Here is a 112,474-nt window from a genome sequence, read left to right on the forward strand (position 1 = left end):
AAATAACGTAACAGAAAGAAATAAAGAAGTTGACATTCTAAGGCCACATAAAGGCAGTCTGTCTTCTCTATGCCCCTACTTACATTCGGGGGGCACGGGGGGCCCAGTCGTCTAAGGCGCCGCGATTCGCTGTGCAGAGTTGCGTCCCTTGGGCACGCCAGAAACCTATGATTGTGGGTTCGAATCCCGGTTCACCCCGATTATGTTTCTAGATTTGTCAGCACCATACCCATGTCGTGGGTTTCACCGAAGTGGTAATCGTCTGAGACCTGTATCACCTCGGGCTTTCCTCCCACATTAAGCTGACACGCCGTGATATAACTGGAATACTGTTAAAAGCGGCGTTAAACCCAACTCACTCACTCACTCGTCTACTTACATTCACCGTGGTCCAAATCAGTAGCCACCAGTCTAGCAGTCAACCAAGAACTAAGCTGACTGATGCTGCCGTTTCTAGCTTTATGCCTGACATGAAATGACATTGTGTTGCTACAATCATTCGATACAGGGAATGGGTTCATGGCATGCTTGCTGCAATGTAACTTTGTGTTGTGTACGACCTTGTCAGAGTGGTTCCCAGGCGTCAGTTGTATGGCACCATTGAATGGCATTAGCCATTATGCCGTGGTGACAAAGAGGGTCTGTGCATGCAAGGTATTCCTGCTCTGTCGTGCACGAGACTTCCACTGAGTAATGTGTTTTTGTCTTGGGAAAATTCTGCCATCAACGCAGATTCACCATTTAAGAAGAATAGGGGTGTATGTATTTTTTTTCCAGCTGTATGTTATTTTTTATATATAACACAAGAAAACAGTTATATAGAATACACTTTATTATTTAGTACCATTCTCCCGGATGCTCCAAACAGATGCTCCCCGACGTTGCCCGGACGCTATTGTACCGGACGTTTTACACTCAGTGAGCCATCTGGGGCCACGCATGAACTTTTGAAAACGTCTGTCTTTCAGTATTACTTATGAAATAGTATACAGAATATGACACTTTAAAAGTACATTGTTTTTGTTCCATAATCAAATTTACATTACGTTACGACTACCTCGTCAGTTTGAATAAAATAAAATCGTATTTGCTTCGCAGATTCACCATTTAAAAAGAATAGAGGTAATGTATTTTTTTTCCAGCTCTATGTTATTTTTATAGTTAATACAAGAACACATTTATATAGAATACATTTAATTATTAAGTATCATTCTCCTGGACGCTCCCTGGCATTGCCCGGACGATCCCGGCGTTATTTAGTGGGACCGTGTACGACGGAGCAGGAATACATTGCATGCACAGGCCCTCTTTGCCACCACGACATAATGGCAAATGCCATTCAATGGTGCCATACAAGTGACGCCTGAGAAACACACTAACAAGGTCGTACACAATACAAATTTACATTGCAGAAAACATGCCAGGAACTCATTCACTGTATCGAATGATTATGGCAACACAATGTCATTTGATATTAGGCATAAAACAAGAAACAGCAGCATTCGCCAGCTTGTGACTGTGGGGAAAATGTTATATTTTCATTCTGGCTAGGCTACTCGTGAAAATATCTCCTCCCCTCGTCACTCGATGAGAGAAACATGACATTTCACTCGATACTTGAAATATCATGTATATATTTAGCCGTCAAATGGATTGGTGTCAGTCGTTACATACAATTTGAATCACTTGATTGTCTGGCTGGAATATTGTTGATTTAAGCGTTAAACATCAAACAAGCCAATATGTGTAAACACGCATGGCCACAGAAGGATAAGTACAGGCCGGGAGTTGTTTGTGAGTAAATCTAAATATTGTTATGTTTATCAATCTAGCAATTAACAAGTCACTAATTAACTGGGCTTACTCGAATACTGGCATTATATTTTTTCAATCGACAGAAAACTTTGCAAGCACTTGGTTAATATTGTACCAGCAAGATGTTACTTGTTATCAACTACATCACTTTCAGGGGAAAGGACACCAATCAACATCATCACCGATCCCAACCGTACGATCCATTAAGTTGGTTATTCTGACGAACATGGGTTGCTGGGGACCAACACTAACCCGGAACACGCAGTGAACTTGTATTCATAGACATGTATCAAGACTGGGTAGTGTGATTATAACGAAATGTGATTAATATCTGATATTTACTTATTTAAACCTCACGACTATGCTTGTCGTAAGTGGCGACTTACGGGATCGGGTGGTCAGGCTCGCTGACTTGGTTGATGCATGTCATCGTATCCCAATGTTATGCTAATGATGTCAATCATTGGATTGTCTGGTCCAGACTCGATTATTTACAGACCGCCGTTATATAGTTGGAATATTGCTGAGTAGTAGTGGTAGTGGTTTATTTCAGTAAATCAGGCCACAGGCCCATTTTACAATATATATTCAAGCATTCAAATATGTTAGTCAGCAGTGCATGTAGTAATATCAATACTAATCAGTACAAGGGTATCTGAGACCATATACATATGGTGGTAGAATTAGTAGTTTATATAATGGACAACTGCTTGCTCCTCATTTTAAGAGCAAAGAATGTAAACTTGGCAAGATTATTGATTGTGAAAGCATTACTGGTGGTAAATAAAACTTTACATTTATGCTCTGATGGAGATATATAATAATGACTTGGCAGAAAGTTTCTTCTAAGATCGTCATAAAACAAACTAAACAAACATGGTATTCTGTTTCTACATTTGGAATGATACAAAATGGACAAAGTCTTTCACATTTTGGAATACCTAACTTTCTTCCCTGTGATACCATAAGATCACTGCTCGACGTGCGAAACTGCGAGAGAGTAATCCTAAATGCAGCAATATTCACAACACTTAAATAATTTTCATATTCATTTGATAGCTTAATTGTTTTATACAAATATAATGAAGATAATTTGTCTAAAAATTCAAAGAGACACTGGTTGTCAATATCAATACATCTTGTTCTAAAAGCGGATATAAATGAATGAATACAAGAAACTGATTGTCTATTCCAAATTTCACCATATCCAAAGGAAAATAACAGATTTTTAACTTTCAGTGCCCAGCAATCTAGACCCTTTTCTGCCCGGTCATAATGGTACACATACGTGTGATATAATATACTGTTTTCGTTCTGAGTTAATAAACGCAGCCAGTACTTAATGATTTTCAGATGTTGGTTTACTTTTAACGAGTATCTCCCAAGTTCAACTCTTGCTACAATATTAGGAACAGTTCTTCTCAGTTTCAAAATAAGCTTGCAGAATTTATCATGAACATTTACAATTTCTTTAGAGGGATGAAATCCACTTATCTCTGAGCCATATAATAATTTGGGCAGTACTTTAACATCAAAAAATACGAAGTAACATTTTCAGGGGAAGTTTGTGAAAATTGTACATATGTGATTGTAACAATAATATTACCTTCCAAGCTTGTTGGGACAATATCTTTTAAGTTTAATACCAGGAACCCGAGCTAGAAAAATGTACTCCAAGATATTTATAACTGGAGACTATCTCAAGAGGGCTGCCATTAAGAAAAAAACTTTTCATAGCTTTTAAGCCTACCTGCCTTACGAAAAATAATGATTTTACCCTTGGTAGAATTAACTCTTAATTGCCACTTATTGCAATAATCCACCAACTTATATAAACGTTTTTGTAACCCGAGAACAGTGCTATCAAATAGGATAATGTCATCTGCAAATAAGAGTATAAAGAGATCCAGCAAGTCTAAATTAACACAGTATTGCTTATCCACACTCAAAAACTGTACTATATCATTTACAAAAAATGAAAATAGGAAAGGTGACAACTGGCAACCTTGTTTTACACCAAAAGGACAGTCAAAGAAGGAAGTACATCTATTGTTAACCAAAACACATGACTTCACATTTTGATACATATTATTCAAAGTCTAAACATTTTCCCCTTTACATTACCAATCCACAATTTATAAAATAAAGATGGTCTATGAACAGAGTCGAAGGCTGCTTTCAAATCTATGAAAGCACAATAATGTCTACCTTTATATAATGATAAGTATTTCTGTATGATATGATATGTAGTATCAATTACCAAAACATTATCCACCGTTTGAAAACCTTTTCTAAACCCTGACTGTTCAGGAATAATAAAATTTTGATTTTCAGCCCATTTAGAAAGTCTAGTGCACAGAATTTTAGAAAAGATTTTACCCGAGACTTCGAGTAAAGTGATTGGTCTGAAGTTTTCTTGATTATTACACGGTCCTTTTTTATGGATAGGAATAATGACCACAACTGTCCACTGAGTAGGATAAACACCAGTTGACAAAATCATATTATACAGTTCTTTCAGCATATCTAGACACTGCATTGGAGCATTCTTAAAAAATTCTATTGGGAAGCCATTGTACCCCGGGGCTTTCCCACAGTGCATGCTGGAGACTGCATCCTGTATATCAGACATAGTAATGTCATAGTCAAGTTCATTATCAATATCAGTAGTTGCATCAATGAGATTGTCAGTTATACCTGAATGAAATCATTCACATGAACATAAAAATCAACTGAGTTTGGATCATGGTTTGTTCTACTAAACAGGTCTTTACAATGTTCAATCCACGCAAGTGGTGTAATGTTTATTAATTGTGATTTTGTTTTTGGTCTCAATAACGACCAAAAAAGTTTCACATTATTAGATTGGAGTGATTGTTCCAGTTTGTTTACAAACACATGTGTCGAGACAGCTGACTTGCGCGAGCAGAGTTCCTTGTAGTGTTAACGTGCAGAAATGTAGGTCAGCCGGTCGCATGCCTCGTTGCTTGCATGAAATGCACGCAGCAATTGACGAGCTGTCAGTCTTGCCAGCAAACATTCCTCATCGAACCAGTCACAATGTTTTTGTCCAGTTCTAGCTCCGTTACACGGTTTTCTAAATTTAACACAGCAATTTTCAAGAGTGTTCTGAAAACAGTTAAAAGCATTATCTACATCATTGTGAATGATTTGATTGTTGAAATTCTTCTTAGTAGAATCCTTGAGATTATTCCATGAATTTACGTATTCACTGTAAAAACGATCAGACCAAACATACCTCTGACGCTCAGTGAGATTTTCACGGTAACAGTAAGGCATGCCGTTTAAAGCTAATGAGTAGATTATAGATAAATAAGTACATTCAACTTCATCTGACACATCAAACTTTGTAATAAGCTGAAAAAGATTTGGGTTACACAACACATAATCGACAACACTCTGGCCTTCACTGGCAAAACAAGTTATTTTACCAACACTGCTATCTGAGCACAATCGACCATTACAAATCCGGAGTCCTTTTGAATGACAGAAGTTTAACAATGAGAGTCCACGTTTATTGACAACACTGTCTTGAGATCTGCGTGGTAGGTTATCGTATTGAATATAATCCATTTCATAATCGATGGGCAGGTAGGTAATATCATCGTTTTCAATAAAATCTGGGCGTGTACCATCACCGGTGCGAGCATTGAAATCACCCTGAATAACTATCTCACAGTTTGGAAAGTCTTATTTTAAGCTCAAAATATCACTTTCCAAAATATCAAATAAATCCTCCTCGGAGTGTAGACTAGACCCCTCCGGAGAGAAATACACAGTGCAGATAAATAAAAGTGTTTGTCCTCCGATATACTATATCCACAGAGTGTTGCTGGATGTTGATTTAAGTCGAGTGACTTGCGTCGAGATACTGTCTTTAACAAGAGTGAGTATACCTCCCGAGTTTCGTATTGCCCCTTCGATTTTGTTTCTCAAATGGCTAAACTGTTGATATCCAGGAAAGCTGAAGATATCATCATAGTTCGCCCATGTCTCCACAAGAGATATGACATGAAATCTGTTAATAAAGTACAATTATTAGTCATTTTTCTTTTCAATCCTTCAACATTCCAAGTAACTATGTCAATAACACCAGGGCTGTGTTTACAGCCTTGGCCACACCCCTAGCTCTCAGTGTTTGTGTAGTTAGAACGAGGTTCCCATGGTAACGTTTTCACTGCATAGAGTTCATTTTTATTTGGATTCAATTTATACAGTTTATTGTCAATTTGAATTTTGTAAAAAAAATGTAAGTACTTGAAAGAAGTTACATGACCGTCAATCGTCCGGCATGAGTATCGCATGTTTAAAATGTTTACAGCGTTGCCACTGCTTCTCTGGTTGAAGACATGACAATTAATTATTTAGAGACTGAAATTAGTTGGGTATATATCACATTTTAACTGGTGGCAGCCAATTGACAGTTTCTGTCATTGATCTTTCACGCAATATAGTAGTATGGCCATTATGCTTGAACCATGTCCTTGTCATCAGGGCAAGTCTTTACTTGTTTGTAACTGTCGGGGCTATATATTGAGTTCTAATCCTATAACTGACCCGTGAAGATCTTGGGTAGAATAGGGCGCCAGCAACCCATGCATGCCTTAAAAGGCGACTATGCTTGTCGTAAGAGGTGACTAACCGGATCGGTTGGTCAGGCTTGCTGACTTAGTTGATGCATGTCATCGATCCCAATTACGTGGATCGATGCTCATGATGTCTGGTCCTGACTCGATTGTTTACAGACCACCGTCATAGAGCTGGAATATTGCTGGGTGCGGCGTTAAACAACAAACCAACCAACAACCAGCCAGCGAATCCTTATGATAACACTACAGAAGATGACACATTGCAACAAGAATGTTCCGGAGGTAAATATAATATTATTCTACCGGGTACCCATCTACTGCGGAGTGACTTTGGGGCTCAGTTTATCTTACCCACTTGCATACCCTGGCGTACGTACTGGTGGTAAAAGTCAACCAACGGTCTGAAGCCATGTCTATTGACATCAAGGTACTTTCCACAAGAAGTAGCATAATCTTGCTCCACTGCTGTCACAACTCGCTCCAGACACCAGCTCCTGTATCGTACATGGCCAGAGTCAACAACCTGAGCACTTGACTAGAAGCAGTTCGAACCCAGAACCACCTAACTGGGGAGGCTCCACTTTCCTCTCATGAGCAGATATGTCCACTTTTGGGTGTGGTGCTAGTGTTAATTAAAGCGACAAAACCCTTTCCATATTCATGAGAAATCCCTGTCAAAACCAGAGCCGATTGTACAACTCCCATTGTAATATGAGCACGTGTTTATGAATCACTGCTACTTAAGGATTGACTGGGTAGATTTTACGGTTCTCTGGGGTACCTCAGTTTTTCGATTCATACCTCAATGAACCGAAAATCATACACAGTCAGACAACGAAAACATAATTTTTACAATATTTTATTAAAAAAAGTTGTATATATCAAAGCAGACAAAAAGGACATTTATTAACATTCCAAGTGTAGGAATACATACTGTGGCGTGACATGAATCAGGTGAGTGTTTAATGTATATACATAACTTGACACGCCCACAAAGTCAGTAGCCAATCAACGGAGAGTAGGATCAAAACAAAGTTTATAGGACCTGTCAATCAAGGCAAGAGGCGAGACTGTCCGAGAGAAGGCGGCTGTTTCAAATGACATGGTCAGTTACCACCAGATTCAAACATTTGTTCGCGAAGAACGGGAAAACAGTTGAAAAAATGCGGGTTAGAAATGAAACATGAAGGGTAGTTTGGACATTGAATATGCACGAATTTCGAAACATGTTCTGCGCATGACAATTCACGTGAGCAGAAAGGGAATTCCCTCGACTGTATTGTTGGGATTCCACGACATTCCGAAGTGATAACAGTAGTCCGCCTCGGTGGGCGAGGCTTAATTTTTTTTCATTCATTAGGATTAGAATGCAATAACACGGGACCGATTCAGCTAATTAGAATGCAGGTATTGCAATGAACACAGCGAAAAGTTAATTACATATTAAATGTATACAGTGATGATACCAGGTGTTCGCGAAAAAGTGAGCGTAGCCTGCCCCAGCGGTGGAACCCGTCACAAACACATGCACAGGCAAGACAATTGTTTATCTGAAAAAAGAAAAAACACAGGAACATACGGTACAAGTCAAAAAAAGGTATTGCATCGGACGTCATGTTTGTCACTGATGAGTCAAATTTTGAAATGATCTCTACATTTCTACCATAAAACTTGTTGAAAACTGAGGGGAGCCACTGCCCAGGCCTTTGAGGGCTGAGAATACATCGCACAAACGGTATGTCAAAATTCATACAAAGTTCGTGCACAGAGCCTATTGACTTATTTCAACTTGTGCAAATGGCGGGTGCTAGCCTTTGGGCAGGACATGCTTCCTTTTTCGCAAACACCTGCTGTCCTCGCTGATTTTCAATAGTCCATTTTTGCCCTGTGCGCCAATGGAATCTTTTCGGCGGGTAATGAAGAATGATTATTCTCTTGCTTTGACATTATATGTACCATAATAAACAAACTCCTGACGCTAGTTGACTAAATATAGACAAAGGTCACTACGACACTGCAAAAGGTCGTATGTGTTCACGGGCAATAGGGGAAAGAAGAATGAGAAAACACTGATCTGTTGACCATGGTGACTAAGTGTATATCCGTGACTCTAATGTTACAAACCTTTCCGTTGTTCTCCCGCATGCGGCAGTGGGCGATAGAAATGATTGAGTGAATGTTGTTTGACGCCATATCACAACATTCAGTAAATAGGTCTTTGAAAGGCATTTAGAAGTGAGATACACATAAGGAAGAGAATATATGGATGTCAACGTCTGTATTATGAGGAACACAACGTTTCGGAGTACATGTTTACATATATGACATCCATATATTCTCTTCCTTATTCTGTACAGAGTCAAGTCTGAGCCAGAGACCAAGGCGACACACATTCACCAGGTTCTACATATAACCACCCGATCCAGATCGGTAGTCATGGTAATTATAAGGTTCTGGTTTTCCATCGTTTGGGGTGATTACCGGGACACGAAATACAAATATGCATAGTGTTATAAAATAGAAACTTTAACATGTTTACAAAAGAAACAGCACCTCGGATACAAAAGTATTGATTTGCAAATATGTACATGTTAAGATTTAACCTAACATCAAATACTGCGAGATTGTTATTTGAAGAATGCATGGTCGTAATGGCTTGCATCAACTTCATGTGACGCCTTCCCGGTCACACGCGTGTGATCATACACGTCATCCACTGTGTCTGCTGATGATTGGCTGAATATCGCGCGAGCATATGTGTTGTCAAAGGTGATTGGTTGTTTCTTCTCTGTGATTGTTGCTGTGTCATAGGTTTGGTCATTGACGTCTTGCTTCATGGGAAGAGCGCCATCATCCACGGATGCGTAATGGTAGCCTGACTCAGTGTTACAGTCATGCACTTGTGATGGTTGTTTCCTCTGTATTTTCGTGACAACAGCGTACTCAACCTCCGGTTTTGTCCTTACATCAGTGACTGTACCAGATTCAGTGTCGTCATTAGTCCTGACACGTAGTCTTTTCTGTTTGTTTCTGAAACAAGTTGGGAGTAAAGGTTCATGATATCCCTGTGCAATGTACTGATGGTGCATGTTAGTTACACAAACTCTGTAAATTACAGTTAAAACACTATTGAATAAGAAAATTGACATCGAAACAAGCCAGGCGTCAGGTTTATGGCCGGAAGCCTTATTTCTACTTTCATCCATCTGGAGGCGGAGTCTTCACTGCCTATATATAACCAATTGTCCAGGCTGCATGTTCTCAGCTCAACGTCAACCCCCGGACTTCTTCCTGTGAACGTACATTCGTTTGTCAACCAGGTGTGGTGGCTTACACTTATCTGATGTTGACATTTCATGTCACAAGTAAGCACTCCCCTTTATCGTACCCATTCTACATCTAAATCTAATATATTACTTATTCACCAATCAAGTAGTGTAAACCCAAGTTAACACCATACTTATTGCTATTATTATTTAACATACAGCTGGACATATACTTATATTCACATTGGAATATTTTGAACAAAATATTTTCTGACAAATATGCTTCCTTCACAAAATGTGATCATTTACACATAAGTTGGTTTGATTCTGATTTTATATGGCACCAAGCAATATTCCAGCTATGTGACAGCGGTCTGTAAATAATCGAGTCTGGACAAGACAATCCAGTGATTGACATCATGAGCATCGATCCACGCAATTTGGATACAATGATATGCAATCAGCTTGGTCAACCGAACCTTCAATAAAAAATACTAGGTTGTTTGGATACATGTTCTTTTGCTTAATGCACATAGGTAGGTATTTCGTTCACGAACAATTACAATACTCCACGTGTATGTCCTTCACGAACAATTACACTATTTCAGTTGGTATTCCCTTTACGAACAATTATAATACTCCACGTGTATTCCCTTTACGAACAATTACAATACTCCACGTGTATTTCCTTTACGAAACAATTACAATGCTTTACTTGCATTTCCTTTACGAACAATTACAATACTCCACGTGTATTTCCTTTACGAACAATTACAATACTCCACGTGTATTTCCTTTACGAACAATTACAATACTTCACTTGCATTTCCTTCATGAACAATTACAATACTCCACGTGTATTTCCGTTACGAACAATTACAATACTTTACTTGTATTTCCTTCACGAACAATTTCAATTCTTCACTTGTATTTCCTTCACGAACAATTACAATACTTCACTTGTATTTCCTTCACGAACAATTACAATACTCCACGTGTATTTCCTTCACAAACAATTTCAATACTTCACTTGCATTTCCTTCATGAACAATTACGATACTCCACGTGTATTTCCTTTACGAACAATTACAATAATTCACTTGCATTTCCTTCATGAACAATTTCAATACTTTACTTGTATTTCATTCACGAACAATTACAAACTTCACTTGTATTTCCTTCATGAACAATTACAATACTTTACTTGCATTTTCTTCACGAACAATTACAAAACTTCACTTGCATTTCCTTTACGAACAACTACAATTTTTCAGTTGGTATAACCTTAGCGAATACCTACAAAGTTCAATAGTTGTTACCTTTGACAGAGGACAATTACAACCCCAGCTAAGACCACAACTGCTCCCCCTGTAGCTCCAGACGAGACGGCAATAACGACTGAAACACAACAGAAGTTGTTGAAAGTGTCAATGTAGTACACTTCTTGTACAATAATGCAGATCAGTAGTTGTAAATAAAAGCGACTTAACCCTTTCAATCATCATAATAAATCACTTTGATCACATCGCATCGACACCAAGGAGTTAGTATCTAAAATCTTTAAGAGACATTTAGAAGCTTTAGTAGCAATGACGACATTGTTGACTGTTGACCAGTATTTTTGTCAACCACATGCTAGATAATGTTCCAGGATTCGTACTGAAAAAAAATGTATAAACAGTATTTTGGTTTGGTTTGGTTTGTTGTTTAAGCCGCATTCAGAAAATATTCCAACTATATGACGGCGGTCTGTAAATAATCGAGTCTGGACCAGACAATCCAGTGATTAATATCATGAGCATCGATCCACGCAACTTGGATCGATGACATGCATCAACCAAGTCAGCGAGCCTGACCACCCGATCCCGTTAGTCGCCTCTTACGGCAAGCATGGGGTATAAACTGTAACAGAAGTTGATATCCATATGGCAATTAAGTCCTCATGAACAGCTTACGAGGAACAAAAGAGATTCCTTGCCTGGCATTGGTGTTGTTGGCATGACAGTTGGTTTTGTAGAGATCATGGCAATAGTGTCCGATGACATCATTGACGTTGATGATTCTAGTGTTGAAAGGGCTGTAGTTTCTATACTTGAAGACGTGACTGACGTCGCTGTTCTTGTTGTTGTTGATTGTGTTCTTGCTGTCGTGGATTGTGTTGGTGCTGTGGATCGTCTTATTGCTGCTGTGAAAAGTTGTGAATTAGCTGGAGTTGTAGTTGGTGTCATTGTAGATGTGATTGTACGCCGAGATGTCGTTGTTGTTCTCTCAGTTAGGGAAGAACCTGGTGTAAGGACAAACAGAATGGTTGGTGTTGTGATAGGTTGCATCTTGCATGACACGGTGACAATCGTACAGTGTTATCGGGCTTCAGTGTACATCTCCAGAAAGTCACGACCATTTGAGCTGAGGCCATCCATATATGAAAAAGTAGCAATTATTGAACAAGTAATCTTAAAATATGTTTCAAATGGCCAGTCAAATCAATGTTTCCATCTGTTGACTCATCAATTAACAATTTATCTAGATGGTTATTTTATGACGTAATCGGCATCGTAGCGTGGTGAAATGTACACTGGTACATACAAATATTAAATGTGACGGGATACGATATTAACACACGAGTAGATTTTAGAATAAGTATTTAGATTATGAAGCAAGGTGACAATGCCGAGGTGATATGGGGTTCATACTTGCAGCGTGGCATATGCTGTATAGTCTTGTACTACAGTTCATATAGTTCCATGTTCCATATGCATCGATGGATGTGTCACCCGGGGGCTGTGTTATCAGACAGTCTCCTGGTGCCTGGACTTCTCCTGCTGCCAGTCTTTTAAAGTAACCTTGAAACCCTAGTTTTTTCCCTGAAGAAAGTTGTTGTTTGACGTTTAATGAATCAGACTTCCAACCGCAACTCGGGCAACTGTTACCAATAAATCTACTTACGAAAACATATCATAGCATGGTCATGACAATATACTGATTGAGCGACATCCAAATCTTTAACTACATGTAAGAGAGTAATTCAAAATACATTGTCATTGTACATGTGTTCATTTCGTTATGACTTATGTATGACAAATATACCAAATGGCTATTCTTTCATTGCTTACCTGATACCCATGTGAAACCATTTTGCCAACGCAGACCTATCCATGACCCTGTAGAGACACCAGCTGTACGTGAGACACAGTCAACATGCGTCTGTGTTTCCACGTCTTCTATCTCAACAAGAGACCATCCATCACCAAGGCCATTGCAGAAGGTTTTCGACTCCTCCCACGTTCTGTTCTCTCGAGACAATAAGAAACAGCCATCGTCAGGATTTGAGAATTGCTTGCAGGACATCGCACTGTCTGTGAAAAACAGCATGATATTTTGCATGTACAATATAACAACTTCCAAATATCGTTTTTTAATGTTTGTTTGTTTGTTTATTTGTTGTTTAACGCCGCAATATTCCAGCTATATGACGACTGTCTGTAAATAACTGTATACTGACTACGAGCCGACCAGTCCTTGTTTTAGCCCCTTAATGCCGAGCGCCAGACAGGGTAACAACAAGTACAATCTTTTAACGTCTATTGGTATGACGCGGCCGGGGATCGAACCCCGGACCTTCCTCTCTCCGGCGGACTTCCACGATTAGAATGACCGCCACACCAAAAGCAGTTGTAAAATCAAATTACTCGCATGAGCGAAAGAAACACTGTGCTAAGATAGAAATATATGAGTATGAGATTTTGACCATGGTATATATTATGATAGAAAGGAGCAATAAATCACTGGACAGTATGGGGTGTTCACCATTTTGAGTTAACACATTCCATTGAAATGGATTCATGAACGATTTGACCTCAAACAACAGAAAGCAGTACAAATAAGTTCTGACTTCTTCACTTTTTCAAATCATCATGCAGTATTATATTGTATTGTATTGTTTGTTGTTTAACGCCGTACTCAGCAATATTCAAGCTATATGACGGCGGTCCGTAAATTATGGAGTCTGAACCAGACAATCCAGTAACTGACATCACACCAATTGGGATACGATGACATGCATCAATCAAGTCAGCGAGTCTGACCAACCGATCCCGTTAGTCGCCTCTTACGGCAAGCATAATCACCTCTTACGGGAAGCATGGGTTGTTGAAGACCAATTCTACTCCGGATCTTCATGGGTCCGTTTTCGATGAGGAAGTGGAAGGGTGCGACATTTTGAAAAATATTTCGGTTATATGATGGCGTTTCAGAAAGTGTTTGAAAGTCTAAAATGATGCAGTTCGTCCTCTCGTGTAAAGATATTGAGCTGACAAACCTAGAATCATAATGGACGAAAATTGGGTTCGAACCCAGAATCTTCACATCCTGATATGGCTATGGGACGAAAGTGTGCATATGTCATTGTCATATAGAGCATTTTGCTATCGATAGCCCTACTCAGGATACATTGTGCTTACCAAAATTCCAAAATTTTAACTTGATTTAGCGTTATAGATATTCTAAAATTATAGAATATCTGAAGATAGAGGAATGTGTTCCATTTATAAAATTATTATTTTCATAAGTTATGGTGAAATGTGTGGTTGGTTTCCTGCGCTTTTGGACACCTGGTATTATAACTATTTGATACTGATTAATAAACACATGCTCATGATTGATAAAGTCATGATATAATTTTTGGCAGAGATTTCTTATGAAAATGTTTTTTGTCGCTTATTTTTTATAAATTCAATGCTGAAGGTCATTGTCTTTTCATTTAAAGATACTTGTAGTTGAAAGCTATACTTTTTGCTTGAAAATGACCAGTCGGGTAGATATTTCATTCTTATTTTGTTATAAACAGGGCAAATACTGGTTACAGACGGGGCAAATTCTTAATGACTTATCAATATTGAAACATCTTCCTCTATTCACCTACAAATCATTCAGACCAAGTCTAAAGCGTATAAATGTATTGCGGAGGTGTTTGAATCTTACATCTGCGTATCTCGAACTTCCTGAAAGTGTAGAATGCCAATCCTGTCGAAATATATCTATAGCACGAGTACGAAATTGTTGTAAAAACATATTTATGTTCCCAATGTATTGCGAGTGAACCAGTGACCACAGTGAGAGTGAGTGAGTGTTCATTCATGCAGCTGCTAGGAATATTCCAGCAATATCACGGCGCTGGACACCACAAATGCACATCCATGTGAGCGTTCGAATCCGGGCCTTCGACTTGACAAGCTAACGCTTAACCACTAGGCTACATCGCCGACCCTCATGATCATATGCCTTTCTCTGCATTAATTTAAAAGCTTTCGAAAGCGACACGGTTGCAGGAAAAAATTGCTTTAATCATCTGGGCAAATATATATCTCACTTCCTGCCGTGACTTACTGTCGAGCGGCTTGAAAAGTAAACACTGCATTAGTTCACGATCTTGGAAATGATGACACGGCGAGTTTACTGTTCATGCATGTTTTGTGTTCGTCACTGTCAAATGTTATAATTAAAACATATCCTGTCGAAATCATATCCCAATTCTTTCTTGTTTACCTTTGTTTACTTTTGAATTGTTGTCATTAATCTATGATTATTTATTTGTAATTAACACCAGTCTGGATTTAACAATAAGAATCATTGCACCGAGTGAGTGAGTAGGGTTTTACGCCGCTTTTAGCAATTTTCCATTAATATCAAGGCGGGGGACACCAGAAATGGGCTTCACACATTGTGCTCATGCGGGGAATCGAACCCGGGTCTTCAGCGTGACGAGCGAACGCTTTAACCACTAGGTCACCCCACCGCCCCAGAATCATTGCAGAGCTGCCTGGTTGGTGAATGACGTCATGCTACATTCTCATGACGTAATAGTGACGTCGAGTGTATTTTGTATGCGACCAGTTTCAATCGACATCTCCCGCAACGTTAGAATAAACCCAAAAACCTACACACACATACAATCCAAGATCTGATCATTCTCATAATCAAGGTAAATTGAGTGACCCAGACACATGTAATCAACCTGAAAACACACCACTGGAATTATCAACGCTTTGACATCATGATTTGTGTTATGTATGATACATCCTTACCGGCTGCAGATCTGTCCATCCAAAGGAATATCCAGATGGAGTATAATGCAGAATGTTGAACATACGCGGGTATCAAGAGCCTTGCGACAGACATGTTTCCCCCTCAACCCTTCTACAGCCAGTGTCCTACCAGGAAGTGTAACTCGATGACAGTGGGCATTGGGAGCAACAGCTCGACTATTTCTGAATCATCAGTGTCAATTCGTTGTTCCGTTTTCAGTTTCCGCACATTTTCATTGTCTGTCGCCAATATAAATAATAACAATACAAGTGACATTTCATATGTTTTCGCTATTTACTTTCGATGTGGTAAACGTCCGAGACCTGCATCACTTCGGGCTTTCCTGCCACATTAAGCTGACATGCCGTGATATAACTGGAATACTGTTAAAAGCGGCGTTAAAACCAACTCACTCACTCTGAATCCAAAATGTGACCCCGACCTCAACTGACACCACCCCTATCCACCCCCACCCTCACTCCCACTCCTACTCCCACCCACACCAAAACATCCCTTAGCCTCAACCCTTCTCCCACTTCCACTCCCTACCCCAAAAACACCCCCATCTACACTCCAACCCCCAACCCCTATCCAACCTCAACTCCTACTTCCAGCCCCAAACCCCCGCCCCCACCCTCACCCTCACTCCTACCCCCACCCCACTATAGTTTAATTCACAATCTGGCCCTCCGTGACGAGATATGTGTTCCGTGTTCGTTCATAGGTGAATGCAGTGAATGGTAGTTTATTGTAATGATTTTAAAAACTAATTTAACATACTAGTTTAATTTAGATTAATACCAACACAATCATTCACTTTGTTTTTCTAAGCCAAATCTTATGTATTGTCTATGCTAAGGATCAGCTATATATGTGCTATGCACTACATAAGAAGAAATTCAAAATAAATCCCTTGATTCAGCCTTATTTCATGGAAAGTTTCATTTACAAAATACTCAGAGTGAAACTTCACAGCTGCTGTCATGCTCGCTTTTCCGCTTCAACTTTACAGGAAATCAAAACAGCCGACGAGGAATAAAGTTGTCCGTGTTTGAGTAACATTGTCGTAAACTATTTAAAAAACGTAAACAAATCAAGCAGTTGAACAATGATTGGGTGAGTGAGTGAGTTTGGGTTATTATTAATTGTTAACAGTATTTCGGTTGTATCGTAGTTTATCATCAAGAGATGCAAAGATATCCACCAACTGGCACCTGACATAACAACAATAATAATAATTTTTCAATAAGCAGATCACGGCATCACCAAGGGACGTCACTCTACACGAAGAAGTGGCCTCCACCAACCCATCTTACCCTGAGTGACGTCTGACCGAAATAGGAGGCAAGCACGGATGGTCCGAATGTCATTGTCAGAATGTAGTAATTTGTAGATGAAGTAACTCTTCTATGTATGGTGTAAGTGTTGGGATAATAAATACTCCAAGGCATAAAAATACCATAACAATATCACATACGTCACCACATTAAAAGACAGAGCATCTCGACATTCCTCTGTCTGTCATATAATGTTTCTTATATGTAGATAAATGTGCTATCACAAGTTAACTGGGCATGTAAGCAGGTTTAATGAACTCAGAAACTATAATACATCTTTTAACAATTGCAGTAATCTTACTGTACTGTGTGTGTGTGTGTGTGTGTGTGTGTGTGTGTGTGTGTGTGTGTGTGTGTGTGTGTGTGTGTGTGTGTGTGTGTGTGTGTGTGTGTGTGTGTGTGTGTGTGTGTGTGTGTGTGTGTGTGTGTGTGTGTGTGTGTGTGTGTGTTGGGGGGTGTACTTTATATAGGTGTGGACGGGCTGTACTGTGTCTGTCGGTATGTGTCATGGGGGAGGAGGAGCTGTGCCTCTGTGGGTTGGTGGGGGGGGGAGGCGGGGGCTTGGGCTATCCTGTGCCTCTGTGTGTATGTGGGGTGAGGTACTGTATGCTGACCTCGCCTGAATGCTGACTGGGGGACGGGGATGGGGGGTGTCCTGTACTGTGTGTGTATGTGGGTCTGGTTTGGGAGGGGGAGCTGAACTGTGTGTATGTTTGGGTGTAGACTGTACTTTGCCTCTCTGTGTGACTGGGCAGTCGAGTGTCTGTGTATGTATGTGAATGAGTGTGTGTGTGTGGGGGGGGGGGGGGGGGGGGGTCAGTTCTTTGCCTCTGTGTACATGTGTATGTTGGGGGGGAGGCTGTACTGTGTATGGGGGTGGGGAGTTGTCGGGAGGACTGGCCTGTACTTTGTGTGTTTGTGATGGTGGTGGCTGTACTGTGCCTCTGTGTGTGTGTGTGGGGGGGGGGGGGGGGTTGGTAAAGGGCTGGGGCTACCCTGTGCCTCTGTGTGTATGTGGGGGTGAGGTACTCGCCTGAGTGCTGCCTGGATGCAGATATCAGTGTGTGTGTGTGTGTGTGGCAGTCATCTCGACTGGATGCAGATATCAGTGTGTGTGTGTGTGTGGCAGTCATCTCGACTGGATGCAGATATCAGTGTGTGTGTGTGGCAGTCATCTCGACTGGATGCAGATATCAGTGTGTGTGTGTGGCAGTCATCTCGACTGGATGCAGATATCAGTGTGTGTGTGTGGCAGTCATCTCGACTGGATGCAGATATCAGTGTGTGTGTGTGGCAGTCATCTTGACTGGATGCACATGTCAGTGTGTGTGTGTGTGGCAGTCACCTTCACTGTATGCTGATTTGGTGGATGTGGTAGTCATCTCGACTGGATACTTGGAGTTTTGACAGTTTAGTTGAGTTTTGTAGTTTGTAGAAACTGACAAGTGTTGCCTTTTCTAGACCTGCTGTATTTAAAAGAGTATTTGGTGAAATGCACTTTTGACTGTTTTAATGACGTTTTATATCTTGTAGAAACTTTGAAAACAATCCATACTACTCAGATATTCTATGACAAGCACAGTAACCGGCCTCTCACCTTGACACATACTGTCTCCAAATGACACATTTTGGGCACTTGGCTGACAAATGTCGGCTTTTCTAGACTTGCTGTATTTTAAAGAGTATTTGGTGAAATGCACTTTTGACTGTTTTAATGACGTTTTATATCTGGTAGAAACTTTGAAAACAATCCATACTAGTCAGATATTCTATGACAAGCACAGTAACTGGCATCTCAACTTGACACATACTATCGCCAAATGACACATTTTTGGCATTCGCCTGTTCAATATAGCCTTTCTAGACTTTCTGTATTTTGAAGAGTATTTGGTGCAATAAACTTTTGACTGTTTTGTGGTGTTTTGTAGCTCGGAGAAACTTTGAAAACAATCTATTCTGGTCAGATATTCTATGACAAGCACAGGCCTCTCAACTTGACACATACTGTATCCAAATGACACATTTTTGGCACACGGCTGACAAATGTCACCTTTTCTAGACTTGCTGTATTTCAAAGAGTATTTGGTGCAATAAACTTTTGTCTGTTTAGTGGAAATTTGAAGCTTGTAGAAACTTGGAAAACAATCCATACTAGTCAGATATGCTGTGACAAGCACAGTAACCGGCCTCTCAACTTGACATTCTGTCTCAAAATGACACAGTTTTGGCACTCGGCTGACAAATGTCGGCTTTTCTAGACTTGCTGTATTTTAAAGAGTATTTGGTGCAATACACTTTTGATTGTTTAGTGGAGTTTTGTAGCTTGTAGAAACTTTGTAAACAAAATGTGCATATATTGTCAGAGATGTTTGTGTTTGTCACAAAAATGGTTTGCTGAAGTTTGATTTTGTTACATCGAGACACGCCGTATGGGTAGTCATAATGGGTTGTTTGTCTATCTGATCGGAGTGGAATATTACCGTTTGTGGTGTAAAACCACACACCGACTATAAAACAAAGCAGGGTTGTCTACGTGTATAGAGAAGGTGGATGGGATAGCCAAGTGGCCTGGTTTGTGCGTATATGAGGACGCTTTCGAATCCCACGAGTACAGCCTGTTAAATCCTTTCCTGATGTCCCTGTGATCATGATGTAATACATCCTCGACTACCCAGGGTATTATATATCTCCATGCTATTTCTATAAATACTCAGGCCACATTCACCTCCACAGTTTCGTCTCGGAAATCCATTGCTCCTGTATTCAACTTAGCACAGAAATCCTCGCGCTTATGAGACTGTTTGTTTGTTTGTTTGTTTGTTTGTTTGTTTGTTTGTTTGTTGCTTACAATCCACTCGGCAATTTTCCAGCTATATGACGGGGGTCTGTAAATAATCGAATCTGAAATGCATCAACCACGCTTGACCACCCGATCCCGTTAGTCGCCTCTTACAACTTGCATAGGTTGCAGAAGACAATTCTAACTCAGAGTTTCATGGGTCTCATAGGAGTAACTTAAGTAACTTAAGAGGACATCTATTTTCAGCGTTAACGAAGCCATGGTGGCGAATAGGTCCGGGGTTCATAGCCAAGTAGACTGTAGATGTAATACACTGGATAATCGAAGATGAGTCCAACATTGCCTAAAGTCCTTAAAACCCGAAACTGAGATGTAGTCGATTGGACAGCAGGGTGTTTTATGTCAAGGATTCTGACACGTGAAGGATCTGGGACACACAGATAGCCCACATGTAGACATAGATCTGGCGGGGCTACCGAGTCCTATATCTAAACATCCAGGAGCATAAAGCGTGAACAGTACATGTGTTACAAATATCAGCCTCATAATAGATACCACAGGTACACACAACACATTATCAGGTTCGCAGGCTTCTGCGAGTTCACACTCATTCCTGTGTTGAACTAAAACTTGAAACTATAAAGCCGAACACTGCATGCGTGTTCAACGTTACTTATTATCATTGACTGACTGTACGAGGCAGAACCATGTCCAGAATTGTTCTCGCTGTTTCGGTGTAACCTGCGCTTATCAACGACATAAATCAAACCTATATAAACAATAGCGCTGGGGGAAAATATGTATAATGTTTATCTGAAAAATACATTATAAACTCCATGGGATTCCAGGTTAGAGTATTGGTCAGCAACAACCCTTGCTTGTGGGAAGAGGCGCCTAAATGGATCGGTGGTCGGGCCAGGCTGATACATGTCAGTGTTTCCTAAATGCGATGGTTGAAGCTCATAATGTCAAAACTGGATTGTCTGGCCCACAATCGATTACTTACATACCTACGTCATATAGTTGGACGAGTGCTGCATGACTTCACTAACTCAGTGCATTTCACTGTCTACTCCGACACTAACATGTTAGTGGGTTTTACTGACCAGTCAGTAATTTTTCAACTTAGATTAGTAGGTGGCCTATCTTAGTATATTAAATTGTGCTACTCTGTTAGTAGAGATTACTATCCAACTTTCAAACAACTACTGACCAGTGGAAATCCGGGTAGAGAATAGGTCTTCAGCAATCTATGTTTGCCGTAAAAGGCGACTGACGGGATCGGGTGGTCAGACTCGCTGATGACTTGGTTGATGCATGTCATCGATCCCAATTGCGTGGATCGATGCTCATGATGTCAATTACTGGATTGTCTGGTCTAGGCTCGATCATTTGCAGACCGCCGTCATATAGCTGGAATATTGCTGAGTGCGGCGTTAAACAACAAACAAACAAAAAAAACTTGCCATTACGCCCCCTCAAGTCATCAGGTCAACGTACCCCTACAGTTCCATTCAGCTACACTGTTTGTAAATGTCGTGGTGGTGGTGGTGTAAAAAGAGGGGGTACTCGGCGTTGTAGACGCTGCGTTGCTTGTTCAAAAACAAACAAACAATGAATGAAATCAAGTACATGACAGCTGTATGATAAGCAAATTCCATAAGACCGACAGAAAGAATGATCCACAGTGATTAAGCGACATTCCTTGTAGGTGTCAAAACTAGGAATGGCACCCTACACACGAATGTGGCGCTACTGCGTGAGGCACGTGCAAAGTATAGGATGTGTTTTGGTGTTAAGTCGTACAGACATAAACGTTCTTGCATAGGATGCTCGTCATCAACACTTATCTTTGTTCTAATACTTGGTTTTATGATTCATGACCTTTTTAAAGAGTATTTAGTTTAAGGGTGACGTGGTCCAACAGAAGGTCACACGCTCACACGAAACTGACCAACGTAATAAGAATCTCAAAGTATTGTAGTGCAAAAACAAACCATGGAAACGTTCAGATAACATAAAGATGACGTGTGCACATAGAAGTAACTTTCATTGGATACACGTATACATTGCACAAGGCCATTTAATGATGGGAACGTGAAAAGAAACGGCAGAAGAATAACATTTGCTTGATGATATGGAGGTGGGGGTGGGGGGGTGGGGGTGGGGGGGGGTGCGGTCGGGTAGCCTAGTGGTTAAAGCTGCGGTTACGTTTGCCGACATGGGTACAATGTGTGGAGGCTATTTCTGGTGTCCATCGACGTGATATTGCTGGAATAATGCTAAAAGCGGCGTAAAACCACACTCACTCACTCTCTCACTTCGTGAAAGGGATTAAAAATCTAAAGCAGGCACTTTCATTTCTGAAACACGAAATACTCCTTCAATAAAAAAAGCAGTAGCTATGATAGAATTTTTAAATCATATTACTAAATCTATTTAAATCGGTTGACTGGGAGCCTAAATTACATCATTATTTCCTGACAAAATCTAAAACTGCCCCTTTATCCATGATGTAGGGGTCCAAAACCGTAGCTTAAAAATGCATAATGTTATTATGACTAGAGCATTTAATTTGGTATTGTTCAGAAGTCTCCAAATTGCAATGTTCACATTTAGAAGAGATCGAGACCGCCTGATCAGTGATACTCCTGTTGGAATGTAGCCCACAGTGTCCAGGTCAGAGTCGTGTCAGAATGATCTCATCGCTACTTTAATGACGGCAAAGTTTATGACCATATTTTACAGATAGTCTACAGCCCCTATCTCACATTCACGAGTCTGAACACGAATGAACACGATTTAATATTTTCCTTAAATCGTGTTAGAACGTATGAAGGTCGCGCACTCATTCGTGTTCATTCGTGTACGGTCGCGGGCGGTCGTATGGACGTCGCAGCTCGGCTTAAATCGTGTTATAATGCAAAATGCCGGGCTGAAAAGTCGTGTTCAGTCGTATGAAGGTCGTTTGAAGGTCTTATGGCAGTCGTGTTGAAGCGTGGGAAGTAACTTATACGACCTTCATACGTTTTAACACGATTCAACACGACTTTCATACGTCTTTCATACGACTCCCATACGCCTGAACACAAAATCCATACGTTTGTCATACGACCGGAAGAGCCCATCACGTGACTGAGTGAGAACGTGGGAAACCCCCTGAAAGTGAAAGCTCCTTGCCAAACCTCAGGCGGCCGAAACGGAAGCTCCTCCATGCCAAACCTTCGAAAGGGAAACATCCTACTCCTCCAAAGCTGCTTCTTGCGGGTCTTGTTCGTTGTTGAACATGGTGAAGACTGACACAGAAATGCTGTTGCAATACAGCTTATATACTACATGACCCAAGTGACCAAAATAAACAAAAATATGTCGTATGAAGGTCTTGCTCAGTCGTATGATGATGATGTTTATTTTTTTAGTCGTACATGTATGGACATCGTAATGATTCGGGTTTAATCGTATGGCGGTCGTGTTGAATCGGGTTAAGTCGTATGGGCGTCGTATGACACTCATGTTTGGTCGTATGACAGTCGTATTGGGGTCATGTTAAATGAGGTTAAATCGTGTTGTATCGTATGAATATCTTATGACGGTCTTTTGAGTGTCGTGTTCAGTCATATGAAGGCCGTATGAGGGTCGTTTTGGTCGTATGAGGGTCGTGTTTGGTTAAGAAATTTGCATAAACCACAAGGTCGAGCACGAATCAATACGATTTTTCAACTTTTCTTAAATCGTGTTCGCAATTTCTTAATTCGTGTATGTGAAATAGGGGCTTAAATTTGGATTTTGTAATCCAGATCTGGCCCAAAGATCTGCAATCTCATTCCCATGTATTCCAACATACGCTAAAACCTAAACAGTATCGCTTGCAATGTCCTTCGTGTTTAGAAATGTACCCAGTGTTAATATCGCAAAAACAATGTCATCTCTGGGTCAATTTGCACCAGCTTCTATAGGTTTAGTTGCGCCATGGAATCTGTAAAGATAATTGCTTGCAAAATGGACAAAAGTTCAGGTGAACGATCCATTTGCGTGGATCGATGTTAATGATGTCAATCACTGGATTGTCTGATCCAAATTCGATTATTCGTCATATAGATGGAATAATGCTGAGCGAGGCGTTACACAACAAACAAACATACCTGACAGGAAGCGGTGGATCTTTTCCTGGTTTTGGACCTGGAACTATTGAGACATGTCTCAAGGTCTGACGCAAGGATCATGAATACATAAATTCAAACTTTCCGCATAACAGCTAGAGCAGAATGTGGCATATACTTACACATTTCATAGCATACGTGTATCTCATCTGCACCAGGTGACGAGTTATCTGTTCTTGATATGGCTGCTTCAGGTTCCACGTGAGTGAAAGCACGTGTAGTTCCGAGCTACTTTCCAACATGGCAAAGACATTTCAGGCAGAAATAAGAACAGGGTGAGGTTCAACTGTTGTTTCAGTGGCTTGTGAAGAATTGGATTTTAAATTCTGAGCAGCAGCAGCTTTGGGAGGAGTTGGAGTGAACTTGACCTTTTGAGTTGCTTCAGATATTATTTTCTACTCGTACATTTTGCAAGCACACTTCCTCTTTGTATTGTTACACATCCCTTGTTGGCAGCACTGTGGCTATCCCGTTAATTGGATCTGGATATATTTCTGAACAATTGGCAAATTGGGTAACCATAAGGGCATACAGGAGTTTAGGCAGTTGTAACATCTGGTAGCTGGAGGGACGTGTAGAACGGACCTGTAATACACCCTGCCCTCGCCTGTATCAACACAAATAGTTACACCCGATACTGACACTGTTGATGGTTGGTTGGTGGGTTTGTTGTTTAACGCCGCACTCAGTAATATTCCAGCTATATGACGGCGATCTGTAAATAATCGAGTCTGGACCAGACAATCCAGCAATTGACATCATCAGCATCGATCCACGCAATTGGGATACGATGACACGCATCAACCAAGTCAGCGAGCCTGACCACCTGGTCCTGTTAGTCGTTCTTACGACAAACATAGTAACCCTTTACCGCAAGCATGGGTTGCTGAAGACCTATTCTACCCCGGATCTTCACGGGCCAAATACATCCTGACGCGGTCAGGCAAGCAAGGTTGAAAAAGTAAGAAGGATTGACGTAGTTATCTCCTTATCTTTTCCATGCATAAGTCGTGGTGAATGTTAGACTTAGACCCATCTCATCCACATTCCCATCTGTGTCAACGTTGTTAATAACTACCTTAGATTCACTGAGGCTCTTTTGGGTCGAATGTCACATTCAGTGCAAGGTTAATTTGTCACACCTCCTGTCGTGTATCACCAAATTTCCCTTTTACAATTTTATTCAACTCATGTTCTCGGCTCAACAAAAGTAAATATGACAGCAGCATTGACTGGTAACGTCATTACCAAATCGGGCGTCCTCATGTTTTCCATCATGAGATTGGATATCATTGACTTGTATCTCTCGGCAAATTCAGCATCTGTCGAGGTTTCCTCAAATGAGGTAGTATGGATATCATCCTCTCTGTCCCAATCAGCGTCACTTCTATACCCAAATACATCTACGAACCACGTGAGATGACAGTTGCCCTTGGACACAATGCGCGGAAACAGAGACCACGTCATAATGCCCAATAATAAAGCGAAAGTTGACAGTTTGAAAGTTGAAGTCACCCCTCTTGTCATACAGTCTTGTGGAGGGTGTTTTGTCACTCTGAATTTGCATATCCATAAGAAACAGATCAGCAAGAAGGGGAGAACAGCTGGGGACTATGGATATGCCTCTTGTCTCAAAGTCCTGTCTCTAAAATTCACATTGTTGTTCATTTTAATAGAATTTACGAATTGCATACCTACACCCATCAATGTATCAATTTCCAAATATATTTAAGTTTAATGGATTAATGTCTTCTACAAATATTGATGTGCTCAAGCCTTTGACTGCGTACTAGTATATATTGACTTAAACAAGTACAAATCAATTCGTCCACCCACTATCCACAAAGACATGTACTATACGCCTATAGTATTTCTGTAAAAAAGATTAATTGATATGAGGAATAATTTCAAATATTGTTTTCTAAGTAAACTTCAGATGACATTTACATTAATGTTGACAAATTGTCCTGAACCTCTGAAGATAGAGTGAGTGAGTGAGTGAGTTGGATTTAACGCCGCTTTTAACAGTATTCCAGTTATATCGCGGCGTGTCAGCTTAATGTGGGAGGAAAGCCCGAAGTGATGCAGGTCAGACATTTACCACTTCGGTGAAACCCACGAGCACGGGTATGGTGCTGACAAACCTAGAAACATAATCGGGTCGAACCGGGATTCGAACCCACAATCATAGGTTTCTGGCGTGCCCAAGGGACGCAACTCTGCACAGCGAATCGCGGCGTCTTAGACGACTGGGCCACCCGTCCCCCCTCTGAAGATAGATATGTTACTGTAACCAAAGCCGCATGGATCAAGGAATGAAGTCTTTCCTTAAGTTTGTCATATGACAGTGGAGGTCAGTGAAGAACTGTATACCTTCTTGGTGCAAGTTTCATGTGTGCTTGTTGCGACGGCGCCTGGTAACAAATGCGGACCAGACAAACCTGTGATCAGTATCATGAGCAATGATCCACGTCTTCGGGGAAGAAAGCCACTGACAACCAAGACATCAAGTATGACCGCCCGATACAGTCAAGTAAGAGTCAGTGATCATGGAGAGCCACTGACAACCAAGACGCCAAGTATGACCGCCCGATACAGTCAAGTAAGAGTCAGTGATGGAGGTGATTAACGCCCTCGGTAAACTTATGAAGGTGACTTTATTTCTTTCAGTGTGACGTTGTTATATAATTATGCGGACTACTATTGCATGTTGCAAATGAACCACATATTGGTCTAATTTTAATCGATATTGTTCCTTTTACGCTCAATGAAAACTTTCGGGGGATAATCGGCGTTTTATATATTATTTTCTCCAAACTCGGTTACTTCAGCTCTTGAAATAACGGTTACTGTATCATTGGTGACTTAACGATAAGACAACAACGACAAACCCACTAAACATGCTAAACAGAAAAATAGAACGGCACACTTATATACAGAAGAAATAACGCTGAACAGGGCACATATATCTTTATCATTGATAACTTGTGAAATCAATAACGATAATTCCACAATGTCACAGTCTATCTGTGGGTGATCATTGAGGACAGACAGGCTGCAGGGGGCTGGGAAACTGATTACCATTGGCCAGATGCTGAAGACCTGAAACATACAATTGGTACAACTATAATAAAATCATGAAGATTTTGATTGTTTCAATATATTCTGTCTTGCTCATTATTAAACATCTGTTTATTGCACAATGCAGTAACACATGGAATTGAAAATTGGATATTAAAACATAATCAACAATGTTTTATCGATGGACTTGATTGTTCCCAGGTATTCGTCAGAATGACTACGGGACCAGGATGAATCAAATCTCGAATAACAGAGAAGTTCGACTTATAAAAAGCATCGCCACTTGCCAATGTTTAACACATGTATTCTCATTTCTTAAAAATACATTGGTTCTAAAATACATCTTAGTTCAATTTATGAAGGATTATGAACTCTGCTGAGTTAATCAATACAACGATCCCGTGAATGAATGATGAATGTTTAAATCAGTCGACTTCGGTTTAAATCAGTTTATTAACACGATGAACTGTTTGTAATCAAACAGGATTATTAATAATAACTTATAATTATACATATCAGCCCTATCAGTTCCCAACGTACCAGCTACGCTTGATTGCAGGCCGGCGTTGTAGTCGCAGGCAACTTCGTTCCTCATGGTGTCGTCCCTGTCATCACTGTACTTGTCGTTCTGGTCGGGCCCGCCGACCATGGCGCCGTATAAGACTTGAGGGTTGGGGCCTTTGTACTTCTCCATGTCCCAGGAGCAGGGTGCGGGGAGCAATGGACACGAACTGAACATGAGAGGACATCAACTGGTAATGTTCAGCTATTAATTAATTTCTTTCTACTTGAAAGGATATGGGCTCCATGTTTGTGATGATAATCTGCTCAACGATACACAGTTCGGTTCTCTTGCCCAAAGCATTGCAATGAACACTTTGGGTTCAATTCAGTTATTTCCACATTACTTGTAGTTTGTATTTTATTATTACTAATGTAGTTACATATATTTACTAACTACGTTAATTGTTATGAGAGTCCTCCAAATGTAGACGAACAAATATAACTAAAGAATAACACGAAACGGAGAACTTTCAAAACAAAACAGAAACTAAGATTGAAACACATCTAGTTCGCTGCCATTCTGATCTGAGCTTTAGCGTGAGCATATGCCTATATTTGTTTGTTTGTTGTTTAACGACCAGACAATCCAGTGATTGATATCATGAGCATCGATCCACGCAATTGGGATACGATTAAATGCATCAACCAAGTCAGCGAGCCTGACCATCCGATCCCTTTAGTCGCCTCTTACGTTGCCGAAGACCTATTCTACCCCGGAATCTTCACGAGGCACATATGCCTATAACAAAGACAGGACAATCTAGTAAGTGTGCAGGGCGAAGTTCAATCCTCAAAACATCATATACATATTACTTTCTACCAGGATAAATGTTTTTCAAAATTTATCGTAAATGTGGATAAAAAAAAGTAACAGGTAAACGCCAGAAATATCGGCCGATGGTTGACCTTACCTTGACCGGTGATGAAGTCTCTGTGGGGGGTTGTTTCCAAACCCTGCAATAAAACTCCTTCCGGTATCTCCAAGAATATAGTGGATCTGACCTATCGCCCACTGGCGGTACTGCGAGGTATTGATACCTTCATCCGCTGCCACCAGAGCCAGGTACGCCATGTTAGCTGAAGGAGGTCACAAGCAGTTAGATATATTTTCAGGTTTTAAATTTTATCATAATTGGATATAAAAGTATTTATTCCATACCCGAGGAATAACCGTACAGAACGTTGCATCTCATCGCCAGTAGATGAAAATATAATTGGAAGAATACATCTCATTATCATTGAAGACAAGTATCAAGGCCTCTGATGTTATATTCTATGAATACTTAGTACTCATTTAACAATCCATAAATACAAATATTTTAGCGTCTATTCATAACCAAGGAATAAAGTTTATCGTTTCATAAATACACGAACTCTCCGTATGTTGACTTAATGAAACTTCTGTGAACGTTACTTCATGAACCAAGAGAAACTGCAAGGATGTCAATATAAAACATCCTATATTCCTCAACAATCAATCTCCACACTTTATGCTACCCTAGCCTTTTCACTTTACTTTCACATTTGAGAGCCAAGTTTTTTTTAACTAATACATATATCAAATTAAATATCTCTTTCACATGTTCTCGGTACAAAAGGGTATATAAAATCAAACCCTGTTAACATGGACCCCGTTTATACGGAAACCTGATTTTCCGGACGATTACTGTCAGTAACATGTAGATAGATATATTCAAGACACCCCAACAATTAGCCGTTTGTTCGGAAATGTGTTGATTTTTGGACGATTACTTTAGGATTAACGAGATTCCGTCCGTATTAACGAGGTTCCATTCGGATTAACGATGTTCCGTCCGGATTAACGAGGTTTTGTCCGGATTAACGAGATTTCATCCGGATTAACGAGGTTTGACTGTACTCTTATTTGTCCCGCAACCAACCTGAATATCGGAGAGGGCCCCACTTTAACCTGAAGGCGAGGCAGTTGGGCGTATAGGCGACAGTTCCCCCAGGTAGCCAGGCGTTGAAGGTGGCTACAATGTCCTGTTGATAGATGCTTTTCTTGGTTGCCTCGTACAACAGAACCTGCAGGTAAGTTGGTGGGTGTTAGTATATGTGCTTGGGATCTTTGGCCTGCACATGCAGACAAACCTGGCAGTGGAAACAGCATCAATCCACACTGCCTTCCACGACTGAATAAAGACCAGATCTCAACACATCAACACACTTAACATTCCCTTCCGGAATCTCCTCTGTACCCTATATTATGTTGATAGAGCAGTAAACGTGAAACACTGTGTCGGGTTGCAGTGTATGTTGACACAGGCTCTATTAATTGCATGCCTCCGTGATATTGCCGAATGTCAGTTTAAAACAACATCTACACTTCATCTACCCTCCTGAGAAGTCGATTATGGGTTGAGAGAGAGATGAGGAGTGTGTGTGTTGGGTTTAACGCCGATTTCAACAGTATTCCAGTTATATCGCGACGTGTCAACTTGATGTGGGAGTTAGGCCCGAAGTGATGCAGGTCTCAGACGTTTACCACTTCGGTGAAACCCACGAGCACAGGTATGGTGCTGACAAACCTAGAAACATAATCATTTACCAAATCTGAAACAATTTCGGTCATAGGTTTCTGGCGTGCCCAAGGGACGCAACTCTGCACAGCGAATATCGGCGCCTTAGACGACATGGCCACCCGTGCCCCCAGAGAGAGAGAGAGAGAGAGAGAGAGAGACAGACAGTCAGACAGACAGAGACAGAGAGACAGAGAGTCAGAGAGTCACAGACAGTATTGAGGGGAGGTGAAATGGGCTTTAACATCGCGTTCAAGATCATTGCACTTATGTAGCGTCTGTGTGCGTGTGTGTGTTAGTGTTAGTGTTAGTGTTAGTGTGTGTGTGTGTGTGTGTGTGTGTGTGTGTTTGTGTGTGTGTGTGTGTGTGTGTGTGTGTGTGTGTGTGCGCGCGCGTGCGTGTGTTTGTTTGTTTGTGTGTGTGTGTGTGTGTGTGTGTGTGTGTGTGTGTGTGTGTGTGTGTGTGTGTGTGTGTGTGTGTGTGTGTGTGTGTGTGTGTGTGTGTGTGTGTGTGGCTGCTTGTACTAGTCCGGACTAATGCCGATTTTATAGTGCTAGCCCGCTGAAATGTCATGTCGCAGTTTAACATGAATACCCCACTTAGACACAGTATGCTCCGTGCAGACCAATACTTGTTTTTGACCCAGGCAGGGTAACAACAATTACCATCTTTTAACGTCTATTGGAATGACGCAGCCGGGGACGGAACCTTGAAAGGTTATAAGTTGGGAGAGTTATTCAAAGTTCGAGTCCCGACATGGGTACAATGTGTGAACCCCATTTCTGGTGTCTCTCGCCGTGATATTGCTGGAATATTGCTAAAAGCGGCGTAAAACCATACTCACTCACTCACTCACTTACTTTTTGACAACCATGCCAACCATTCACAAACAATTTGTATTATCTACCACACGTTGAGTTACACTTTTGAACGTTTAACTTACATTAGCGCCACCATTTTTTTCATCCCACGAGAATCCCCATGCCGGCCCCGGTATATAGTGCTGTTCTGCGTCAGCCAAGTACTGGTTATCTCCCGTGGCTTTGTACATCCAGATGGCGCCCCAACTGTTCTCGTCAGCGAACCCATATGACCTGCAATATCCAGTGACTAACGTTGCCAAGAATAGAAGCTACACCAATCACCATGGAATTATAAATTACTTCGTTGCTGTGTTAACATTACCGTCGCCGACCAATGGCTTTAGAGGATTCAGGGAAATGATTTGCTAAAAAGAGTATTTGGAGTATGGAGGTCATAGAAAAAGAGTGAGTGAGTGAGTATGGTTTTACGCCGCTTTTAGCAATGTTCCAGCAATATCACGGCGGGGGACACCACAAATGGGCTTCACACATTGTACCCATGTCGGGAATCGAACCCGGGTCTTCGGCGTGACGAGCGAACGCTTTAACCACTGGGCTACCCGACCGCCCCCATAGAAAAAGAGATTTCCCTGTATGTAACATACTCACTTGTAGAAGTCGGAGACATCCGGGACGCTGTCACTGTACTTCCCTTGGTGAGCCAGGGCGTACGTATACAACTGCTTCGCATGGGTCAATAGTGTGGAGGAATATGCAGGATCTACAAACAAATCACCAGTACTCTATACATGTGATTACGCTTTACCTAGAGAACGGTGTGATTGCTGTATTTAACACAGCTTTAAAAAGAATATGGGGGGCACAGGTGGCCCAATCGCCGCAATTCGCTGTGCAGAGTTGTGTCCCTTGGGTACGCCAGGAATTATTGTTGGTTCGAATCCCAGTTCGCCCCGATTATGTTTCTAGGTTTGTCAGCACCATACCTGTGCTTTTAGATTTCAGCAAAGTGGTAACATCTAAGACCTGCATCACTTTGGGCTTTCCTCACCAATATAAACTGGCACGGCTCTTAGCCTATTTCATTAAAATCAGATAAATCAAAGTGCAGTAGCGAGAACAAAGATCTGATTTTAATGAGATTGGGCTCTAGCGCACAGCGATTTGTAGCAGCTTACAGAACTGCACCACTGACACCGCCACCACCTCTCCCCTCTCCTCCCCCAAACACAAACCCCACCCATTCGTCACCACTCGCCCCTTTCCGTAACCTGCAAGAAGACTCGTCCCCCTATCGATGAATGTAATGTAACCAATCAGAATGCGCGTATGATTATAAGTTCTTCGTCATAGAATCCCTAAGAAATATTTTTTGATTTTACATATGTTTTGCGTCTAAAAATATACCCAAGACACAGTTAAATGTATTCAATCATACTGTATAATTTCGCACGTCCCGATGTGCTTTAAATTGCATCTGAAATATATATACTATATGGGGAAATATATGTGAACCATTACGCAACGAGTTGACAATTGTTTTAGGTATGCCTGTTTGCGCTAAGACGGAACCCGGTCGCAAAAATGGCCATGAGAGGGGCACGACTCGCTATTCGGCTTGTCCCGGAATAACACGAGTTGGTCACGAATGCAACCCCATCATCTACTCCCCTTCCTTCTCCCCACCTCCCTAAGGGGCAGTACCGCCAACTTTACCTCACCTTTCTGTTTAAATGCAATGGAGCCAGCCGCCATTGCTGCTGCAACTTCCATGGCAATATCAGACCCATGGTTGTCAGCATCTATCTTGAACGTAGGCCTGTTCTGGTTCATGCGTTCTGGGCTCGTCCACGTCGAGTGTTCATAGGCACCGTCTCCTGTCTAATATAGCAGCCCGGGGTTGATCGTTGGACATAAATATGTGTATAAGGAACCATCCCAAAGCATCCCAATACACGTAGGGCATGCAGTGAGTGAGTGAGTGACATGTGGCTACAAAAACCTGTAAGTCTTAGAAGGGTATTGGTAGGTGAATTACAAAACTCAGCATCAAGAATTGCAATGCCACCGTTCCAACAGTACATGTTCGTGTTACCGTGTGCATGGACCTACATGACAAAGCAATGAGTTAACCGTTGAGCTACCCGTCAACCCCACAACCGTTTTAAGGATAAGTGAATGTTGTTTTCTGCCCCAATTCTGCATGGGGTTGTACACACTACGTTCCTCCATCTTCTGTGGTTAGGGGCGGTGGGGTAGCCCAGTGGTTAAAGCGTTCGCTCGTCACGCCAAAGACCTGGGTTCGACTTCCCACATTGGTACAATGTGTGAAGCCCATTTCTGGTGCCCCCTGGAACATTGCTAAAAACGACGCAACACCATACTCACTCACTCACTCACTCACTCACTCACTCACTCACTCACTCACTCACTCACTGACAAACACGAGTGACCAGTGACGAAGGGCAACTACCATGGACAACAGACCAACATAACCGTGGATCGTATTGCACACCAATGGTCACTGGTTCCTCATTCGTCTTTAGCTACACAGAGAATATGGTTGGATATAACTTGTTCCGATTGTTAACTGATACAGACTAGTATTCAAGACAAGAGCCATGTCCCCATACCTGTACGTATAGTTCGTCCTGTTGGGTGTGACACTTGATGAAGTAGTCCAGAGGCCACTTGATGCACTCGTACATCTTATCCAGTTGACCCGTCTTCTCGTAGGCGTCCTTGTATCTGATCAGACCCCAGGTCAGGAAGGTCGTGCTGAACGCCATGGGGAAGTTGAACTTTGTATTGCCTCCGGCTAAAGAAGATAGGGAACTAGTTGTTGTTGGTTATGTTTATAATTTACCAACATCTTCACTTGACACTCGCCTTCATACGCTGCCCATGTATGGAGTTCCCACTCCCCTGTCCAACCGCATCTACCACCAAATTTTGTTCTACTACTACATCCATTCAACCACCCACCAGTCCATCCCCCAACAACTCCCTCACTACAGTCATTCAACCACCCACCAGTCCATCCTTCAACACCTTCCCCGCTACAGCCATTCCCTTGTCTCCTAACGCCGTGTCCCCCTCCCTCTGTATTGTCCAACTCACCGTCATACCATCCTCCAGTCAGGTCTTCCCCATCATCTCCCTTGTCTCCTAACGCCGTGTCCCCCTCCCTCTGTATAGTCCTACTCACCGTCATACCATCCTCTAGTCAGGTCTTCCCCATCATCTCCCTTGTCTCCTAACGCCGTGTCCCCCTCCCTCTGTATAGTCCTACTCACCGTCATACCATCCTCTAGTCAGGTCTTCCCCATCATCTCCCTTGTCTCCTAACGCCGAGTCCCCCTCTGTACAGTCTAACTCACCGTCATACCATCCTCCAGTGAGATCCTCCCCGTTATCTCCCTTGTCTCCTAACGCCGAGTCCCCCTCCCTCTGTACAGTGGTAGTCACCGTCATACCATCCTCCAGTGAGATCCTCCCCGTTATCTCCCTTGTCTCCTAACGCCGAGTCCCCCTCCCTCTGTACAGTGGTACTCACCGTCATACCATCCCCCAGTGAGATCCTCCCCATTATCTCCCTTGTCTCCTAACGCCGAGTCCCCCTCCCTCTGTACAGTGGTACTCACCGTCATACCATCCCCCAGTGAGATCCTCCCCGTTATCTCCCTTGTCTCCTAACGCCGAGTCCCCCCTCCAAGGGATCCTGTTGTCAGCGGGGAGTTTCCCGGATCTCTGAGCCTCGTAGAACATCATCGACTTCATCAGGACCTCGACATAGTTGTACTTGGTGGCCTGGGCACCTTGCAATAAATACCCACAGGTGTTTACGTTAACGTACAGTGGCACAGTTGTTAAAACACACTGCCATGTAGAAAGTGGACAAATGTAACAACTATTATACTTGGGACAACACTTGTTCTGAGTAAAGCACACATTCTCGTACTTTTGGGGGTTGAGACCCATTCGGGATTCGATCCCACACTACAAGAGTGAGGCACCTTATCGCCAGCACACAGTCAGCGATGTAACCCACTCAACAACCGAGGCTTCAGTTGTTAATCCACGAAAACTGAAGGGAGAGGGCTTATGATATGATCGGAACCATACACTGGTCTTTTTAGTTGAAATTTCGTATGATTGTTGACATGGTGAACGTTGTGATAAATTTAACAAATCTGAAGCACACTTATAGCTCCAAGACATTCGCTATGTTGTAGGCGTTCAATGAATACAGTTTATTATTGTTCAAAATACAGGATACTTACGTTATGGTTTGGAATCACCCTTCACGAAATGTAATCTACATCGTCAGAGTTTGGACCCGTGAGTATCCGGGGTAGAATGGGTCTTCAGTAGCCCGTGCATGCCGTTTAAGGCGACTATGCTTGTCGTAAGAGGCGACTAACGGGATCGGGTGGTCAGGCTCGCTGACTTGGTTGATGCATGTCATCGTATCCCAATTGCGTCGATCGATGCTCATGAAGTCAATCACTGGGTTATCTGGTCCAGACTCGATTTTTTACAGACCGCCGTCATATAGCTGGAATATTGCTGAGTGCGGCGTTAAACGACAAACAAACAAACAAACGTCAGGGTATGACTTGATACATACCTGCAAACGTCGACACGGCTGGTACTGTCTGTTGGGCATGGGTAAGATCCCTGAGCACCCCCGTCGCAGTGATGACAGCAGCACCGCATCTGTGTACCATCATCTTGACACACAGGTGTTCGCCTGTGTAGTGGACGCCGTCCGGGGGCTTATTGACCATCTGCAGCTGGGTGAAGCAGGATGCGGACGAGGGAGAGATGACGTCACCATCATATTGCTGGGAATTCAAAACGCCACACACTTTGATTAAAAAGTAAGTGCCAGTATTTAAGGGGGTGTGTAAGTTCCATGTCGTTCCATTGTTTTACGTCGCTTTCAGCAGTATTTCAGCAGTATTTCAGCAATATCACGACGGGGGCACCTGGAATGGGCTTCACACATTGTACATGTATGGGGAATCGAACCCGGGTCTTTGGCGCGAAGAGCGAACGCTTTAACCACTGTGCTATCACTCCGTCCTGCATGTTTCATGTAAAGGTCATAAAATGTGATTTTGATAACCTACATCACTTATAAAAGAATATTTGACCCGTCAAGATCCGAGGTCGAATAGGACTTCAGCAACCCATGCTTGCCGTTAAAGGCGACTATACTTGTCGTAGGATGCGACGAACGGGATATGGTGGTCAGGCTCGATGATTTAGCTGATACGTATCGTATCTCACTTGCGTGGATATATGTTCATACCATCTATCACTGGAGTGTCTGGTCCAGATTATTTACAGACCGCCGTCATGTAGTTGGAATATTTTTGATTGCGACGTTAAACAACAAACAAACAAATACAACAATATTTGATATCTGGAGTTTCGTAAGTGGGCCTTTGGTGGTGAACCTTGATTGAGACGATTAGGTAAAATGTGTGAAATTAGAAGCCTTTACATCAGTTGCTGTCCGTTATGTAGTTAACACAGAAACTACGACCTCTCCTCACGATTGTTTGTTTGCTGTTTGTTGTGTAACGCCACACTGATTGTTTGCCATAGTAAGGATGTGTGGGGTGTTCATGCTATCAATCATTGGTTTGTCTGATTCAAATTCGATTTTTTTTTATGGGTCTACCAACATTCCCGCTACATGACGGCGGTCTGTAAATATTCGAGTCGTCACAAGACAATCCCAGGATTGATATCATGAACAGCGAATCATTGTGTACTGTAAGGCTTGGATGATGAGTTATGTGTAACAAGTTATCGATTTCTATTCACAATACCAAATAATCGTTTAAGGTGTATCCAATTTGTAGAACAGAAATAGGTCCAGTTTATAGGCCCGAAATTGGTCCCGTTGGAATTTAGAGTTATCTCTCTTTGATCACTTCAAATATATTGAATTGAAAAAAAATGTTTTTGCTATCAAATCTAAAAATAGTTGGTGTTCCTTACGCTAACGTCCTTGACCGGCGTGCTGAAGGTCACGTCTAGCTCCCATCCCAGGGTGTCCGCCTTCAGGTCGAAACAGAACGACCCCAGCAACGTCTGTCCCTGTTGACTCGTCACCTGCATCGTTGTCGTCATGTCGCCGAGGACGCTCCATGCCAACGTTGACAGTAACAGTAGTAGCATTGTCTGAGGAGGTTCATCACGTGTGTATTGAGTAGTTACGGAGGACGTTTTACAATTCTGTATTTATGTTCGTTTGTGTAATTTGTGGAGAGTGTTGTGCAGAGTTGCGCCCCTTATAGCTGCAAGGATCCTAGGATCAAGGCTTCCAACCCCGCTGATACATCAGTTGGGTTCAAAACATCTATGATCTTGGGTTTAAATACAGTGGGTTAATCGGCCTGATTATGTTTGTAGGTGTGTCAGCACCCCAAAGTGTAAACGTCTAAGATCTGCATCACTTCGGGATTTCCACTCAAGCTGACATGCCGCGATATAACAGAAATGCTGTTCAAAGCGGCGTTAAAGCCAACTCACTCACTCTATCACATGTATCCGGTTACACATAAGAGTCGCAGTTAAAAACGTCAAGGTCTCAGGGGTATTCATACTCGAATTTAAATAAGGACCCATTCCGTAAAGTAAAGTATTGAGCTAATGTATAATGGCACAGCTTTTAGCAGTTTTACGGTAGTAGTAATCGAAGGGTATCGTGATAACTACGCTTTGCTACCTAATAATTTCATGTTTTGTACCAATTTGTACAGTTTCCGTTGCCCCGATTCTCGTAACATTTGTCATCAAAGTTTCAATCTGATATCATCTGTTTACCCCTTTCCCTTACCGCTGGATAAGTGTGTGAGTGAGTGTAGATTTAGGCCGCTTTCAGTAACATTTAAACCATATCACGGCGGGAGACATCATAATTGGCCTTCACACATTGTACCTACATGGGTAATTCAAGCCAGGTCTATGGTCTACTGGAGCGCCTCTGTGGTCTAGTGGTTGAGCGTCCGCCCGGAGAGCAGAAGGTCCGGGGTTCCACCCCTGACCGCGTCATACCAAAAGGCGTTAAAAGATGGTACTTGTTGTTACCCGGCAAAAAGGGGATAAAACAAGGAGTGGTCGGCTCGGAGTCTGCATACTGTGTCTGGTCGGGGTATTCGTGTTAAACTGCGGCATGGTATCTCAGTTTCTAGCACAATAAATCGGCATCAGTCCGGACTAGTACAAGCAGCAACACACACACGTACATGTACGTCGCTATAGAAGTGCAATAATCTTGGACGCGACGTTAGACCCCATTTCAGTCTGTACGTGCACGATTCCCCTTTTAACGACATTGCTACTGTTAAAACTGAAGTCCAGCAGGTCCCCGCTTACTCACCAGTGAAGCAGGTGTCACTGTATTTATTTGACATAAAATAACTGTGGAAAGTAATGTTTTGAGTTTTGTGATATTTACTTATCCAAACCTACAGATCTCTATATATAAATGAAGATTTCAACAAATATAACCTTATAATTATCATTATAATGTACTAAACGTGTTAAATACCTTTAACATACCTTTATGTGTCTGCTATCAGTTGTCACACTGCTGGCCACGCATGTTCCAGATCTTATCGTGACGAGGACGTTCTATGGGAGTGTCAAGGTCGCGTCTTAAGGAATCAACAGCGTTTTCTGGTGAAGAAATCACAACAGTCAATATTTGTCTGGAGCAGTTTGTTATTGGATAAAATGCGTTTTATAATTTAATGATAAGAAATATATTTTAAGTAATTATACTATACTACTCAAAAGAAGTTAAGAAATTCCCAATTCTTTCGTATAACTGTACTTAATCTGGCATAACACACAAGAGAATTTCTATATCCATCGCCAGATAACATCAAATCAAATGTTTTACTTTCACATCATCAAGGCAAATGTTGAAAATCGATGTGCAAAACGACAGACAAACGATGTGACAGAAATACTGTTCAAAGTGGCAGCTAACCCAACTCACTCACTCTATCAAATGTATCCAATTACATGTACACATTATTGTTGCAATTAAAGACGTCAAGATTTCAGGGGTGTTCATATTCGTATCTAAATGAAGATAAATACAAAAAGACAGTCAGTAGAACTTTCACATCATCAAAGCAACAGGCGCTTAATAGCAGGTGTAATTGGTCCTTTTTCAAGCTTTCCTTCTGTCAATAAAGCTACAAAATCCTTTCCATGTCAAATAAAAATCCAATAGCATGAAGCAGAGTCGATTGTACAATTCCGGCTATATCATTAACAAGTATCCTGCCCTATCGATGGCACCCGTCACAAACACATGCAGAGGCAAGTCAATTGTTCATTTGAAAAAATATAGGAACATTTGGTACATTTGGTACACTGATGCGTCAAATTTGGTAATGTCCTCCACATGTCTACCATAAAAACTTTTGAAAGCTTCACTGAGGCCTTGAATGTTGTAACCTTGATCAAACAACTTTTGAGATAGAGTCGTATGATGCTCTTCGAAATCTTGGTAGAAACAGCATGCTCGATTTCCTCTCAGAAGTTGTAAATAGGTGGAACATCATACCAAAACACGTCAAAACATTGTTGTTGTTACCTGCATGGCGCTCGGCTTTAAACAAGGACTGTGTGGCGTATCCTTGTTAAACTGCGGCATGGTATCTTAGTGGGTTGGCACTATAAAATCGGCATTAGTCCGGACTAGTACAAGCGACCACAACGCGCGCGTGAATGCAAGGTCGCTAAATAAGTGCAATAACCTTGGACGCGACTTTTAACCCCATTTCACCTCACCTCACCTCACCTCACCTCACCTCACCTTCTGATGGTTCTCTTGCCTCCACAGTAGAGCCTGTTTTTCCTTGAAATAAATACCGAAGCAGCACATATTTACCACTCACAAGCACCTGTTGAAATTGACCATGATATTGAATCCCAATCACCGATCTATCATCAGCTATTATCGTGCTTATTTTATATAGACGGGCATGGTATTTGCGGCGTTAAACAACAAAGAAACAAAACAAATCCTAACATGGTATAAGTAAGTCAAGTAATGCAACATGTATGGCAGCATGATAACTGTGAAGGAAATCTCTCAAAACCAAACATCAGTACCATCAACTTTTGACTGGGCGAACACTCTAACCACCATGCTACCCGACCGCCCCTAATACGATCAAGGAAGGAATTCGTACCATGTGGAACAAGGAATTTGGGATCTCAGAAAAGAATCAAGTTGAGGGATAACTTCATTCCTTGATCCTTGGGACATTTTTTATACTAACCATGGTGACCATGGATACAGTTACATCTCTTGGTTCAAGACTATTTGTCAGAATTGGAAATAAATGCCATCTGAAGTGTTCTGAGAAAACAATACTTGAAATGCTGGGCTCCTCATTGCCTTCTTTGAGAGGCATTAAGAAGTTGTAGTCCTGAGTAAGGATAAGATCACAAGTGATCACTTGCTTGATAACTGTGTTAGAACCTACACCGAAACGCTGCCCCTAATTGTAATAAAGAAGTTGTTCATCCATGTATCTATTCCTTACTTCCTCATTGGTAACCATCTCTGTGACATTCAGGGACAGGACATTTACACTGGAGGTAGGCCTCTCCATGGGCACCAACTGTGCTCCCCATGGTGTCATGGTTTGTCTAGGCTTATGAAAATGATTGTATCTCAAAACAGGGGATCTGGCCAAGAAGTCTACCTTAATCTTCATGTTTATCGATGATCTGATATCATTCAATAACGGTCAACAAGCCAATTCCCTTCCACTGATTTACCCACCTGAACTAGAAATAAAGGAGACCAGTGAGACCGCCCCTTAATGTGTCATATTTAGTTCTATGTGTGTCAGAGTGACAAAACACTCTCTACAAGACTGTATGACAAGAGGGTTGACTTCAATATTCCAATTGTCAACATTCCCTTTATCGCGAGCAATATTCCTGCAGCTCCAGCCTAGGTGTCCACATTCCGCAAATTTTGAGGAGCTCTTTCTCCGAAGATTTCAAAGAGCGTCTTATGAGTCCTGGCTTCAAATGTGTTCGATAGGATTACAACATTCAAGGACTTAGCAAAGTTTTCAAAACGTCCTGTGAGAGACACGTGGAGAATACATCCAACTTTGACTCACCAGTGTCCAAAATGACGTCCGATGTTTTTCCCTATTTTGATTTGAACCACATGTTCACGTCTGGGTTATTTCAGGTGAACATTTTATTTGCCTTTGCATGTGATTATGACGGTGCCACTGTTGGGGCAGGATGTGCTAATTTTTTGCAAACTCCTGGTGTCATCAGTTTTTGATCGTGATTCACATATACATACTCATGATGACGTCGGACAGGAACTATGAACTTTATATGAGTATGTAAATGTCACATATATTAAGTGCAAAACGTTCAATTGATAGGAGACGATATATGGAGTTCCTGGAAATGTACATGCACCATGTGTGAAGCCCTGATGTAGACGCAGTGACATGGCGGTAATATATCACTAACAGCGGGTAAAACAATACTCACTCACTCACTCACTCAAACACTACCATCCGACACGTGATAGCCGCTGGGCTATTTTGCATCTTGGGCAAACATGATGGTGACACCAGTATCGGTGACATGTAAGAGCTTCCCTAGTGTTGAGATGCGAGTCCTTTATGGTTGGTTAGGTCATGGTAGCAAGGAAACCAAATATGACAATTTCTAATGTAAGTTATCGGAAATGTAGTGTCTGAGTCCAACATCTCCGGGATCCACACATCCATCTCAAATCACGTCACTCGATGAGATAAACAGCGTATCTGACAACCACCATAAGTATCCTCCATGGTTGGTCGATAATGGTGAATGTCATCAGTCATATTATGTCGACGAAGTTTCACGGCATCCTCTATGTAGTTGTTTATAGGTGGCCATCGATCACCCCAAAACGACGTGACAGCCTCCGTGGCCTAGTGGTAGAGCATCCGCAAGGAGAGTGGAAAGTCCGGAATTCGATCTCCGGCCGCGTCATACCAAAAGACGCTAAAAGATGGTACTTGTTGTTACCCTGTCTGGCGCTCGGCATTAAGGGACTAAAACAAGGACTGGTCCGCTCGAGGTCAGTATACTGTGCCTGAGTGGGGTATTCATGTTAAACTCTGGTATCTCAATGGGCTCGTATTATAAATGCTAGTACAAACACACACACACACACACACACACACACACACACACACACACACACACACACGTACATGCACGCCGCTATGTAAGTCCAATAATCTTGGACGCGACGTTAAACTCCATTTCACCTCATCTCATTCAAAACGACGCTGTCAAACGGGGGATAAAACCCCAATATTTCAGGTAACGAAGACGATGTAATCACACACACATTAGTGGTGGTATGGCATCGTGTGTAATAATGTGTTCCTTGTGACTGTCAAATCTTTATGTACGGCGTGATGACGTCCTGAAAACTGACGTCAGAGCAGTGTTGTAAGAACAATGCTATGGTTCCTACCTCAAGATAAATGATATACTCACCGACGAAAGAAACGCGAATACCACTAGGATACATGCTGTTTAAAATATGAAGAATTACTCTTGTTCAAGAGACATTAGTTTTGTTTGATAAACAAACGACACACTGGTATGTTGCGTGAACCGACGCTCATGAACGCATCACATGTGACGTCATAGATCCATGACTCGAGATGCACCATTTGTCTTGTGCAGGATTAGCGTGTAAAGTTTGGAAATCACGTGCAGCATATCATTATAAGAATAAAGATATGGTGGTAATACTTGACTGATTGTTAGTTTTGTCATTAATTAGTACACATTGGAAACATCAATTCTTAACGTACATACTTCTCTATATGTTTCTGTGGTTCGCGTTTCTTTTGGCGGTGAGTATGTAATGGGTCTCTTTGTGACCCAGCAAAGTGTGGTTTTGTCAAAAGTGCCAAGCTGAAAACAATGTTCTCAAACACTTTTATCACTGAATATTCTCTTGTGTTGACGTGTTATTTTCACAAATAAGTTTAAAAACATATATACATATATGAATACATCTGATTGTCTAAGTCACAGGCCGAATTGTATCATGGTCACTTCCAATGTCATACTTGAGAGACACACTTCACTGAAATATGTTTCCAGCTTCTATGGTGTTGCGTCAAGACGGTGTGAAAGCTGCATCTAGGGGCAGATCTCCTTGTATGACGTGGGGAGCTCGTGAGCGAGAGCCAGATACATTAGGCCTGAAATAGACAGGAGTGGGTCAGTGAGAGGAGGTAAACGACGCCTTGAATAGTACTTCAGTTGTTACGGCGTGTTAGATTTATGTGTAGACATAAATATCACATGATGACGTAGGCGTTGGACGCATAGGCGAATTCTGTACGGGCTGAATGGTGACTGATCAAGTGTCATGATATGTTCTAGGATTCGAACTCGATACCAGCGGATCTTGGCAGCTAAGGGAAGCAACTCTGGACACCCCCCCCCTAGATGCACAACACCTAGACCACAATGCCGCCCTTGCTCCCGACTCGCACAAGCTTGTAGAGGAAAACATGGGCACCTGTTAGACTCCATGTAATAATGATGTAGATGATGTTGTTGTCTTTGTACCAGTTCGAGCGAGTACATGGTATTTCTTCAAGCACGATTACAATTTTTTTTCAGAAATGAGTAGTGCAATTTTTTTTCAAAAGTTAACATTCAAGTGGTAGACACAGAGGGTTGTGGAGGCTTGACTTTTCTTGAAAACACATCTCCAAATAAGTTAGTAATATGTTAATACCCCTGTAAACGTCCCAGTGTATGCGTACACTGTGAAAGTAGAAGGTAGACTGAAACAGTGTTTGAAGTTACGAGAAAGGCAGCAATATTCATCTTTAGTAGAAGGATTAACTGCTCGTGATTGTTTTGAAGTTCTTATATCTATAAGGCGTAAGAAAGACGGGTTTTTAAATATAAAATGCCAATGCAATTAAATATGTCTGATAACGAGAATCCACCTTCGGATTCACGCGTGGCATCGTTCCCCAAAGACTTAATCAGCACCTTCAGTCTACACACCCACTGTTCACATCACACACTCTGACGCTGTAACTATGTTTAAAGGCTGTAGCTTCATACACGTTCACGCACCTGCTGTAGAGGCGTGCATGCCGGCGTTGTAGTCGCACGCTACCTCATTCTTGACGTAGTCTTTTCTGTCGTCTTTGTAGCTGTCGTCTTTACCAGGGCCGCCCACCATGGCACCGTACAGGGTGTGGGGGTTGGGGCCCTTGTTGGTCTGGGACTCCCAGTCACATGGGGCCGGTAACATGGGACAGGAGCTGCCCAAGTAAAACAGTGAATTTCCATTAGCGCATGACATTTCTTTTTTGACTGAATTATGCATTCAGAATGGAATAGTAAATATGTTCAAGATGTGATTCTTTACAAGCACGTTACAAACAGAAATTTAGGCAATTCTGATTGGTAGAGAGCTCCCGAAAACTTGCATCACAAACTTGCATTTATACATCATATATGCATGTTTTCCCGGAAGTGATAGAACAACTTCCCAACCTTTGTTTACGTCTAGAAATAGATTGATGTCGGGAAGTCCCTCGCGGAATGCCGATCGATTTTTCAAGCGACACGTAAATGATCCAATTTTTTTTAATTTGGATGAAAATGTTTAAGAATTCTTTTGATTTTTTTATGCATGCATCGAAATATAACAGTCACAAATTGTATTAAAAATCGCGTATTTCCGAATGACATCACTTTTACAAAATGGAGTGTACGCGGGATTTTCAGAGGAAGATTTTCGTTGATTGAGGGAATGTACATTATAAGTCATGTAAGTAATCAGAAACAATCTGACAATCTGCGTGGTGTTATTTGTTTTCCAATGCAACCAAGGGAATTAGTCAGAAATGACAGTCATGGCGTCTCACAGGACGGAAACTGTCACGATTTCTGTTGAATTTACCTGATCATTGTAATGTAAAGTCGTATTTATGTATTCTTGATACAATGTGCAGCGAAATGAGCGCGTTTGTCAACAAACCTGATAAATAGAGTAAATATATCAGATAAGGCCGGTTATGTAGTCTTAAATAGTGAGTGAGTGAGTGGGTTGGTTTTAACGCCGCTTTTAACAGTATTCCAGTTATATCGCGCCTTAGACGACTGGGCCACCAGTGCACCCGTATTCTTAAATAACATATTTAACAAATAAAATATGAAGATATGAAAGTCTACTGGTATCTAGGAGGAAAATGGAACCCATAGCATTTTATCATTCTTTAGCACAGAGTACTTTCAATTGGGTTTTAAAAGACTATAGAAAATAATAAATACAAATTCAAAAAAGGGAACGAGAAAGTGACCGAGTGAGTATTGTTTGACGCCTCGTTTAGCAATATTCCAGCAATATCACGGCGGGGGACACCAGAAATGGGCTTCACACATTGTACCCATGTGGGAAATCGGACTCAAATATTCGGCGTGACGAGCTTTCAACACGAAACAACTTCACCGCCCCACAAAAAGGGAAATAAGGTTTAGGGTGTGACAGAAGGTTAGTTGTGATATTCTAGGAGCACATCACAAGACCCGCTGTCGCTGTATCCACCATATTGTACCTGGCGCGATGATGTGGCCGTTCAGGTGGATTCACGCCAAAGCCGACGATGTAACTCCTTCCGGCGTCGCCAAATGCGTAATGAAGCTGCGTCATTGCCCACTTCCGGTACGACTCGGTATTAATTCCGTCATCCGCTGCAACCAAAGCTAGGAATGCCGTATTGGCTGAAATAGAACAGGTATCAAAGTATCAAAGAACAGTTAAATATATCTTCATAATTCTTGAATGTGAAAGAACAAGTCTCTATTCTGTTAAAAGATCGTGATAAGCTCATATCCGCTGACTCATGTTCATTTTTATCATATCTATATATATGTATCTGTATAAATGTTTAAGATAAGCGAGTCCTTGAGAAGATCGTGTGTCATAAAGCTGTCACCGCTGGACGGCATGGTCGACATAGTTCTAACTGTTGACGATGCAAATTTGTATTTGTGATTTCAACGCTTGATGACATTGTTGACATTTTTAAATGAATTGTTAACGTTATAAAGACATGACCTCATCTCACCTCACCTCACCTCACCTCACCTCACCTCACCTCACCTCACCTCACCTCACATCACATCACATCACATCACATCACCTCACCTCACCTCACATCACCTCACCTCACATCACATCACATCACATCACATCACCTCACCTCACATCACATCACATCACCTCACCTCACCTCACCTCACCTCACCTCATATCACATCACCTCACCTCACATCACCTCACCTCACCTCACCTCACCTCACCTCACCTCACCTCACCTCACCTCACATCACATCACATCACCTCACATCACCTCACCTCACCACCTCACCAATAACGAAGACCAAATCTTCAATGCAGCTGTTCGCAAAGTGTGACTACTGTGGAGGTTATCATATTCGTGATATCATTCGACCGAATTTACGAAACTCTGGCTCGAGAAATAGAAAAGAGCGTTCCTTGATATGCATACACCCGCATAATAATCTCTATATATGGTAAACCTAGAGCGATGAAAGAGGGTGTTTGTCTCAGAGAAAAGGCAGGTATAGAACAGGAACGCCATGAGATACCGCTCCTTCTGGCAGTACGCGGGGCAGAGTTGCGCCCCTTGGGCACGCCAGAAACCTATGATTGTGGATTGGAATCCCGATTCGCCCCGATTATGTTTCTAGGTTTGTCAGCGCCATACACGTGCTCTTGGGTTTCACCGAAGTGGTAAACGTCTGAGAACTGCATCACTTCGGGCTTTCCTCCCACATCAAGCTGACACGTCGTGATATAAATGGAAGACGGTTAAAAGCGGCGTTATACCCAACTCATTCACTAAATCTGGCAGAACGCTTATCATGCACTAATTCTGTTCTGGTTTCAGGGTTTCACTCATTAGATTTTTAATCCATAGTCCACATGTGTACAGTTGGAACAGGCAACCTATGTTTGTCGTACGGAGCGATGAAATAGATCGAATGGCTGGGCTCGTTGACTCAATGACAGATGCGTAACAACAGATATACGACTCCTTCTCTAATGGATTCTTTTTAAAATATTTGATTTCAAATTTTGTTCGATTTCGAATTTTCAAAACATGAAAGTCAATTTGTTCCACAAACACCAGTTACTTTCAACACCGAGAAGTAAACTAGAGCGTAGACTGAACTCCATATAAGGAAATCAGTGTCACTTTCGACTATTTTTTATTACCCTAAGAAAGACCGGGCCTAAAATGATATATATACACGGAAATTAATTATGCAACACCCAATTCATAGACTTTTAATTCTGTGAATTAAGAAAACAGCATTTTTCTGATTGATCATTGTGACAAATTGCATCTTGCTGTACAGCATGACTTTTTGTGGAGACATGTAATGCACGTGCAACGACGCGCAATGCAGGGGCAATGTCAAACCGACAACATTGATGAAATCAAGTTTTGAATCATTTCATGTCACACCCTATACTTTCAATTTGTATTGCGTATCCAGTTCCCTTATATTGTCATGGCACGTCGTAAATTGTCAGAGGCTACAAGGTGGCAAATTATTGGCATGAGAAATGCAGGATGTCCCTCAGACAAATTGGACGTCAACATGGGCGCAATCCTTCCATCATTTCAAGACTCTTGAACAAAAATAGGGCTACAAATATCTTGAAAGATCGTCCAAGACCTGGCAGAACCCGTAAGATAACAAGAAGAAGGGATATTGTTGGGACTTGTTAGGCGCCGTCCATGGAACTCAAGCACATCCTTAAAGCAACTGTGGTTACAGGGCGAGCCCTTACCTTCAGAACCCTCAGAGATCGGCTAAAAGCAGCAGAAGACCCATCGAGTGTATTATACTGTCTCCTGCTCACAAATTGGCACGACTTGCCTGATGTAATCTACGTGTTCGAGCATCATGGCAGATGTTTCACTTTTCAGATGAGAGTTGGTTCTTATTGCATATGGTGGATGTCGTACACGTGTCCGGAGACAAAGGAACACAGGAACCATGGTTCATCGCAATATCCAGGAGACGGTTCCCTTTTGGGGAGGGTCACTCATGGTATAGGGATGCATTTCCTTGGGTTGCAAGATGGACTTCACCATTAATGGGCCTCGTTATCTCCTATCCTTGAAAGAGCTGTTGTCCCCCATTTTGATAATCATCCTCTAGCCACAAGACCCATCTTCATGGATGACAATGCCAGGCCTCACGGAGCACGTGCTGTCACTCAGTTCGTGCAACAGAATGCTGTTGAGACCATTCCATGGCCAGCCATGAGTCCCGATCTCAATCCAGTTGAGCATCTGTGGGATATTTTTGGTCGTCGTGTTCGACAAAGTTACCCACCTGTCCATACACTCAATGAATTGACTGCTGCTTTGCATGAAAAATGGAACAGAATTCCTCAGAATCAAATCCAGGGATTGATCCAAAGAATGAGTAAGCGTCTTGAACCAGTTGTTCGGGTTCAGGGAGGTTACACACGATACTGATGGAAAGTCAATATTTGGACTTGCAGGACATTATTCTGTGAACAAAACGGGTGCATGGTACTGACAGTTATGTCTGTGCAACAAAAGTAATGTTTTCGATGAAATTAAGTCATTTACCAAATCTGTAACATCAAATAAAACAAATGACTTCATGAAATCTTGGGTATATTTCCCCTCAACCCTTTCTTTTTCACTAAATAATGTATTTGGTATGGTAACTGTTTGCATATTTCATGCACCAGTTCATTGAAGCGGCTCGGTCTGAGAATATACGGGTGGTGCTTAATTAATGTCCATGAGTATACATGAAGGCCTTCACCAGGCTATAAAGTAGATTCCAGTGACTCACATGCGTATCTCAAGGCCCCCCACTCCAGCCGGAAGGCCATGCATTTAGGGCTGTAGGTGATATCTCCACCTGGGAACCACGAGACGAAAGTGTCCACGATCACCCGCTTGTACATGTCCTTCTTCGTGGCCTCGTACATCAGTAACTGGAAACAAACAGTTGTAATTCATCACTCAAACATCATCCATATGCGGGGTATTGTTAACCTGGAGGACATGATCTAGATAACCTCATGTTGTGCCAGAGGTAGGATGTCATCTGTGTTCATCAGAGCCTGACCTGATTGTGGATAACTGAAACATCATCTCATTGGAGGAGAACATTTTCTGTATATAATATGACAGGTTGAAGTAATGTGCACATATTTTCGTTTATTAATTGGTTACAAATCAGTATACACGATATGCAAAACAAAAACAACATGTTTATGAAAAATATACACAAATGTTAAAAAATTCCAGACAGTGCCCTCACCAGTTTATCGGCACAAGAACAGCACAGAACTTTCCACATGTTTCTGTAACATACCGAACAGGACGCATGTTTACACACCACACTAGCATCTAAACATAGTAGCTTCCTGACGTCTGGTCACTGGTCGAACACAATAAAACGAGCATCTACCGAATATCAACAGAATCAATGTAACACAGCTACAATCTTTGTTAAACAACAAGACACAATGACATGTAGGACAGGACGTCCACTTACATTGGCACCACCGATCTTCTCATCCCAGGAGAAGCCCCAGGCGGTTTTGTTGACGAAGTGTTTCTCTGCATAGTCCAGGTAGGTCTGATCTCCAGTCGCCTTGTACAGCCATACACCTCCCCAGCTGTTCTCGTCCTCGTAATCCTGGGATCTGATTTGCAAGACAAATATGAAATACTTAACCACCAATATACTCGAGGTCGAAAATAATTTGCATTACCATCGACATGTATATTATTCATGTTACTATATGTTTAAATTGGGTTTTTTCTTCTAAACTATGAAATCTGTTACTGTTATATTATTTCCTATTTTATTTTCTTAATGCACTTTGTTTTATTTGAAACGGCGTCATTTTTATTATCAGTGTCATTGTCGTTAGCATCACGTAAAGCTTTCGAAAACCCTTCTTCATTCGGAGTTTTGTTTACCATAACATTAAACCTACTTACCTCCAACGTTTACGCTCACCCTTTTCAAAAAGTGAGGGGAGGGAGAAGATTTCTTAACCTTCAATATCCAAACGCACATCCGTCACATATCCGTCATACATTCGTTACAGATCCCATCACGCATACTTCTCATTATAAACACCGGATACATCTCCAGCACGCTCCCACTCACGTGTAAAATCCCTGGGCCCCCTGTACACTGTTGCTGTATTTTCCCTGGTTCGCCTTGCCGAACTCGAACAGCTGCTTGGCGTGTTTCAGCAGGGTGGCCGAGTAGGCGGGGTCTGCGAGGTCATACAGGTCACAGGTCACAAGTTCATAACAGCGTAATGTTTTCATTCTTTTGTAAACAAATTGAAAACAAAAAGTCCAGAGGACAACCTGTCCCCACCAAACAGACTCGCCCAAAATTCTTATTTTTAATTTGGAAGGAGGAAATGGCAATATATTAAAGATATTACTCAGGTCGAAAGGTGCACGTTATAAGGGTAGTTTATTGAATTAGCCCTTTTTCTTGTGCTAGAGTTCCTGACACTGGCGTTGAAATAATGCTTGGGTATGAATGTTCTTGAGGAAATTCTGTAATATGGTATGTACATCATGATAAAGAGAGTATGAACTGTTCTACCTTTTTGTTTAAATGCTATAGAACCAGCAGCCATGGCAGAGGCTGTTTCCATTGCCAAATCGGACCCTGGCTTTGCTGCATCTATTTTCATGGCAGGTCTTCTTCCGGTCATGCGCTCTGGGCTGGTCCAGACGCCGTGATCTATGCCGGCATCCCCCACCTAGATGGAACACAACATGGTGGCGCTCTCTTAAACAGTCTCTGTCAGATGTGGATGTAGATGTAGATGTGGATGTAGATGCAGATGTGGATGTAGATGTAGATGTGGATGTGGATGTGGATGTGGATGTAGATGTGGATGTAGATGTGGATGTAGATGTGGATGTAGATGTAGATGTGGATGTAGATGTAGATGTGGATGTAGATGTGGATATAGATGTGGATGTAGATGTAGATGTGGATGTAGATGTAGATGTGGATGTAGATGTAGATGTGGATGTGGATGTGGATGTAGATGTAGATGTAGATGTAGATGTGGATGTAGATGTAGATGTGGATGTAGATGTGGATGTAGATGTAGATGTAGATGTAGATGTGGTTATGGATGAAGATGTAGATGTAGATGTAGATGTGGATGTAGATGTAGTTATGGATGAAGATGTAGATGTAGATGTAGATGTGGATGCTAGGGATTTTGCATTTGTATCTGTGGGTGTACATGCAAAAGTATGTGTGGGTGGACTTCGAATGCGATTTTAAATGTCGCTCGATGGGGACACGTTGATATGGAGCAGTCCTGATGTCAGATTGTGGTTTAGATATAAATGTGGATTTAAATTGTTGTGACTCTGGATTTAGCTGTTGCTGTTGTGACTGTTGCTGTGGCTGTGGACGTTGTTGTGGTTGTTGCTGTGGGTGTAAATGCTGAATTTTGAGCAGACGCGGCGGATGTGAGATGCCTATATTGAGTATACAGAAATGATCGCTCATCTTACTGTGGATGTAGTGCATGGACCATCCCCACCTCACGCCAAATAGTCTTATACCACTTTGTGACCTTACACTGAAATGATATCACTAGTTTTGGGATACACATTATTTGTTGAAACGTGTAAACGTGTATCTAAATACTAAGTTCGCTTACCTGTCCATATAGCTCATTCGGCTTGGTGTGACACTTGATGAAGTAGTCCAGAGGCCACTTGATGCACTCGTACATCTTCTCCAGTTGACCCGTCTTCTCGTAGGCGTCCTTGTATTGAAGCAGACTCCAGGTCAGAAGGGTTGTGCTAAAGGCCATAGGGAGGTTGAATTTGACGTTGTCTCCAGCTGAAACAAAATATAGTATTTATTTTCTAGCCTGGCTAGAAATAAACAAACAAGATACTGAAATATTCCTGCGTGCAGCGTATGTCAACAGTCACGCACGCTCCTAAATATATTCCCCCGTGGTGCCCCTACTATTCTGACCATCTTACTCATCGTCATTCCATCCTTCAGTCAGGTTATCCACGTTATCTCCCTTGTCTACCTAACGCCGAGTCCCCCTCCCTCTGTACAGTGGTACTCACCGTCATACCATCCTCCAGTGAGATCCTCCCCATTATCTCCCTTGTCTCCCAGGGCGGAATCAGCCCGCCAGGGGATCCTGTTGTCAGGGGGGAGTTTCCCGGATCTCTGAGCCTCGTAGAACAGGATGGACTTCATCAGCACCTCAGCGTAATTGTACTTGGTGGCCTGGGCTCCTGTTGCAAACAATCGCCAACTTAGACCCACCGCAATGCATGCTGCTATTGAGTCTTACGAATCTACTAACGGGGCATTTCAAAGATTCAAAGAAGGATAAAAATCTTAGGAGGAGGGGATATTCAAGTCTAATTCTCAGAGGATTTCAAGCAAATAACAAACAGCTGCGATCGTCATATTTTTATCGTAGGCAAAGCGATATGAAATACACGAGTGATCGCGCCAGTTCAAAAACCTTCCTTGCTGCATTAGGTGTAGCGCTATGCGTTGAAAACATGTATTAAATGCTACTATGATGTACGTTTTTTGCTTTCTGAATATTTTGTACAATTAATTTTATTGGTGTGTTTCAAAACTTCAGGAATTAAGTTTAACCGACACGAAATCATTGAACAACAAGAAAACATCTGAACACCCAGCATTCATTCATTGCAGTGAATTTTATCCTTAAGAAAATACGAATACGAATCTTCATGACATGCGCTAGCATTCTCGATGACAATACTTTTAACAATGGAAGGTCATTCATGTCTATGTGCTTGTCGTAAGAGGCCACAAACGGAATCGGGTGGTCAGGCTAGCTGATATGGTTCATGCATGTTATCGTATCCCAATTGTGTGGATCGATGCTCATGATGTCAATCACTGGATTGTCTGGTCCAGACGCCATTATTTACAGACCGCCGTCATATAGCTGGAATATTGCTGGGTGCAACAAACAAACCTGTTACGACGGGGAGTCTTGGCAACGTCTGTGCGTCGTTGGTAAGGTCGACGAGGACGGCGGTGCCGTCGGGGTCCTTGTCTTCGCACACGTGGCCCATCATCCTGATGCAGTAGTGTTCGCCGGCGTAGTGGACGCCCTTGGAGCGTTTGTTCACCACAGTCAGATGTTTGGAGCACGACGTGGTGGGGTGGGTCCAATCGCCCTCAAAATTCTAAGCATAAGGAATCAATATATGCAGCCCAACTATCGACTCAAACCAAAACTATGAACTATCAAGCTCATCACGAGGATATCTTTATTTGTTGCACTTCAAATTTGATCTCCCTTCGTTTGAATATGTTCCATTAAATAATATGACCTCCTTATATTATTCTTGTGCATGCGTGCGTGCGTGCGTGCGTGCGTATAGCATCCTTATCAAAGAGAAGCGGTGGGGTAAGTGGTAGAGCGTTCGCTCGTCACATCGAAGAGTCGGGTTCGATTCCCCACATGGGTACAATATGTAAAGCCCATTGCTGGCGGCGTAAAACCATACTCATTCACTCACTCTCTCCTTGACATAGGCCTGTTTTAACGCGATGTCCTTGATCACTTGCACCTACTTACTGTAATCTCCTTCACCGCTACCGTAAAGTCCATAATAAGTTCCCATGCAACAATCTCCTCCTTCAGGTCGAAGCAGAACCGCCCCTCCCAGTTCTCCCCGTGATGCTGCATGAGGTCCAGCTTGGCCGTCCTGTTGTGGGGGACGTGCAGTGATGGCAGGCCGGCTGGGGGGTCGTCACGGTGTTACACATGTATACATAAACACATCTAATGGCTGTTTGTTTGTTTGTTTGTTGTTTTACGCCGCACTCAGCAATATTCAAGCAATACGACGGCGGTCTGTAAATAATCGAGTCTGGACCAGACAATCCAGTGATTGATATCATAAGCAACGACACACGCAATTGGGATCGATGACATGGTTCAACCAAGTCAGCGAGCCTTACTACCCGACCCCGTTGGTCGTCTCTTACGACATGCATAGTCGCCTTTTACGACAAGCATGGGTTGCTGAAGACCTATTCTACCCCGGAATCTTCACGGGTAGGTGATCTGATGGGTTCGATGTTACGCCAATAGTCAGTCACCATGGTGGTTGAAGAAAATATGTCAGGTGAGTAAAAAAAATAATAAAGAATATCCCTATCAAATGTTCAGTAGCATGAAACGCTATGGCGACCATATTAGGTAATTTGACCATTTGATATTCTGAGGCTGGATGGGATTTTTTAATTAATATGTCCCATAAGAAATATATTTTGCCCAGGCATTATCTCCCAAACTCTTTTCGATGGACAAACTGGATGGCCGAAAAAGAAATTCAAGAAAATAATTGTTTTGGCTCCTCGTTTCAGAGAAAAAAAATTGTATGCCTTGATGCAGTGTCTATTGAATATTCAATTGTCGGTCACGACGTTCTAAATACAGAACGTCAACGTCAACGTCTCAATCATCTGCCGAAACAGATTCCATTGGGCGTAAAAGACAAAGTAGTATAGTATGTCGATGGATCACTAAAAAAACAGTGGTGTTCATTAAAAAAGCTAAATATAAGGTCTCTCCAGGTAGCAAGAAATGCTGCTGCTGCTGAAAACCCCGTGTATCAGTAATAGCAGTGTGTAGAGGTGGCTGTAGAGTGTGTCATCAAGGATTGTCATACTCACTGGTCGTAGGTGGTGGTGGCGTTGTCGGTGGCCATGCTGGAAATGTAGAAAATTTGTTACATTGTTTCTTGGAACTTGAAGTCGTATATGTTAGCGCCACTTATCTCATATCTGCCATCTGTTCATTTCAGTGCCGTATGTGTTCCTTTTTAGTGCCAGGCATTGTCTTTATACCACTCTGTTTATCCATGACCATTTCAGTTAAACGTCATCAAGTCAGCGCAACGTGTATTACGTCAGGCCCATGTTTATTACGTCAGCGTCACATGTATTACGTCATTGTCGAGTGTATTACGTCAATGTCACGTGTATTATGTAAGCGCCCTCTTTATTACGTCAATGCCACGTGTATTACGACGATGTCACGTGTATTACGACAATGTCACGAGTATTACTACAGCGCCACCGGAATTACGTCAATGCTACGTGTATAATGTCAGCGCCACGTGTATTACGTCAATGCCACGTGTATTAAGAGAATGCCACTTGTATTACGTCTATGCTACGTGTATTACGTCAATGTCACATGTATTACATCAATGTCATGTGTATTACGCCAATGCCACGTGTATTGTGTATTACGTCAATGCCACGTGTATTACGTCAATGCCACGTGTATTACGTCAATGTCACGTGTATTACGTCAATGTCACGAGTATTACTACAGCGCCACCGGAATTACGTCAATGCTACGTGTATAATGTCAGCGCCACGTGTATTACGTCAATGTCACGTGTATTAAGAGAATGCCACTTGTATTACGTCTATGCTACGTGTATTACGTCAATGCGAAGTGTATTAAGACAATGCCACGTGTATTACGTCTATGCTACGTGTATTACGTCAATGTCACGAGTATTACGTCTATGCTACGTGTATTACGTCAATGCCACGTGTATTAAGACAATGCCACGTGTATTACGTCTATGCTACGTGTATTACGTCAATGTCACGAGCATTACGTCTATGCTACGTGTATTACGTCAATGCCACGTGTATTAAGACAATGCCACGTGTATTACGTCTATGCTACGTGTATTACGTCAATGTCACGTGTATTACGTCTATGCTACGTGTATTACGTCAATGCCACGTGTATTAAGACAATGCCACGTGTATTACGTCTATGCTACCTGTATTACGTCAATACCACGTGTATTACGTCAATGCCACGTGTATTACGTCAATGCCACGTGTATTAACTCAATGCCACGTGTATTACGTCAATGCTACCTGTATTACGTCAATGCCACGTGTACAGCCACGTGTATTACGTCCATGTATGGTGTATAACGTTAGCATCATGTGTAACTGCATTATGCGAGTGTCAACTAGGTGAAAACATACTCTCTCCTGGTCCCAGTGTCCTTGTCGTCGTCGGTGTTGTTGTGGTGGTGGTAGTCGTGGTGCTTGTCGTCGATGGAGGGGTGGTGGGATCGGGCATATTCTCAACGACAACAGTAACGGTAGGGTCGATGTCGCCGCTGCCGTGCCCGAGGAAGCTGACACAGAGGTCGTCGCCTGTATGCTCGTTTCCGTTGAAGGGTTTGTTGACAACCACGAATTCCTTTCCGTCAGCACTCTTGGACTCTATGTCGGCAAGCCAGATCTGACCAATCACAGTTCGTCATTAATGGTAATGACGGCTCAGCAAATAATCTTTTGCCCTATTTTATTGCTTTATTTATTTATTTTGCAATTCATACATTTTACGATAACAGAAATAACGTGCATGTTACATTATGGCCTAGTCCTCTAATAAGGTGAGTAGCGTCGGAATGGCGTGCCAGAAACTTATGGTGGTGTGTTTGAGTCCCAAATTCGCCCTTATTATGTTTCTTGGTTAGTCTGCACCAGCCCGTGGTCGCTGGTTTCTCCACATTATAAAGCTCGTGCAGGATTAGCGTCTAAAGTTTCGATGTCACGTGTAGAATAAGAATAAAGACACTGTGGTAACACTTGACTGATTGTCAGTTTTGTCATTAGTAAGTGAGTGAGTATGGTTTTACGCCGCTTTTAGCAATATTCCATCAATATCACGGGGGAGGACACCAGAAATGGGCTTCACACATTGTACCCATGTCGGGAATCGAACCCGGGTCTTCGGCGTGACGAGCGAACGCTTTAACCACTAGGCTACCCGACCGCCCCGTTTTGTCATTAAGTGGTACGCATTGGAAACATCTCTTCTTAACATACATACTTCTCTATATGTTTCTATGGTTCGCGTTTCTTTTGGCAGTTAGGTACTCCATTTATTGTGATGAGCCTTTAGTATTATAACTACCGTAATCGACGTAATAAGCGCCTAGGACGCTCTCAAAATTAAAAATAGGGGACTCTTATTAGAATATAATTTTGATGAGAGAAAAAACAGAGTTGAAAGATCGTAAATTTCGTTATTTATGCTGACAGCCTGAAATGATACAAAAGAAAAGTTTTATACACGAGTGATATATTTTCCACGCATATAACACACGAGTGCGTATTTTACACGAATAAATGAGTCTTGTGTGCATTGATCAGTCGGAAGGGGTGCTAATTGGGATTGTTCACTAGCCAATATATTAACAAATATCGCCTTAGCTGCTTATTAGAGCGGGGCGCTTATTACGTCGAATACGGTAATTTTTCATGCATGAGCAGAAAGTGATTGTAGTTGTGTCAGTAGTGCATCTGAAAGGTGCAAGATGACAGTGATGACAGTGATGACAGTTGACAGTGGTGACAGTTGACAGTGATGAGAGATGACAGTGGTGATAGTTGACAGTGGTGAGAGTTGACAGTGGTGACAGTTAACAGTGATGACAGTTAACAGTGATGAGAGATGACAGTGGTGACAGATGACAGTGGTGACAGTTGACAGTGATGACAGTTGACAGTGATGACAGTTGACAGTGGTGACAGTTAACAGTGATGACAGTTGACAGTGGTGACAGTTAACAGTGGTGACAGTTAACAGTGGTGACAGTTGACAGTGATGACAGTTAACAGTGATGAGAGATGACAGTGGTGACAGATGACAGTGGTGACAGTTGACAGTGGTGACAGTTAACAGTGGTGACAGTTGACAGTGGTGACAGTTGACAGTAGTGACAGTTGACAGTGATGACAGTTGACAGTGGTGACAGTTGACAGTGGTGACAGGCGACAGTGGTGACAGTTGACAGTGATGACAGTTAACAGTTATAAAAGAGATGACAGTGGTGACAGTTGACAGTGGTGACAGTTGACAGTGATGACAGTTGACAGTGATGACAGTTAACAGTGATGAGAGTTAACAGTAATGAGAGATGACAGTGATGACAGTTAACAGTGATGACAGTTGACAGTGGTGACAGTTGACAGTGGTGACAGTTAACAGTGATGAGAGATGACAGTGGTGACAGTTGACAGTGGTGACAGTTAACAGTGATGACAGTTGACAGTGGTGACAGTTGACAGTGGTGACAGTTAACAGTGATGAGAGATGACAGTGGTGACAGTTAACAGTGATGACAGTTAACAGTGATGACAGATGACAGTGGTGACAGTTGACAGTGATGACAGTTAACAGTGATGACAGTTGACAGTGGTGACAGTTAACAGTGATGACAGTTGACAGTGGTGACAGTTAACAGTGGTGACAGTTAACAGTGGTGACAGTTGACAGTGATGACAGTTAACAGTGATGAGAGATGACAGTGGTGACAGATGACAGTGGTGACAGTTGACAGTGGTGACAGTTAACAGTGGTGACAGTTGACAGTGGTGACAGTTGACAGTAGTGACAGTTGACAGTGGTGACAGTTGACAGTGGTGACAGTTGACAGTGGTGACAGTTGACAGTGGTGACAGTTGACAGTGATGACAGTTAACAGTTATAAAAGAGATGACAGTGGTGACAGTTGACAGTGGTGACAGTTGACAGTGATGACAGTTGACAGTGATGACAGTTAACAGTGATGAGAGTTAACAGTAATGAGAGATGACAGTGATGACAGTTAACAGTGATGACAGTTGACAGTGGTGACAGTTGACAGTGGTGACAGTTAACAGTGATGAGAGATGACAGTGGTGACAGTTGACAGTGGTGACAGTTAACAGTGATGACAGTTGACAGTGGTGACAGTTGACAGTGGTGACAGTTAACAGTGATGAGAGATGACAGTGGTGACAGTTAACAGTGATGACAGTTAACAGTGATGAGAGATGACAATGGTGACAGATGACAGTGGTGACAGTTGACAGTGGTGACAGTTGACAGTGGTGACAGTTAACAGTGATGACAGTTGACAGTGGTGACAGTTAACAGTGGTGACAGTTGACAGTGATGACAGTTGACAGTGGTGACAGTTGACAGTGGTGACAGTTAACAGTGATGACAGTTAACAGTGATGAGAGATGACAATGGTGACAGTTGACAGTGACGACAGTTGACAGTGGTGACAGGTGACAGTGATGACAGTTGACAGTGATGACAGTTGACAGTGGTGACAGTTGACAGTGGTGACAGTTGACAGTAGTGACAGTTGACAGTGGTTACAGTTGACAGTGATGACAGTTAACAGTGGTGACAGTTGACAGTGATGACAGTTGACAGTGGTGACAGTTAACAGTGATGACAGTTGACAGTGGTGACAGTTGACAGTGGTGACAGTTAACAGTGATGAGAGATGACAGTGGTGACAGTTGACAGTGGTGACAGTTAACAGTGATGACAGTTGACAGTGATGACAGTTGACAATGGTGACAGGCGACAGTGATGACAGTTGACAGTGATGACAGTTGACAGTGGTGACAGTTGACAGTGGTGACAGTTGACAGTGGTGACAGTTGACAGTGATGACAGTTGACAGTGGTGACAGTTAACAGTGATGACAGTTGACAGTGGTGACAGTTGACAGTGATGACAGTTGACAGTGATGACAGTTGACAGTGGTGACAGTTGACAGTGGTGACAGTTAACAGTGGTGACAGTTGACAGTGATGACAGTTGACAGTGGTGACAGTTAACAGTGATGACAGTTGACAGCGGTGACAGTTGACAGTGGTGACAGTTAACAGTGATGAGAGATGACAGTGGTGACAGTTGACAGTGGTGACAGTTAACAGTGATGACAGTTGACAGTGATGACAGTTGACAATGGTGACAGGCGACAGTGATGACAGTTGACAGTGATGACAGTTGACAGTGGTGACAGTTGACAGTGGTGACAGTTGACAGTGGTGACAGTTGACAGTGATGACAGTTGACAGTTGTGACAGTTAACAGTGATGACAGTTGACAGTGGTGACAGTTGACAGTGATGACAGTTGACAGTGATGACAGTTGACAGTGGTGACAGTTGACAGTGGTGACAGTTGACAGTGATGACAATTGCAAACAAGAGTGACATAGTACCTCCAGTGATGACACGGGCTCGCTGAACGTGATGTGCGCTTTCCAGGAAGTGACGTCAATAGTGAAGGGTATGCAGAACTTGCCCTGGAAGCCTCCACTCCAATGGTTTTCCAGGGTAACGGAAATTGTCAGACCCATGGAATGACGCGCCACCAGCGCTAGGAGAAGAGGGACTAACATCTGTAAAAGGGAACATTTCCTACCTGATGAGTGAGTGAGTGAGTTGGGTTTAACGCCGCTTTTAACAGTATTCCAGTTATATCACGGCGTGTCAGCTTAATGTGGGAGGAAAGCCCGAAGTGATGCAGGTCTCAGACGTTTACCACTTCGGTGAAACCCACGAGCACGGGTATGGTGCTGACAAACCTAGAAACATAATCGGGGCGAATCGGGATTCGAACCCACAATAATAGGATTCTGTTGTGCCCAAGGGACGCAAATCTGCACAGAGAATTGCTCCTACCTGACTAAGGAAATATGTTTATGCATTATGAGCAACCTCATCACAGCCAGGCTGATGCCGTTTTTATAGTGCTAGCCCACTGAGATACCATGCTGCAGTTTAACATGAACACCCCACTCAGACACAGTATACTCACTCCGAGCCGATCAGTCCTTGTTTTAGCCCCTTAATGCCGAGCGTCAGACAGGGTAACAACAAGTACCATCTTTTAACGTCTTTTGGTATGACGCGGCCGGGGATCGAACTCTAGACCTTCCGCTCCCCGGGTGGACACTACCACTAGACCACGGAGGCGGTCCTACTGACCTTGGTACCTCAGAGGGCTAGCACTATAAAACCGGCACTAGTCAGGACTAGTACAAGCAGCCACACACACACACGTGCATGCACGTTGCAAAATAAGAGCATTGATCTTGAACTGAGACGTTAAACCCCATTTTACCACACTACAGACAGTGCTGCAGAGAAGCAATACGATAAACTCTTCTTCAATGTTTATGTGTTTGCGGTTATATGACACCACTTCCTTCTTTCAAGTTCTGATAGTCATGCTACATGTACTATCAAATTATTTATTTTTTGATTGAGAAAAGAACATTCTGATTTAAGTATTTTTCAAGATATAGTTAACTTACCTTCTCTCTTGCTTCTCAAACAACAGATATAGTAGAGCAAGTGCCGTGTTATAACAGATAACACAGTTGGTACCATCTGCGATTTCACATTCTTTTTGTAGACAGGAACAATATGTCAGACCACGCACTCATGTCCTGTCGTGTTGGTGTTTCTACAGAACATGTATTATAGTACAACATGGTGTACAGGGATAAGGTATTCAGTATTGTCAAACGAAAACGAGTTTATTTGGTATATAGTTTAAGGGTTGAGGGTAGAGGTTGGGTTGGGGTAATTGTGGGTGTCCTAAGAAGAACTTATTTGTATATATACCTGGCATCTATTGATGCATATAAATTCCACCAGAATTATTTAAAAAGTAGCATAGTCGCATTTTGAATTATTGATAACGATTTCAAAATATATGCATGACATATTGCTAAAGTGACAAGTTAACTGAAATATTTATCTGCCATGTCGGTGTCGGTGTATATAGAGTTACTTCCCTTACTCCTGACAGGATCTTAGGATTGTGGATCCGAATCAGAGATTATTTCCCTGTATATAAACTGTGTTTACATAACACATATCCTAGTGATATGTGTTTTGCGAAAACTTTATTTTTATAACTCTTTGTTATGAGATCATCCATCTAGGATGGCGTAATACTCTTTATGCACGTGATTGTATTTTTTCAAACACTGTGCTATAATATCATCAATGCATGACGACATTTCACATCGCTGTTTCGTGATATATTTCATGTATGATATATCGATGCACGATAGCAGTGTTTAGATTTATGTATAAATATTCCGAGTGACATGAGTGGCTCTACACGAGACTCCCTTTCGAGTACTATTCTAGCACCTTCAGCTGTGTTGTCTACACTTCACAACTCCTTAGGTACAACCCAGCATATTTTTTCCACGAAGATTCAAAAGAGAGTCATGCAACTCTAGCTCAAACGTTGAGTGATGTGAGTTACAATATTCAAGGCCTTGGTAAAGTTTTCAAACATGATTTATAGTAGACCTGTGGAGGACATTTCCAAATTTGAGGTATCAGTGACAAAGTGCCTTATATTACCCTTTTCCCGGTGAATAATTAACTTGCCCTTGCATGTATTTGTGACGGATGTCCCCAGTTGAGCAGGATGCGCTCACTTTTTCGCGAACATCTGGTATCATCACCATGTGACAATGATTCATAAACACAACCTTGGGATAGCGTCAGAATCGTACAATTAACTTTGCTTTCAGTGGACATTTCTTATGATAAAGGAAATAGATTGTGTAGCCTTTATTTTGTAAGTAAGTAAAATAGCTAATAGATATGTTATGCAATGTTCAAGGTTTGGATAAATACTGGTAAAACCGTACTACCAGTTCAAATTATTTTGGACTTTTTTAAGGATATTTATTGCTCAAGAAATAGGTCACATTAACTAGTATATATCATATATCACCTATCAAACGATATCCCCGACCATATATCACAATTGGTCGATTGACAAAGTTGATAGCTTGAGTTTTAAATGTTCAAAAATGTAACACAAGTGTTTTATTACGATTATAGTAAAATCCTTTATTCACGTTATTGAAATAATACCGAACTCTTAGGTTAGTCAGTATTTGATTGAGTACATGGCCAAACCGGTCTATAACTGTGACGTCTCAGCAAGGTAACGTTACAATTTAACAGCACTTTTCACGAAGACGTATGAAGGGAATGTCACCTTAATATATCTTCGGCATTTCCAAACAGATGAAAATGTTCACCAATTTATCATTTTAAACATTAAAGACTCATTTCAAAACAATATTTCACATTGTTTTTGTACTAAATGATTTTGGATAATATTGAATAAAATATATGATCCCACCCTAACCCTTTTGACAAAGAACAAATCAACACTCGTATATAAATGTAATTAAAAAGCGACAAAACTCTCTCCATAGCCACAAGAAATACACTAAATGCAGACTCGATGGTGCGATTCCTATCGTATCACGAGCATGTGTCTTTGAATCAATATCAAGTAACAGAGTTTTGTTGTTTGAATCAACTTGGCATGTGTTGACAATAAATCAGTGGAAGGGATTATTTACTGGATGTTTACTGAACGATCTTATAGCATCGATAAACTTGATGATTCAGTTGACTTTGCCAATCTTATTTATATGCATGAGACCCGTGAAGATCCGGGGTAGAACAGGTCTTCAGCAACCCATGCTTGCTGTAAAAGGCGACTATGCTTGTCGTAAGAGGCCACTAACAGGATCGAGTGGTCAGGCTCGCTGACTTGGTGGATGCATGTCATCGATCCCAATGGCGTTGATCGATTCTCATGATTTCAATCACTGGATTGTCTTGTCCAGACTCGAATATTTACAGACCGTTGTCATATAGCTGGAATATTGCTGTGTGCGGCGTTAAACAACAAACCAACCAACTATGCATATGCATGAAGAAACAGTTCATCCAGATGGGGCGCACAGTTAACGTTGGTGGCAAAGGGGATGCCTACTTCTTACCCAAATGTTTTACGCCCATATTTACACAGATCTAGCCAATGAGGAAGTCCCAGTTTTTTACATATTATTTTCTGGGTAAGTTCAGATGACATTTGCTGACCTGAACCTCTGAAGATAGATATGTAACTGTATCCATGGTAACGTTTGGTAACAAATGTCCCATGTTTCCCTTCAGAGTGTCACGTGGGCTACCGGTTTGCAAAGGTTATGTAGTTTATGGGCTATTTCAGTACTTCGTCCAGTTTCCAGTACAGTCAACCGGTAATTCTACAGACATAGACAAAGTTATCTAAAAAACATCTGTTATAATCACATATCTGAACCGGGTGATTAAAACATTTCCATATTCGATTTAATCACAAAGAGCGAATGCGTGTGATTTCACGCTGCTTTTAGCAATACTGTTGTGTTGCAATGACACAGGGGAACACGTTCATTAAAGGGGGATGGGACCCGGGTTTCCGGCATGGCGTGCCAACACTTTTACCATTATCCTGCCAAGCGGCTCTCAGTAGACTTCAGATGACATTTGCTTCGTTTCTGACAAATTGCCCCAAACCTCTGACAATAGATATCTACTGTGTCTATGGTCACCTCGTTTTATAACAAAAGCCCCTAAATCAAGGAATGATTTTTTTCCTTAAGTTTGTCATGTGGAATAGTGGTGAACTTAGATAAAATATCAAATATGTTGACAAAATTGAACTTTTCTGAAATACTTTCTCTGAATACATAGAAGATCTTCCTTGGATGTTATCAGGTTTATGGTTAATATTTGAGACAGGGATTTGGTGGTACATTTGCTGGGCCAGCAACATATCTCTCTTTGTACGGATTTTTATTTTTTATGTCTTCCGGTTCTAGAGTCAAACCAAAGTCGTTAGTATTGATGAATGGTTTGGGCAGATGTCTTCTTCAGTTGACATACTGGCCTTATACGTGGCATTATTTCATATGTCATTTATACCAAGTTCTTTGCTCAAACAGTTAATGTAGTGATGGTTATATATAATTGTTATCTGAGGCTTTGTCATTTGGAACGAATCCTTATATGGGGCCTGAGGATGTCTGAGAACCTATGGGGACTTAAGGGATCTAGGGACATATTGTTGTAGCTGAACGCTTCCCAAACCTTCCCACTTCCACCACCCCATCTGTACGCCTGTTGTGTGGCAGCGTATTTCATTGTTTAACAATGATTGTAACTGTGTCACATTGTTTCTGTTGAGATTCGGTAGACGCTCTTTGCATTATGTTTGGGCAGTGATCGGACGTCAGGAAGTAACTATATTTAGATGCTAATGTGGTGTGTAAACATCCGTATACCACTGACGGTGATAGTATGTTATAAAAACATATGGAAAGTTCTGTAATGTTCTAGTGCTGTTCTAGACTGGTGAGACCACGGTATAGAAACTTCCAGTGTTTGGCTGTATATATGGTGGGACTAGAGCGTGTTTAGGTATCTCTCACACATTTCATCTCTCACGCATTTCGTCTCTCACACATTTCGTCTCTCACGCATTTCATCTCTCACACATTTCATCTCTCACGCATTTCGTCTCTCACGCATTTCCTCTCTCACACATTTCATCTCTCACGCATTTCGTCTCTCACGCATTTCGTCTCTCACGCATTTCATCTCTCACGCATTTCATCTCTCACGCATTTCGTCTCTCACGCATTTCATCTCTGACGCATTTCGTCTCTCACGCATTTCATCTCTGACGCATTTCGTCTCTCACACATTTCATCTCTCACGCATTTCGTCTCTCACGCATTTCATCTCTCACGCATTTCGTCTCTCACACATTTCGTCTCTCACGCATTTCGTCTATCACACATTTCGTCTCTCACACATTTCATCTCTCTCGCATTTCGTCTCTCACACATTTCGTCTCTCACACATTTCGTCTCTCACGCATTTGCTTTCACCACTGAAAGTATGCATTTGATACTGACCACTGCCATCATATTGTATATTGCCATGGAATATTGTACTACCTCTCTGGTGTGTACTCCATCGTAATTTCTGTGTAGTAATTTGTATTGATTTGTAAACCTATGTCTCTGATTTGTACAAATATTTTTTGTAATACATTTGTTGATTGTATACCACTTGTTTGTTGGTTGGTTGTTGTTTCACACTAAGTTCTCTTATGTACAAACATCTGGGTTAACATAGTGTTTCAATATGGGAATCGATACGTAACACCTGAACGACAGCAATCAGTGTCACGTTCATAACGTAAACTGTAAACGTCGCTGACGGTGTTGTGTCAAAATTGGTCGACAGTGGATATATGCAGCATGGAGCCGTCGTTGAATGGCGTCTGCTGATACAGCTCGCCGTGGCCTCTGATCTACACCTTGCCTTCTGTTCCTGAGATAAGTGACCCTTACACAGCGATCATGTGCAGGTGTTGTAACTCTAGACGTTGTGTAGGTGGTTAGATGACATCCTAAAAGTCTGGCACAGTTGTGATGTTACTAGGGGCGGTCGGGTAGTCTGGTAGTTAAAGCGTTCGCTCGTCACGCCGAAAGCCCGGGTTCTATTCCCCACATGGGTACAATGCGTGAAGCCCATTTTTGGTGTCCCCTGCCGTGATATTGCTGGAATATTGCTGAAAGTGGCGTAAAGCCACACTGACTCACTGTAAAGTAACCGGTCTGCAACATTGCAAAAGCGGCAGTCTAGACATTATTGACTTCTGCTGTAGACCCTCAAGTGTGAATATTGAACCGGTGCCAGACATCCACCTTTATAAAGGACACCTCAGAGAGAAAATGCACCAGCATTTAGTCCGAACGTGCACAATGACTGGTTGTTTGTGGTAGTGTATGTATGCATGAGTCCGACTGTGGAATGTACGTCATATTGCAGGACGTCGGTTCATCTGTGATCTTTTCAGCATTTTCTAATCATTTCTGATAAAATGGAAAGTTTCCACTTGTAAAAAAATATAAAAAAGGGAAATTGCGGTGTAGGATAGGTAACTCACCCATACAAACCAATGCAGAGTCTGATACAGACTCGATGATTAACAAACCGCCGTCTATAGCTGGAATATTGCTGAGTGCGGCGTTGAACAACAAACTCACTCACTCACTCACTCCTCCCATATCAAGCTGATACGAATTTATTGAATACTGTTCACTCATTCAAGGCCTTTTGAAAGACTTGAACGGCATCTCTGCATGTATTCGCCTAAACAATAGATATTGTTTAAGTTTCATCATCGCCGAATGTACACGGTGAATGTCCTGCTTGTGATGCAACATCTTGGTCGTACGATGTCTACAGAAATACATGAACAAGATTGCGTCAATTATATACATTTATTTCTATGGGCACACATCCTTGTATGTTGATGGCAGTTCCTTGGCTATGGCAAGATGTTCCAAACCTGAAAAAGGAAACAAAGTCAGGGTATGTGTGTAGGGAATCATGACCAGTAACTTTAAGATCCTTACTTTTTGTTTGTTTGTGTGTTTGTTGTTTAACGCCGTACTCAGCAACATTCCAACTGTGGACATACAATGGACACTCTAATATATAATGAAATCAGTTTTCACATGGATTACCACATTGACATATTGGATCTCTATTCTGTATAAATCATAATTTAACTGGCTTTTCATGTATCTTAATCGAGTATGGTAAACCTAACACCATAGGAAAAATATGGAGGTACAATACAGTGCTCTTTCTGTATGTATGATTTGAATTGGGATGTAGATGTACAATTTCTACCTGCTGCGGGAATAGTGTTCCATAACCTTACAGTTGATGGAATAAAAGAACAGGTTAAGTTATGTACAAATGGGATACGTGTCAAGTCGTGAGGCGAAAACCAAATACATATATGTAATAATATGTCGTGAAATATATTTTGGCTGGTCTCACGCTAATTCAGAAATGAGAATGACTCGTGTTCGATGTTTTATTTTTACCTGCAACGGCGGACTGGAATCCAGCGTTGTAGTCACAGGCCACCTCGTTCTTGACGTAGTCGCCCCTGTCGTCGACGTAGCCATCGTTCTTACCAGGGCCGCCTACCATGGCGCCGTACAGGGTGTGGGGGTCGGGCACCTTCATCTGCTGTTCGTCCCATCCACACGGGGCAGGCAGGCTGGGGCACGAGCTGGGGAGATTCGAGTGAGTGAGTAAGTTGGGTTTAAACGCCGCATCGAACAGTATGTTGTATCACAAGATGTAAACTGTATGTGAACGTTATGACGCAGGCCCAAAGTAACGCATGCCGAATACGATTACCACTTTGGTGAAATCCATAGCAGGAATATGGTCCCTTCAAACACAGGATCAAATCGGGAAGAATCTAGGTATCGAACCCATGACCAGCGGATCCTGGCGAGTTAAGGGACGCAACCCTCCATATAAACTGTGAAACTTCCTTATTTTGGACCCTCATTGGCACTGTTTTAATTCCAGTATTCCAGTATACCAGTATTCCAGCATTCCTCTTATCTTATGAAAGCGTGAGAACTTGTTAATCAATCACTGTTTTGACGCAATATATTTTAAGGAATATGACGGTCAATAACACATTTAAAAAAAACTAAAAAACATTTGGTTCAAAAACGATGGATCAATCGCCATATATTCGATTATATTTTATCATATTTTGCTCATGAATATTTGTGGTGATATATACTTTGTTTCGTGCCGTACATTTGAGGGTGTTTCACAATAGTATGGAGGTGGATATTTCGTTTTTGATGTATTAAACTCACGCAGCTCGGTGGTGGGGACGTCGTGGTGGGTTAGTGCCGAAGCCGATGACGTAGCTGCGCCCGGCGTCACCGAGGGCGTAGTTGATCTGAGACATGGCCCACTTCCGGTTATTTACAGGGTCGATGCCGGCGTCAGCAGCGACAAGCGCCAGAAGAGCCGTGTTGGCTGTCAGGGAAAGATAACTTTGTTAGTGTCCAGAACGGACAACTCGAAACGTGTCGGTAAGTATCTGTAGGTATCGGTAAGTATCGGTAAGTATCGGTATGTATCGGTAAGTACCGGTATGTATCGGTATGTATTGGTAAGTATCGGTACCGGTAGGTATCGGTATGTTTCGGTAAGTATCGGTACGTATCGGTAGATATCGGTAAGTATCGGAAAGATAGGAGAAAAAACAGAGACCTTAATCCTTGAAATACCGAATCTTGATGATTAACCATTGATCTTATTTCAACGGTTTATGGTAAATAGACCACAATACAAGATACTAATTTAGTTGCCAATGGTAACCGTTCGTAACTTGAACAACTAAGAACATGATACGTTGATAACTACCGCAGGGAATTATTGCCATTCCTCTCCAAGGGTTTTTCCTTAATTGCGGAAACACTGTCTTGGGTTCGAATCCCAGACTCGCTCTGATAATGGAGTTTGAAGGATATGATGTCCCACAAATTTTGTTGGTAACTCAGTGGGTCAAAGAGCTGCAATGCAGAGTTCTTTCCCTTAGTTGTGTCAGAACCTGCTGATCGCGTTTTCAAACTTCGCTCTATGGGAAATCCATGTTTTGTCAGTAAAAGCAAACGTCTACGTCCGGCAATATTTCATGGGTTTTTTACACATCAAAATCACACGCCGGGATACAAAGCTGATAGTTTTCAAAGCAGCGTTAAAACCAAACTCGCTCATTCAGACCTCCTCAAAGGATAACCCCCAACGGAAGGGGCGTCCCACTTACAGGCGTATCTGAGGGCGCCCCACTGTAGCCTGAAGGCCAGACATTTAGGGGAGTAGGTGACGCTACCCCCGGGGAACCAATCCTGGAAAGTCCCCACAATTGTCTTCTTGTAGATGTCCTTCTTTGTTTCAATGTACAAAAGCAGCTGAAAAATATAAATTAGCCGATGCCAAAATATTTGTAATAGCTTTTATGTAATGTGATACCGAAAAAGGTTCCTGTGTACTGTAGGTCACTCGGGTTTGTAGTCAACAGTGAGTGAGTGAGTTGGGTTTAACGCCGCTTTTAACAGTATTCCAGTTACATCACGGCGTGTCAGCTTAATGTGGGAGGAAAGCTCGAAGTGATGCAGGTCTCAGACGTTTACCACTTCGGTGAAACCCACGAGCACGGGTATGGTGCTGACAAACCTAGAAACATAATCGGGGCGAACCGGGATTCAATCTCATTGAAATCAGATTTTTGTTCTCGCTACAGCTTAACAAAGATCTGAGAACACTCATTACGGGTCACGTCAGACCGACCTTGGGCAAACTTTGACCGACAAATGGAACGACTGACAAGAAGTCGACATTAGCCAATCAGAAGGCAGCTTTCTCGTGCTTTACGGCACTAATTTCAAATTGGCGACAACGCTTCGAAACATATTTTGACAAATTCTCGACTAGAAATTTGAAATCTGAACAAAAGAACATTCTGGAATGGCTGATAGATGTTCTAGATTGTATTGATTCAGTCGTTAAGCCCGTAACTATCGTTCGGAATACCCCGTGTTTAGAAATCATATTCCGACCCACTATCAAAGGTTTCTGGCGTGGCCAAAGGATGCAACTCTGCACAGTGAATCGCGGGGCCTTAGACGACTGGGCCGCCCGTGCGCCCTGTAGTCAACAGTAATTACAACAAAGACAGACACTTGTTGTCAGTATCGACATTCAAAATTAATTAAACAAGTTATAGAATTTCAATAATGTTTCTTACTATGTAAAATTTAACATAATGTGAACTAGGGAACCATTTTGCTACAATTCAAAACAAACTTTCTTCACGCAAATTCATTGACCCTAATCAAACAACTTTTGAGCAAGAGTTGTATTACGCTCTTTGAAATCATCGTAGAACTTGAAGCTACTTAGTCTGTACCATTCACACAAAGCCTCAGCTGTCTAAGATTCGTGGGGGCGGTCGGGTAGCCTTGTGGTTAAAGCGTTCGCTCGTCACGCCGAAGCCAGACATGGGTACAATGTGTGAAGCCCATTTCTGGTGTCCCCCGCCGGAAGTTTTGAAGCGGCGTAATACCATACTCATTCATCAACATACGACACATGTGGCGGTGTTCTTACTTCAGATGGGGGCGGTCGGGTAGCCTAGTGGTTAAAGCGTTCGCTCGTCACGCCGAAGACCCGGGTTCGATTCCCGACATGGGTACAATGTGTGAAGCCTATTTCTGGTGTCCTCCGCCGTGATATTGCTGGAATAATGCTAAAAGCGGCGTAAAACCATATTCACTCACTCACTCACTCACTCACTCACTCACTCACTCACTCACTCACTTAATTCAGATGTCTCCCACTTACATTGGCACCACCGATCTTCTCATCCCAGGAGAAGCCCCAGGCGGTTTTGTTGACGAAGTGTTGCTCTGCGAAGTCCAGATACTGTTTGTCTCCTGTAGCCTTGTACAGCCACATCCCTCCCCAGCTGAACTCGTCCTCGTCGTCCTGGGACCTGACATACAAGTAAAGTGAGTCATTTTCTACCTTATTTACTTATAGAACCGAGTTGTGTGGACATTGAAAATACAGATTAGTAAATGAGCGAGTGTTGTTTAACGCCACAGTCAGAGTTCAGCAAAACCAAGACAGCAATATGTTCGACTTTGGACCAAACAAACCAGTGCCCGAAAATGTCCTCCGGAACACATCTTCCCGATCACATTAGCGCTACGACTGTCGTAAGCCTATGTTAAGGTATGGGCGTTACGATCACCTTAGCGCTACGACTGTCGTAAGCCTATGTTAAGGTATGGGAGTTACGATCACCTTAGCGCTACGACTGTGGTAAGCCTATGTTAAGGTATGGGCGTTACGATCACCTTACCGCTACGACTGTCGTAAGCCTATGTTAAGGTATGGGAGTTACGATCACCTTAGCGCTACGACTGTCGTAAGCCTATGTTAAGGTATGGGAGTTACGATCACCTTACCGCTACGACTGTCGTAAGCCTATGTTAAGGTATGGGCGTTACGATCACCTTACCGCTACGACTGTCGTAAGCCTATGTTAAGGTATGGGAGTTACGATCACCTTAGCGCTACGACTGTCGTAAGCCTATGTTAAGGTATGGGCGTTACGATCACCTTAGGGCTACGGCTGTCGTAAGCCTATGTTAAGGTATGGGTGTTACGATCACCTTACCGCTACGGCTGTCGTAAGCCTATGTTAAGGTATGGGCGTTACGATCACCTTAGCGCTACGAGTGTCGTAAGCCTATGTTAAGGTATGGGCGTTACGATCACCTTAGCGCTACGACTGTCGTAAGCCTATGTTAAGGTATGGGCGTTACGATCACCTTAGCGCTACGACTGTCGTAAACCTATGTTAAGGTATAGGCGTTACGATCACCTTAGCGCTACGACTGTCGTAAGCCTATGTTAAGGTATGGGCGTTACGATCACCTTACCGCTACGACTGTCGTAAGCCTATGTTAAGGTATGGGCGTTACGATCACCTTACCGCTACGAGTGTCGTAAGCCTATGTTAAGGTATGGGCGTTACGATCACCTTAGCGCTACGAGTGTCGTAAGTCTATGTTAAGGTATAGGCGTTACGATCACCTTACCGCTACGAGTGTCGTAAGCCTATGTTAAGGTATGGGCGTTACGATCACCTTAGCGCTACGAGTGTCGTAAGCCTATGTTTAGGTATGGGAGTTACGATCACCTTAGCGCTACGACTGTCGTAAGTCTATGTTAAGGTATGGGAGTTACGATCACCTTAGCGCTACGAGTGTCGTAAGCCTATGTTAAGGTATGGGAGTTACGATCACCTTAGCACTACGACTGTCGTAAGCCTATGTTAAGGTATGGGCGTTAAGATCACCTTAGCGCTAAGATCGCTTTGTACAAGGGCACCCTGGAGATGAGTTATTCCCGTATGATCATCCTGACCATGACGCTGTCACCTACTTGTAATATGCAGCTGCGGCGCTGACGCAGTCGCTGTATTTACCAGGGTGGGCCTTTCCCAACTCAAACAGCTGCTTGGCATGGGTCAGGAGTGTGCTGGCATATGCAGTATCTTAAAAACAGAAACATTCACTTTCCAGAAAAACTCTGATCCATAGTTTACTAAAACCGCTGTATATACAAGATGTAATATGATATATTCTTTTCATAGAGCTAACAAACGATGAGTTCGTAGAAGACACACCTGTGCCGTTTTTAGATAGTTATCACTTAGACTTAGATTTGTCTTGTCCTTCTTCAATCAACAAATGTACACTTCCTGTCAAATTTGAACCAGCATTACATTGTTATGTCCCAACCTCCTTTCTGCTTGAAGGCAATGGAACCAGCAGCCATTGCAGCAGCGGTTTCCATGGCAATGTCAGATCCGGGACAAGAAGCGCTGATTTTGAAGGAGGGTCTCTTTCCGGTCATGCGCTCTGGGCTGGTCCAAGAGCCGTGGTCAATACCGCCATCGCCAACCTAGCGGAAATACATGTCACTGATATCCATGTGTGCACAAGACATGCGCGTACATAATCATATTGTAAATTGATATGTGTTTCAGATGGTCATGTAGACATGTTTCATATTGATTAAAGTTCATATATTCGTGGAAAAACATAGCCATTACTGGGGGTGGAGGAATGGGGAGGGGGCAGAGGGTGAAGGGGGCACGGATGATGTTTCACGCAAATCCCAGAATCACGCCCCCCACCACCACCACCCCCCACCCTACCCCCACCCCACCCCACCCCCACCACCCAGACTCGGATATCAAATGGTCAGTCTCTTAACATCACAGTCACATCACTGCTGCCTGCTAATAATCGAATATGAACCAACAAACCAGAAACTCACACACTGCGACCCGATCCTGATCACTCGGCTCTTACAACAAGAATGGAATACTGAGGGTCTATTCTGCCCTAGATTCCGATGACTTCAACGGCTCTTACGGCAAGAATGGGATACTGAGGGTCTATTCTGCCCTAGATTCCCATGACCTTCAACGGCTCTTACAAGAATGGAATAGTGAGGGTCTATTCTGCCCTAGATTCCCATGACCTTTAACGGCTCTTACAAGAATGGAATACTGAGGGTCTATTCTGCCCTAGATTCCCATGACCTTCAACGGCTCTTACAAGAATGGAATAGTGAGGGTCTATTCTGCCCTAGATTCCCATGACCTTCAACGGCTCTAAGCAACAAAAACGGGATACTGAGGGTCTATTCTGCCCTAGATTCCCATGATCTTCAACGGCTCTAAGCAACAAAAACGGGATACTGAGGGTCTATTCTGCCCTAGATTCCCATGATCTTCAACCGCTCTAAGCAACAAAAACGGGATACTGAGGGTCTATTCTGCCCTAGATTCCCATGATCTTCAACCGCTCTAAGCAACAAAAACGGGATAATGAGGGTCTATTCTTTCCTAGAGTTCCATAATCTTCAACGGCTCTTACAACAAGATGGGATACTGAGGGTCTATTCTTCCCTGGATTCCCATGATCTTCAACGGCTCTTACAACAAGAATGGGATACTGAGGGTCTATTCTGCCCTAGATTCCCATGACCTTCAACGTTACGGTTCTTACAAGAATGGGATACTAAGTGTCTATTCTGCCCTAGATTCCCATGACCTTCAATGGCTCTTACAAGAAGGGATACTGAGGGTCTATTCCGCCCTAGATTCCCATGACTTCAACGGCTCTTACGACAAGAATGGGATAATGAGGGTCTATTCTGCCCTAGATTCACATAAACTTCAACGGCTCTTACGACAAGAATGGGATAATGAGGGTCTACTCTGCCCTAGATTCCCATGACCTTCAACGGCTCTTATGACAAGAATGGGATACCGAGGGTCTACTCTGCCCTAGATTTCTATGACCTTCAACGGCTCTTATGACAAGAATGGGATACTGAGGGTCTATTCTGCCCTGGATTCCTATGACTTTCAACGGCTCTTACAACAAGATTGGATACTGAGGGTCTATTCTTCCATAGAATCCCATGATCTTCAACGGATCTTACAACAAGATGGGATACTGAGGGTCTATTCTGCCCTAGATTCCCATGACCTTCAACGGCTTTTATGACAAGAATGGGATACAGAGGGTCTACTCTGCCCTAGATTTCTATGACCTTCAACGGCTCTTATGACAAGAATGGGATTCTGAGGGTCTTTTCTGCCCTAGATTCCCCACGGCTTTCAAAGGGTTTATAACTAGGAGCGCTGTGTGAAGCGGTGCTCATGAATACTGCCGACGGCCGCATCACTCACCTGGACATACAGCTCGTTGGGCTTGGTGTGGCACTTGAGGAAGTAGTCCAGAGGCCATTTGATGCTTTGGTACATCCAGTCGAGCTGACCAGACTTGACATAGGCATCCTTATACATCAACAGCCCCCATGTCAACACAGTCGTACTCCACGCCATCGGGAAGTTGAACTTAACGTTGTCTCCAGCTGCGATGTTAGTATAAGCACAATCATTTCATTTAGGAGATGTGCATACAGTTTTCAACAAAGAGTTAATTTCCTGTAAACCTAATCACAATTCATTTTGGAACCGAACGTACAGCTTTAGGAAATTAAATGAAGCACGGGTTTAACCTACAGGTAACCTAGCTCTACAATCAAAACTGATAATAGCCTTTAACCAAAGTATGACACTGAAAGGCTCACACATTGTTCTGGTGTACTTTATGTGACATTAAATGACAGGTGTTTACAGCACATAAGGACTTGGGCTCACTGCTAGAACAATATTAAAGGCTTACATGTTTTAGTTTTACACAACGTGTCACTGTTATGACGTAACACCTCTCATTTTGACTCAAACGATGTGGAAGAGCGCAAAATGATAATTTTAAGTTGTCTGTTGTCCCCACATCGTGGTCGATTTGTTTTCCAAAATGGTTTGCCACACATACTACCGATAATTTCCTTAATGAGTGAATATAAGTTTAATCGAGTGCATACGGATCCAGGGGCATTATTACAATTATCTCATGACTTGATTTACAAGAATTTACACGAACGTAAAACAATACATTTCGTCCAGTGTTATGTCAGCGGACCGTGCACAACTCCAAACTATTACAAGCGAATGTAAACGATGAAATAGTACAAGCATTATTACACTGATCTCCTCACATCGGGAATACATCCGACACTCACCGTCATACCAGCCGCCCGTGAGATCCTCCCCACTGGCCCCCTTGTCACCAAGGGCGGAGTCAGCTCTCCATGGGATGCGGTTACTTGCCGGAAGTTTACCGGATCGCTGCGCTTCGTAGAACAGGATGGACTTCATCAAAACCTCTGCGTAGTTGTACTTGGTGTTTTGTGCACCTGCAAGCAGCACGATATCACTGTGACATGGGACATTTGGATTTGTTTTAATTATTTGCTTTACGGATAGACCGGCCATAAATTAAGGAAATGTGGACCAACATTGATATTATCAGGATTGTCATTGATATTCCAGCTCAGTTTGTTAAGAACAGTATCCCTGGCATAGGCCTATTGTTTAGGCTCGTAACGTTACTTGTATATATGTGTGTACATGATTGTATAAAAGAGAGTAAATGAGAATACATGGTTGTATGAATGAGAGTATTTGGTTGTATAAATGAGAGTATCTGATTGTACGTAAAGGTTACTGTTGTTTACTGGTTCTGGATTGTTTGCTTTGATAACTATGCTACTTAGTGACCACTTTATTAAACAAATATTGTTTTGCGATTTTATATTTATTTTTATTTCGACCATATTTTGAACATGGAATTTCGCAACAAAACAAATAAAACTTAAACTGCCTAATCACTATAGTTGTGTGAATCATTGTGTCTGTCAGCATGTATTTTAGCATGTCGTTAAACTATGCAAGCCTTGCCCTATAACAAAGGTATGCTATCACTTTAATGTCCAACACTAGAATCATTGATTGCCACTTAATCCATTAAAGAAAGCGGGAAATCAGCCTTCAGTCTCGATTTCAAAAGTAATGTGAGGATGTAATGTAACAGTTGGATATGTAACTGATGACAAGACATCTTCTGTGTTACAGCTGTAGGACTGTCATCAAGCAAATTATATACTAGTTGATTTAGAGTGAGTGAGTGAGTGAGTGAGTTGGGTTTAACGCCGCTTTTAACAGTATTCCAGTTATATCGCGGCGTGTCAGCTTAATGTGGGAGGAAAGCTCGAAGTGATGCAGGTCTCAGACGTTTACCACTTCGGTGAAACCCACGAGCACGAGTATGGTGCTGATAAACCTAGAAACATAATCGTGGCGAACCAGGATTCGAACCCACAATCATAGGTTTCTGGTTTCAACTCTGCACATCGAATCGCGGCGCCTTAGACGACTGGGCCACCCGTGCCCCCAGTTGATTTAGAGGGTTTGTATGGTAATAATGACGTTATATAAACACAATGTAACATATCCAAAACAGCGTATCCGTGAATAAAATCGACTAACTATTTCCATTATCAAAAGAGATAAAATAGAGTCGACAACACCCTTTCTTTAGTCAAATCAAAATCTCTGCCATAAGTCCATTGTTGTGATGTTATCAGGTATTTGCGAATAGGTGAGCGTATCCTGCCCTACCGGTTACACCGTTACAGGGGGCACGGGTGGCCCAGTCGTCTAAGGCGCCGCGATTCGCTGTGCAGAGTTGCGTCCCTTGGGCACGCCAGAAACCTATGATTGTGGGTTCGAATCCCGGTTCGCCCTGATTATGTTTCTAGGTTTGTCAGCACCATACCCGTGCTCATGGGTTTCACCGAAGTGGTAAACGTCTGAGACCTGCATCACTTCGGGCTTTCCTCCCACATTAAGCTGACACGCCGTGATATAACTGGAATACTGTTAAAAGCGGCGTAAAACCCAACTCACTCACTCACTCACTACACCGTTACAAACACATGCAAAGGCAAGCCAATTGTTAAAGAAAAATGGTACAACGAAGCAATGAGAATAAGTGAGGGCAAAGTAGAACCCACCTGCTACGGTGGGGATCTTAGGCAGAGTCTGGTGGTCATCTGAGAGATCCTTCAGGATACCAGTTCCGGTGGGAGCACCACCACTGCCACATGTCTTCCCCATCATGCGCACGCATACAGAATCCCCGGCAGCGTGGATACCCTTCGACCCCTTGTTGACCATGGCGTATTTGGCGGAACACCCTGAATTCGACCCGTGAATGAAGTCGCCGTCCCATTGCTGCGAGCATAGAACAGAACGGCGTTCAACATTCTAGCGTCTGAAACCTTATTGGACATTTTATGATTATCATACATAATTAATTTCGGTGATGATGCATGGCGATCAGGTTATACAGAACTAATTTATTTGTGTACCTGCTTATCTTTGTCTTGAAGCAGTGACAACGTGAATACGATGATAACATGTCTCAAACAAAATCTCACGTCACCCACAACAACACACACAAACACATGACATACACCCTGAGTGACAAATAGTGGCTTCTTTGAAACATCATTGGTTTCTCTGGGATATTTTCTCAGGTTAACGGTTTAATCGTATAAAGGTTTCAGGACGGTAGAGTTCAGTCTTCCTGATGCAAGACTCTACCTGAATCCCCTGCACTGGTACGTTGAAGGTGATGTCCAACTCCCAGCCGACCGAGGCGGCCGCCAGTTTGAAGCAGAACTTGCCCTCGAAGTTGTTGTCCCAGTGCTGCATCAACTCAAACTTAGTAGACTGGTCATCTCCGGTTGCACCGGAAGCGACCAGGAGAAGAATTAGTGGCAACATCGCGCAGGTTCCTGGTGACGAAAGACATGAAGCCGTCAAAACATGTATATCTTCTAATTCCCCACATCCTCCCGAGGCAAGGGAGTTAACTGACTATAAAAGTCCAGTTTCCACCCTTCCCGAACTAGGCTGGAATTTTGGAGTATTTTGTCTGAACTGACGAGTGTTTCATAATCGCGTAACGAAATCGACAACCAGTTCGTAAACAACATGGCGACTGAGATTTCGGTCGATTGAAGGATTTGCATAACATGTGTACCGTCAACTGGGCGTCGACAGATAGTTTCCACATCTTTCATCTTTTCATCTCATGTCACATCTTGGATAAACAATTTTAACAAGCTTTTTACTGCACGTAGTTTAAGACATTACTGCCGGGCAAAAGAAAGCACACACTTGAAAATCGGGTTTAACCAAAACGTTAAAGCCGCCGAAACACGGCAAACGTCAGCCCAATAACACAACATGAAACCGGAATCAAATACATCACCATCGAATAATCATCTCTTGTTTTCTATTTTAGCCACCATCAAACAGAGTGAATGCTTCCTTTTGCCAGCATTTTCGGTATCAAACATCGTTTGACACTACTATATAACACAATGTGTTTGATTACATATAAATAGTGATGCACACGATAGAGTTGCCATGGAAGAATTTCGGAGTGTTTCTGACATAAGGTCACTTATGCGGACATTCACAACACCGTATCTCAGTACCAGTGACCAGAATGTTTTAATATATTCCAACATCTCATATGGGTAACGTAACCCTCACCCTAACCCTCATCCCGACCCCGACCTAACCCTCATATGAAACGCTAAAAATAAGCTGTCGGAATCTTCAAAGAAAACGTAATCATTCGTTTAAAGAATTCGTCAGTCACCATTGTGCAACGTACAAACGGTTAAAGGTAGGTAGAGTTACCTCCCTCTTCACTACATTACTAAATGATCAGACAGTATGTGATGTTGTCTCACCTGTCTTGGAGTGACCGGAATGACAAGATAGAGTCGGCCAGATTATATATAGACTTTAAGTTTAGACAGCAGGTGGCTTTGTTCACAGGCTGCCTGTCTGATAACAAACTCATTCTTCAGCCTTGGCCTATATTCGTGCTCAACTTACCTAAACTTATATATTATTTTAAAACTGTAAGACTTTCTTGTGGAATCCAAGACGCAACATTGTCGAGTTGTCATCTATACAAAACCGAGTCTCGTTGTCCCGTTTGGAATATGTTTGTTTTTCACCAACGGGTAATGTGACAATGCGACAACGCGACATTTCTTAGTGTCAAAAATAGGTGGTGTGGTCACAATCTCACTGGAGAAATTTGGACTATGCGAGTATGACAACGCAACATTTCTTAATGTCAAATATGTCGAGAAACTGCATTGTCAATCAGGACATTTAGATAATGCAACATGACTAAACGTATGACATTTGTCTTTAGACATGTTCAAATTAACGTCGAATACGAACTTTTTGAAAAAAAATCAACATATCCAGAATGAACACAGAAGTGTTTGTCGGAGAAAGAAAAGTATTTACGAAGATGAATGTGTAAACTACTGTCTTGTGTCTTACCTAACAATACCGAAAAGAATCATTCTGTAGGAAACCGACACAAACTCCAGACAGTCAGAAAGTAAAGGACAGCATAACTCAAGGTCAGCGGACAGACTACTTTAAGCAAGTTCTTGATCTGGTTGATTTTCGCGTGGACTGTGATAACCTTGATTCTACAGATATTTATGAAACAAGTCACACATGCGAGCTGTGGCTACTGTCACGATAAAACATGTAAACTCTGATATGACTGAACCAGAAGTCGTGACAACCCATGCTTGCTGTAAAAGGCGACTATGCTTGTCGTGATAGGCGACTGACGGGATCGGGTGGTCAGGCTCGCCGACTTGGTTGATGCAGGTCATCGTATCCCAATTGCGTGGATCGATGCTTATGATTTCATTCACTGTATTGTCTGGTCAAGGCGCGATTCTTTACAGACCGCCGTCATACAGCTTGAATATTGCTGAGTGCGGCGTTAAACAACAAACAAACAAATCTCAGAAATATGTACCTGTTTATGTATGAAATGTACATGGGCCTATGGCCTAATTACCTAATTAATGGATTCGACTGCTTCCTTCGACTTAAGCCATGTTATTGTTTTTATGTGATTTCTCTATAAGTTTGCATACATTTGTGTCAGTTTAAGATTCACGTTCAGAATGGCAAGATAATTCCCGGTTCAAAATCAACTGCGACAACAATATAGGGATTTTACAAGCGCTTCAGAGGTATTGAAATAGCCAAACATGAGGATATTCCATCTACGAACGCTAAAGTTTGGTTTTCAATCGGAATGGTCTTTAACGTTGGATTAAAGTACTAAGTACTGCTATACAATAGTATAAGAAACGTCCTCCTTTCTGTGCCGTGCATACCGCGAGGCGATCCGATGGGAACACGACGAGCACGTGTCAATCAGAAAGAGTCGACATAATGACGATTGTGAATTCCCACAGAAGCGTTCCGAATGTATCTATCGTCCATATTGGCGCATGAACACGAGAACTAGCTCAAATAAGTTCAAGAACTCTTATTCTACTTGCGTCTTATATAGTAAAATTAATGTAAGCTTTACCACAGCTCTCGCTTATTCCAGTTTTAAAAAGTATTGAACCTCTCCAATACATATTTATTCTTTTGTACAAAAAGTATATTTGGCAAGTCATACACAGCTGTTCATCTTTTATTTGCAGATTATTCATTTTTAAATTAGATATTAAAATTAGATGAAGAAAAATGAAAAGACGAAGGTGGTTGTCGGATTTATGTAATTTCAACAATGGTTGTCTCAGATATATTCAGTTAAGTGCTTGAAACGACAAGTTTTAAAACTCATTTATTTCATTTCTAAATCTTGCCCTTCCATAGATAGCGTTAACAAATAGTACACATTTTATATGAATTAGTTATGAACGAATGCCATGTCCACAATGTCTAGAGATGTAAAGAAGTATTTCTAAACATGGACCACCAATTGTAAGACCCCGGTAAAGCTTAATGTTCGTTTAAATATAAGGTGTTACGACAAAAAGGAAGCATAACAATCTTATCAACTAAGACATAAATAGCTTTGGTATAGTTTGTTTGTTTGTTTGTTGTTTAACGCCGCAATATTTCAGCTATATGACGGCCACAAGAGCACTGGGCCACAAGAGCTCTAGATCACTAGAGCACTTAGCAACAAGAGCACTCAGACATAAGAGCAATGGACCACAGGAGCACTAGGTCACATGAGTACTGGGTCATAAGAGCACTCAGACATAAGAGCACTGGGTCATAAGAGCACTCAGGCATAAGAGCACTGGGTCACAAGAGCACTCAGACATAAGAGCACTAGGCCACAGGAGCACTCAGACATAAGAGCAGTTGGACACAAGATCACTGTTTGACGTTTGACAGAGAACATGAAAAATTCAGATAAGTTTGGGTTTTCTTCAAAACCAAGAAATACAAACATTTATTATTCAATCATTTATTATACACTTTGGTACAAAAATATATACACACTATATACAACTGTCAATATAGTACACCAATAACATGGAGACACCGAGGGAATATACAGTTATTTTACATGCGCTTCACACACTCTCGTTCGACTATGCACCGCTCTATTTGCACTGGTGAGCACGTCATTCTGACATACAGCTAATGATTCCTTCTCAATATACGCATTATACGACAATATGTTCCAATAAGTCGAAAATTGGATATATCGAATATGAGGCGTTATGTTGTATATGAATTCAACACGGAATGGTTTGTCCTGCACTCATAACTGATGGAAATTTATTATTTCGAAGTTCTGATAAGTCGAACAAGCGGTTGGCTGTGCTTTTCAACTGATCGTATCTCGGCTAGTGTCGGTGTGGCTAAGCTGATGGTCGCTTTGCCCTCGGCCGCTTGCTTCTTCATCTCCAGTAGCTTTAGACCTGAAACACATTGACATAAATATAGGAACCGACCGTCTGATATTTTGGAAGAGGGCTGGGTATTTTGATTCCAGAAAATATTGGTACCATATTTGACAAAAAGGTTGAGTGCTTGGGATTATAAGCTCCTTTTAACCATGTCATATATCACGTCCTGTCCGCTTCATATAGGAGAGACCAGTGAAGATCCGAGGAAGAACAGGTCTTCAGCAACCCATACTTGCTGTAAAAGGCGACTATGCTGGTCGTAAGAGGCGACTAACGGGATCGGATGGTCAGGCTCGCTCACTTGGTTGAAACATGTCATCGTATCCCAGTTGCGTGGATCGGTGCTCTTGATGTCAATCACTGGATCGTCTGGTTCAGCCTCGATTATTTACAGACCGTCGTCATATAGCTGGAATATTGCTGAGTGTGGCGTTAAACAACAAACAAACAAACAAATCATATGGGAGAATTACCAAAACTGTTTCTAAAACACCAAGGATCATTATCAGGAATAAAAAACACTACTAGCGGATTCTGTCTTGGACAAGGGATGCAACTGTGCACAGCAATCACAATTTCGACCACTTGGCAGGGCCAACCTTATTTCTGAATAGCGACTAAATGTAAAAAATCATCTTGGAATTATGTGGAAGTTGATAAGACTTGATTAACACAAGGGATTTATTTGTTCACGTCCGTGTGCAGGAATATGCCGTGGTTAGGATAATGTACTCAATAACATGAGTGGTCGGAGCTTCGGTGTCCAGGGTTACACCTGATGCTAGATTTGAGGTACAATCGAGCAAGCTCTTTCCACAATGTGTATCCGTGTTTCTTCAGGTGAACAATTGACTTGTCTTTGCATGTGTTTGTGGCGAGTGCCACGGATGGAGCAGGATACGCTCACCATTTCGCGAACACCTGGTATCATCACTTTAATAATAATTCAGTAACACATGCTCATGATATAGTTGGAATCGTACAATCGACCCTGCTCCTAGCAGGGACTTCTTATGAACATGGAAGGGGTTTTGTCTGGACCAGACAATCCAGTGATCAGTATTATGAGCAATGAGATGTGTCGTCGAGATGTGACGTGGTTATATAACATTGCCCCCAGGAACACTATGCACCCAGCTAGCACTATCGCCGTCCAGCCCCATGGAGCCCTGTGCAACATGCGCGGTGCATAACAGAGCAAGCATGCCCGTTCTTCACCAGAAGGTTTTCAGACATGACAACGGCTCGTACCCGCCACAGCTGACTGGAAACCGGCGTTGTAGTCGGTGGTCACCTCGTTGTGGATGTAGTCGGCCCTGTCATCCACGAAGTTGTCGTAGATATCCGGCCCGCCCACCAGAGCTCCATACAGCGTGTGTGTGTTGGGCTCTGACTTGGAGAAGTCCGACCATGTGCACGGCCAGGGACTAGGGTCGCAAGAGCTGTGAAGAATAAATCATAAAACCTTCTAGTAGGGTGTTACAGATCAAGAATCCAATCATTCAGTAAGACATGCAGTTAATGAAAACGACTGCTGTACACATGCATTGTGCTCAAATTATTATTTTCAGAGTGCTATTTTAAACAAAATTAATCCATTTATCCTTAGAGAATGTCAAAAGTATAAAAATGTCAACTAGAACTGGAGAACATTTAACTGAAAGAGTAGTATTCAGTATGGTTGTTAGATTAAAGTGTATTCAGGGTGACAACAGTCAAGGCCTCAAAGCTTTTTTTAAAAATATATTTTTGACATGTAAAGGACATTTCCAAATTTCACGCATCAGTGACTAAATGATGTCCGATGCAATTCCCTCTTTTTACTTGCACTAGATGTTCCCATGTGATTTTTTCAAGTGAACATTTGACTGGCCTTTGCATGTGTTTGTGACGGGTCCCACCGGTTGGGCAGGATACGCTCACCCTTCGCAAACACCTGCTATTATCACTAATTGATACGCTGTAATAATACAGTCGGTATCGTACATTCGACTCTGCCTTTACCAGAGATTTCTGATGAATATAGAAAGGGTTATATAGAGAGAGCCGATAACTTATTGTGTATGTATTTTAAATCTATAGAAGCACTAAGACTGGTCCACTGTATGAGCAACAACCAGCTAAAACGCGTTTGTGCACACAGGCCTATGTGGACTTTGTTGTAACGAAGGGTAATTATCATGTCTGAAATTTAATCTTGTCGTTTATATTCACAGAAGATGCTGTGATACTGTTCCGGGAATATGGACCTTCTGCATTGGTGTTAGCCTATATGACCTGCCTGGAGGCGTGGTGTGGTCGTGTCGGGGGGTTGAACCCGAAGCCGATGACGTAGCTCCTGCCCCCCTCCCCCAGCATGTAGTGAATCTGGTCCTGGGCCCACTTCCGGTACAAGTCTGGCTTCACGCCCAGGTTAGCTGCGGCCAGGGCAACAGTCGCCATGTTGGCTGCAATGGAATCACAATAGTATGTTACATTCAAACTCCGCAGTGCCGTACCCCGTGGTGCCGCGAATTACGAGCCACGTGACTGGGCTGTGGGGGAAAGGGAATCGTGTGGTAATAATGGCCGATTACAATAGTGAGTGAGTATGGTTTTATGGCGATTTTAGTAATATTCCAACAATATCCGAAGTGGGACACCAGAAATCTTCTCACATTGTACCGATGAGGGAATCGAACCCGGATCTTCGGCGCGACGAGCGAACGCTTTCACCACTAGGCTACCCACCCTCCCCTGAAGGGCGTCAAGCAGGGAATACCCACACTCAGACATGTCTTCCTAGCAAGACTCATGAGGTACGTGGTCTGCGCACAATATCAACCATTTGTTTCTCTGGAACAGGTCCGATTATTTTCAAGACTGTCGTGAGGCAATGACAAGAAATACAGAATGTTAGTGACAACAAAATCGTTAAAAAGTATAATCAGTAGTGCATGAGTTGAAATACCTTATCTTATACACATCCATGAAGTGATATTTCAAAGAGCCTCAAACGACAGCCTGATCCACCCTTTGTTTCCACCAAACACAAAAGATATATCCAACTGCAGAATATATTAACTTTTCTGCCGCTGAATAGTCTCCCTTAGACGTGCATGGATTCTATGATAGTGGGTCCTATTCCCACATTCACCCCGATTTATATATTTGGTTTGTTTTAACCATATTCGTGCAATTTCAGTCAAATGATAAAATCCACAACCGGCGTCAATCAGTCTCTCACACTAATTCAGCCACCCGCAAAGTCACTCAAACAATCATTTAAAAAACTTTTAAAAACTGATTTAAACAGATATTGTGCTACCACACAACCCTACCGGAATATCGGAGCGACCCCCATCTCATCCTGAACGCCAGGCCTTTCGGGGTGTAGTCCACCGAGCCCCCGGGGAGCCAGTCCCGCATGAAGTCTTCGATCTCCAGACGGTACCTCCGCTGCTTTGTCAGCTTGTAGAGCAACACCTGAAAACCCCGAAATTATAAAACATGGACATAGCTTCTCAACATGAATGGGGGGGCACGGGTGGCCCAGTCGTCTAAGGCGCCGCGATTCGCTGTGCAGAGTTGCGTCCCCTGGACACGCCAGAAACCTATGATTGTGGGTTCGAATCCCGGTTCGCCCCAATTATGTTTCTAGGTTTGTCAGCACCATACCCGTGCTCGTGGGTTTCACCGAAGTGGTAACCGTCTGAGACCTGCATCACTTCGGGCTTTCCTCCCACATTAAGCTGACACGCCGTGATATAACTGGAATAATGTTAAAAGCGGCGTTAAACCCAACTCACTCACTCATTCACTCAACATGAATGGTGAGTGAGTGAGTTTAAAGCCGTTTTGAAAACTTTTCGGTAGCATCGTGACGTGTCGGCTTTATATCGGAGGTAAGATGTACAGTTATACGGGATGCAGGACATGATGACCCTTTTCGGGAACAACTAGTGTCATCACTGATTTTCAGCGGTCCATTCAGATCACATTCACAGCCATATTGCACCTCACGCCAGATGGAATCTGTTTCGGCAGATACTCGAGATTGGTTATTCCCTTGCACTGACAGGTTTCCCACTTTGGTGACAATCACGAGGACAGGTATAGGGCTGATAAACCAAGGTTCATAATCTGGGATAATTTGAGATTCGAACCCATGACCATAGTGTTCTGACACACCTACAGTGTAAACTGATGCAACTCTTGTCAGCAACATAGGACTTGACCACCCAAGGTATTTCTACTGGAACACCAGTTTTTACGTCACTCCTGCCCTATTTCCCTGCGTAGTGCACTGGACAATGAGTGAGTGAGTGAGTGAGTTGGGTTTAGCGCCGTTTTAAACAATATTACAGTTATATCACAGCGTGTCAGCTTAATGTGGGAGGAAAGCCCGAAGTGATGTAGGTCTCAGAAGTTTAACACTTTGGTGAAACCCACGAGCAAGAGTATGGTGCTGACAAACCTTGAAACATAATCGGGGCGAACCGGGGTTCGAACCCACAATCATAGGTTTCTGGCGTGCTCAAGGGACGCAACTCTGCACAGCGAATTGCGGCGCCTTAGGCGACTGTGCCCCCTCTGGACAATGAGGAAAACACACAAAGTGTTATTCGCGGAAATATCTCTCTCTTAGTCTGTAAACTTACATTTTATTATAATTACCCTAATCAACAATGGACAGTGTTTCTGTCTCATAAAATACACAAATTACGACATCGAGAATGACAAGCTGTGAAACACAGTTTTGATCACTCACTTGCCACGCCAAGACTTATATTACAAAACCGCCGGAGACAAGATCTATTATACAACTGAATAATATTGTTTGTTTCTCCCTCTCCATCCAGACTAAAGGGTACCCGGTAGCCTCCATTGCTACTCTCCCCAGGGAGACGAGAAAGGTTCACAATGCACTTTAACCTTTGACAAGGGTACATGTAATGCAGAATGTAATATTAAGTAATATTTTTTCATTATAAAATTATTTTTAATTTTTGTATTGTCTATCCGGATATTACAATGTACAAGTATTCATTTTCCGTTACGCAAATGTGTTTTGTGTGTGTTGTTTGTGAAAAGTGGCGTGTGTGTTTTCCGCGTGTGGCTGAGGAATCTCACCGAAGCCTGGTTCCCTGGGTATGCTGCGTGGCCCAGTGTAGCGCCAGCGCAGCATACCCAGGGAACCAGTCTGAATCTCACCGTGGCCCCTGCCGTCTTCTCATCCCAGGACTGCGCCCAGCTTCCCCGGTCGTAGTTCCGCTCCGCGGCGACCAGGTACTTCCTCAAGCCGGTGGCGCGGTACAACCACGCTGCCGCCCACGTCAACTCGTCACGGTAGCCGGACGACCTGGGGAAAACAAGGATGTCATGAACATTCGGCAGTGTTTCACGATGTTTCACGATGTTTTCTGACTGTGTCCGAGCAGCATCGTTAACCGTTCTGACCTTAAAACTCATGTGCTTTTTCCGGAACAAAGTGAAGCAGTTACGGAAATAGGCGATCTGTGATAACAGAATAGCTCAAAGAAAATGCATTATTAATGATAAATAAGGTTGACATTTTGTTGTGTTTATAGAGCGTACAATCAATCCGAATGTTCCGGTTAATGAAGATGTTTCCAATATTGATGTACTATGAGATAAATAATTAATCTCGGTAGTTATGCCAGGCATGATAGAGAGACATAGAGAGACACAGAGAGACGTATCGGCGAGAAATATAACTAAATGTACTGTACGTAATTTACGAGTTTTGCGAGCACCTATTTTGAAACGATTCATGAACACTTGCTAATAATGTAGTCGGAATCGTACAATGGACTCTGCTATTAGCAGATATTTCTTAATTATTTATGCGAAAGTTTATTTACTAATCACTTAGGGGAGTGGGGGGGTGTGAGGGGGTGAGTCAGTGAGTGCAAACTTTTGTTTGTTTGTTGTTTAACGCAACACTCTTCCATGTCTTCCGGTCTTCCCCAAAAGTTGTGATCTACATACGGGTCACCTACCTTGAATATATCGTAACAGAAGTCAGATGTGAGTCAAATAAGTTCGTTTGTTTGTTTGATGTTTAACGCCGCACTCAGCAATATTCCAGCTATATCACGGCGGTCTGTAAAGAATCGAGCCTTGACCAGACAATACAGTGAATGAAATCATAAGCATCGATCCACGCAATTGGGATACGATGACCTGCATCAACCAAGTCGGCGAGCCTGACCACCCGGTCCCGTTAGTCGCCTCTTACGACTTTTGAGTGAGTGAGGCTTTACATAGTTTTTTTTAATAGTGTACCATGGAAGGCTGTGTGTCAACGTGCCCTAGCGGTTAGTAAAGTTGCTCATTATATCAACCACTAGTTTGCCTGGCCCACACGCTTTGTATACAGTCTCGATAGAGCTTGAGTATTGCGGCTACAGCGTAAACCATCACTCACTCACTCACTCACTCACTCACTCACTCACTCACTCACTCACTCACACAGCAAATGTAATCCTAAAGCTATTCACTTTATCTTCGTAAGACACTGCCCTCAACATGAGTAGGGTAGAGTGTGGTGATATCCCACAACACAGAATTATAAATGCGATTCATTACTGCTTTCCTGGTTTTTAATGACGTACGCATTAATCCCCAGAAGTGTGTACTGCAACCCTAACTTCCGGGTTGTGAATAAATCATGATATTCGATGTGGAGGGACCGTGACTCTGGTCTCAAAGAGTTCACGGACAGCCCATGTGCGTGTCAAGTAAATCTCTAACACAGCCGTCGGTACATTCGTGGGGGTGTGGTTCGGCGTACGAGGAAGCTCATTACCGAAAGCCTAAAAAAACAGCCCGTTAAGTGGTGACATTGTCATGTTCATGCAAATAAACTAGCGGAAAAAAGTAACTGTGCTTCATATATTTGTTCATTTGTTGTTTAACGCCGCACTCAGCAATATTCCAGCTATATGACGGCGGTCTGTAAATAATCGCGCCTGGACCAGTCAATCCAGTGATGGACATCGTGATGCTTCATATAGAGTGGGTAAATGTAATGTTATTGTAAATAACATCATAATATTTGGTAATTCGTCTGATCAATGTTTTATCGTAACAAATTCATTGACAAAACTCATACCTGATAACAGTAGACAGAGTGACACCAAAGAAGGTTGGTGTAAAACAATGTCAGTATCGAGTGTAACCACCATTTGCGTTGATACAGGCAGAGGCAGTGGCGGAGCATTGATACAGACAGAGGCAGTGGCGGAGCATTGATACAGACAGAGGCAGTGGCGGAACATTGGTACAGACAGAGGCAGTGGCGGAGCATTGATACAGACAGAGGCAGTGGCGAAGCATTGAAGACACAAGATGACTGAAACCAGCCTTGGGATGTTGTTCCAAATGCCAACCAAAGATTGGCCAAATAAACTGAGCTAGCGTTGGCGGCTGGTTCTGGTCCTGTCGTAGGCGTCCCCCATCTAATTCCAGACACTTTCTCCTGGCAGTGGAGCCGGCAGTGCAGCAATGTTATGCTGCCTCAAAAAGTCTGTTACAACACGTGCAACATGCGAGGATTATCCTGCTGCACGTGACGTCACGGCCCTGCATTTGCACAAAGGGTAGAACATGATCTCGAACGATGTCTTTCTGGTCGCGTACGTCATTCAAATAACAATTAACAATGTGTTCCACCCCTAAACTAACGACGTTGAGTAGCGCAATCTTCGCTTAAACGTTATCCTCGACGCCATTAGACCATTGCACGACCATCAGAGCCGTCCACATAACACCTAGAATCACACGTGAACAGTATACTGGCCCAGTCTTGTTTTTCTGACAAGTTTGCATATTCAAAAGCAAGTATACTATTTATCGACGCTCGTTTATTCAGTGTACTATATCTCCATTCTATTTGATAAATACCTCGTACCATGGATTAGAACGACAGGCATCACGCCCAAAACGGCCCTACTATCTATCCAAAGGCGAGAGAAAGCATGTGCTAGGTTAGACCATGGTGCGATAGGAGGGGATGGCGCCACTTCTGAAACAAAGCTATGGGGGCGAATAGATCCAGAGAATAAACTTGAGATATAATACATAGGGCAGTAGAGGATGAACTGCTACCACCCCGCCCCCACACCACACCACACCCTAACACCCCACCCCACCCCACCCCACCCCACACACACAACACACACACAGACACACAAAATAGTTACCCCCACCCCCTGACGATACATGATGACGAAAGGCAAATGCCTACAAACTCACGAGTAGAATTCCTCCACCATAGGGATGCTGTCGCTGTACTTTCCTCGATATCGCTCAGCAAAGTCAAAAAGTTCCTCCGCGTGACGAAGTAGTTCCGCTGCATAGACCGGGTCTGAGATAAAACCCGACGCATTCAGCACACGATTCAATAGTTCAAATATGTGTTCAACCCAATCTTGATAGCTAAGCTGTTTACACAAAGACCTCGTGGAAACTACAGACAAGAACAGAACTTGATCAGTAATATACTAACTTGCGGTTTCTGTGATAAAGAACTTTAACTCAAAAACTGTATTAATATCTCGTTATTTTGACGTCCATCGGAAACGTATCGAATTATCAGAAGAGCAATTCTCCCGGGACTCTGTCATAGTGTTTAAAAGTATACCAAAGAGTTCCACGAGGGTTCACCGGGGATCTGAGGGGGTTTTCACCAGACGCAAAATATACCCATTCTATACCAATACAATATAGAATTGATGCAATTAATCTACATTATGCCAAAAACAGTTTGGAATGTTTGAATCATTAATATAATTACATATAACTGACATATCTGTTCTGGTAGAGAGTGAGTGTGTTTTTACGCCGCTTTTAGCAATATTCCAGCAATATCATGGCGGGGGACACCAGAAATTGGGAATTGACGGGACGACCGAACGTTTTAACCATTCGACTGCCCTACCTCCCCTAGGTTCCTTCAGGATGGTTGTGTTTTGTCTGTTCGAGTAAGGAATATGCTCAGAGTGTGAATGTTTGATTTTCTTCAATATAACATTGAAATCCTGTCTGTATAAGGGTTAAAGCTTCTGATCGTGCAATTGCACAACGTCAGTAAAATCAAGTGAATCCTGCACCATGACGCCATTATGGGTCTCTTATGCCCATGTCTTCGGCCATAAAAGATATTTATTTGATTTACATTAATTTAAATGGATTTGAACAGAAGTAAAGTGGCAAAAAACGGTAGTTCACAAGATACCTTTTGGTTTAAATGCAACGAATCCGGCAGCCAACGCTGCTGCCGTTTCTCCAATGACGTCACTTCCGGGTCGTTCAGGTGTCAAGCGATACGACGGTCTGTACATGTCCATGTCTTCCGGTCTTCCCCAAAAGCTGTGATCTACATACGGGTCACCTACCTTGAATAGATGGTAACAGAAGTCAGATGTGAGTCAAACAAGTTGTAAATACAAACAAAAAGACAAAGGTTGCCATGGGTCCATTTAGGAGGCTGATAAGTTATCGTCCCATTCCAGGCATCTTTGGCATCCATGTTCGTAATTATTGGTTTTCTTTGTAAGCATTAGAGCAGTGTCGCAGTAAATGACAACCGGAAATGCCGCCATTTTAGACAAATGGAGGTCAAGAATGTATTTAGATATTGGTCAAAGCAAAGATAAAGACAAGAGTCACCTCCCCCTGGTCTGGTGCAATTTGGAAATGGAGTTTGGTTTCTTATATCCTACTTTTGGCATGTGATACCTTCAGTTCAGTGAAGAAAACTATAATGTTGTTTAGTATTTGTCAATATCCCAAATCACCCAAGGCATCACTTTAACCACTAGACTGGTCTGTATAGCAAGTTTCATCCAAGAAATACGGTTTTGGAGTTCTGCTTGTTTTCATCATGACAAATCATGAAAATTAAAAAGAATAAATATCGCAAATCATCAACAGGCACCAGTTCCCCACTAGACTGACCAATTTAAAAAGTTTCAACAGGAAATATTTAACTGTTTCCAGTTCTGCTGCGGAAACGGAAAACGGACCGCTGACGGACGGACGGACGGACATTGTGATCGATATATGCCCCCGATGTTTCAAACAAGGGGGATAATATCTTACGGTAACAAATAATGTCTATATACTGTAACTCTACGTAATCGGCCGTTGCAAAGTGTATATTTTATTACACGTTCCACTAAATAGTCCAAACACCGAACCTCGTTTATTCAAGCAACTAATTTCAAAGTTGTTTGGATTAAGAAGGCATTGGCCCAGTACAGTGTAGATTATAGAATATGATTATACATACTAAAGTTTAAGTGTCCGGAAGGGGTGGTACCCGGAGGTGAGGTGAGGTGAGGTGAAATGGGGTTAAACATAGCGTTCAAGATTATTGCTTTTATAATGTGTGTGTGTGTGTGTGTGTGTGTGTGTGTGTGTGTGTGTGTGTGTGTGTGTGTGTGTGTGTGTGTGTGTGTGTGTGTGTGTGCGTGCGTGCGTGTGTGTACGTGTGCGTTTCAGGACTAATTCCGGTGTTATAGTGCTAGCTCACTGAGATACCATGCCGCAGTTTAACATGAATACCCCACTCAGACACAGTATACTGACTCCGAGCCGACAAGTCCTTGTTTTAGCCCCTTAATGCCGAGCGCCAGACAGAGTAACAACAAGTACCATCTTTTTACGTATTTTGGTATGACGCGGAGGCTGTCGAATACATAAGGTTCCTGTGCATTGAGGTAATGACCTCGCCATGCTTTCAAGGCTAAACTTTATGATTAGCCTCCTGACTCATATTTTTCGTTTGATGTAATGCATTCGGCTGACGGAAATACAAGTTGAGGCAAAGTGGGTTTCACGTGGACACAGAACATATAACTGCTTCCTGATGTTTCTAACAACACACAGAGACGCCGATACGTTCTAAAATATCTTACGTCGATAGACGTTAGTGCAAATGAACGTTATGCAAATCATTTGTTTGTACAAGTTGAACAATATTTCAGAGAAAGTCACGATCCGGTTGAGTTCAATAAAGGCGTAGACCTTTGCCGCCATGTAACGGAAACAAGTCTACACTCAGGTTTAACCAGAAAATATGACACCTGACCCAGGAAACTGAACATTAGCCCAGGTAGCTTTTTTACCTCAACATAAGTGTGCGTAAAATATGCATTGAAAGTCCTGGTTCATAATGTATAGTCCTCAAAACAAGATCGTTTTAACTTATTTTTTAGTTCACAACAGTCGATGCGCTTTAGTTTGCTTTACGACAGTCGAGTCTCTTAAGTTGGGTTTACGGCAGACATAAGGGACAGGGACCTATTCTTCCCCGGAAACCCTACCAGTGGTGACAACTTTTATATTTACAAAATTGATAGCACACAATTCATGCTCAGAGCGCACAAAATTGTTTGTTTTTATTTACATTCATTCTCAGCTCCCTATGCAGCATACACACTAAGCTGCCTGTTAGGCGCTGCAAAGTTTGGAATAACATTACAATATTCTACCGTTTATCCAATCGCTGCTGGGTCAATATTCTATACATAATATATACCATCTCGACGAAAACAACAATATTCTTGCCATTTCTCAGAAATTTATATTTAACTAAAATTTGTATTTCATCACAGTTTGGAATAAAAAAACATCAACACCAGAGAATAATCAGCCTCGTTTATCTGCCGAAACAGATTCTAATTAGCGTAAAAAGCAAATAAGTGGTGAAAAGAATAAGAAGTGTAAGAGGCTAATTACCTCAGACGCCACCTGGTATGAAACACTCTTCCTACCTGGGCATAGAACTCGTACTTGGTCGGATGAGCTTTCTGAAAGTAATCAAGTGGCCACTTCACACAGTCGTACATGTCCTCCAACAGTCCAGTCCCCTCGTACGCCTCCTTGAACTCCAGGAATCCCCACAGCAACATCGTCGTCGCCCCCGCCATCGGGAACCCGAACTTCACGTAGTCGCCGGCTGCAATACAGAGGTGAGGTGAGGTGAGGTGAGGTGAGTAGAGGTGAGGTGAGGTGAGGTGTGGTGAGGTGAGGTGAGTAGAGGTGAGGTGAGGTGAGGTGTGGTGAGGTGAGGTGAGGTGACGAGTGGTGAAATGGGGTTTAACGTCGCGTCCAAGATTATTGCACTGATATAGTGACGTGCATGTACGTGTGTGTGTGTATGTGGCTGCTTGTACTTGTCCGGACCGATGTCGACACCGAGATACCATGTCGCAGTTTAACATGAATACCCCACTCAGACACAGAATACTGACTCTGAGCCGACCAGTCCTTATTTTAGCCCCTTAATGCCGAGCGCAAGGCAGGGTAACATCAATCATTTTTTAAGGTATTTTGGTATGAAGCGGCCGTGGATCGACTCCGGACCTTCCGCCCTCCAGGCAGGCGCTCAATCCACTACCATAGATAGGTACTACATCCAAAGTATCACTGTCTTACCAAGGCCGTAGGCTTCTGATGAATTCTCTATGCAATCCCAACAACATATTGAAAAAGTGCACACAGGTCGATCACTCCGCATGTAGTTCCAACAGCTGTTCTAGGAATGTTATGTTTAACAGAACTAAGCTGCACGTCAGGTTGCTCGATATGACCTCCATATGACCTCCATCGTCTGCATGATCCAATTGAGCTAATGGAGACACAGGGCATGTGAGTATCCAAAGCATGTCACTCACTCACTCACTGTTTTAATGTGTTGTCCGATTTACGACGATTTACGTTTTAACCTTTTCAACATGCATCGTACATAAACGCATCAATTCATATTTTAGCATTTCAGAACAATATTATGTGTTTAATGTCAAGTGAATATATGTTTAATGTCCAGTGTAGATATGTGTATAATGTCCAGTGAATACGTGTGTATAATGTCCAGTGTATAGTTGCAAATGTCTTTAACCAACACCCGTTTTTATACTTTAGCCGTAGATTGAGTGAGTGAATATGGTTTTACGCCGCTTTTAGCAATATTCCAGTAATTATCACGGCGGGGGACACCGGAAATGTGCTTCACACATTGTATACTTAAGGGGAATCGAACCCGGGTCTTCGGCGTGACGAGCGAACGCTTTAACCACAAGGCTACCGCACCGCCCCCTTAAACGTAGAAACGTAGAAACCTGATGCTGATGCTGTACAATTCACAAAGCATTGTATATGTCTGGTCAGTAATAGTCCCACATAATTCCATCAAGAATTACAACATAATATGTAATATATACTGTAAATACAAATGGAGTCTAGTGGTTAAAGAGTTCTTTCGTCACGCCGAAGACCCGGGTTCAATTCTTCACATAGGTACAATGTGTGAAGCTCATTTCTGGTTACCCCCGCCGTTATATTACTGGAATATTGTTAAAAGCGGCGTAAAACCATACTCACTCACTCACTCACTACAAATGTATGCATACGGTGAGACTGAAATATAATATCTGTCTGTTTGTGTGTCTGTCTCCGTCAATCGTTCAACTCTTCTGATTACCATAGACCTATAAAGAGAGAGTGCAGCTTGTGTGTGGTACCCCGAGCTTGCGATGAAGCCGAGTGATTACTATAGATGAACCAGTTGGTTGTGGGTCATCGTCACTCCACGTGGATCGTTGTGTTGTGTTTGTGTGGGTGTTTTACGCAACAGTCAGCATGTCGGCTGTAATTAGCCTGCAAATGGATTATGGGCCCGGCAAACAAATGGCCGATAGCAGGAGCATGATGCCAAACCATTAGCCAGGTCACAGGGCCCCGCCCCCGGTCTTCCTTTTAGTCGACATTTTCTGCAGTCCTGAGACACTGCCGGCCTATTTAGACTGGGGAACTCCCACTGGAGAACTGCTACACAGAAAGCTCATTCACTCACTCACTCGACCACTCGACCACTCACACACTCGACGACTCACTTAATCACTCGAACAGACAACCACTGACTCACTCAATCAATCACTCTCTCACTCACTCACTCACCCAAGCACCACTCGCTCGCTCACTCACTCACTCACCACTCACTCACGCACCACTCACTCACACGACCACTAACTCACGCACCACTCACTCACTCCACTCGACCACTCACTCACTCACTCACGCACCACTCACTCACTCGACCTCTCAATCACTCACACGACCACTCACTCACTCACTCACACGACCACTAACTCACGCACCACTCACTAGACCACTCACTCACTCACTCACGCACCACTCACTCACTCGACCTCTCAATCACTCACACGACCAACTCACTCACTCACTCACACGACCACTAACTCACGCACCACTCACTAGACCACTCACTCACTCACGCACCACTCACTCACTCGACCTCTCAATCACTCACACGACCACTCACTCACTCACTCACACGACCACCAACTCACGCACCACTCACTAGACCACTCACTCACTCACTCACGCACCACTCACTCACTCGACCTCTCAATCACTCACACGACCACTCACTCACTCACTACTCACTCGACCACCAACTCACGCACCACTCACTAGACCACTCACTCACTCACTCACGCACCACTCACTCACTCGACCTCTCAATCACTCACACGACCACTCACTCACTCACTACTCACTCACTCACTCACTCACCGTCATACCAGCCTCCGGTCAGGTCTTCCCCGAACATGCCCCGGTCGTCAGTGGCTGAGTTCCCCCTCCAGGTGATTCTGTTGTTGTCCGGGAGGTAGCCTGACCTCTGAGCCTCGTAGAACAGAATAGATTTATACATCGCTTCCCCGTAGTTGTATCCTGGAACAAATACGCATACACTCACAGAGACCATATAGATTATAGAATGTGGACAATAAATACGCATACACTCACAGAGACCATATAGATTATAGAATGTGGAAAATAAATACGCATACACTCACAGAGACCATATAGATTATAGAATGTGGAAAATAAATACGCATACATTCACAGAGACCATATAGTTTATAGAATGTGGAAAATAAATACGCATACACTCACAGAGACCATATAGATTATAGAATGTGGAAAATAAATACGCATACACTCACAGAGACCATATAGATTATAGAATGTGGAAAATAAATACGCATACACTCACAGAGACCATATAGATTATAGAATGTGGACAATAAATACGCATACACTCACAGAGACCATATACTAGTAGATTATAGAATGTGGAAAATAAATACGCATACACTCACAGAGACCATATAGATTATAGAATGTGGAAAATAAATACGCATACACTCACAGAGACCATATAGTTTATAGAATGTGGAAAATAAATACCCATACACTCACAGAGACCATATAGATTATAGAATGTGGACAATAAATACGCATACACTCACAGAGACCATATAGATTATAGAATGTGGAAAATAAATATGCATACACTCACAGAGATCGTATAGATTATAGAATGTGGAAAATAAATACGCATACACTCACAGAGACCATATAGATTATAGAATGTGGAAAATAAATACGCATACACTCACAGAGATCATATAGATTATAGAATGTGGAAAATAAATACGCATACACACACAGAGATCATATAGATTATAGAATGTGGACAATAAATACCCATACACTCACAGAGACCATATAGATTATAGAATGTGGACAATAAATACGCATACACTCACAGAGACCATATAGATTATAGAATGTGGAAAATAAATACGCATACACTCACAGAGACCATATAGATTATAGAATGTGGAAAATAAATACGCATACACTCACAGAGACCATATAGATTATAGAATGTGGAAAATAAACACCCATACACTCACAGAGACCATATAGATTATAGAATGTGGAAAATAAATACGCATACACTCACAGAGATCATATAGATTATAGAATGTGGAAAATAAATACGCATACACTCACAGAGATCATATAGATTACAGAATGTGGAAAATAAATACGCATACACTCACAGAGATCATATAGATTATAGAATGTGGAAAATGTGAAACATTAAAATATTTATATCAAACGTCACAAATATTACCCTTGGGATAACACTTCTTAGTATTTACAGTATTTAATTAGTAATTAATTCTAGTACTTTGGGGGGTTGAGTCCCATCCGGGATTCGAACCCACATTGCCAGAGTGAGGCACCTAATCACCAGCGATCTAACCCACTAAGCCACCAACGCTTCCACAAACGAAGGTCTGGCAACTGGTAGTCTAGATCACGTACTTGCGTACCACAGTCCTGGGTGTGACTCAACCACATAAAGTACTAGAATCTGTACTTCACTGAGAAAGTGTTATCCCAAATACAACATTTGTTACATTTGGCCACTTTCTAAATGGCATTGTGTGTTTTTATTTATATCGTTCACGGTCGGACAACGAAGTAACTAACACTTTACCGACTTGTTTAGTACTGAGATAACATCCCGGAACAAGACGGATATTTTGTAGATGAACATTATGGATCGGTTTATGTAAGAATAGGTCTTAAGCATTTAGTACACTCGAATGTTCTAAACAACATCTTTCAACACAAGTCTTGGAAACAAAGTTTGCGTCTGTTGCATACGTTTACGAGATCTTGCCCAATAATTTGTTTTAAACAACATCAAGAGTGTAAATGTTTAAGAACGTTTTAAAGCAACCATTTATTAACAAAATGTGTTCAGCTTCTTACAACACGAACGGAAAGAAAACGTTTTCTTTGTTTCTACCGGGGCACAACGTGTGTGTGTTTGCGTTCAACGTGTTAAGAGAGTCACAGTTTCCTGTGAAAATGTTTGGTAATCAATTGCGTAAATGTTTTATGCAATCACGAACATTTGCTGAAAATTCGTTTTTTTATATTCAGCTAAATTACCTTTGGTTGTTTCGTCCTAGTTTGATATTCTCCTCAATTATCAGCACACTGTGATGTATATTTAGCGGGAAATACACACTTATCTTGCCTTAAAGCAATGTTAGAAAAATAAATAGATTTTTTTCAAAGTTTTTGTAATGATTTAAAATTACAAATATCCTTAAATGCATTGTCTATACTTAGAGAGCCCTGCCAGTGTCAAACGTCCGAATCAGCTGAACTAACGTCTTTTGTTTGTTTGTTTGTTTGTTTGTTTGTTTGTTTGTTGTTCAACCCCGCACAATATGAAAGCTGTATGACTGACCACCCGATCCTGTTAGGGGTCTATCGTGCTGTTTTATCCGTTATCGAACTTTTGTACGGATTCTCCATGCATGCAGTACGTTGTGATGTAGAAACGAGAACCCTGCGTTTACAAATTGTGTCAATACGCCACATACATCCCAACCCCCCAGGGTCGACAGAGCGAGTCTGAACCCGGAACATATGCAGGACAGAGCGAACACCCTCACGCTGGACCACATCACATCACATCACATATACCACTTCCTGAACACAAATAGTTATACTGTGTCCGCCTTCGTTCATATGTTCCACTTAAACATTTAGTTGTATTTACTCCTGTCATCGTATCCCAACTGCGTGGATCGATGCTCATGATGTCAATCACTGGATTGTCCTGTCCAGACTCGATTATTTATAGACCGCCGTCATATAGCTGGAATATTGTTGAGTGCGGCGTTAAACAACAAACAACCAAATAATAAATTCAACATGACGTTATAAAGCGCTGGTGGCTCTAGTGTGAAATGCTGACGAGAGCTTATTGTTTTTTTTGTTTTTTTAAATCCCTTTTCACCAAGGTGTCAAAATGCTTTCGGGGGGGGGGGGGAGGTTACAGTTAAGTTTAAATCTTGTTTATTCAAACCGATTATCTGTTAAGACAGCCTTGGGTTGACATTCTTACATGTAATGCCCTTGTCGTCTCCGTGATGGCGTGTGTTGTCATTGATGCAACACCAATAGTTTCACGTCAAGGTCACATAACTAAATATCTATCAGAACACGAGACTTACATCAAAGCCCAGAGGTATTTATCTATTATGCCGAGTCAACTTGAAAAGATTTGTTTGTGCCGAGATAAAAAATACTGCACACCCCAACCCAAATACACCCCCTCCTTTCCCATTTTGTTGCAAAACGAACATATTTCTTAATTTTTTAAACGTTTAATTTTTATTTACAAGCAGCAGAATTTCTGCACTTGTACACAGCCGACGTTTTAAAAAAATAACACTTCGTTTTTAGTTTCAACAAAATCAGTAAATGCGCTTTCGTGTCACTTGAATGTCAACAAGCAAACACGTATTTTTATGCAAATCGTGTGAGTGGGAGGTTCTGCCGGTAGAGCAGGACATGCTTACCATTTTCGCAAACACCTGGTGTCATCACTGATTTTCAGTGATTCATTTATGTAATGTGCACCGCTATTTTGCCTTTAACGTCCAGTGGAATCTGTTTCGGCGGATAACCGAGACGGGGTTTTCTCTGGTATTGGCGTTTAATATTTGCTTAATCTGTAATCAGAATAGCCCTTCGACCATGAGTTTGAGTAAAGTGAGTGAGGTTTTAAGTCGATTTTAGCAATACCCAAGCTATATCAGGGAACGGAACTTTTGTATCTCTGTTATAATTTGGCAAAAACGAGTTTCCAGATCACCCAAAATTCCGTCCTTCGTATTCAGTGAACCTCGTTAATCCGGAACCTCCATCTTCCGGGACGTCCTCCTTGATATTATTTTTGTTCGTTTGTTTGTTGTTTAACGCCGCACTCAGCAATATTTCAGCTGTATGTCGGCGATTTGTAGATAATCGAGTCTGGATCAGACAATCCAGTGATTGGGATACGTGACACACATCAACCAAGTCAGCGAGCCTGACCACCCGTTCCCGTTAGTCGCCTCTAACCACAAGAAGGTTGCTGATTCGTTTAACCGACCATCCATTTTCAGGACGATCTCACGGGGCTACCATCCTGTTTAACGGGGTTCCACTGTTGTGAGATTGTGGTTTACACCGCTTGTAGCAACATTTCACCTCAACCTTTTTGGCAAGAAAGGGCGTCACACATGACCCTTACGTCACGAGCGAACACTTTAACCGCCAGGTTGTCCCACCGCTGACCGCTGCTTCTCGCAGACAAAGCACAGCATGGTTCTAAGGTATTTGTTCCTTGGAAAAGTTCCAATCTCATTAAAATCAGATCTTAGTTCTCGCTACCGCTAAACAAAGATCTGAGGACATCCCAGTACGGGTCACGTCAGACCGACCTTGCGCGAACTTTGACCGACCAATGGAATGACCAATCAGGAGGCAGCTTTATCGTGTTTTACGGCACAAATTTCAAATTGGCGACTACGCTTCGAAACATATTTTGACAAATTCTCGATAACAAATTTGAAACCTGAACAAAAAAACATTCTGGAATGGCTAATAGATGGTCTAGATTGTAAGGAGTCAGTTGTTAAACCCGTAACAATCGTTCGGAATACCCCATGTTAAAGTTTTCGAGATTGCATGATTAGAAAACACATTCCGACTGTCACTTTCATAATCTGGTAAGCGACGCACTGATTGGTCGGAGGAAAGGTCGTTCTAACGTGACCCCTAATGGGATGTCTTCAGATCTTTGTTTAGCGGTAGCGAGAACTGAGGTCTGATTTTAATGAGATTGGGAAAAGTTCGGAACGTTTGACTACCCTTCGTTATAATTAATATATTTGTCGTCTCTCTTGTTTGATTGTCTGTTTGTTTGTTTATATATTTAGCTGATTGATTCTTTGCGTTCATATATGTTTATTATTTCCAATCAGATTCATGTATAACCTCGAAGGATCAGTGCAATCGAACACGTGTCATCAATGTCGTCGAAATCAGAAATATATCCACCCTTGCCAAGGAAAGATACGACTGACAGGAATTAATATTCCTCTGGGAATTGTAGCATGACCTCCCAAGTTGACCGTGTTTGAAGTTTAGAATTACATTTGATTACAAGTCTTTCACATCAATCATCTCTGAAACTTAGATTACTGCACGTTTCAGGAAACAGTCGCGCCGACAACTCACAACATTGAATACACAATGCCATTTAGAAAGTTTGTTTGTTTGTTGTTTAACGCCACACTCAGCAATATTCCAGCTATATGACAGCGGTCTGAAAATAATCGAGTCTGGACCAGCGATCCTGTGTTTGACATCATGAGCATCGATCCACGCAGTTGGGATCGATGACATGCATCAACCAAGTCAGCAAGTCTGACCACCCGATCTCGTTAGTCGCCTCTTACGACAAGCATAGTCGCCTTTTACGACAAGCATGGGTTGCTGAAGACTTATTCTACCCCGGATCTTCACGGGTCCATTTAGAAAGTGGTCAAATATATTTGGGATAACACTTTTTTTTACAGATTTTCGTACCATTTTTAGGTTGAGTCCGAGCAACAGGTTTAATGAAAACGTATTTAACTCTTCAGATGCATTCTCTCTGTATGCACAATCGGCAGACAATCGAGGCTGATTATACCCTAGCGTTGACGTAATATATATCCTATGTACAAACTGCCCTTGACATTGTATTTACCGAAATCGATTATAGCAACTGTTACAATATGCAAACTAACATATGTTTTATCGCAGTTTTCTAAATCAAAAAGGACGAGAAGATATAAAAAGGGCAAGGAGAAATGAGTGAGTGAGCTAGAATATTTCAAAATATCTCACAGGGTGCGGGGTGGGGGGTAAGAAAGAGTTTTACTTATAATCAGTTTGATTTGGACATATAGGTATAGACAAAACAAACATCGCTCTTTGCTTACGGATTTTCCCTTGAAATGGCATTTTGCACTAACTTAAGCCATACATATATACTTCATACGTCACAAGTCCAACACGTCTAAACGTAGAACGTCAATGCCAGTCTCGATTATCCGCCGTCACAGATAACACTATACACACATGGCAAAACAGCGGTGATCATCATATGAATGGATCACTGAAAATCCACGGATGACACCTGGTGGTCGCGAAAAGGGTAGGCCTGTCCTGCCCTACCGTAAGTGTACAAAGAGAGAAAAGGCTAAGTGTCTACTATTTCAACATGTCTGATAAATGTCACACCAATATTTCAAAGTTTCCCAGAACTTTAAAATTAAACATTTCTAGTCTGTCCACACCGGCCTTATCCCGTCCCGTCTACTGTCATCTTTAACACATCACACGATAAAGAGGTCAAATTCCAATACTACAACACACAAACATCATTCAATTAAATGACGGCGTCTACAGTGTAGGTAGTGAAACTGAAATATCGAAATGATTTAAAGGTCCCTAGTTTTTAAATGGACCCGTGAAGATCCGGGTTAGAATAGTCAGCAAGTCAGAATAGTTAGTCTTCAGCAACTCATGGTTGTCGTAAGAGGCGACTAACGGGATCGGGTGATCAGGCTCGCTGACTTGGTTTATGAATGTTATCGTATCGATAGATCGTAGATCGATGCTCATGATATCAATCACTGGATTATCTGGTCCAGACTCGATTAGTTACAGACCGCCGTCATATAGCTGGAATATTGCTGAGTGCGGCGTAAAACAACAAACAAACAAAAAAAAGTTTTTAGATGATAACTGAATCTATCACTGTGGTGAAATATTCCGAATACATGTCTCTTACCTCCATCAGGGTCCGGCCAAGGAGGGGTGGGTCCTGGGGGCGTGACCGGCGTCAAGTCGTCCTCGGGGGGTACAACTGGGATCCAAGGCCAGAAGTTGTGCTTGGGGAGTCCATAGTAGGTCTTGTTGTCTTTCACAGGGGGGATGATTGGTATATATGGCCAGAAATTATGCCGGGGAAGACCAAACGTTGTCGGAATACGACCATTGAGAAACGGACGGACGAGGAATACGGCATGAACGACGTTCACGGCAACGCATGCGGTGAGGAGGTAGAACGACGTATGCACCATGACTGCAACTACGGAGACAACTGTGCTATAATTACCATCCCTTCTTAAACAGGCTCCCTCAAATCAGCTGTCGCCGATAAACTGCTTTTTAAATCCATGTGAAAAAGATCTTTACCAAGCTTCTGTTAAACTGTCAGTTGAGCACACCCCTTGTGTTAAGATCAATAGCACAGCCTGGATGTGCCTCGCATATACCAGTTGGTTTCAGCATATACACAGAGCGACTCTTAGACATGTTCCTCCACTGTAAACATCCTTTCTCCTCAATGCCTCTATTCAATTGAACGAAAGCCCTCAACGGACAAAAAACATCTTTTATATTTTTTCCCGTTTTTCCGTTTCTTAATTTCCCGATGGTCCACGGCCGACAAACTCCAACTGTTTTCTGTCGATTGAACGCTAGGGTAATTAGGTTCGCTTATTTCCTATGTACTTTGTTAACATAAGGAAAATCAAGACCCCAACAAGTAATCATCCCAGGGCGCGATCTTTGCCTTCCACATAGGCCATACACGCTGACTGGGGCATAATTTGCCAGGAGGAAAAGCTTAAAGGGGATCAAGCTACGGGAAGGTTCCGCTAGCGATACAGTTAGCGTTGCGGCCGCTTCCCTGCTGAGTAGTTTGTATCGTTGAGTGCAACGCTGGCTGGACGAAAAACTACACGCCGACAACAAGTGCCGTCCACTATGTATACCAGCTTGCGTGTCAGCAAGCTTTCGTTAAGACTTAGTTGAATGTCGCGGCTGTTCGGCCTCTTGTACTCGTGAGGTGGCATATTTGCTGTGGATTTATGACAACAAAGAAACTATCTAACATGTTTAAAGGACCGTAGTCAGTGTTAAAAGTCAGCGATATCTTGACGTGAAGGGACAGTCTTTGATACTAACGACCTCCAACATCACAGAAACGACCACTGTGTTATTTTCGATTGGAGATTTACGCAACCAAAATAAGAAGTTTTTCTTAAGACATTTCAGAATTGTTTACAAATAAGCTTTAAACATTTGCTAATTGCAAAACCATGAAACCTAGAGCTGTAATGTAATTTCTATTGTCAACTTGAGTGCGTGGTGAAATCAATAGCGACTGTGGTCTTGTTGAATGTGCGGCGTGTGGACGAACCAGCTTTTGTACCTCTATGTAATTCGTCTATTCTGGTCGAGTTTTAAAAAGTATACATCGTGCGAGTCTAGCGTAACAGCTAATTAATTTGACATGTTTTCTTTTAATATTCCTTGACACGGATTGCGATACGTTGCCATGTTTACTGACACCCCGCGATCGTTTCTTGCCAGGGGATTTTTATACAAATAGAAAACTAGTTCACACTATGATGATTATAGGGCGTAATGTTATTGATGCACACGTAGAAGCTTATTACTCTTTTAATCTTTATCAACAATACTTTCGACTGATTTGAAATGTAATGCGTTGTGCATATATGGATCATAACAGTCAAAGATTGCATACATGCATGTGTGTGTGTGTGTGTGTGTGTGTGTGTGTGTGTTTGTAGGTGTGCGGGTGTGTTTGTTTATGTATGTGTTTGTTTATTGTTTAACGAAGCACTCCGCGACATTCATTGACATCATGTGCATCGATCCACGCAATTGGGATACGATGACATGCATCAACCAAGTCAGCAAGCCTGACCACCCGATCTCGTTAGTTGACTCTTACGACAAGCATAGTCGCCTTTTACGGCAAGCATGAGTCGCTGAAGACTTATTCTACCCCGGATCTTCACGGGCCTTTTTAGTGAGAACAGAAGACGGTAATATAATATGATATTTAATCTATTTTAGCTGCAGTGATGTGTGGTTGAATTCTGGTTCCAAGTGGTGGGATCAGGTTTGACAAATTTCTAACCTGGTTTCATACAGAGGGATGAAAATACAGTCGTATGCTGGGTTTGATTGACTGGATTGCAATTTAGTGATGTACTGCAGTGATAATTTAATGCGGCCCAGTTCGTGTGAAGGTTCATCAGCTTCTACATACAAACTGTCCGCAGGAGAGATCCTAAAATCTCCAAGACAGAGCCTTAGGCCCTGATGGTGTATTGTGTCTAAAAATTTAAAATTGCTTTTGCAAGCGCCACCTTTAACAATGTAACCATGGTCTAGTTTAGAGCGTATTAGCGATCTGTACAAGTGAAGAAGGGTTGTCTGATCCCCTCCCTGCTCGGAATTTCAAATGACTTTTAGCAAGTCTAGAGCCTTCAGTCACTTTGTCATTAGATATTTGATGTGAGGTAGATGTGAGATGACGGTCAAATATGAGGGCTAGGAATTTGGCCTCCTCTACTACCTTGATAGGAGTACCATCTAAAAATAAATCTCGATCCTTGTGAGGTTTATATTTTCGGCAAAAGTGAATAGAGTTTGTTTTGGATATAGAAAGCAGTAAGCCATTTTCTTTTGCCCATTTTTTAATTTTGTTAAGACAGAGTTGTAGCTGTCTTTCTATTGTATTCATATTCTTACCATGACAAGAAATGTTGAAATCATCCACAAAAAGTAAACCATCAACACTATTGTTTAATACTTTGGCGAGACTATTAATTTTGACGCTAAAACGTGTGACAGATAGGATGCTGCCTTGAGGGACGCCCTGATCTTGATCGAAATGATCGGACATGGTGGAGCCCACTCGTACTTGAAATTGTCCGTTTAAAAACTGAGACATGAACTGAGGTAATCTGCCCCTCAATCCAAATTCATGCAGATCTTTTAAAATACTATATTTCCACATATTATCATAGGTCTAAACATCTTCCCGAGGCAAGGGAGTTAACTGACTATAAAAATCCAGTTTCCACCCTTGCCGAACTAGGCTGGAATTACTGGGCTCGATCGTAGCTCCACCAGTGGCTATTACCAGTTATGTCCCTTCTACGCCTCTCCTATGGACCAATCAGATTCCACCTCTCGTGTCACTTGCATTTGCTTCACACAAAATGATGGCGCCCAGCCAGGACGATCTGATCGATAATCAAGATCTATATTGGGATAAAACAGGTCTTACATCGTGAAATGCATCAGATCACGTGAGTACCTTGATTAAAAACAGGAAAAGTTTTGGAAAATATCTGCTGACAACGAGTTGGCCATGCACATGCTTTGCAAATCCTACAATCGACCATAATCTGCACGACAGTTTACGAACCGGATTTTGATTTCGGTGAGCGATTTTGATTGGACTATGCATAGACTCGTTAGTCCAGCCAAAATGTAACTCCATAATACCAGCCTAGTTCGGCAATTGTGGAAACTGGACTTTTATCGTCAGTTAACTCTCTTGCCTCGGGAAGATGGATCTAAAAGGATTGACACAGTATGTTGTTTGTTGACAATGGACTGTTTAATATATGATTCTAAACACACCAAATGGTAAACTTTTTTTCGGAAACCACACTGAATGTCATTCTGTAGGTTATTGGTCTCACGGTACCAGACTAAACGATTGTTGACCATGCGCTGCTTCGTCTTACAAACACAGCTTGAAATTTCCTATGTCCCTAATCCAGGAGTATTCCCCCATGAATGGTCAGGTTTGCATTGCTAAAAGCAACAGCTGCGCAGGCTCTCCAATAGAGCAGGCAGTATGCAATAGAGTGGAAGTACTATATTCAATGACAGTATCAAATACAAAATATGATGGTAGAGGTGATATAAAAAAGTCAGTGATAATAATATTCATCTATCCGCAACAGTGGTCAAGCTCCCGAGATAGGCCTCGAGGGTGATAAGTAATTTCCACACAATATCTGGTCTGAATGTAATGTCAGATGAAATGAGAGATGAGACAGGGACGCGTCCGCTCCACGTGTATAGTCTAACTCGTTTCCAACACTTTCCACACAGTGCTAGACCAGTCCAGTGTCACCAGAACATCCCAGAATATTCCACATGTTTCTATAACGCTTGACTTCCCTCCATGCAGTTCCGGAAGTATATCGCACTGCCATATAACAATACGCATATGAACATAGTTTTCAAGTTTCAGGATAGTTTCTCAATGAAAATTGTGTTTATCAAAAATGAAACAGATGAAAAACACGGAACATGGAATGTGTAAGATGTGACGATGTGACAGAGGTACAAGGAACCCTGGGTAGGAGAGTGATTAGCTTCATTCGACCGAGGCATATTATATTGTAGTCTAGGCTTTGATAAACAATAAAGTCTGATCAAGCTGTTAATTAGTATTGTGCAACTCATTCGTAAGAAAAAGACAAAAGCTTTCTCTTCAGTTTGCCTCTATTTAAAAATAAGACATAAACCAGTTTACTCAGCGCAGCGCTTGCGTTGTCGGCTTCACTGTGCGGAGCTCTATTGTTTTGGTTTGAGAATTGAATAGGGCATGTGACGTCACACTCGGACATTATTTCATGCAGGATTTGAAAACATACAGAACCGTCGATGTACTGTCCCTTTAAGGCTGCTGCCTCAAAGCACCACACACTGAACTGATGTGAGGGCACTGTCCGTGACAGGGGATGCTGCCTTCTCGACATGGCGGAATAGCAAATTAAGACAAAAGCAGCAAGGAGAACAGCTGCATACTCCACAACCAAAGGTTACCTCCCCTTTAGAGGTCCCCTTGGAGACCCATTACTCCTTTGATCCTCTGAACATGGAGGTAACTCTGTATCCAAATGACACTGATAGGAGTCATAAAAAAGTCGTCCTCGCGTTTGCGTGATATTTCTCTTATAGAGGCACGGTGAATCCGGAAAAAAACATATACTAACGGAAAAAAGTAAGTGTGCTTCATAAACAAATCGATCAAAATATATTCATTCTGAAATTAAATATTGTCTTTATGAATATGTATTGAAAGATGAACGTCCTCGATGGTAATGCACAAAGCACAATTTGGATGTTTGCGTGTTTGTTGGGAGCATGATAATCACACACGTGTTTTTTTAATGTGAACAGTTCACAACGATTGCTTAAGTGTCAGGTACTCACAAAACACTTTTCTTTAACTGTAAATAATGCTTACGCAGTGCCACGGCTTGCTGAAAATATATATCTGTGCGCCGTGGGTGTGCTGCCTAACGAAGTTGCCAGAGAATGTTCATCGAATCAATAGTATCTCTTTGGAGACGTTATATATAGCAGGGCCAAACTCATGACTTGCTACAAGCCGGTCGTCCACGTGTGACGTCACGTCAACAAGACAATCGTATTCGGTTGGTGCATCTACGGAATCGATACCATGCTTCCCCTTTAACAGCTCGGACAATTCCTGACCGCCGTCATACATATGTAGTAATACCCAGAGTATTCTCTTGGAATGCCCGCATTTCCCGGATACTGCCTGTGTTTGATGTTATCAATATTTTGAAGAACCTCTCACGACAGAAGTATTACATCACCATACATCTGTATATAATCTTGATTTAATTCTGACTGGTTATAGACCTCCTCCATGGTCTAGTGGTAGAGCGTCCGCCCGGAGGGCGGAAGGTCCGGGGTTCGATCCCCAGCCGTGTCATACCAAAAGACGTTAAAAGATGGTACTTGTTCTTACCCTGTCTGGCGCTCGGCAATAAGGGGCTAAAACAATGACTGGTCGGCTCGGAGTCAGTATACTGTACCATCTTCCAACGTCTTTTGGTATGCCGCGGGCGGGGATCGAACCCCGGACCTTCCGCTCTCCGGGCTGACGCGGTCCAACATCCCACGGCGTTGGGGTACGAGACTCACCATCAACCAAGTCACCACGAGATCTCTTTGGTGCTCTACATTTGTTTCGGCTACATAGTGATATATCACTTTTGGTCACTTTTCGAACGATTGTGTTTATTGTCGGGCTCGCTTCCTGTTTTTCACCGAATGTATATGTCTTTTTATATACCGACAAAGACAGTTAAGGATCATGAATACTTTGGGGATATTTTTTTACGGATTATGTGCTCAGTTTTCACTAAAAAAACATCTCCAGATATATTCATGATCAGAAACTTTTTGTGTACGGTATAAATAATATGCATTGGTTTTCGTATCATTAAGGGGCTTACCCTGAGCTATTAATTATTTAGCTTGCTCATGAATTAGTGGGATCCCGCCCACCCCTTTGCGAGTCTTTCATTTTTGATACCAAAAAAATGTCTCTTGACGATTCAGAAGAGAGTGAGTGAGTGAGTGAAAATGCTTTTAGGCCGCTTTTAGCAATATTCCAGCAATATCACGGCGGGCGACACTCAAAATGGGCCTCACACATTGAACCATTGTCGGGAATCGAACCCGGGTCTTCGGCGAGACGAGCGGACGCTTTAACCACTAGGCTACCCGACCGCCCCGTCAGAACAGGGGGGAGAGTGATATAGTGTGACCGTAGTGATACCCTGTCAAGTCAAATTCGCGAGCGCACGGCACGAGATATAGTGATTTTACGTGTGCATCAACGGCAATGGCGAACCATAGGTTATTGTAATTACGGGTGATTCTCTTGTTAAATCACGGCGCGTCTGCTTTCTGTGGGAGGAAAGCTCTCTTTGAGGAAACCCATGAGCGCGGGGATGGTGCTTGTCCAAACAAAGAACATACACGGAGAAGCATCACCGGGGCGAACAGGGACTCGAGCTCATAGTCATACCTGCCCAAGGAACGCAAATCTGCACAGCTAATTCCGGTGCCTTATCATAAAAGATAGCTCCGCGATAAATCGCAAAGAGCAGTGAAGAACGAAGCGTGGTTTATTTAAACGATGAAACATTGTTCTATCATGAATATTTCTGGAGATTAGAATATGCGCTCGCAACTTGATGACGTCATATACTGGACGACGTTATTTCTGAAAGGGGAGTGTCCAGTGAGTTGTTCCACATATATTTAGCTGTGGTACGCAGATAAACGCTGTGGGCGAACGATCGTATCTAAAAGTGGGAGAGATATGACAATAGGTAACAGGAAAAAAGGAACAGATGAAATTGTTACACAATACTAAACCCACCTGTTCATAAAATGGACTTGTCCGTCATTGCCGAAGTCGGATTCTCTTGAGGGAGTCGTCATTATAAAAAATGCGGGTAAAGATGTTTTTAATGCTTGTAAATTTTATCAGTATCATTAAATAGTCTGGACATTATGCTGATATCTCGTATAAGAAATGAAGGACTCATGGTCGTTGTATATCATACAATAAAACACTGCCGGGAGAACAAACCTCTTGGAGCTGTACGATAAACAATGACAACGAGTCGTTTAGTTCTTAAATATTTCTTAGCCATCCTCTGTCGGAATAAGTGAGTTGAGCTGGACACCACTTTTAACAGTATTCCAGTTATATCGCAGCTCAGCTTAATGTGGGAGGAAAGCCCAAGGTGATGCAGGTCTCAGACGTTTATCACTTCGGTGAAACCCACGGTTATTGTGCCGACAAACCTAGAAACAGGCGAACCAGGATTCGAACCCACGATCATAGGTGTCTATCGTGCCCAAGGGAAGCAACTCTGCACAACAAATTGTGGCGCCTAAGACAACTGGGCTAAACAATAACATCTAAACCAAAGCATACCACCATGTCCAAGCAGCTGACTGCCTCTGGATCGATATCGATTTCAGTCATCTCATCATCCACACAAACATAATTCCTAATTTCACTGTGGGTATCAGTTTATATCGAACCATAACAAGAGTTAAAGTGTGGTGTAACGTAGCGTTCTTGATCAGTGAACTTATACAGCGACTGGCATACACGTGTTGGTGTGTCTCCACCGAGATACACCACTCAGACACAGTATCTTCCAGCCGACCAGTCCTTGTTTTAACCCCTTAGTGCTGAGCGCCAGGCAGGGTAACGAGTACCATGCTTAAGCGTCTTTTAGTGAAGACGCGGTCCGGGATCGAACCATAGACCTGATAGCTC

General features: G+C 42.3%; 4 protein-coding genes across 4 annotated transcripts; all 4 read right to left on the reverse strand.

Moving 5' to 3' along the window:
- Positions 1-9,052: 9,052 nt before the first annotated feature.
- Positions 9,053-15,868, reverse strand: LOC139471423 (uncharacterized). Its single transcript, XM_071253786.1, has 6 exons — positions 15,775-15,868; positions 12,805-13,047; positions 12,385-12,555; positions 11,670-11,975; positions 11,011-11,089; positions 9,053-9,455 (listed from the first exon to the last, which is right to left on the reverse strand). The coding sequence occupies exons 1-6, from the start codon at positions 15,866-15,868 to the stop codon at positions 9,053-9,055; spliced, it is 1,296 nt and encodes a 431-aa protein (XP_071109887.1).
- Positions 15,869-27,034: 11,166 nt separating this feature from the next.
- LOC139471147 (endoglucanase E-4-like) lies at positions 27,035-37,273 on the reverse strand. Its single transcript, XM_071253411.1, has 11 exons — positions 37,094-37,273; positions 35,709-35,925; positions 34,723-34,896; positions 33,712-33,896; positions 32,800-32,959; positions 31,730-31,841; positions 31,201-31,351; positions 29,619-29,763; positions 28,629-28,794; positions 27,694-27,884; positions 27,035-27,174 (listed from the first exon to the last, which is right to left on the reverse strand). Exons 1-11 carry the CDS (start codon positions 37,271-37,273, stop codon positions 27,110-27,112), a joined length of 1,746 nt encoding a protein of 581 aa, XP_071109512.1. The 3' UTR covers positions 27,035-27,109.
- Positions 37,274-43,264: 5,991 nt separating this feature from the next.
- LOC139471146 (uncharacterized) lies at positions 43,265-61,504 on the reverse strand. Its single transcript, XM_071253410.1, has 15 exons — positions 61,467-61,504; positions 60,369-60,548; positions 56,333-56,594; positions 54,986-55,021; positions 53,883-54,046; positions 53,274-53,487; positions 52,375-52,548; positions 51,948-52,132; positions 50,864-51,023; positions 50,408-50,519; positions 49,784-49,934; positions 49,073-49,217; positions 45,757-45,922; positions 44,267-44,457; positions 43,265-43,371 (listed from the first exon to the last, which is right to left on the reverse strand). Exons 2-15 carry the CDS (start codon positions 60,546-60,548, stop codon positions 43,310-43,312), a joined length of 2,202 nt encoding a protein of 733 aa, XP_071109511.1. The 5' UTR covers positions 61,467-61,504; the 3' UTR covers positions 43,265-43,309.
- Positions 61,505-67,308: 5,804 nt separating this feature from the next.
- On the reverse strand, positions 67,309-104,591 carry LOC139471424 (uncharacterized). Its single transcript, XM_071253787.1, has 20 exons — positions 104,300-104,591; positions 97,324-97,482; positions 94,500-94,684; positions 91,958-92,117; positions 90,976-91,087; positions 87,910-88,057; positions 86,037-86,181; positions 84,998-85,163; positions 83,968-84,158; positions 78,536-78,729; positions 77,944-78,163; positions 76,111-76,284; positions 75,212-75,396; positions 73,245-73,407; positions 72,886-72,997; positions 71,275-71,425; positions 69,698-69,842; positions 68,739-68,904; positions 67,938-68,128; positions 67,309-67,390 (listed from the first exon to the last, which is right to left on the reverse strand). The coding sequence occupies exons 1-20, from the start codon at positions 104,589-104,591 to the stop codon at positions 67,329-67,331; spliced, it is 3,321 nt and encodes a 1,106-aa protein (XP_071109888.1). The 3' UTR covers positions 67,309-67,328.
- Positions 104,592-112,474: the final 7,883 nt, after the last annotated feature.

This window comes from Haliotis cracherodii, unplaced genomic scaffold, assembly GCF_022045235.1.
Source record: "Haliotis cracherodii isolate W230 unplaced genomic scaffold, xgHalCrac1.p SCAF_22, whole genome shotgun sequence".
Classification (NCBI taxonomy): Eukaryota; Metazoa; Mollusca; class Gastropoda; order Lepetellida; family Haliotidae; genus Haliotis; species Haliotis cracherodii.

Coding starts and splice junctions, on each gene's coding strand:
- LOC139471423 (XM_071253786.1), bottom strand. CDS start 15,868: ATGTCTGTCGCAAGGCTCTTGATACCCGCGTATGTTCAACATTCTGCA. Junction 11,090..11,669: donor GCCAACAACACCAATGCCAG/GCAAGGAATCTC, acceptor GTTGTGTTTCAG/TCGTTATTGCCGTCTCGTCT. Junction 9,456..11,010: donor GTAATTGTCCTCTGTCAAAG/GTAACAACTATT, acceptor AACTTGTTTCAG/AAACAAACAGAAAAGACTAC.
- LOC139471424 (XM_071253787.1), bottom strand. CDS start 104,591: ATGGTGCATACGTCGTTCTACCTCCTCACCGCATGCGTTGCCGTGAAC. Junction 76,285..77,943: donor TAAGATCCCCACCGTAGCAG/GTGGGTTCTACT, acceptor TGCTGCTTGCAG/GTGCACAAAACACCAAGTAC. Junction 68,905..69,697: donor GGGCGCCCTCAGATACGCCT/GTAAGTGGGACG, acceptor TTTCCCTGACAG/CCAACACGGCTCTTCTGGCG.
- LOC139471146 (XM_071253410.1), bottom strand. CDS start 60,548: ATGTTAGTCCCTCTTCTCCTAGCGCTGGTGGCGCGTCATTCCATGGGT. Junction 53,488..53,882: donor TAGCGGTGAAGGAGATTACA/GTAAGTAGGTGC, acceptor CCTTATGCTTAG/AATTTTGAGGGCGATTGGAC. Junction 52,133..52,374: donor CACTGGAGGATGGTATGACG/GTGAGTACCACT, acceptor ATTTTGTTTCAG/CTGGAGACAACGTCAAATTC.
- LOC139471147 (XM_071253411.1), bottom strand. CDS start 37,273: ATGCTACTACTGTTACTGTCAACGTTGGCATGGAGCGTCCTCGGCGAC. Junction 34,897..35,708: donor AGCCGTGTCGACGTTTGCAG/GTATGTATCAAG, acceptor ATTTATTGCAAG/GTGCCCAGGCCACCAAGTAC. Junction 29,764..31,200: donor AAAAAAATGGTGGCGCTAAT/GTAAGTTAAACG, acceptor ACTTACCTGCAG/GTTCTGTTGTACGAGGCAAC.